The 144179-nt window shown below is 34.8% G+C and overlaps 6 protein-coding genes and 2 long non-coding RNA genes across 11 annotated transcripts; 3 read left to right on the top strand and 5 right to left on the bottom strand.

Annotated features, from left to right (window-relative positions):
* The first annotated feature begins 17210 nt into the window (after nt 1–17210).
* LOC138317038 (uncharacterized) lies at nt 17211–19915 on the top strand. The gene is made up of 3 exons (XR_011207699.1): nt 17211–17316; nt 19010–19073; nt 19838–19915. It is a non-coding gene; the product is annotated as an uncharacterized lncRNA (long non-coding RNA).
* LOC138317039 (uncharacterized) lies at nt 19719–20204 on the bottom strand. Its single transcript, XR_011207700.1, has 2 exons — nt 20061–20204; nt 19719–19925 (listed from the first exon to the last, which is right to left on the bottom strand). It is a non-coding gene; the product is annotated as an uncharacterized lncRNA (long non-coding RNA).
* A 12193-nt stretch (nt 20205–32397) lies between these two features.
* On the bottom strand, nt 32398–39984 carry LOC138316080 (T-box transcription factor TBX20-like). The gene is made up of 7 exons (XM_069257569.1): nt 39614–39984; nt 38307–38496; nt 35001–35274; nt 34666–34827; nt 33692–33768; nt 33427–33521; nt 32398–33150 (listed from the first exon to the last, which is right to left on the bottom strand). Exons 1-7 carry the CDS (start codon nt 39825–39827, stop codon nt 32888–32890), a joined length of 1275 nt encoding a protein of 424 aa, XP_069113670.1. The 5' UTR covers nt 39828–39984; the 3' UTR covers nt 32398–32887.
* Nucleotides 39985–65743: 25759 nt separating this feature from the next.
* On the top strand, nt 65744–77653 carry LOC138316079 (ras-related protein Rab-31-like). The gene is made up of 4 exons (XM_069257568.1): nt 65744–65811; nt 66266–66389; nt 72952–73044; nt 73243–77653. The coding sequence occupies exons 1-4, from the start codon at nt 65758–65760 to the stop codon at nt 73383–73385; spliced, it is 414 nt and encodes a 137-aa protein (XP_069113669.1). The 5' UTR covers nt 65744–65757; the 3' UTR covers nt 73386–77653.
* Nucleotides 77654–78172: 519 nt separating this feature from the next.
* On the bottom strand, nt 78173–86820 carry LOC138316078 (uncharacterized). The gene is made up of 4 exons (XM_069257567.1): nt 86562–86820; nt 81744–82050; nt 80893–81094; nt 78173–80711 (listed from the first exon to the last, which is right to left on the bottom strand). Exons 1-4 carry the CDS (start codon nt 86634–86636, stop codon nt 78512–78514), a joined length of 2784 nt encoding a protein of 927 aa, XP_069113668.1. The 5' UTR covers nt 86637–86820; the 3' UTR covers nt 78173–78511.
* A 3437-nt stretch (nt 86821–90257) lies between these two features.
* LOC138316077 (uncharacterized) lies at nt 90258–96071 on the top strand. Of its 3 annotated transcripts, none has more exons than XM_069257566.1 (6): nt 90258–90385; nt 92018–92191; nt 92559–92756; nt 93082–93180; nt 93633–93817; nt 95875–96071. In XM_069257566.1, exons 2-6 carry the CDS (start codon nt 92042–92044, stop codon nt 95876–95878), a joined length of 636 nt encoding a protein of 211 aa, XP_069113667.1. In that variant the 5' UTR covers nt 90258–90385; nt 92018–92041; the 3' UTR covers nt 95879–96071. The 3 variants fall into 3 exon arrangements, with proteins under 3 accessions (XP_069113667.1, XP_069113664.1, XP_069113666.1); XM_069257563.1 differs by having other exon boundaries at nt 93633–93853; XM_069257565.1 differs by lacking the exon at nt 90258–90385 and adding an exon at nt 90708–90786 and having other exon boundaries at nt 93633–93853.
* A 2585-nt stretch (nt 96072–98656) lies between these two features.
* LOC138316076 (RNA-binding protein 39-like) lies at nt 98657–121258 on the bottom strand. Of its 2 annotated transcripts, XM_069257561.1 has the most exons (12): nt 121114–121258; nt 109530–109598; nt 107079–107119; nt 105421–105540; nt 105112–105297; nt 104763–104880; nt 103755–104045; nt 103329–103394; nt 101996–102200; nt 101618–101822; nt 100290–100474; nt 98657–99541 (listed from the first exon to the last, which is right to left on the bottom strand). In XM_069257561.1, exons 2-12 carry the CDS (start codon nt 109581–109583, stop codon nt 99375–99377), a joined length of 1638 nt encoding a protein of 545 aa, XP_069113662.1. In that variant the 5' UTR covers nt 109584–109598; nt 121114–121258; the 3' UTR covers nt 98657–99374. The 2 variants fall into 2 exon arrangements, with proteins under 2 accessions (XP_069113662.1, XP_069113663.1); XM_069257562.1 differs by lacking the exons at nt 107079–107119; nt 109530–109598; nt 121114–121258 and adding an exon at nt 106220–106238.
* Nucleotides 115317–121102, bottom strand: LOC138316075 (uncharacterized protein C17orf113-like). The gene is made up of 2 exons (XM_069257560.1): nt 117120–121102; nt 115317–116992 (listed from the first exon to the last, which is right to left on the bottom strand). The coding sequence occupies exons 1-2, from the start codon at nt 117438–117440 to the stop codon at nt 115406–115408; spliced, it is 1908 nt and encodes a 635-aa protein (XP_069113661.1). The 5' UTR covers nt 117441–121102; the 3' UTR covers nt 115317–115405.
* Nucleotides 121259–144179: the final 22921 nt, after the last annotated feature.

The following is a 144179-nucleotide window of genomic DNA, read 5'->3' as shown; positions in this document are numbered from 1 at the left end:
AAGCCCTACTTAAACCTTGTCAAAACTCGCGGCGTTATGGAGAGTGTGTTTCCGTCAGATGCCATAACAAGAAGCTGCCAGGTCCTTTATTTATATGGTACTAACTTCTTTTGTGGTTGGCCAAGGCTATGTAACAAGGGTGAATTGACGTCTGCTCCGATAACACCCCTCGCCACGATAAAGGTACTACTACGATTGGTGCCCACCACCCAAAGAGTCTTCCTATAGAGGCAGGTAGAATGTGGGACCGACACTTTAGTGTCCGCAGAATGCGTTATAGTGTAAACAGAAATTGTCCTGTAAATATTTTCTGTATCACGCATCTGCAGCTGATACAAGGCGGAATATCACAAATCACTAGTAATAATACAGGCCTGGTTTGTATCGTCAGGACAAGGTCTCTTTAAACAAGTCTCCTCTGACAGTTGAACAATCATACCATGCATAGTGAACCTCTGTGATTCATACAGCAAATATTAAGCAATCCGTCATAGGAGTAAGTATAGTTGTACATAAATCATTTGTAAAGTACACCCTGTCACAGTGGAATCCTCACCTCTATCACTAATTGATACACACAGCTATATCATACGTAAATATTCATTAGCGTCCTGTTACTGGTTTTATTCATGTAACCAATTCAAAACACGTTATGAATTAATTAAAAACAAATGTTTTTATTCCGCTTACATAGCTGCACATTCGAACAGAATATTTTGTTTAATACGTTTGGTTATTTCATGTATTTTGTTATAAATATCAGGGTGATATTTCATATATATGTTATTGTCTTCTTTACCCTTTCCTTTGCTTGGTTTTCTGCTAAACGTTGATGTCGTTGATGTCAATTTTATTATTGGTACTTATAGAAGTTCATTTGCATTGCTTCTGAAAGACATAGCATTATTGTTTGTTTCACCTCACACAATGGTTACATCTGTCAGAGGATAGCAATTCAAATTATAGTTCCAATCCATTTACCTATTATGGATAATCTACTCTTTTTACAGATAATATTCGCTATTTACACGTGTAACTATCAACATATAATACAGAATATACACGAAAAAGGCATGTTTATGAATTTAGATATCTATTTGCTAGATTAACTTTATTGCTGCTAAGCCAACTTATTCATACACATCATTATACTTATTTTGTTTGTTTTATTTATACATGGATTCGGTGTTGTACTTTTACATTCAGCCCATTCTACATCTTAATATACCGAATAGCAATAAAAGTCTTGAAATCATTGTATAAATTAAAGGACAAATACTTGTCTAACAACTTTAAAATTAGATTTCATTATTTTTGATGACTTCGTGGTGTTTTAAACCGAAGCGTTTGAATGAAAGTCGCCTAAAGCTGACATATATCAATAAACGTAAAAGTCAAGCTAAGAACTGTTAAAAAGTTACGGATGGGATAACGTCAATGGTTTATCCACAGTTTGCTGGTTTTACATAAGCCTATAACCACAGTGTCGTTGACCATATCGTGCGGTCTGGCCCCATTATGAGAAGGGGTAGAAGTCACAGGGATTATATAGTACGTTCGTCACGTGACAGGGGATGGACGAGATCTGTCGCGGTCACGTGAGCAGATGAGCCAGTGATTTTGACAGAGAAGTATCTGTCACCAAGTCGGCTACAAAGTGACTCACCTCCTGAGAGAACATGAGCTGGCCCTGGACAGATAACATACTTAAAGACCTGAAATTAGATCTAGATAAGTTCAAATGTATTCACTGAATAAAGATACTGGTTTGATGGCATACCGTGTGCAATTAATTTAAAAACCATCGGGTGCACACAAGAACAATGGGACAAAGAGAGGTATCGGTGCCGCTACAGTGTGCTGTAATTCCTCATTCCTGACTCATCGTGATCACATAAAACACTATCAATACCTTTACATGGCTCCTGATCAGTTATACATGTTTAGACGTAATAAACATTTCTGATTGGTTGTTCGTTTTTTGTACAGATAGTATTTATTTTAGAAGACATAAATACAAAACTCACTCATTGTCAATAGTCTCAAGAAGTGTGTTCTTGGATCAAGAGTTTAGAAGAAAAAAATGAAACATGAAAAATAAAATTATCAAAAAAAGTTACTCGCTTTGTGATATTCAAAAAACATTTTAGCTTTATAACTTAAATAATATTCTACATAATAGTTAATTAGTTCCTATGCTGTTCTAGAGTTTATTTTTTGTAAGATATTGATTGTCATTTCTCAATATTCCTCATGATAAATTGATATTCATGCACAAATATTATCTGGACAAATATGTCAAATATTAAACTTCCGGTCGAAACCGGAAGATGGACTGGAATTCATCGACGAGATAGAGTATGTCCACTGGTACTGCAGACGAGTTCCATTTTTTATTTGTATGTAACTGTCATAATGTAGCCCAGTTGCGTAGTAAATATATCCCAAATTACTACAACAGAAATCCTAATTTCTTCAAAATGAAAGGAATGTTCGAAGTTTTATAAGAAACTGTATATAATTGTCAGTTTATCCATACAGAAAACTGTCAAGCTATTACAACACAACTTTATCATTCAATTATAATTATGAAATGTTAAAATGTACTTATTTTCCATATTTTTTCTGTAAATGCCTGTCATGCATCCATTCTGTTAAAAATGTCTGACCTCTTGTTATACACTATTATGTGTGTTTGAGTAAAAGAATAAAATTTTTAAAATCTTGAAATCGTGGACAAATGCACTGGGTAAAATAATCCTATTAATAATGTGATTAAACCTTGTCTAAGATAAGATGCTAAAATTTCATAATCGGTATTCATACAATATTTTAAAGGGTAATATTAATATGTACAAGTATGTAACTACATGTAGTGCATTTTTGTACTGAATAACAGATTTATTTTTAATGAACATCATGTCTGGTTTAGCCATCTGTATTGAGAGTAAATGCAAAGGTTCTAGCCCTAAGAGTAATAATTTGTTTGACTTTTTTTATTCTTAAGATGATTTTTTTACTGTTCATTAAATAGATCTTAGCCCGTTTCTAGACATACTGTAACTGATCTTTCAATGATAACTTAAACTAAGCATAATTGATATCGGCAAATTTCAAATGAATATGGATATTAAGTACGATATTTTTTTTTGCCGGGAAGTAATTTTTTTCATACTAAATTTCCCTTGGATATTGTGAATGAACCTACTGTATTGTAAAATGGAGACATGTTATACCATGACCATGAATGTAAAATGTGTAGGATTTTCTTCCATAATAATGGTTGTAAATAGTGCACTAATAATGTTATAAACGGGAAATCGTTAGTGATTAGTAATGGAATGAAATGCTATTACGAAAAACGTATGTATGTTAATAATAGGATAAGTAATTCAGCTAGGATTACCTCACTTTCTGTAGTTTAGATATTGACGATATCATTGCATTATCGAAATCTTATCATGATATCGAAAACACTTTTACGCAAATATGATGAAGTTCAATTAGAGCTGTGAATAAATTATCATTATATTTTTATCTCAAGATCGGAAAATAGCTCTGGTAGCTAATGCTATATGTTAATGTGAAAACCGACTTTTAAATAAATATTCTTGTATCTCAATATTCTGATAATATTTTGACCATAATGATATTTCTGAGATTGCAAATATTTTACAATGGAAAACCTTTTCCACTATTTTGTTAATTATATCAGCAAATATGCAATAAAAATTTAATATTAAGATAGTTTTTCACAAAGTTCAATTAAAATATTAACCCTTTATTGTTTTACTCCTTTAATCATTTTTATCTATCAATATATAATTTATGCACAATTAACTGATAAATAAGACATACAGTAAATATTTCAAAGTTTGTTATAGGTTAGTTGATATGAATGTGTAATGTAAGTATTAAAAGAAGAAATTGGTATACTACTTATTTTTGGTCTTCTCCACATTTCATTTTTCATGCTTTGCACAATGGATTTTTAGATGACTTTAATCCATCTATATACTTAAAAATATTTTATGTTTGTGTCTAGGAAGATTAGGAAGGTATTGAATTAACGAAATTAGTGAAAAAGTTTCTATTCAAGAATATGAAAATAATTTTGTTTCCTGTATACTGTCTTATTAATCATACAACACTATATTTAGTTTCATTTTGTTTTATTTTAATGAATCAAACACCATCTGTGCAGTATAATTCACATATTAGTGGTCTGCATTCCTCGAACATTCATTGTGTTGATTAGAATTTATGAACCAATCTGTAAAACATCACGTACTAAATACAACTTACAATTAATACGATTATGTTTAAAACAATTAAAGCGTAGATAATAACACCTCTCCCGACCATCTCGGAACAGACCACCTGGGTCGTTAGTATTGTTAAATACCCAGAAAGCATTTCACCTGCAAGCTCGTCAAATAAAGACCTCCATTGTCTGACATTGCTTAATTGATAGGCAATCAGGACCTTACTTAGTCACAACCAAACTGCAGGTGCGCGCCTTTCCTTTGGAGTCTGTGTCCACAACGTTTTGGGTTCAGATGAAACTGTAACGCGATCGAGGTGTGAACAACTCTATTCTCTAAACACAATCTTAGTCCTCTGTATCTGACAGTCAATCTTCCGCAGCAATAGTGTCATATAGAGAGGTCACGAGGTCATCTGATCGGGAACCATCGTATCTTTCCGGACGGATGACCACAAGTATTTCCAAAGGGGTCCCTCTGAGCGTTTACATCCCTGATGAAATAATTAACAGTATTCACAATCAGGGGTAGAACAAATGGTCATTGTTTTGTTTGATCACAGGTGAAATTCTTACGAATTGTTTTAGCCACATGTTGTGGGAACATGTTTGTGTCTGATTATTTCGCTTTTATTTGTATGTATTGTTTGAAATGTTGAAAGGCCCTCTGTGGTTAGGTCTGTCAATGGTGGGAGTACCCGACTAGGGGTGTGATGTCATACCACGGAAATGCGATCAAAGTGTGAAGGCCGAACTACCAGTACTTTGTAGTGACATTTCTAAAACTCTTATATCTATCAACAATCTTACACCTGGAGTATCAAGATCAACGGTTAGTTATAAAGAAGTAAATCTTTACTTAGTATATAATTAACGCCTCACACAGCACTTCCTACCGTTATATTAACCTCTTTAGAACGTGTGTTTTAATTATTTTGTCCACTTTGTCATGAATGAGGAAATTTATCACTATTCCAAAACATAGATCAAAAGTATATTATTAAGGATAATTGTTCGATGAATAATAATCTGTTTTTGACCTGAAATCCTGGAATAGGGTTATACAACTAATCTATCTTTAGAATATAGTCATATGAAAATGCGTATAAACATGGAAACCATCTTACTAGGCAAGAGCGACTACATATGCATTTCGTATTTAGTATTCAACACCTAAGAATAAGGCGACGTATTACCATTGTCTCTGCTAATATCAGAATAGAAATTAGTATTTACCTATCAAACAGGTCAACTAAAGTAAGGTTATATTGTTAACATGCACCTTTCATATTTAATTGAACGTGTTTCAAGTTTAAGAGATATTCTGTGGTTGTTTACTTAATGGTTTTGGGTTCCCAAGAGTTTTTGGTTTTGCTTTTTGCTTCTGTCTTCCATCACAGAGGACAATACCTAGCACACACTGGGTTATATTATTTTCATTCTTTTTTATTTCATAGAATTCCTTCGGTTACATATATAATGCTTATTTGTTCAACTTATCGTACTGCAAAATGAACGAAACGAAAAACAAAGTTACTACCAATGAAACCTGTTACAACAGTCATGCTAGTCTATAATCACCCAGAGAAGATCCGAAATCAAACGATTGAAGATACTGTAATGCGATCACGTTATTTAAACAAAGCATTTGTCAAAAAGGTGCAGTATATTGTGTATATCAATCCATTGTTTGTTACGGCGATGGGCGTTTCCGAAGTCTTATCTACTTGTTGGCCATTGATCTTGCCGATGTTTTATGAATCGTTCCCTAACATCATTACCAGACTCATCCGTCTTGTTACCCTACAAAGTATACATATTTGTATATATCAGTATGAATTATCCTCTATTCTAGACTTTGTCATCCACAGAACTGTTTATCGCCATGCCAGATTGTGATTCCTATTATGTATAGCTAGTCATATTTGATAGGAATTATGGTAATGCTTTTGAGGGTTGTCGGTGTGGTTATGGCGATACCACTGTCGTCCCATCTCGGACGGTTTGACATCAGCTTCACCCGGCCTCTGCCCGACAACGATTACACACGGCCAGTTTGTCAATCAATGGATGATCACATATAAACCATAAGAGTGTCGCAGCGTTTAATGTGGGATTAACCTAGGCTACAAGTAAATGCACAAATTCCTTCTTGGGAGAAAAATCCTGTTACTTTCCAGATCTTTCATTATCTCGGAGAATGGCTAAATGTCTGTTTCTTTTCAATTTGCATAGTAAAAAGCTGAGATGGACTCAGGGTGGCACCTCTAAATGCTGAAAACATATTAAGATTGTAACAGATATATAGTGTTCGGTCCATCACTGGCTCTGCTTGTCTTAATGGTCATGTGCCTTAATAGGGAACCACGGCACAACAAACGGCCTGTCGTTATGACCAGATTGAGCCAATACTGCTTTGGCTAAGTTCTAAAGCCCCTGAGTTTTGTGTAATTTACAAGTGTAGATAATATGTTCCTATTCCATCTATATCGGCGCCAGGCTGGTAAAAGAGAAGCTTGCTTCCTATTCATTTGCAATTCAAAGTTTTGGAAATGTTGTAGACTGGAAGTCACTTAGCTTGTCTCTATGTCTCAATATCTCTTAAATTTGAAGCACGTTCAAAAAGTTTGAGCTATGACGAAAAAACGATAGCACTAAATGCACATACGATTGGAAACTGCTGCTTTTGTTCGGTGAAGATGCACAACGATATCTTTAATTAACTGGTTCTCAGACAGTTGGTGAAATCCCGACAATGTCTGCTTATTCTGTCTAACTGACAATTAATAACCGATTTGATTGCTTCTGTAGCAATTCTGACCTTTTTATTCTGGCGATCAAAATAATTTCCTACACAGTATACAGACTTTAAATCAGACTAAAATCCTGTTTGGCAAAATAATAAAAGAAATTGGTGTATATTTACATACAAATTGCTTTAGTGTTATACATACCCTATGTAAAAGTTTGATAAATTTAAAAAACATTTTTCAAAATGTCTTTTATATGTATGAAATTTTCTTTTTCTGGTTTTGCAAACTACTTGCATCGCTAGTTTTCGAATTTAATTCTGAATGCATGAGACTTCGTGACTTTGCACTTACATGTCGTAGCTGATTCTTCGCTCTCAGTGGCAGATATGTCTGTCCATTGCGAATTGCTCTCCGACTTTTAGTTAGTTATGCACAATATAACCCATAACCTAATTTGTCCTCCAAAATCCTTACACGCTCGCCAATAAATCCACCAATATGTTCAGCGATAGCGCTACGCATTTGCAAAGCACTTCATTTCTTAGATAAACACAATTGGTGATAGTATTTCACGATATTTTTGTCTAAAACACCACTTTAGACAAACTAATCGTAACCATTATTGTATCAAAATGTCATTGTTTTCATGGCTTATGTCCAATCGCTTTGTTGGCGCTGTTTAACACACAGAGCTGGCGGACTTTCACAACACCGCTAAATGGACAGAGGCGGTTTTATTTAATATAGAACTACAAGATAAGACATGTGTTTTATATGTTTCAAAAATATGATTATTGCTCGTAGTAGTCAGTCGAATCCCACAACACTTGCCATAAATTAATTGCTCGCAGAGTAACAAAGTGCTGGAATTACTGGAGCGATAGCTGTTTTTCCCTTTTGACCATTTGTTATTAGATGGAAGATTGGGACAGAAGAGGATACAAAGGTGGATCAGCTTAGTTAACTGATGTATTTTATATCCTGCTCTATCGGATCCATGATGTATTTGGAATGTTCATGTTTGTGGTAATTCATTGGCCCTTTACTTTATTTTGAATGGTATGACATCTGACGATTAGTTTACCTCCTTACCATATTACCATATGACTATATTTACCAAGGGTAGCCTCCAATTCCCACCCGGTATCGCCCATTAACTGCACCATTAAAGTTATTCCTTCTTCGAATATCACATATCTATCTGCCAGTGTGTATTGATTGTTACGTCATTTGTTTGTAAGAGGAACGTCATAATATGTCTGTCAAGAAAACGGCGTGAGTATACACACAAATCGATGACGTAACATGTACAAAAACGAAATACTAGTTGGTGACGATTAATTCTATTCCTCCTTCTTATCTGGTTCAAACCGAATTTGGAATGGACCAGGTTTATAATGTCATGTGTACTATAGATTATATAAAATTTTATCCCCTCTTGTATATATAAGAGATAAAAACATTCAGATTTACGCTTACGCATTTAATTACTAAATAGTCGGATTTAATATTAAACCAACCACTACAGGACTACAAATGTAAAACATAAGCGAGAATACATTTTAAAAAAATGAGGATTTTATTTTTTTAGTCAAAATGCGTAAAATGATAAGTGTTCCAAAATCAGTATTGATATATACCTACATAACTGTTAGAGATATTGATACCTCTGTCTGCAAAAGCTAAACTTGTTTTAATAATATTTATGTTTTACATTATCAAGTTTTTAATTAGAGGAGATGTGTTGGGACTAGTCTAGAGGAAAACTGACTTTTTCTAGAAAATATTTATTTTCATTAAAACATTATGTTGCTTTCTCTTATAATCCTTGATATTATTGTCTCGTTATATTTATTCTTTGTTTTTACGATTACGTAATGTATACAAAGTAGCACTGTTGATGCTGTGGGCATTGACGGAAAATCTCTTAATAATTTTAACGGAGAGGAAAATGTTTACTCCAATAGATTCTATTTTTTTTCTGAGCATCTCCCTTTGTGTCCAACTATCACCTTATGAGTATATTTCATTATCTTATCATTACGAATTCATCTCTTCCTACGCTAACAACATCTTAGTAGAACTACTCGTATTTCTGAATGGTTAAATTAAATCCTAGTTAGATTTTTGTCTATTACAGAATAATATCCACGTCTTTCGTCACACACACGTTAGATCCGGGTCCTACCAGCTCCGTCTATGGAGACAAACGCGTGTCTGACACTGTGGCTTGGGCTCCATTCATTACACAACGCTATCTCTTTCACATTCAGTGTTGTAATTTTCCAGGAAATGAAAGTTTGATAATTAAACAAGTTTTTTGGACATCATCACCATGATAAGATCACGCTATCTCGATATGATCAGTGGAGAGGGTTCACAAAGCCTACGGAGCTTGCCTGAAACGTGACTAAACAGTCACATACACCAAGTGTTTAAAATTAGGTTGTTGTTGACGCCATTTAGTTTTATACAATTAACATTACACCTTTACAGTACAGTGCCAATCAAAACAACAACATTTATCTAAATCAATAGTTTTACTGTTTGTTTCCCGAAGTATACATGAAGATGTACAATTATTAAAATATGACTTTAACTATAACAAATAATAACAAACCAAATGAAGAATAAATAATAAGCTGACTTGCTTTAAAGATGCTCCACCGCTGACAAATGGTATTTTTTCACTATCAAAAACAGGAGCAGACGATTTGGTATTTTTCTTCAGTTACAAAAGTTACTTACTTTACACCATTACCAACATTGAAAAGTTTGAGCTTCTAATTTTACTTCAAGTTAAAAATATGAAAAATAATTAATTGCATCCCGAAAAAATTCCACAGCACTATATCCTATATGGAATGATGTACTGATTGCGCATGCACCAACGGCAAAATAAATTATTTTATATTATTTTTTGTGTTAATTAGACATATATAAACACGATAATACACCAATTATTGTTAAAATAATGAATATCATTTATGCTCCGTCGGCGGTGGAGCACTTGCATTAAAATAATATTATATCTTATTTTTTCACGTTTTTGTTCTTGTTAGATATTTTTGTTTTCTTCTAATGATTGATGTGCATGCATCACTGTAAGGTAAAATTGGATTGGGAAGAGTGTAGATAATTGGTTTTATTACAGGTTTATTATGGATAAAGAAAAAAGAAGATATGTATATAGAAGCTAAATAGAACAACGGTAGGGAAATAATGCAATGGTGTAGTTGCAGCATTAATAAGAAATGCGTTGATGACAAAGGAAAAATTAACATTTTTGTTCATAACCTTTTTGAGGTTCCCTAAAACCAAAAAACTAAATTATGACCTGAACGATTTATATTCTTCAATTACGAATAAATGTTTTTTTATGCGAACAAAAGGTCCAAGCTTTATACTGCAGCCAAGCAGACTGGGATAAATAAACCGGAAGTAGCCCGATACATATGCCACGGATATATTCCGTTACTTTTGTTTACACAATGCCGTCAACAAAAAGTTATACACGGCAGATTGAAGTCATGTTTTAACACTTATTTTCACATAACCGAGAAACTTTGTACCGACGTGACTCCATCTGTGATTGACAAGTATTAAGGGTTATATAAAGGTACTGTATCTTTAGGACCGTCAGATGACGGCCCGAGATTACACTGGTGTTACGCATGCTCCCGTACACGGTAAACACTTTCGTCTTGTTACGATTTTCTCAATAGAAATATAAGAGCGTGTATTTTTGTAGCGTGCTGACAGGTCTGTCAGCCTATCTGATCAGACTGGGCTAATTTTGGGATATCCTTGCCATATGGGAGGGGTTTTTGTAGACGAAATCGTCAACAAGTCTACATTCTGTCTATATCAAGGCCTTTATTATTTGTGTTCTGTGGATTATAATTGTAATGAAAAAAAATATGTATGAATATTGTCAGTTGCAATGAAAGAATTTTTGTGTTTCTGGCATCTATCTTAATTCATTAAACACACATATATGTTTGATCTGATGATATTTTGGACATTAAATGGAATTCCGTAAAACCACGACAAAATGAGACAGCATATTATTACTATAGATACAAATTGTTACTATGGTTTTAAATATCAATGTACGTTAAAAATCAGTCTGCATAAATAGTTAGAAATGAGACGATAAACAGATAAAATCGATTTTTCGCCCAAATATTTCAGAATTCGTCACAATTATCACAAATTATGACAAAAATATTAATGCTATACTGCATGACAAGATATCCATTTCACAGTATTTTGTATTGATGATAATCACAATGACTCATTATTAAATCTAAATATCGAATTCACTGGGATGACAATAATTAATTTGATATTCCCCAAAAAACGCACCCACAGCGCCATAATACATGTCGAAAAAGAACACAGCGTTCTATATAGAAGTCTGGTAAAACTGACTTCAGTCACGATCTCAATGGAGGTAACAGGAGGCCGTAAAACATATGGGGTGTGATAAAAAAATATAAGTATCTTTAGTAATCAATTAGGAGTAGAGGTGGTTGTTTTCAATGCAAAATTTAAACACAATGATTTCCCGCATTTATGAATTATCAGTGATCTACGGAAAGATATGCTTGATATTGTACCTAATCCATACTTTTAGGAATATCAAACTAATAAATAGGAAATAAAGTAATTCTATTATAAGTACCTGAATGAATTAGTTAATTAAGTACCTGAATGAATTGGTTAATTCGAAGAGTCTATCGAAGTGAACGTTAATAAGTAATTACACACATCAAGAATAATAACAATTGAAAAAAGAGTCAGCGGGTTTACTTTAACGGCCACTCTCATGAACTACAGATGTATTCATAAAGAGCAAACTAGAGAAGGTAAATTAAAAATAGCGTGTAATCAATTTGTGTTGAGGCCTTTTGGACTCTTTTCTGTATAAACAACTCTCTATTTTAATGAAAAAAAATATTCGTATCGGCCAATTTAACAGGTCAACATCAAAAACAGTGCCAAGTATTCCAGTGGGTTTCCTAAAACATTAGCATGAAATCAAGCGGTACCTATATCGGAGGGTATGATCGTATGTTGATTTACCTGTACGGGTAACACCTGCCTCAGACCTACAGCTTATCAACGCTCTGTGTTAAATGTTTACGGTTGTGAAAAGCCAATTTTGCATGTCTACCAATTTGTGAAACCTCGCACATGGGGAGATCTACCACGCACAGATACTCGATCTGCTTACTCCCTAACTGAACATCTATTGTGCTCATTGTAACCTTAATACGCGATATATACACTTTGATCATCAGCACCATTATGGGCCCTAGTCTAACGTCCCACCACACAGCTCAAACAAGTGGTTCTTGTGAAGGCAGTACATCTAGTGACGTCATCGCCTATGTTTGGTCAGAACATGGTCCACAATCACGGATATCAATTTCATTGATATATATGCAGATAGACTCTAAAACTCAATTAAACTTTCAACGTGTTAACAGCATTTTACATTAAGGCATGAATGAACGAGTTTTAACTGTAACAACTAACTTATCATAAGTAGAATCGAATAATTGTTTTAAACCGCTGACTCTTACACACTGAAAGGAATAGAGTGTAAGGAATACGCTCTCTTTTTATGAATTGATGTCTGTATAACCATTACATACTTATCACACTTTGTAACTATAACAAAATGAAGGTCTTTGACTTTTATGACTCTATTCGATAATCAAACGATGCATTGCTATATTTGCTATCAAATTGTGAACATTACATGTACGAAATGGGTATTTCATATTTATAGGTAATACATTATATATAATCATATGCCACATACAAAATGTATATTAATTGAAGAATAATATCGTTCATTATTGATTTTAAACCGAACGCCACATGGTCCATGTACTTGATTATGAAAAGCCATATGACAATACAGTGTGTGACATGGCATGAGTTTCTTTGGGGTATCTAGTCTTGTTGATCTGAAGAAAATATGATGATATTGTCCAGATTGTTTTCATCATGTTTATTTTCCTAACTTTTGTATATTGCAGTGTAGTTAGAAAAAATGTTATTAAATACTTAAGGGGCCTGTAATGTAGCTCAAATGTTGAAAAACATCAAATACGTTGACATAAATTCATTTAATGTCATCTTATGATAGTAATTTCGCAACAATTACATAATACCGTCTACACTGGATTGACACAATGGCCTAATTCCTTTATGTCACACTTATACAAATCAAAATACAGGTATGTCTACTGAAATTAAATGTCGTTTATAAATTTGAATTGTTTTGTCTTGATGAAAACGCATCTGAATACTACAATGTAGTTATCAGAGGTTTTTACTTTTTATCATTGATATATATTACAGTAAAACTGTAGCTACAATAATGGAATCTGCTGAATCATATCACAGAAACAAGTGAGCCTGCCTTGACAGTTTATCGTTGTCAACAAACATGACATTGTTTATATTTCCATTTTTGAACATGACTAAATATATTTAGTATTAAAACAACTAAAAGTCTAAATTCTAGCATTAAACTTTAAGCAAACGACAAGCGTTTTATCAGAGACCGGAAATAGTTCCTTCAACATACGGTAGATGTTTCGCTTCCAATTACGCGTGTTTGACATGTAAAGTAAGCCGCGGAATTGTTGCGCGTCCTTAGAGACTGCGCATGTCTGTACCTCCACATGAAACACACTGTTCCCCGTATCGTGTCGCTATGACACCTTCCGCTACGAACGGTGTTAGGACCGGAAGTGGTACGACAGCCATGACGTGAGATATCCCCCAAAGGTTTTCATCGACAAGATAGCGCCCTGAGTTACGACCCCTTTCTCTGCCCTTTGAGTCCCTTAATTGTGCATGGCGCCAATTGGCTTTCCCCACAACATACCAGGGGAACTGTAAACGAGGTCGTATGGAAGACGTGAAATGTTTAGAGATACCTTGCCGGCGTTACTATAGTACATCCTTATCCCGTTTTCTGTTTTATTTCAGATATAGAGCCATTCTTAATTGTTTCTTCACAAATTATCGCGTATCTAAACAGCGCCACAAGCGTCTCCTTCAACCGACAGATATATTTTGGCATTTCATGAGGCGAACCGTACTGACTGCCTCCCTATCTAAATACCACCCCTTCTCTACAGATATCACTCGCTGTGTCGATATTTATTCTAAATCCCCGTTCTCGTATTTCATTTTCATTCTTAGTTCATCAATACCCTAATATATACCCTCAGAAATCCATATTGACTTATTTTGGGGAAAAACAAAGAGTTAAAATGTTATTCGTCATACAAAGAAAATGTTTTAAATCACAAAAAAACCTGTTTAAACTATGAATTGTAAGAACCCCCCCCCCCCCCACACACACACACTTTTCATATGGTCTTCTATTACTGTACCGTTCACAATTCAAACAAAAACAACAAAATACCATTGAGATACAAGTTTAAATTGCCGTATTTAACCCTTTTACATATATAAATGCCTTTGAAGTAATGACACGAATTGTGTTTTATGCAACACGATTTATATAAACAAGTCTCTGTCACCTGTCCTCCATATTGTCATTACATGTACTTAACCCTTGTATGGTGTTGACGAAGAGGAAAGCACGTGTTAAACATGTTAATACCATATCAACTGTAGACTCAACATTCAGATACCACAGAGTAATAACATTCTGTCTTCCACAGTCTGGGCTAGTACACATTATAGACACAGGTAACGTTGATGGAGCTGGTCCTTCAGAGGATTGCTTTTGTCAGGGTAAATCGGCTTTATACGATTCTTGTAATATAATTGTTCTATTATTTTTCTCAATTTGTGATAATGCAGGAACGTTATTCTATAAACGTTATAAATAGTCACTTATCACTTGCTGAAATTAACCCAGTCAAGGCAAGAAGATGTTTTGTGTTTTGTTTATTAGAAGGTATGTCAGTAGGTCTATAAGGTCGGGTGTCTTTAATGTTAATGTGAAGGGTGACAACAAACGTCACATCCTCTGTTATTATACCTGTTGAAGTAAATTTTGTTGTTTAGACAAATCTTATAAAACATTTTATTTTCGAATTGTAAAAGAAAAAGAAAACAATAACCCTTTGGTTAGTAATGAAATATCAACCAAACTGCCAATAAAAACATACACATCTGTTTGATTTTTGTGGAATTAAACTCACAGTATGGAAAGACGACATGATGTAGAATCGACAAATAATTATGTAAATTGATGCATTAGAAATCACAAAAATGATAACATAACTTTAATTGTCAAAACAAAGCTAAAAGAATTCGATAAACGGAATGTTTTCCCTATAGGCCTACACCATAAGGTTGTTGTCTTCTGCAACGGAAACGCCGATCTTGATAACACAGCGTTGTGTTTTCCATAGATATAATCATAACTGCAGCGATTAGTGGATTTTCATTTTCCATATTGTTTTCATGTCATCAGATAATATAACAAGAACTAAAAAGGGAAGCTGTTTATTTTGAAAATTGTGTTCGTACTCTAAATGCAGTGTTCGACTATTTGATTGTTTCAGCGAGACGTTTAAATTGATTTGCTTACAAGCTAATGTTGATGATTAATTTAAAATAGGAATACGATACTGCGCAAAATCTGTCCTCCTCATGACTATTTCCGGTCAAATGACGTATTTGCTGCTGTTTGCAATCGTGTGCGGAAAAACACTTCCGGTTCAGTCATCAAAATGCTGATGATGGGTAATTATCTCCAGAAAGAGTTCCATCATAGAGGACGAGTGTATTGAAATGGAAAACAGCTAAAAAAACGAGTGCTACTTTTTTGTTTCTATATAGCGCATGCGTGATTTTGCTATGCGTTTAAACCGCTCTAAAGGCGACAGGGATTAATTCTGTCTCAGATAGTGAAATCACGATAATGGTGATGATTATGTTCACAAATTTTGAAATACTTGTCGTCACCTGTCTTGGCTTTATATCGATATATTCCAGATTTTAACAGAGTTTACAGTTGACAAGTTGGTGTGAGTGCTTACTCTTTACGTGGTACAATATTTGTATAGAAGGAAGTTATTTCCCTATATTGATTTGCAACGTTTTGTTACTATCTCTGTTACTATCTAAGTGAGTTGGATCAATGATGTGGTACACAATTCAGCATGATTTCAGCATTGTTCTCATTTACCTAAAATATACAGCTGCACTTTACCAAACATGGCTCATGATTCTTACATACATGTCAGGCACAAGCACTACAGTGAATGGTGAGAAGATTAACTAATAACTAAAAGTTCATCACCCAATAAAAGTTAAATCCACCTTTCTATAGTAAGGTTGTGATAGTTTACAATGAGCACACGTGCCAATCAATACAAGGGATACTGACTCTTTCTCAAGATGGACCTTTATCAGACCCGATCAGCGCCATGACACGTGTCAGCATTAGTCCAGTGTTTCTGGGTACACAACTATAAGTTGTGGGTTGTCAATATGGCCCCGTGATAAATGTGGCCGTAGGTGAAAGATAGGTCTGCTCCGAAAACACATTACTCACTGACACCTTACCTTCTAATTTCAACATAAATACATCAAAGATCCCAAAACAGTTACAATGAGTTTGGTACAGAGACCGATAGTAGAAATAAAGTATATGGGTAAGCCCGACCCCCCACGTTTTGTTCCCGGGGCGTAAATCATGCCCTTCATTGGGGTTATTGGGGAGGTATATAACGGGGTACCCATAGCCTACGGATAAGTCACGCTACGCCTCACTATTGCGCACGAGCATGCCCATTTACAGACTTGTGTGGTGTGCACAGAAATATCATATTCCTTTGATCACTGTATTATTTGCTTACAACATGCAACACGCTTTCATAAAGTACACAAAGTTCAATTAACAGTTATGACTCGTTAAGAACTAAGTAATTTGAAAGCATTGCGTGGACACTTAGCATAAGAGGCGAACGTTATATAACCAATAATTACATACACACCAAGGAATATTTAACAAAATGACACTAAGCTATACGAAATCAGCAAGCTTGAAGCAGTCCGTAGAGTAATGATCATTAGTCCTGTACCCCATCAGGGCACCCTCACGCGATTTCGTTCGATCGTTTGTAGTGACGTATTCAGATAAATCATGATGCTAAGCGACGATAACACACAGCACCTGTTATATCTGATAGGAAATCTCCACAAACATTTAAACAGGAAAATCACTAAACAATGGCGGACTGTCCGCACCTCTCGTGAGTTCTCGGAGGACGACCCGTCAACATACAGGTTTGTTATTAGCAAGGCTCTCACTTCATAAACCTAACATGATTATATGGTACAAACGTCTTGTTTAGAAGTTTTCAACAAAACATATCCAACGAAATATACACCCTAACGCAAGTGATTTGACAGGTAATGAAAAGACGAGCTAGGCTCGGACGCACTGAGTAACGAGAAGCCGTTTAGATAAAGAGATACGCGTTACCCGTAAGATGTGCCGTTTGTCATTAAGTCTAAGTAACAATACAGGTAACAATACAGGTAACAATTAGAACCAGTAGGAACATCGTTTGTCATAAGAAAGGTAACATTATAATCTGATATAACATTCTTTATCTATTTGTTGAGACTCACTTCAAGGTCCACACTGAGGTCCAGGTTCGTTTTACATCAATGCGAATGATAGCAAAATCTTTTACAACAATATGGTGCTGACCATGTTGTACTGTCGCAATGGCGATACCTGCATGCAAAGAGCAACAGTACGACAACTGAAAAGCGACAATGCGCCATGCGAAGAGCGACAGTGCGGTAATGTGCCAAGCGAAGGGCGACAATACGCCAAGCATGACTCGATCGCTTTTTAATGTAATATGGTCAAAATCAGCCACCATATAAAACAACCCAACATATGTTTTTTCAGACTATAGGTAGAGGTCTAATATACGGTAAGCTTTTAGTCCATGTAAACGTCTTTAATGCCTTGCAATTTTATTCAATAAACACTTATAATTATTAGTGACCAATATGTCAATTCCTTAAAATGTTATCTGTAATGTTCGGGCTGTGCTCATTTCGTCTTGCACTTTGCATTCGGTTTCATAAGAAAGAGAAAAAAATATGGTAAGTAAGCCTGTGATTCTAAGCACTGAAAAGTCTATTGTGATTGCATATATTGTGTGTTCAGAAAGGAACATGATTTTCACCTATAGGAACTAATATAGCAAAACGCAAACGATGGTTCCTCTCCGTATAATTACTATATTTGTCGTCTGAAATGAATTGAAATGAATTTCTAGTTTACCTTATATAGGTAACTCATTCTGTTGATACTAACATTAGTTAACTTGTTGTGGTAGACTGTTTTTGTTCCGTTTGGAATTAATCACATGTGTACCTCAGACATGTGATTGTAGATGTATAATCGATTAGAAAGGGAGTGTTTGTAGGCTGATCAATACTAATTGTGTTAAAAACGCTCGTGTAAACGCCAACACGTGCATATCGTGGACGTTAAATACCTACTTATCAAGTTAGCAGCTCTCTATGACAGTCTCTGTTGATTTGTGAACCATTAAGTTTCCAACAACGCTTTGGTGAAAATTGAATTTAGAAATACGACAATCATAGCTTCGATACAGATATGAGGTACAGCAATAAACAAAGTCTATCATCGTGATCTTAATATACCAGTTATGTTGTCAAACCAGTACAGCTCGTAACCGCTACTCATCGGTCGGACTGTTCTGTCGTAGTGATAAACACCAAATCATAGTTACATTACAGTTTTTATGTTTCTTCTATAGATATTTTAAAGTTCCGAAAATTGTTTTCTCGATAACTTAATTTACCCCAAAAAGGAAAATGATCAATATGTTTCGGATATGCTTTGCTATAAAACTTACGCCACACTAAATACAAGTGATACCAATCTTAATGTGGTGTTTAGTATACAACAATGGTTGTGTTTCTGTTTTAGTGAAATACCACCAAAAATTGGAGAAGGGCCTGTTATGTGTCACCCTGTATGTCCTGGTCTCCAAGTAAGTCACCAACCATTCTCACAAGCTTTATTTCATTTTTATTCCTCTTTTCCTTCCTTTGTTTTAAGTTGATTTAAGTTTACGCAAATATTGATATGATAGCAGTATGGATAGATACGTAATGTAGACCAACTGATTTTAGCGAGCGGTTCAATTTCGCAGATGGTCAGAAAACGGTAAAGTGCTCTGATCACAGATAGAGTAGGAAATATGACTCAATCGTAAAAATAAATAATAGAAAATAATAAGTCACCGCGAAGGTAAGCTGTTTAACAGTACATAAAGGTTGGTAATATCGTTACATACATGTAGCTATATATAGGCAACCGATGAATAGCAACTGCTTAATTATTGAAGCACTATATTTGTAACATAGTTTGAAGAATGAGAATAATAATTTTAGAACCGCCGAACATCTCAAAAGATAATTTCAACGCAGTCTATCATTATAAAAATATAATTATTATCAATTATATGAAGCTGTAGACTGATCAACAAAATCAATTATGTACAATAAGTTTTAAAATGTAAATAAGGAGTCGTTCCAGATACTGCCTCCATTAACGACCGTGGAATCAGTATCAAAATATGACTTGGATGCTTACAAAGTAAGACGAAGTTAAACAAGAGCGATGAAACATTGACATCAATCCATTACGTTTACTTTAGAAAACTGACATTGCTATAAGTAAACAAAGGGTATTTTGTTTTGGACGCTGGTATATGCGATGTTGAATGACATCATATCTCCGTTGTGTTTACAGATGACAAAGGTACAGTGGGCTAACATCACAGTGATCGATCGCATTCTCGTGAAGCACCACACACATCGAACCTTCCGGATGGATCAATCTGTAAAATTGATGATTATATGTAAGAACATTGGTATGTTGTAAAACATTAATTTTATGACTAGTTACAATGCAAAATTCAGTTAAAATTACATATCTGATTACCAGGGTCGACCAAGTAGGAAATATAACTTACTCGTATTATTTCGTCTACTCCTCCAGATGAATTCTGTCAACCAAAAATGATATTGTTTAGTGATAGTAGGTAACTAAATCTTTTACATATATCTCAGAGTGATTATACGTTGTCAGCTAACTCATTGTCGACCTAGTGTTCAAATCACAGTCGTAAAAACTGACAAAATACAGGCCTGTTGAATGGGTGTCGCTGAGGACGGTTCGTGGCCAGCACACCTGTACCTGGCGATGACAGATCTAGATAAGGCCGTTAATGTCCTACTCACTAGATAATACCCATATCAGAACCGCTCTCTGACTTCGCCTGAAAAATTGGAACTTACTTACTGCTCGTCAAGTTGGCGTTAAACACCATGTTTTAGTCGTAAAGTTCCCAGTCCTAACACACGGTCATACGGGCGAGGACACCAGGGTAAACACCCCAGTGGTCCACACTGTTATTTGAGGTAAAACTCAAATTTAAAACGCCATTAACGCTCTCTAGGTACCCACTTAACAACATGTTGGTGGACAGGTCAAAACACAATGGTATTAACTGTCCACTGGCACCCTCCATCATAGACCAGCTAACAAATGAACATTCCTTACCATCCGACAGGAGACACTACGTACATATCATCCTGGAAGGTGGATGGCAGGCCGGGAATTCTCGACATGATTTCTATTCTCTTTCACAGGGAACCGGGAAATTTTGAAAAGAATAAACTAAATATATCTTGCAACATTTATAAATATTAACAGTCTAAATGCCTAGAATCGGAAATGGACATTGTTAAGAAACTTTTATTATCAACTTGAATTTATATTCTGTATTTGCATATTACAGTTGTTATGAGTGTAACGTCATTTTGTTTTCACAGTAATGACACCACAATCGATATCTACTCACAAGGGATATAAGTCTGAAGACATTCATCATCTTGACAATAGAAAAGATGCACAGAAGGAGGCCAATAGCATCAAACTATCACTCTAAAGTCCAGTACCTTCATACTTATTCTTAATGGGTTCTGATATGAGCGATTTTGTTTTTGTTTTTTCTTGTAGGAATATACTGAAATCCACATGGAAAGAGAAGAATAGATAAAGTAAAATCATCATATGAAGCCTGTGGTCCAGAAGACAGACTCCCGCCAATGGCAGTATGAAAATAGATGCGCTTAGCAGGTATAGGTGACTATTACATGTCTACTTTCTGAAGCCAATCACTCCCCTAACATTGTTATTATATCGCAACTTTCTCCCAGACATTCGCCATTTCGGCCTCAGTGAAAGTGACCAAACCCTAGACCTGGGCTAGCCGACACTCTCGAGTGAGCGTTATTTCAGACGATGTGTCTCTTACTTTTCATGACATGTATTCACATCACAGTAGATATCAGTTTGAAATACATCCCTACTCTTCATCTGACATTTTCTCCGCCATATCGACAGGATGATCGCCATGTTTTCACACCGCGTCTTGACGTGCGATAGAGTGAAGTCGCCATTCGACAAGAGAAATTACAATAGGTTTCCACAGATTATCAAGTTCATATGACAGATAAAAAAGCTTGATGGATAGAGCTGTGTTCAGTCGCGTGTCAAACCACTAATACGCCCCGTCTACTTCAGTGGAACATGTTTCGGACGTGCATCGCCATTCGCAATTCTCACTCATTATCCTGTGCCGCCAGAGGGCGCTGACATGTCAAGTGATTATCCTGACATCTAGCGGTTGTGAGGTGAGAACAGTAAACACCAAAACTCCCTTACACAAACATCTAAATAACATAAAAATGTAACAATACATTCATTCCAGTCACGTTATCGCCAAATAAACTTAAAAAGAATGAAGTTTCTTTATTTGTTTTTGGCTTTGATTTTTTTTATCTTTTTTCCCAGCCTTTGTAGTTACATAATGTGAGAAAGCATCGACATCTCGTTACGATTTTGTTTTTCCCAGGAGGGCACTTGGCTGTTTTACAAAAATAGACAATGTCATTTCAAGCCTTGATTTGTGTAATAATAACAATTAAAAACCAAATAAAACGATACGCCAATGAAATCACCAGCACTGACACAGCAAGGGTTAACACTAATACCCGACGGTGAAAACATATCCGCGAGCTTTTTTCCAGATGAATGATTTGCATGAAATAACAAAAGCAGGCAATTCCGTTCTTGATGCTTTGCCTAATGCATCAAATATCAATTATCAAATTAGTCGGTTTGTAACATGTATCTAACTGACAACGTGTAAATCATTGACTTTGATAGTGGCCGTAAATGGCACTGTTGGGGGAAGACATTCTCCTATCGAGTAAAAGCACCAGGCTAACAGACCATCCCGGGGGAGATTCTTACATTACGATAACATGGTCGGTAAAGGCGCAGTTCCGGATTTATTAAATTATCGCGTTCAGTGTTAACTTTGGGGGGCAGGTGTGAAGCAACCGAAAACGTTCTAGAATTTCAAATGCTAAACGATCCTGGTTTAGACAATCGACGATTGATTAAATTATCTAATTTGCTCATTTACATATAAACGGTAACCTGATTTTATCTGCTCATTAGCAAGTCCCAAAGTGGCGCTGTAGCCGTGTATAGAGTTACCATGGTGAAAATTGTATCAATTTATAACACGCATCAACAGTCTACGAGCGATCCTGTCAGAGTATATAAGTTTGAATGTTATCCAGCTACGGCACCGATTATGTCAAAGATAATGTGCAAGTAGTAGTATATATTAAACAAACGCAATTGGCACCTGATTCGATACCTTAAAGTCTGATGTTTGCATTATCAATGACCTAATATAGTTTTATGAGGACATAAAAATGAGAGAAACCATATTAAAATTAAATTCTATACAATGCGTAGGAGAATATCGTGATCAACCATTTGAGTTAATATCTTAGCTCGACCCATAAAAATAGTTAGAGCATCATCTGTTAGATTGGTCAGAATATCTTATTTTTTAACAGCGTTAAATATCTTGATCCATTCCTGAGCAGTAAGCGTCTCCTATCGATAAAACCATAAATTACGTACCACGACTGGAAAGAGTTGCTGTTCTAATAAATAATTTTGATAAACGTCGACATTTGTTCCTTTGCGGTAAAATCCACCACCTAAGCAGGTCATTTAAAAGTTGATAATTACACGAAATATTGGATTGTTGGGCTGTAAATCGGACAGAAGAAGCTGCTGATTTGCGAAATACCGGTATTTTTATTTATAATTTTTTTTTTCATAAATCCAAAACGTTTCCATTTCTCCCAAAAATTAGTTTTGCATTACTTTCTTGGAACTCTGTTATTTTTATTAAGGAAACCAATATATTTTCTTAGGTATTTGCAGAAATGTTGAACAACGCGAAACGTTGCATTAATTAAAATGAGTTGTTAACCAACAACATTTTTCTATCATCTCTCATCATTCTTAATCGAGACGCCTTCCCAAGTGAAGTGATGCCAAATAGCTAGATTGCGACAGAAGGAATTCAAGGAGTGGCCTTAATTATAAAATCTAGATCTTTATTAACAGAATGGTCAATATATGTTAAATTCCTATAGCCATTTGACTCAATATGTAATAAAGCCTGGAGTTGGTAAGCGTGTGTTGCGGCTGTGATGTGGTCCGGGTAAGGGACAGGCGCTGATTGATGGAGTCGTGGAGTGTCCCATCAACGAGATACAATACGGGCACACAAAACAGGAAATGCATTGACAATCCAACACATTAGCGTGGAGAGGCAGTCTTGTACCCCTCCGAAACAACAATGGTGGGACGGGCTTTCTCAATGGCGTGTTAATCAAACAGCAGATCCTACATGAAATGTTCAAGTCCTTAGGATCATGCACTAATCGATTGATTGATTCCCTGTTTACCTTTCCTTCCCAGTGTCGCACTGATTGTGAGACCAGGTACAACTCCATGTAAGATTAAGGTAAGAAGGGTGACAAGGAATCACGAATTTGGCACCTGCAGACCCGGCCTGATTGATGCCTTCTTTCAAAATACCTCAGAGACAAGTGCTTGTGGAAGTTGTAGAGGGAAAAAGAATGGCTGCCACTGCGGTCATGATGAAAGTGAACAATGGTGGTCGAGTGGTGTTGCGTGCGTATTATACGTTGACACCTATTATGTATATGGTTTACATCCAGTTAGTTATTGCACAGATCGGTGACTTGGTGGGGTCATGTCGACACTTTGCACACACATGAAGGACACAGAATCTCGTGCTGTCCTAGAAATGTCTACTGTTCGTACCCTCCAACCTGTGACCTTGTTTCACATATCTAGGTTCTCACTTGCAATACTCCCCATACCCGTTATCTTTATCCTTTTTTTGTAAATTCTGCTATACCAGATACATTACCATTTAACTACGTTCTGACACCACTGGACCACCTGTACAGACTAATTACTCTCACCTGTAGATCGTGTGCCCAGGTGAGTTAATTAGTGTTACACGCCAATAACGAAATCCGTCACTGATAGACGTGTAAAAGGCAATTAAAATTGTGTAAAAATGAATTCACAATACGCGAAGGTGAAACAAGAAATTTAAATGCCAAAAACGACATAATTTGCTTTGACAATAAAAGCCGACCTGCTGTCAACAAGTTCACATCTATATTACGACATTCAATATGTGTATTTACTTGTTAAGTACTAAAATGCATGACAAATATCTGTTTTATAGCATTTAAAACAGAAAGTAAATATTTAGAAAAATGTTTGGTTAAGTGGTTTGATAGATATCTACTAAATTAGATAATTGATCTAACTAATATGGGTTCATTCAAGCTTTGCGGTCTATATATGGATTCTGAATCAAAATAACGGTCTAAACCAAGTAATAGGCGTTGCGTTTGCTAAGCAATGATGGAATACCAATTTATGTAAGTGATAAAACAACAATGAAGTGTTATATTCTTGGTACCAAAGGCTATCAAAAAATAAAAATTCTAAGACTTGTCTCATAAAATTCATAAGAAATTGAGATCAATTTAAGATCCTATGTATATAATACGTTTTTTTTTTAATTTGTCAACAGTCCATTTTAGAACATATTGGAAAAAAGTGAATTGCTGATACAAATCCCCGAAGAAACGTGATCAGTCAGCATGATCCAAGACAAAAGGTAATACGGTGTCGGCGCCAACAATTGGAACAACAATAGCGACCTACCTGACATGTATACAGGATCATTGCAGTGAAGCATTTCCGCAAAGGGACCCTTCATTTCTTGAAGGTCGATTGTCTCTCGGAAGAACCTGCAGAAGGATAGAATTTCATGGCAGCGTTTACACAGAGATAAATAAAATACATCCACGTATGTATACATACATCTGTGCCTATCGTTTGTACATATTACATGTACGTTGATGCACAACAAGTGCACTGTTAGCTGGGGGAGCCTCTGACCCTTGACCATAGATATCGTACAAAGTCATAGACAAATGTTACTTTCTCTCTCCGTCATTCCCCAGTTATCTTATTACCAGCCTAGCTAAGTATTGTTTTCGTTTGCGTGCTACCTGTAAATTCAATAAAATGTTTAACTTTCCTGAGGGGTTAATTTACCCCGTATGGGTGGTCTCTGTACTATCGGCCCACTGTAACGTAATTATGGTAGGGGATAAATTACGCAACTCTGCTACAGCCAATGGCCACACATAAAATTCAAGAATCTATCAAGTAAATTCCTTCAACATGAAAAAAGCCGTCAAAATTATGGGTAATGAAGCGTGTGGATATGTCTAAATGACTTACCACAACGAAACACGCATAGTGGTAACACTAGACTATATCAAACTCCTAACTCACATGTCCACGATAGGGGAAATGTATCAAATTCACTCACATACAGACGGCTCAGAGTTCACAAATAAACCATGTACTCTTGCCGCACATAAATACAGTGTCCGGGTACACAAAGCTAATCAACGAGTCAGGACTTCGTCTTATTTTGTCCGCCGAGAAACTGATGGGAACCACTTAGTAATCAATTAGGAATACCTATGTTGTGAATAATAAGGTATATCAGACTTTCTTTGTGATCTATGATAATAGGTGAGACCCAGGATGTAAAGGCTAACCCTACCTGTAGAGTTATATATATATATATATATATATATATATATATATATATAAGCCTAAAAAGATAAAATAGATAATAAGGTGCACTATTGCTTATTCTAATATTAGCGGAATTAAAAACTTAAAGGATTTGTGCAGTCAAAAATGATAATTTCAGTTTATGCTGGAAATGGCTTTATTAGACCGTGTAGAAACCTCTCCGTGCCGCGCGCGACCGGAATAACCTGTAAACCGCCGATATCGAGGTCAAATTTTCTGACCGCCCGATTATGCATATTTTCTAGCCCTAAACCGTGTGACGTCACAATAGTCCGTGGCTTATAGCTGTACTTTAACTGATGTGCTATCACTTACATCGACGGTCACAGGAAAAGCCGATCAAAGATTTTTTTATGATTACTTTTGAGTGAAGTTAATCGTACAATAACTTTGTCTCGAATATAAATAACTAAAAGAGTGAAATTCGATGTTTCAAATACTCTAATTTGTGCTCTAATAGCAGGTATCTTCGTGTATGCGACTCCAGTGGATACGCCGCAAAAAATACCTTTATTGAATTTATCTGATCTTGAAAGACGACTTTTAACCCACTATCAGCAAATGGTTGGCGAGCAATTGAAATCGCCTTTCGTCCATTGCTCGTCATCCGTCCGTTTTTTGTTTCGACAGGGTGGTTATCGGTTACAATTTATTCACTGAAAATATGTCAAGTGTAAATTTCGTAACTTTATTGATTTACTGATATAAATAACCTTATATTTCAAGTAGTAACTATAGTTCATTTTATCCGCTTCAAAAGTGACGTACCTGTATAATTGACGTTTTGTTGTTTTTGAAAAGAATGTCGTTCACATGGAAACGGTCAAATCCAAAGTTTTTGAAATGGTTTGTCGCTTCGTAAAGATTGCTGAAATATTGCAGTTTTGTTTTCCTTATCTAATCATTCAAGAGGAAATACTACCGAGATACATGAAACATCATTAACTATTATCGTAACTATTTTTTGCTGAATACTTTGGTTATTCGTACACTGTATATTGTTTGTTTCTGTCTATACATGTATTTGTACATACCCATTTGTTCTTGCATTGCCTTTGCGTGGAATGCGTGCTGAAGCAAAGTGGAACTGGGGCAACCCTTACCAAGACAAATTACATCTCCATGTAGTACCATTGTACTATTTTGAAGTACGTTTCTGTGTTAAAGTAATTATAATTTAAAAACTTCGCAGTGACAATATATAAGAAACTACATAAAACTTGAAGATGTAAAGGCATCCGATGTAAACAAAAGGAAAACCACACTGATTTATAAGCTACAGAAATACGTGAATACATGATAGACAGGATCACTGAGGGTTTTTAGCTGTTAGCGTTTGTACAGCTCTACATGACAGTTCACTGATAGTTTCTCCACAGATTTTCAACTCAATAATTTGCTTTATACAAATAAACACACAATAACGATTGAAAAGGTAAATAGAATATATCTTCACAACAATATCACAAATGATCATACGCAAACAAATTATAAAAGCAAATCAGTCGATAACAAGAGGCCCAGGAAATATCGTGACGTCTACCATTGGATTTGCAAATTAGTCAATTTGATATGTGGGTCCAATATCTTTAGCGCTTCATGTTGAATTAGCCGATGTCCAGTTGGCATTCATGCTCCCCTAATTTTCAACTGGACGCATTTTCATTTGATAACAATTGTATGATAACATTTAAAGATATTTGTATATCTAAGGAAAAAAGCAATATCGTCAAGGACGAAACAACTATAGTTTATGTGATCGATGGCACACAAATTATGACGTTACATGAAAATAGGCGGATAGCAGATCATGCACCCCTGAATGTCAAATGCACTTGGTAAGTATAAATAGTGGGGTTGCAGTGAAAAAGTAAATATATCTACATGCATATGAATGCTATTAAGCACTGTGGTAGTCAAAAATTTCCAAGATAGCCAAATATTCATTATTTTGTAATATCATCTGTCCCAAAAATGAGCATTAATAAATACAACCCTATGACATAAATGAATATCAAAATATATATATCAAACAAGATATTTGATAATTGTATGTCTACATGGCAACGAACTTCAAGTTGTCGACTACCGCGCTTTAATTGGTGCATTATGCACAACAATGGTAAAGAGAGAGAGAGAGTACTTATAAAATCCCAGAAAGGTCCATTAAGTACATAAATATGGGTAATAACTCCTATATGAAAACCAAAGATGACTACCAGTTGGCCATTGTGTCAATGGATCGGTCCCAAAATAAAATATGCATAACTATGCTCACATATGGAATTTGAACCATAGCAGCAAGTTCAACTATTAGAATCTAGAAAGATGACTTTCTAAACATGGAATTTAAAATAGATCCTTAATACTCTCTGGCAAATACATGTATTTGTATCGAAACAAATGATGTTTTCTTGTTTCCCATCTCGATTTCTGATTGATCCCGAAATATTTTATACATAACTGGATCTACATATGAAACCCCTCCAGGACTTTCAGAGAAATAACATAAACAAAAGACGGATGGATGACAATGGGGGAAAGGTTTTTTATAGCTCGCCAACCATTTGCTGATAAAAGTCATCTTTCAAGATCAGATAAATTCAATAAAAGTGTATTGGCGCTTTTCCACTGGAGTTGCATGAATGCGTAAATAACGACTACATGTACAATGCTGTAATATTCAGTTTCGTAACTTTGGATGTGACCGTTACCCCTAAAATTCTAAGTGTGACCGATATCACTTTCATAATTTCTAATTAAGCACCGTCTATGTTTCTCCACTAGAAGATATAATGAATGAAATATTTTCTTTCAATAGTCATATATTACATATTAGTAAACGGGACGGTTTTGTGGCAGCAAAATTTATTTTTTTACAACTTGTTACGTTTTATTGAATAAAATGTGACCGATATCCCTGCTGTCGAAAAATATTGTGTCGAGGTGTTTGCATTATCTGAGCTAGTTTGACGATATCTTATAGTTTCACAGAGTCTCTAACAATACACTGTCTTTGACGCGCGATAGGTTTAGAAGATGCATTGCTTTTATGTCATAATTTCAGCCGATTTTCATCTTGAAGCGGGCGTTTTTTCATTGTTTTTGTGTGCCCGATATCACTTCCGATGACGTAGGTTGTCCCCATTGTAGTTTGTTGCTAGTACTGTATGGTTGCAATAAATTCGATTAACAATTTTTATTTAATGTTTTGATCTACATATTATATATTTTGCAGTAATAAATCTAAATGTCAATGTTGCGTTGTTATTGATATGTGTGGATTGACATAGGGTAGTTTGTATTGTAAACAGTGCGTCCACTGGAATACTTCACCACATAGGGTAGTTTGTATTGTAAACAGTGCGTCCACTGGAATACTTCACCAATAACAATGTATTGTGGTTACTTACACATCGCTGTTATGATTTGTATCATCGTATTTTAGAAATCTTTATTTTTAAATCATCATCAATATTTTTTTCAATTGATAAAGTTATTAAAGCATGCATTTGGTGAAGGATTTTTCTAACGTGGTCAATTTTTAAATGATATAAGCACTGCAATTATTAGTGTCATGACATGTTATTGTTTTTGAATAATTACAAGATACAGGTCCTTCCTAAAATGTTTGGTAATATCAAATATCAATATCTTCTTACATTGTAACATAACTTGTTTTAACTACACATTTATAATTCATGTTTTCTGATTTTTTCCTGCTTAGACAAATATATAAAAAAAAATCCATTGCATCTTGTTTTCGTGTGACTTGTTTTCATTTTTTTCATGATTTCAATATCTGTTGAAATGTGAATATCGATAGATAACAATTTATGGAAAATTATCCATTATTTATTGTTTGTGGTATCATTCATGATCACAGTTGTGCTTTGCTCGATGAATTACCATAGTTTATTAAAAGCACGAACCGTAACTTATATATTTATGTGTGACATAATTCATTAAAAATTAAAATAAAAAAGCCTTAACCATACAATATTATAGTTTGTCTTGAAGTTTTAAAACAATGTTAAATTTAGTTGAATTTAGTTATCAATCAGTTATGCATATTGTAAAAACAACGCGAATATGGGAAGACAATGCTTTGAGTTTTAACTGTCACCAAATCTCACTGTCTGCGTTATACAAAAACAAAAATGCATTAGAAATATTTGTGTCATCGCTATATTTATTATCTTTGCACACAATACTCTCATATAATTATCGTTGTCGTATATTTTTATATCAAACAATAAATATTTGTGTATTTTGTATTGTTAAGAATTACCTCGTATCAAATATAAATGTGCTGATAGCAGGAATTATCATGATGTATTCTAAACAAACTTCAAGTGACCTATGTAGTTCACAACAAATATAACGTGTATTTTCGGTGATTTTATGTGTTACCTATATGAGTTTGATTTGTCTAGTTCTATAAAATGTTTTTTCATTAACCTGAGGCATTCTAAAATATGTCATAACGATTTCCTCTAAATCAGGAAATAAAATGAAAAACTATGTATACATATATAACATGAATATGTGCCATAATAGTGTTAATTCAAACTCAAATCGGATAAATGATTCGTAAGAATGAAATAATCAGACCAGACGTGTCTGACATGTAAGCGTCCATACTCCGTTGATTACAAAATTAGGAGATGGTGTATCTTCTGTTATTCTTACCAAAACAAATATACAAAATACTTTATGATATACACAGGATGATGGATCAGTGACAATTATGGATCATTTATATTACATTTGCATTGACAATGATACATTTTACATGTAATTCTTATTTCAGTTATTAAACTATAATAGTATGTAAAGACATTATAATATAACATATGCTTGCATGCAGATTTCCCTAACATATTTAACTTTGTCGAAACTCATTTGTTTAAAGAAAATTCTTGAGTCAGATTGAGATGTTAATTACCCTGATCAGTCTTTAGATTTATTTCCTACCTGTTCTGATTACCTGTGGCACGTGATGCTAGTTAGGACACGACACCTGAGTGCCTCCCTGTCCGTGAGGAGAGACCCTGACCACAGTGTACCCCTTAGTACCTCTTCACATTGTCGACTTGTGACTCACACCTCTGTGTAGCAATCACTTGATTGTTATCTCATCACTAATCACAGGTATGTAACAATGTCAGGTAAAAAACAAAACGTGTCACCCGGGCAGGTGTTTTATCAACCTTCAACAAACCACATAAGGGTCATTAAAGGCGAATATTTGAATTTCAGAAATAACCTTTTCGTTATATATACCATTGCTCCTGGGATTTGCTTTTCATAGTTTCTCACACTGTTCAACTTTCAGATCTTGCGTGAGCGCTTAGGAACACCCCGAAAAACTGTTCACAATCGTACATTGTTCTTTGTCACTTGGCATAAAAATGTTTTTAACATATTTCACTTGTTCTAACAGTTTACCGTTAAATTCAATACTTGTCTGTATAATGTGAATAAGGGGGATATTTTGACGCCCGAGTTGGTCTACAATACAATCTGATCAGAGTGACTTGTATATCTGTTAACACTTATCTGTCTGCTCTCGAACCTAACCAACAAAGTCTCCCTTTACCTCGACAAGGGAGAAACTTCGAACCTTACCAACAAAGTCTTCCTTTACATCGACAAGGCAGAAACTTCGCAGAGGTGATGTTAATACATTTTGTAACGATTCCATTACATCATGGCTGACAGTTACCTCTAGGTCGAGAATTGCACTATCTGTTGACAGTATGGCGGAGCCTCCGATAGATAAGTTCATGAATTTTTGTGATAAAATTGTGTAACTTTGTCGTTCGTTTCTTCGTTGCAAATAATTTCAGTACAGGATATGAATAAACTGGTCAGCTAGTGTATAATATACTTCTTCAAGACTCACACACACGTACACACTTATACAATTCAACATTATATGCTTCTATTTTTACTTTTATTGAATATTCTTTTGTCCTCTCTTTATTGTATGCAGTATTGCTTTTTATTTTCTCGCTTGGTGTTATCATTTTATTCATCTGATGTACAAATACATATCGTAACACATAAATATCTTAATTGACACCATCATATATTTTCATTAATTTTTCAGTCAGGTACATGTACAGATTTTGACCGGGTAACAATTGTAGTCATACATGTCTTCGGTCTATCAAGGTTTATATATAAACACCAACACAATGCTTATTAATAACATTCAATATTTTATTCAGTCGATAATTAATATTTACATCTTAAGATCATTTCCGATTCAAAATATTATATTGAAAACAATCACAACAATAAATGATATATTACAACAATAACAACAAAATCAGGAACTAAAACTAAATGTTTTCAAACGAAATATGAAGTTCCGAGTCCCCTTGTATTAAATAGCACCTGATACATTTTGAATGATCTGCCCTTAGATACAAATAGAGTATCACATATCTTTTATTCGGTATTTTTTTCATTTCTGATTTCTGATCATGCCAAAAACAAAACATTTCTACAAAAGTTATAAATAACGATTCATTTTTATTTTTGTAATTAAAAGACGAATGATGACTTTATGTTTCTCTGACTAAAGAAAACATTTTGCAAATTCCATTCGGTCAAAAAGGCAAAATTCATTACTTCATGATGAAAGACAAATATAAACGATAAACAAAAGAATTAATCACAGTTTGTTCATAAGACTGAGTCACTATGCCTAGATTTTGTGAAGTTCGTGTAGGGGTGATATCTGTAGTAGTGACTAGGGTGAACACTGCTGGCCATGCTGGGCGACGTCTGTAGAGTGGTCTTGTACAGGTGATTACGTAAAAGTAACGCCTGCTCGGCGGAAGGACTTTGCGGAAGTGACATCATTCCTCCAAAGGGAGAAAATCCGGCGGGAAAAACTGACTGAATAGCACCAGCACTTTGTAACAACCCCATTGGATAGGCTGATTCTGAAAACATGAAAAGTTAAGAAATATTGTAAATGTTATAATATGTAAAATACCATAGAAGGAAAAGCATAAATTTATCAGAAATTTACTCCTGAATATTATTTATTATATTAAATCGATATTTATCTCTTATTCAATCAATAGTAACTTAAATGAAATATCAAAATTTATATTTTCAACAGTAATTATAGGGATCCATTATCATCTAAAATATCATATTATCTTTTTTAAATCGTGGCGAGTTTATGCTGAACAAAAGCTGAGACATCCGCTTACCTCGTGCTAACATAGCCTCTCTGTATTTATAGCTGTCTTCGGGTAACGGTGACCGGACGTAATTATGACCTTGCATTAAGCTCTCCATTGTTTCTCTGTTAAAATAAAATATTACATTGTTACTTTGACTTCTTAAAAAGACAAATTATAATTCATTTGAATTTTAAATAATTAATTTGAGACTTAAAAAAAATATATGATACGATACCTTATCGCAGTGTTAGTTATAACAATAAAATATTTACAATGTAAATGATATGCTTACCTTTCAACATCTGTGAGACGACTAGAATCTCTGAATCCTTTAGCGAATGGGTTGCTGTCAATTTTCAGTTTAGTAATCTGTGAAAATAAAAGTTTTGAATTAAGTTAAATAATACCACTAGAAAGAGTTTTCCGTGACAAAGGTGTATTGTCCATGAGCATAGTTCTTTTTTTGATAAGTGATTACTAGTAACACATTAATTTTATGTAATAACGTACATTTTTTTACCATATAAGTATTTGGTAAAGTAATGTCAGTTTATGTATGTTTTGGTATAATTTTATATATTGGATGAAACAGAAACTAGCATCGTGCAATCACTGCCTAAATCATTCACTGTACTCACGAACACGTATAAATCTTGCCCATTTTATACGTTTGCACTTATATAATGTTTATCAAAGTTTACTTAAATGTATTGTATATATATCAGTATAAACGTAATGTTTTATCTGAGCCCTATGGGGACCACACAGAGAAAGAAACCGAATCCGCCGACATGGGTAGGATTCAGTAACTATGCGACCCCGGTAGTGTTGCCACGAGACACCGAGTCGTACACCCACCAGTGACCCCGGTACGGGTTGTGAGGCAGCCCCAACTTGGGGGAATAATGATAATGGTATAATAGGATACTTATTAAGATATCAAAAGACTACTTGAACGACTATGTAAGCAGCGTGAAATTGCTTATATTGTAGTAGTCGAGATAGCAGGGCTACAACTGTTCTAATCGGGCAGATATTTATGTGTTGCCAAAATTTAGGAGAAAACGTCATTAAAAGTTGTTCTTTTATCGCTATTTAATGTTGCGTGCGTTTGTTGTCTTACTAAATCATCCTTTGTTGATTTTTGTAAGAGAGTAAACTCTATCCGGATATAGCTTGTATGTATGACTGTGGTTAGATAATAATGTGACCCTTGGCCTTCTGGCTTCAGCACCCTCCCCACCAATATGGCCTATAACTACTTACCAACTGATTTTGATAGGCAGTCACTGCAATGAACACGGTTTCCGGGTAGGTGAACGTTCGGTACTCTTCTCCCTCTAGGCTTGTGATAATGTTAGGTGTTGTTGATTTTTTCTTCACGATGTGGATACGAGGCTGATACTTGTGCATGGAATTTAGGATCATCTGTGAAAACAAGAAAAGATAAAATAATTCATAAACCATTAATTTACAATAAACCATGCTTAGAAAAAATAACTGATTGGTTTTAATGTATGTTTATGGTGATCAAATCATCATTTTAAAACAGTAATTCGAAGATTTGCAAAACAAATAACGCTAAATAAATATATTTTTACCTGTCCATTTTTGTCGAGCATGTTGTTTGTCAGTTTTATTTTTTCAAAAGACAATGTCTGTTTCATAAGCTGTTGACCAGTGAAAGGCCCATCGGGATGGACAGAGAAGCGTGTCGGGAGAGGCGGGTCAGCTTTTCCGGCCACTAACCAGGATGACCGGTGGTAGGCGTATCTGTAACGTTTGTTGTCCACCGGAACTATATCCATCAGCACCACATATTGTGCCTCTGCCTCTAGTCCTGTCACGGATACTCTCAAGGTAGGAAACATACGCCTGCAATATACAAATCATTCATCATATTAAATTCTACATTCTATAAAGGTTATAATCTTCAAGAAATATAAGCCAGATAAGAAGAAATAAAATTTCATATCAGACATGTTTTGTCAGCTTTAATGCAAGGGTTTTTCCCATTGAACTTCAATTACATGTATTATCAGATATTTGTCGAAAGGACCATACAAAACTAATAAACTCTCTGCATCTTTTAATAGGACATTTTCACTTTTATTTGTGCTGTTATGCACGTGCGGTTGGTAGTTTATCGTGGTGATAGCCGGCCAACTGTTACGGTATTGCGAGAAGTGCACGTGTGTCGGGAACATCCCACACTTATAGTGGTGTGATGTAATTCCGCCCAACGTGTCGGTAATGGCCTTGATGAAGTATGATACAGCCAGCATCATTACACACTTTTTTCTCTCCCATCACATGCTCATTATCTGCGTCTTTATAAAGCTTTGACACATACGAGCTTTACGCGTGACGAAAACAGCAACATATACAAACAATATATCAGTAACTCATTATATTGTTTTGTGAAAATATTAAATCTCATTTGCAATAGCTATGTTTTCTACTTATGAAGTCTGTAGACTAAACATCACGCCTCTACGCTCCGAAAGTTGAAATACGACCTAAAAAGGCGAATTATATTCTAACCTTGTAGAGGGTTTGTAGCTGGCGGATGTGAGGACATATCATGTCTCGCGCTCGCGTGATCAAACTCCTTTCAATTCGAAATAATTTGTAAATTATGGGCTATCTAACCAGTAGTCATCATATCCAGCAGCAGGGATAGAAAATTAACCTCGTTTAAAGTTGCAATGTGTAGATATAAGACCGAATTACACGCCACCCTAACACAGTAAATAGGGAGCTAGCAGCAGAAATATTGGCCTTTGTTTAGTTTCCGGTATCTTATTCGCCCTGTTGGCTATGTCTATGTCATTAAGGTCTCGGCGCTGACATATCGTACCCGTATATCGAGGGTGAAAAAAGCAACATTTAACAAAGTCAATCTGTAACAGGTGTGTCCTATCTCTCAATCGCACTAACAAAACTACACGCTATCTAAAGGAACATGTTCGCCTGTTAGAAAGTGTGAATTCATTATTTACTGTAGTTCTATCTCTATTTGTCTAATACTAACATGTAATCAATATATTATTTATCTGGATTCTCTGTGTCTGTCATGCTTACATTAAGTAATAAACTGTTTATCTGTATTTGTTTTATCTTTTATTACTATGTTACTTATATTTATGTAATCTATTTCATTTTTACCCTGTATAGTTATATATTTTTAAAGGAATTCAATTATTTATCTGAATCTCTTCAAACTTATTCTAATGTAATACATTATCTATTTATTTATCTTTAATATGCGCAACTGCTTTGTAATTCAATATGCAACATTTCTCCCTCGTTTGATGAAAAATCAATTTGTAAAACCCGATTTAGAAAAAAGTTTTCAAACACTCACAGTTTGCTATAAAAAATTCACTGTTATATCTTAATTCCTTTTTCACTTCCTTTGTCTAAAGCCTTAATTTATGAATTAGTGTCCTATAATTGGTATTATTATTTCACATAAACCAATACGATATAAAGAAAAAGTACACACATTTCCCCTCTAATCTTACGACCCAACATATATTTTTTCAACAGAAAGTACTGCAACACTCCTGCAATGTACTTCATAATCAAGTTCCTTACCGTAAGCATTTATTCAAGCGTTTTCCAGAAATCAATAGCATTAATTTAACCTTCCTGTTTCATGTTAAATAACGATTATTATCCATAAAGACATTTATTAGTTTAAACTTGTTTCAAAAACACCATCGTGTTATATTACATTTCATCACAGATTATTTGTTTGTATTTCTCGCGTTGCTGTAATTAATTTCCGGATATGAGTTTTTTTAACACAACAATAAATCTAGCTAGTATTCGATATAGAACAGTGATGGCCGATAGATACCATTGTAGACTGACCAGTTTCCTGAGAGTTAACTAATGTACCTGAGGCTATTACAAACACCATTCTATTTAACACAAGCAAATAACTATTTAACTCAAATAAAATCAAAATGTTTCATTTCGAATTACGGTTTGACAAATCTTGTTTTTAAAGTTCACACCTATAAAACCATTTCCACTTGACTTGAGCCAGGTAATGATAGGTCTGGGATTAGGCATCGCCATAGTTTGCCTTGAGGGAAAATGCTGCCTTTTATACCACACCATCTTAATAGACTTTACCTACTAAAGGAAGACACTTTCTATAGTCCATTGTAACAGGAAGGCGCGGGGGAGAGAGACTGCTTTTGGCGCTATTAATTGATTTACAGCTTCTATTTACAGGTAATTTACTTTTGGGATGAAGATCTACGGGTTAGTGATGAAGTTTGTAAAATCAAAGACTAAGTTTGGCGTCTAGATGACGAGCGTAAAATTGTGTACTAACGACAGTGTTCAGACCCAGGTAGACTCCCTAAATCACCTTTTAAGGATTCTCACGGTGGCCTGGTCAGGAAACCAGAGTTACAACTAGCGTTAATTTGATCAATTTCCATCCTCAAAGAAAGTAACGCGATTTTAGATAAATGTAAATTAACCTCTTAACACTGATACTTTGTTTAAATTAGATCAAAGACGGTGTTAAATACAAGTGATACACATGAAACCGTTACAACATGAGATAGTCTCCATTCTCTGTATCCCTCAAAACCTGTATCAACTACATATATAAATAAGATTTAAGAATAATAAACAAAATGTGATTTATTGATATCTACGACCAAATGAATAGTTAATTTGGCAAAATTATATATAGAAAATTATTATTTGTTACGTTTCAAGAATTTGTTAAATAATAATTTAATAATTTATTTATAACAAGCAATTGTGTGAAAGTTGATTATTACTACTAACATCTTCCCTGAAAAAAACCCATCTGGCCTTAATTTATATAAAAAAAACATGAGTTGATTGAACTGTACATTAAGGATGCAAATAATTACCTTCCAGTTTTTGTGATGATCATTTCTGTGCCAAGTTCATGAAACTTCTCCCATAATTCTTTCGTTTCCAGTTTACATTTAATATTCGGTAGATCCCCGGTATACGGGACATCTTCTGGTGCTTTAGGGGATACCCCACAGGCACCACACGACCGGCTCCCTTCGTCCTCCCCAGGGGAACACACTTCACCTACACGAACATTACAACATTCGTAGTAAGTCAATAGCAAAAATTGTATTAAGTTTAATGTAAAATTGAAATAAAAATAGCGAAATACTGCTTATATCAAAATGATAGATAATTAAAAATTAAGAAGCTTAAAATACATAATAATATTTTCCTAATACAAAATAAATTTGAAATAAACAAATGCTCAGGCGTATGTGGAACAAAGAAAAATTAAGATTTGATAATTTTGATTTATTTTTCCCAAATAACAAAAATTTACGTGGGACAATTTCTGTCAATGAATAAAAAAGTTACATATTTTTTCGAAAGAGTTTTCTTTCTTCTTTTTAAGGAAATAGAAAACAATCGGCAGTCTTTTATTTACACATTTATTGATTTTTATGATAAAATATTTGAATTGTTGCCGAAATAAGCTACGAAGTTTTATAAAATAGTTCCTCTGAACTTATTTATCTATATAACACATAGGTTTGATTACAAGTGAGCCGTCGGAGATTCTACGACAGGCTGTTCTATTATTCATACTAGATTTTACTAGTCGTTGTTGCTTATTTTTTTAAAATATAAAATCATTACATATAAACAGAAAGGAAATTTCGATGGATATATATTATTAGTTATTATAAGAGAAATCGTGAATATTTTGTAGTATGTTAATAATATAACATGTTGTGAAAATGATTACAGTACAATATAATAACATTTAAACTTGCCAGTTTTAGAATCGTTGAGCACAATATGAAAAACTGCGTATTGAATTTTAAATTTAAGGTTGTACACAAACGGAATAGTAATTAGTAGATGTATTTATATTTGAGTTCATATTCTGGCAAAGTAATATTAGATCTTACTATAATACAGAATTATCCAGTTGAAACCATAACTACAACATATGTATCCTACTTATGTCTATAAAAACAAACAATTTACCAACTACTAGATTATAAAACACAATTATGTTGAAATTATGTTAATTTTCCAATTAGTCAGAAATGTTTCATTGCATCGAAATCGTTAAAATAGCCCAATTACTTTCAAGACAGTTTACAATAATTAAGATGTACTGTTTATAATAAGTATAGTTGTTGGCATCAAACTCAATGAGAAAATATCTTACCTGGAGGTGTGTCGGCTTGGGGAGGAGTAGCTAGAGCCCTCGGGGGAGAAGGAGATTCAGAAGGTCTTTTGGTGTCCTCTCCTAATAGAGCAGCGATAGAAAAGGCATTAGCTTTCGGGGACAAGTGCTGCTTAGTCTGTAGTAGAAGTTTCACGGCCTCTGGAGATTCTGATCGCGATTCCATAATATCTGGTGTATGAGAATCCATTTCCATCACAAAATATAAAAGAGAATACTTATAGTTCCTTAGTTAGGCGTTATTACATCAACGAAGAAGATTTCAATAAAACAAACATGGAACTGTTTCCGATGTATATACACTGTTATTCCGTATGTTACAGCAGAGTCAATGTCAACAATTTGTGTCAAAATACCGCTATCATCGCCCATTTATCTTCAGTACACGCTACCCAAACCCGAGCGATGTAAAACGCGCTGTCATTGGTTTAAATTCGGCTTCACATGGTGCTCGCGGCGTTAACACCGCCCAAGTAGGCGGGACTTAATTTTAGTAGACACGTGTGTGTCGGGGTCTAATTTAATTGGACGCAAGGATCCGAATACCCTAACTGAATACAAAATAGCAGGTTTCTAATCATACAAGGAAGACCCTGTCAAAATATTCATCTTAGGTGGTCAAAACACATGCGGATAGGTTTCAAATATAGCTCTTTTAGCTGGTTATCCAGGCACTCAGTACAGTGGGCTTGTTTCTAATTTTAGCAAATCCGATAGGCACAATAAACGGAATCGGTCTCAATAAAATTTATGGATTAATATTATTATAATTACATATTTAACACATTTCATGAATTATTTAATCATATAGTTGTACAATTTTTTATTGCTTTTCCATTTGCAATTATCTTAGGTATTTTGATTATTGTGAAAGGTACTTTTCTTTTTCCATTTCTGTTGAATTTAGTTTCATTCGATATTTAAGAAACAAAATGGTGCACAGGAGCAGTGATTTCCTCATAAAGGGAAAATTCGCATTTCTATTCCTCATTATTTGATTACTGTCTTTTATAATATTCAACATCTACGTATAGACTACTCATCAAAATGTGTTTATAAGCCCGACTTCTTTTAAATGCATCCCACAAATAAAACATAAAAAATACACTATAGGCCTACATGATTATTTTCTACTAAAAGAAAAGAAAAACTCTTATTTTTTGTCTAAATGTTTACTTTAATCTTTTTTACTAAACATATATAAAATAAACATTTACAGAGTTAAATACATATGACACGTATAAGTGAATAAAACCCTGATCGGTAACTAGATACTGTCTGACAAGCAGGACTGACTATGACAATAACCTGAATAAGTTCTTGTTTCGCCCCAGGTAAACATGATTATGATATGTCAATTATAATATCAACTCTCATAATGATCCAAATACGAAAAGTGAAAGTAGCAATAAAAAAGGTGATGAACCAAATCGCCTTACTTATATATTACTTATATTATATATGTTATATATATTGTAGTATTTTTCATTTTCCTGTCTCATGTTGACTTTATTATTTACGCTGTAAAATAAAACTTTTAAGCATACGGATAAGACAAGATGATTTGTTACATATGATATAAGGTGCATCAAATCAAATTATTTACATACACTGTATATTACATCCTATTCAAGCTGCATTTTTGGCGGATTTCATCATCACTAGATACCTAGTCAACAAAATTTGAATCAACATGAATAACTAAGCAAATTAGTATTACTTTTTTCTTCGGGAAGAGGACCATAATCGTTTTTGACGAGATGCTAAAGAAACTGGTTAATGTCTGTAGTCAGCGTCAACTGGAAAGATTTCTAGTATGATATAATTTCCTCTTAAACTACTGTAAATGATGCATTATATATTGTGAGAAAGTTTATGTCCTAGAAAGTATATGTATCTACACTATAACTCTTCAAATACCATTAGGTCATCATTGCTGTTTTATATTTGTTTGGCGAGTTCTCCATTTTAACTTGCAGTAATATTTCCTGGAAAAGCGTTGTTATTAAACTAACATAAACCTTTTTCATATGTTTCCCTAAATCTATAAAATATAATGTCAGATGGATAAAAAGATACAATAAATAAATAAATAAATAAGACACTGTACGAGTCTAGTTCTTTTCTCAACACATACAATATGTATATATGCTGAGGATTGCACTAAACATGCTGTTATTACAAGTTTCAGTATGTTACATTGTATATTATTTCTTAAAATTATTTTTAATATTAAAAATAGTTAAAATACATTCACCGATATAAAGTGTATCTACAAGTTGACAAATAACATTTTACAAGCAAACTATCTAATATGGATATGTTTATATAACTTTTAGTATAGCGTAACAGTACGAATAACATTACTACCAAGACGTTTAGTTATACAGAACAAATCATGTCACATCACTATCACACTATGTACAAGTTACACTGTAGAAACAATGTAGGTCAACACCACACTATATCCTCTGTACCTATAACATATGACAATTAAGTGCAAATCACTATCTTACTATACTACACATTCCTACAATAATCACTCTCTTAACTTAAAAACGTAATTCTATATCATTATTGGATAATTACGTAGATAACTATGAATAAAATCATTGGGTTACAAGTATTCTAAATTATATTCCTTCAATAGATGCACGCATGAACAAAAGTAGGCCTAGTGTAAAGAACTTTATTCTTCATTTTGATACAACATTTCGCGTCAGCTTTATTCTCAACAATACAAACATTTGCGATCAAAGGTTCTTACTGGCAATCGTACATTTATATAATGTATACATTTTTACAATAGAACGCGAAAAGTAAGGACCCGATTAGCATTCCATATTAGGTCTTAGCCTGCGACCTTGACCTCTCTTTGTGGAACGGGTGAACAGACATATCCATCAGGTGATGCAAGTGGATCTTCACCAAATTCAATTACTTAATGAAATTTGAAATTTTTATTGTCATTTTTTTCTAAAAAGTTTTCTTGGTATATATTTCCAAATCTAAGAATGAATTATTTGATACTTTGACACGAAAAGCTACATATTGCTGAAACTGTGGGAAACCCTGTCCATCAAGTTGTTTCCTCTTTAGAAGTATTGTGTTAGTCAATGATTTCCTTCAGGGAAGTCCACATTAGCTGAGTCCATGTACACTATTTGATGAAAAGAGTCCTTGAGATGGGTCAGAATGTTGGTGCCGATGCAATTTCTCAGTCTGTCTGGATGGGAGACCGATATCTAAGTACCACTCGTAATATTGATGACCATCAAGAACACCTGAATATTCGTCGGGACTTGTTCGAAAGTTCTCATAAGAATTTCACGATTCTATCGCGTAAAGGTGTAGATGCGATGTTCTTTGTTACGACTGTGTGCCACCTGTATTCATTGCTTCTATTTCCTTTTAATTCCAGAAGTTTTATTCTTCTGTAATGATGTTTCATATGTTTGCTCTGCCATGCTGTTGATGTTTTTTTTAAATAGTCCGAAAAAAGACATCGACGACCAATCAATGTCGCATCTTTCTTGTTTTAATGCGTTGTGTGTTTTTAACCTTGAGTGCTAATTCTTTATTCGACATTAGATATGTTTTTTTAACACTTTTTTGTTATATATTTTAAAAGAAATATTTTGATAAATACATGTGCTATCAGGGAGTAAGGATCAACCTATTTAAGGATTTACTAAGCGTACGCATCACACTAAAGTAATAATATTTTTATGATGCCATGTGGCTATTTCAACCATTTATGACACATTCATTGTAACCGAAGATCAAAAGAATAAAAAGATATGTCCTAACTGTACCAAAACATAAGCAGAGAGACATAAAAAGGCAAACATGTCTATAAAACCGTTTTAACGTTATATTTTACAGCTTTTGGCCACAGCAGACAATTTTAATGAGCATTACATGTAAAGTAAAGGTTGCCAACATAAATCCCATCCGTAAGCTTCATAGACTGGCCAGTCTAGCTTTAACTGATGTATATTCATATTGTTTCATTACTAATTTTGCTTGCAAATGTTAGAAGTACATTTTCTTTAATTCATTGCACAATATTTGCTATATATTCATTTATTTTTAAAGAACATTTTTTATAGTTTCATAACTATATTTTTGTTTCGCTTGATTTTTATTGCCAAGTGCGGAAAGTAATTATACATGTATTTATGTTTTTAAAAACATTGATACAGAAACCAATTTAAGAGAAAAATATGTTTACTTTTACAGAATGAAGATAAAATTGAGGAACCTTATTGACATGTATATAAAAAACTAATTCCATATAAATTTCGTAGTTCAGAAAAACTACAAAATATTAAGAAAATATAATTACATGAATTCATAAATATGCATAAAATCAGTTCAAATGTCTTATTATGTAGAGTTAGACAATAACAGTAACAAAAATAATAAACGATATTTATACTCTGTTACATAACACATAGATAAAATACATATCTTCATTTACACAAATAACACGATCGCGATGATAGCAATTTACTATGTTTATTTTCACTTTTTCTTATGAGTTTGACCAACATACCATATTATAATACACTTTTAACCAAAAAATGAACAACAAAAAATATAAGCGTAATTATAAAACGCTACAATATTACAAAGAAAATATGCAACAAAGAAATGTCATAAATTATAAATTAATAATAAACCAAAATACAACACGGCACAACTTTGAGAATTACATATTACATGTATATGCTAAATAAACAAAACACTATACCAACACTGTTCTATTCGGTACTATCAAAATAAACAAAACACTATACCAACACTGTTCTATTCGGTACTATCAAACTGTACGGGATGGGTATATGGTTTTGACACGCTTCAGTGTGAGGTAGTTGTTTTTCCAGCTCGATCAGTATTAGATAAAGACTGACAAGTGGGACTGACAACGACGTTATCAGGCAACAGCTCTTGTTTCGCCGGAGGTGAACATGATCATGATATGTCAATTATCGTTGTAGCCAGCACAATGCTTTCTATATAGAAAGTGAAAATAGTCATCGGGAAGGCGACGAAGCATTCAGCGCACGTTGCTCCTGTCTATGTTGGACTAAAGGAAAAGTGAAGATTTATTGGACCATAAGAAAGGTGTTATCTTCGAAATGAAACACGAGTAATATTGTTTTGATATCGACAAGCGGTCTATAAAAATGTTCCGACATTTATATTAAATTAAAAAAGTTAATCGAACATAATAAGAAATCTGCATATGGTTGGCTTATATATATTTAATCATATTTATGAACTCGTATTTTGTTATACAAATGAAATGCGTTCAATTTCACAAATTATATACTGTAATTAAAACCATTCCTACTCAAATTCACATTGAACCAACACACTATGGGCAAAATAGGATAAAGTGTTATTGTCTGGTAACTATATCCTAACTAATGAACATGTTAGGATAAAGTGTTATTGTCTGGTAAGTATATCCTAACTAATGAACACGTGTTATTGTCTGGTAACTATATCCTAACTAATGAACATGTTAGGATAAAGTGTTATTGTCTGGTAACTATATCCTAACTAATGAACATGTTAGGATAAAGTGTTATTGTCTGGTAACTATATCCTAACTAATGAACATGTTAGGATAAAGTGTTATTGTCTGGTAACTATATCCTAACTAATGAACATGTTAGGATAAAGTGTTATTGTCTGGTAACTATATCCTAACTAATGAACACGTGTTATTGTCTGGTAACTATATCCTAACTAATGAACATGTTAGGATAAAGTGTTATTGTCTGGTAACTATATCCTAACTAATGAACATGTTAGGATAAAGTGTTATTGTCTGGTAACTATATCCTAACTAATGAACATGTTAGGATAAAGTGTTATTGTGTCTGGTAACTATATCCTAACTAATGAACATGTTAGGATAAAGTGTTATTGTCTGGTAACTATATTCCTAACTAATGAACATGTTAGGATAAAGTGTTATTGTCTGGTAACTATATCCTAACTAATGAACAGTGTATAAGTGTGTGCTGGTAACTATATCCTAACTAATGAACATGTTAGGATAAAGTGTTATTGTCTGGTAACTATATCCTAACTAATGAACATGTTAGGAAAGTGTTATGCTGTGTAATATATCCTAACTAATGAACATGTTAGGATAAAGTGTTATTGTCTGGTAACTATATCCTAACTAATGAACATGTTAGGATAAAGTGTTATTGTCTGGTAACTATATCCTAACTAATATGAACATGTTAGGAATAAAGTGTTATTGTCTGGTAACTATATCCTAACTAATGAACATGTTAGGATAAAGTGTTATTGTCTGGTAACTATATCCTAACTAATGAACATGTTAGGATAAAGTGTTATTGTCTGGTAACTATATCCTAACTAATGAACATGTTAGGATAAAGTGTTATTGTCTGGTAAGTATATCCTAACTAATGAACACGTGTTATTGTCTGGTAACTATATCCTAACTAATGAACATGTTAGGATAAAGTGTTATTGTGGTAATATATCCTAACAAATGAACATGTTAGGATAAAGTGTTATTGTCTGGTAACTATATCCTAACAAATGAACATGTTAGGATAAAGTGTTATTGTCTGGTAACTATATCCTAACTAATGAACATGTTAGGATAAAGTGTTATTGTCTGGTAACTATATCCTAACTAATGAACATGTTAGGATAAAGTGTTATTGTCTGGTAACTATATCCTAACTAAAAACATGTTAGGATAAAGTGTTATTGTCTGGTAACTATATCCTAACTAATGAACATGTTAGGATAAAGTGTTATTGTTTGGTAACTACTATATCCTAACTAATGAACATGTTAGGATAAAGTGTTATTGTCTGGTAACTATATATCCTAACTAATATGAACATGTTAGGATAAAGTGTTATTGTCTGGTAACTATATCCTAACTAATGAACATGTTAGGATAAAGTGTTATTGCCTGGTAACTATATCCTAACTAATGAACATGTTAGGATAAAGTGTTATTGTCTGGTAACTATATCCTAACTAATGAACATGTTAGGATAAAGTGTTATTGTCTGGTAACTATATCCTAACTAATGAACATGTTAGGATAAAGTGTTATTGTCTGGTAACTATATCCTAACTAATGAACATGTTAGGATAAAGTGTTATTGCCTGGTAAGTATATCCTAACTAATGAACATGTTAGGATAAAGTGTTATTGTCTGGTAACTATATCCTAACTAATGAACATGTTAGGATAAAGTGTTATTGTCTAGTAACTATATCCTAACTAATGAACATGTGATATGAATGGTAAGCTAAAGACACCAAATTAATGGAGCAGAACACATTATAATGTTGATTTGATCAGTAAATGTGATAAACTATCTCCTGGTGCTAGAACTTTACCTATGTGTGACTGTTAACATATTAGTGTTAGCTTGTTCAATTGAGAGTTGTTTAATTTAATTTCTTTACCCCAAGGTACACTTCATAATGCTAACACAATGCTTTATACACAGTAAATGAAAATAGGCTTGAATAAAGCACGGACATCATTTTGTTAGTCCCGGAGTAACCGCTGGTGTTACTTTTTGTACTGATAGAAATGCGTTAGATTTACGACCCTTGTGATAAAAAGGTTGCAGGCTTTTAAGAGCCGCTATATACTTACAAATTGTATCTAACTGTTTTACACAATGCGGGGAACATCAAACGATTAACACATACAAATAGTATGAGTCAGGTTTACTGGAACACAGGTGTCAACGATAGATACTAAACTATCCTATCTAGAAATAGAGAACAATGATTATGTCTATCATTGTTATTGTTTAAAAATACTATACAATGTAAGCGTTGTACAGACGGCTTTTAGCCAGTTTGTCTGAGTTGTCAGTTTAATTTTGAATATAACAGAAGAAGTTATGTGAATGCAACAGAAATGTCAAATGTTTAATGTTGAAATTTTGTCATTTTATTTTTGGATTAATTTCAGTTTCTTCATAGCATAAGCGTCCAACGAAATTCAATGAAGGAAAATCGTTGGAACAACAAAGTTTAAATCGTCTTCAATAAAGCAGTTCCATTATTTATTATATTTATGTAGATGATCAGAGCATTGTAATATAAGAGAAATTTACTATCTTTGGTATTATTATTGTTTCTTATATTATAAAGATCAACACATTAATTATAATTGTATTAATAATCCAAAGTAGTCTGCATGAAAATATAAAAAAGATAAATAAAATAGGACTGTAGTGTATAATACTGTATACTCTTTTATAGTGTAAATAATTAATCATAATAATGTTATGTTGTGTTGCTACAAATATTGTCTCTATGTTTATAGAATATGTTTTGATATCAGATAATGTCTTATCATTATTTAATATACTGTAATTTTACATACAACACTTTTCCCACGTTTCATTTTGTTTCACACCAACACGAATATCACCCGTACATGTTTTCTAATAATGTGACTTATTGTATATTCATTTGAAAGATATCACACCTTGATTGTGTAATAAGAAAATAAACAGTGATATTATTGACACGCAATACACCCACTATGTCTACAAACAACCCCATAACAACTTAACCCTTAACAAACGGACCTGTTTTTTATTCAATTCAACACCAATCTTGATGAGCAGCGACACCTGTCCGGTGTGGTTGACACCTGGCATGGCGAACAAGCCCTGAATTCTCCACACAATGGCACTGCATAGCTGGTCTCTGACATTTCCAAAGACTTTACCTGAAGTCCAGGACAGTGCTCTACGTACAGGTGTAGAATTGTACCCGCTAGTCACGGCACATTCTAGCCTAGACCGATCGCCGTGCCACGAGTCCGTTGTCACCCTAAGGGTTACCTGTAGATTTTTTGCACCTGTACAAGATAACAATCAAAGAGATGTTCATGATAGAAAAAAATGACCCAATCTTACAGGTATGTGGTCAAAAGACAGACATGCTCCTGTTCTAGGTAGAGCAGTAATAATTCAGGTACTTGTTACCCGTTATCAGTTAGACATTGGGCTGGCTGATTTAGATGAACAGTACCTAATTAATTAATTATTTCATTACAGAATCATCAAATATGTTAAATATTCATTGATCCCGGAACTTGAGCGATAGTAGATAGATAACATTTCGTAATGGTGACTAATAGTTAAATCTACAATGCAATTAGCTTTGAGCAAACAATTTCATAACACAGTGAATGCAGTTATCGTGGTCTCCAAAATACATTTTATAGTTCATCAGAAAATACAATTGTCTCTTCTTTTTTTTAATTTTTAAAATTCAAATTATCAACGTTTTAGGAATTTGAACCGAGATAATTCAAATGATTTATCATCATTGAAACTACTTGTTGACCGAACTTCAATGTTGTTCTTTTTTACGATTCAGTAAAGCGGGAAAGTATATAAATATCGTGGTGGCCGACATGTCAAAAAATGGATACCATTATATAACTTGAACCAAGATAAAAAGAATAATTACTTTTTAATCTGAACGTTTTTACGGCATCAAACATTGTCTATCCTTAGAGAGAGTAGTTCTGCTGTACAGATGGTAAGCGGTAAGCACTTATGAATCGTATTTGTGAGGTGATAACATTCCGTAATATATGATTTAGGAATTAATCATTTTTGTAATGATAAAAATGCAACACATTGGAATTTTCTGGAATGAACAAAAACAAAATCAAAAACAAAACACACTTGTTTATATACAGTGCGTGGAATCTTTTCTATAAGTGCACAACGCAATTCAATGAATGGACGATTCAAATAAGTCGAGAAGCGCGTATACTGATTGAACTGTTTATGTAGATAGGGTGATCGTATATCTACTGATCGCGAGAGATACCAGAAGCTTGTTTACAGCAGCTGAAGAATTGTCTGCTGGAGGAGCCATTGTTGTCTACAGCAGCTTCACCCCTGTGTCGACAGGGATGGCTATCGGGTGAGCTGGGAAACATTAACACACAGCGACAATAACACAGGCATACTCACAACTTATAATGATCTAATACAACCGTCCACAGCATTTTTAACCCATGTCTTATCCAGAATGTATTTTTTTTTTGTTCTTTTTTGTTCCTCTAACTTAACCTGATTGATTTTCTGAAAATAATGATTTAAAAGTTTGCTGTTTTATTGTTTTCTGTCCAATGTATGATATGTATTCCACAACTCAGATTAATTTTGAATAATTCGGAGATAGGAAGTGCCGTACGTGTTGATGACGTTTACCAGTCCTATTTTTCAGTCGTCGCTGGAATCTGAGGTTTATCAAAAAGCCGTCAACATCCCTGGATTGGAAGTAAGCCTTGTGTTAAAGATAGGAAGCGAATTCTCTCTCAATACACTGTCTTATCTGCTGCTCTGTAAATAGTTTGTCAAGGCGCTGGAGTCAACAAGGCGGTGGTAGTCGAGACAATGGAGCAGATATACTAAAGTATGAAAAGGGTTCCGGATAACATTCCGGATTTATCAGTTTAATGAGCAGTGTGCAGCCGCATAAACGTGTGGACAAGTTGATGGAAATGACCTCTCGCACTTCTGTTGATTCACCAGTTCCCACAGTTATCACTTCTTGGTGATATACCATTTGATGTTTTTCTAAGGAGAAACATAGGAAAACGGCACAAAATCACAACCTCTTGGCTCTCGAACTGTGTGACCAATATTATGTCAAACCCTGTTGTACCTAACATTAGACTCTCCGTCCGTGACAATTACTACTATATGTACTGAAAAAAGGCCATTGTATGGCACCAAGCTCTCTTTATCAACGTCTGTCGCAGCATTACAGCGAACCCCCGAACACCATGTAACATTGTTAAATCCCTTTTGAACCTTGGTCTTGTCTGAATATTATAGATTTTGCTTTGGTGAGAAAAGAATAGAAGTTGTTATTTGGTAAGATAAAACAGAAATGTCATCCATTCACACAAAATGTGTGCGACACATTTTGGTTATTACGAAGTTTGATAAAAATGAATAAATGTGTCATATAAAAATATTATGCTTTGTGAGCTCTGCCTCAGTTTTGTAAGATGTGACACAAGATGTGCTTTGTTAACATATGAAATGTCAGAGACTTGCTGCAAAAGGATGGTAGAAGAAGACTGTTAACATATGAAATGTCAGAGACCTGCTGCAAAAGGATGGTAGAAGAAGATTGTTAACATATGAAATGTCAGAGACCTGCTGCAAAAGGATGGTAGAAGAAGATTGTTAACATATGAAATGCCAGAGACCTGCTGCAAAAGGATGGTAGAAGAAGCGAAATACGCAAATATTTACTAACAACCTGTGAGAAAGTTGTGTGGGGTCGACTTGCTAATGGTAATTTAATAACTAAGAAAGGAAACATGCCAACTAACACTTTCTGACACATCAGCTGTATCTAAGTAAAGCAGACCTCGACCAACGTCTCCTCCCCTAAAACGCATGCTTCCTCAAGTCTTGTGCAATTTCGGACACTTTTTAGTCTACCAATTATTGCAAAGACACAAGCAATAAAAATTCCCTCTAAGGTTTTTTTTAATAAAATTATCGTGTTTAGCAATTTTTCATCGTCTGTTTCGCGAGGTCAACCGAGTCCATTGCTACATGTAATGTTATCTTAATCTAACTGACCCATACACCTAGGAACAACACGTGTAATTACCCGTGCACATCAGCTATCAGAGTCGGTCTGACACTGGTGGGGAATAGACAGAGCTGCCACTCCGCGAGGGTCAGCAAGGCAAAGTTTACACAACACCAAGAGCGTTAGGTTTTATACGACGTTTACGATGTGTTAGATGTACCTAACATGTTCTTTGTTATCATGTCAGGATGCGGACTTATACCTTCGTTAGAGTGTCATGGAGGAAAGGGGCCATACCTCGTTCTGCATAGGGAGCAATACCCCCCCCCCCCCCCCTTCAGAATACTATGGATGGAATGATGGAGCGAAGTACCCATTCTATTGAGAGAAAGAAAAAAACCACTATTAGTGATGTGAAAAATGGATCACTACCACAATAAAACGTGATATCGGGAGAGACTGTTTACTACAATGGCGATAGGAAAAGTTTAAGATAAACACCCGTCCATCTCTGAGATAGGCCCACTTCACTCACGTGTGAGACATGTCACATCCCGCCCCGCCCTCTGAGTCATGAGTCTATTCGATAAGTAATAGTTACAACTCATTGGTAATTGTTTTGATTATTGGAATTGCTATATTGTCAAAATATAAAATATTACCATTGTCAGCTTAAAACTTATCTGCGCAAAAGCAGCAATTTTCCTAATTTTCGGCTTATGTTCGAAATGTGTCTAGTCCATTTTGTTCGGCTTTAATCAATTGGCTTATTGAAAACCCTTCATGTGGACGGCAGAATATGTCTGTCTTCAAATTAGAAATATTTTTGACATCAATGGTATGACTAAATAAGATATGTTTAAATGCCGAATATAATATTGGATTGGCTTGTATCAGTAATTTATATAGCACATCAGAGGAATGTACCTAGGTTTTGTTATAGTGACAAGTATACTACGTTTTCTTTTCTTTTTATCTTATGTAGAAAGACAGGAATGAATTAGAAATATCCAAAACAGAAAATGTTTGACGGACTATAAACTAATAGGAGTGCTGGTTTTGATGCTACACTGTTGTTTTACCGTTAGAACCAGGATTTCCTATCAGGTTCGTTTGAATATTGGTCTCGCGACCTTTGCTATTGCAAATCCTTGTTCACGGGGTTCATTACAAGAACCTACGCCGTTTTTTGATGGCTATGATATTGAATTATACAGAGATGAACATGTAAATGTTATAATACTGACATATTATACAATGTATATATATATATGATATATTTAAAGAAAAATCCTTATGGACGAAATCTATAAGAAATAAAAACAATAATGATTGACTAGTGAGCGCTTTCGCCCCATTCAAGGGAGCTAGACTGAAGAGCTCCCTTGAATGGAGCGAAAGCGCTCACTAGTCAGTCGTTATTGTTTTTATTTCTTATATATATATATATATATATATATATATATTGCTTATATTGTATATATGAGTGCTTTGGTGAACTTGTTCAAACACTATGAAACATTATCTACACTTATTATTCACCAGCTCCAAGACTACAATTATAAATCCAGATTTAAAGTGATATTTTTATACAATGAATCGTCAGAGACTGGGAATGTTTCAACAATTCTCATGTCAACAATTTAGAGGTGTCATGGTTAAAATCAACAATGTGGTCATATATTAAGTCGTTTGGCAATTTCTTATCGATTCCAAATACAGCTTTTTCCTATCAACTGACGAAAGACACACATTTAGGAGCATTGTCAACTGTGTAAGGTATTTTCTGTATAAATACATGAATGGTGTATTGGTGATCTGTACAGTGTCTCTCGTGGTGTCATTTCGGTGTGACATCCTGCTACAGTCACAATTAAAACATCAGTACCTAAAACACCTCCCTATCGCCACACGTGGTTCCCACGGCAAAACGTCTTCATGTAAACTTATCAACTGGTGAAAGGGAGCAGTTCGTATCCCGTGAACCCCTCGCCCTCTACGTCATAAATATATGAGCACATTAGCGCCATGAAGCCATTATCGATGTGAGAACGGCGAGATACCTCGATCTCATACAGCATTGTCTCCCCTTCCTGAAACAATTGAGTCAATCCGTAACTAAGTATTGTCGGCTTAAACTCCCAAATAGCATGTTAAGTAACTGATGAAACCAAAATGTCCAAAGTTTGGAAAGAAAAACAAATAATTTCTTAAAAAACACAGTAAAGGGGGATGTTGTTTTGAGAATAAATAACATGAGAAAATATGCAATATGATATAGCTTTTAGCAGAGATGAAGTTGATAAATCGTACTTGAGGGAGTCAGGGCCACGCATCACTTGTGGACTGACACATAGCGTATGTTGGTAGCGGTCTGGGGAACTGGACGGTTCTGCCGCCATGCTTGATTTTTACACGGTTCAATTAACAACACCATGCCTCTCTGTTTCCAGTAACCGTGCCGTAAATAAGTACACTGTAAACCACAATACCCATGTAATAAAGTGTTAATTTACATACACTATAACCTCATTATCACTTCTCTCTGTATTTGTTATTGCTTCTAGCATTAACCTTTGAATGGCAAAATTGCTAACTATTGAATATCACCCATTTGAATACTTAATATTCTAGCAATGACATTAGGGTCAAATATTTTCTATAAAACGTATAACCAAAGTCAAACAAATTTTGACGTCGGTGGAATTTTGTGACACACTATTATGACATCAATAGCATTGTTTGTCAACCTAAACAATTATTTAATAGGATGCGTTTTCACTGGCCAACGAATGAACATTTTAATGTTGTGTAGCTCAACATACGACATTCAACATTCAGAAATCTGATGTTATGCAGCTCAAAATAAACGATATTCAGAATTTGAACTTCACATGAATCAGTTGTCTTGTCAGGTATAGATAGAGACATTTTATCTCCGCCATAGGCTGCTGCCACCATTGCATGATCGTAAAAGGCGACTAAATTCTATTCATTAGCTTTTTCTCTCTTCTTTACCGACTTTATTCTTCCTAATGTCTGCTCTGACATCACCTCACTTTTAGTAAAGAGTGTTCATTTATGTAACGAAGGCTTTGGGTTTTGCTCCTTCCAAGACATACCAAAGTATATCAAAGTTATAGTTTTTGCTCCTGCTTAGCGCTCAGCATAAAGGAAGTGTGACGACTGGTTTGCCTGCTGTGATTATGTTATCGTCGGGTGAAATGTGTTATTCGGTGTCTTTGGTAGTATAGTTCGGAGAGATAGCGCTTTAAAATAGGCAAGAGTTTCCACCATTACATTGATTTGATTTGGTTTATTGGACTTATCGGCCTTTCAACGGCCAGGGTCATTTGATGTGTCACGTGTGCAATGTGTTGTGTGTGGTGATATATGTAGGGTTTGGGTGGTTGTGGTATATTCGTGTTTTATCTCTTTAGACTTTTCCTCCTTTCTATAGTGCTATTTCACTGAAGTTTGTCGTAAAACATACCGAACAAGCACATCCCATTCGGTCACGGTACAGTGTGTTGGCCAATCTAGAAACTATCATAGACTATGGTGCATATCTCAGTCAGAGGACATAACCAAGAGCCTCACAGGTGCTAGCGCTCAACTCATGACCAAAGTGAGGCAGTGTCAAGGAAGACGTTAGGAAGAAGAAAATCAGTTAGGCAGAAGGGAAAAAATAATATCCCAAATTTAGTTGTCTTATACAATATGAAATGGGGGCAGCTTTCAATACTACACATTGCAATGTAGCCATTATTGAAAAAAAGACACGATAAGAGCTACCGATATACCTCAAACACCGAAGGCATGTACCACATGTAAATTATTGAATACTGGGGTGGCCATCCTTTGACAAAGCTGTGATAGGATGTCAATCAACTAATTTAAAACTTCTCCGTGGAGTAATCTCAATGTTATGTAAACAAGACAACCTACGGGTATAGAGCAATGGCGTGATGTCTCAACAAAACTACCACACTGTAACGCCAATGCAACAATACTAATCATACATAGCACCTTGTCTTCAATGTTGAATATTAAACATTCAAATCTTGCTTCGAAGTTAGGAAAATCTCTATTCTTGAAGAAAATTCTTAATTTGACAGCATTTGGAAAACTTTGCATTAGTCAAAACATTTTTTTCAAAATTGCGTAAATTTAATAGAGAATATGATTTTATTAATTTTAGACAGTTATCTTTCTATTGAAAAAAAATCTTTTGACAAATTACTTACACGCAACACATTGTATTCTAAGCCGATGACTAAGTCAACGGGCATGACCGTAACAGTTGTAGCGCCCCCTATAGTCACCTATGATGGATTAACTAAAGATCATTAGATGATATTAACTATATTTAGTTACCACTACATAGTTCCTCATCAACAGGTGTCGTCGGTACCTTCCTGTACGTCATCAGACCCCGATCGCGCGCAATAGACGGAGCATGTGCTACTTTGTCAAAACTTCATTGTCACTAAAGTGTTCTTCTCAGTGCACGTGAAAAAAATGGTGGACAAACAATGTTCTCATTAATATAAAACCAGTAAACGTAAATGTAGATGCGTTCACTTATAATGTATATCTTTGCTTCGAATTGGAAACACAATTGAGGTCAAAGGTCAAACATTAGTTTTACGATAGGTACCTAAAGATTACTATTATTAAACATATTTTGTATGTTTAATAATAGTAATATAAATAAATAGCAAATAGCGTCATATATAGGTCTGCAATGAATGTATACCACAACTTTGTGATATGGACTACGCAATATCGATAGAAATTTGTCAAACGATAGGTAACATTGACATTACATGTCGCAGTCCCTAGAACGAGTGCAAGAAATGCATTGCTTCCATCGTCGTTCTAATATCAGTTCTGGAGACGGTCGTCCGGAACGTCGGCTCCAGTGTAAGAAAAAACATCAATATTAGTGAAACCTACCAATCAAAAATACATTAAAACGTGTACCTATTCTATTTCGTTGGCAAATGATTAAAAAAGAATCTGTTTATGTGATAAGACTCTGCCAAAACGAGAACTACAAATAAGTCTATAAACGAAAATAGTTTGTGTGTTCTCTTTACTTCCTGGCGGCGTGGATTCCATAAATCGTTTTATAGTTATCTCATTTATTAACTCCAAGTGCCGTCAACTTCAAAATGCGACAGCAACTCATTCCAAGTCACACTCGCGGTTACCATAGTTACCATAGAAAATAATCAAGCTATTGCAGAAATAACTATTTCACTAATTTGTAAAACAAGTTCCTATTATTGTGTATCAAGCACCAATCCAGTGAACTGATGGTTGTCGTTAAATGTTTGATTTAATAAGCATGCGCAAACACAACTCTTAATATTTATTTTTTATATTCGTATCGTCAACATTTTGTGCCCATAGTGGAAGGTTTATAAATCCGTCTATTTTCGGGGAAAATGTTATTAAGTTTTTGGTTATATCTAGGAAAGACCATGAAATAGGCTATCGCGATACAAACAAAAGGAATTCAACGCAAAAATATTGTTTTGGTGGAGTGCAGGGAGGTGGGCATAGTTTCTAGAAATGTAGTTTGTTCCCGAAACTCTAGACGTCGTATTAATCTTTGAATGTTACTTTTTCACATTGAACAAACATTGATAAGACCTATATATGAATTGTTGAAAACTTACATAGTCTCGTGGAATATCAAATAAATTCCCTTCTGTGAAATACTCGTATATTAGTTCACTAAACCTTACTCAAATTTTTCAATTTCATGGAAAAGAAATTAACAGCGTTGTCAAAATTCTTGTGAATAAATGGACGTATAGGGACGTACGAGAACTTTTGATTGAATAACATTTGTTTTTCAATGTTATCACTGCTTTCAAACAGAAACCAACTGGCTATATTATTTAGGTCCATCTGAGATTTGACACAAAAACGATCGAGATATTTACCAAAAATTAAAAGATACTTGATATCGGAGTCGCCAAGACTTAAATTATAAAAGAACATTAGCAGAGAAATATAATCAAACATGAGAATATTCTAAATATGATATATATCATACATATGTTTCATGCACCAATTGGACACAAAATCCAATGAAATACTATAGCAATCGCTAGTGTTAAATGGGAAAGTTTCCGAAAAAAAAATCTAATACGGAGATATCTTTTTTTTTTTGACATCGACATATCTTAATTAGGATAAAAAACGTCGAATGCAATCATCAACAAACTCTGGCGAAAGTGACATTTATACAAACTGAAAACATAGTATGAACCATTTATTCTTCAGAATATTGCATTTTTGTTTGTTTGATTGATTAATTAACATCCTATTAACAGCCAAGGTCATGTAAGGAAGGCCTCCCATGTATGCAGTATGTAGCGTGTGTGAAGTGCGAGGTGTGTGTTATGAGAGACTGTGGTATGTTCGTGTTGTCTTTTTGCATAGTGGAACTGCACATAGTCCTTTTATAGTGCTATATCACTGAAGCATGCCACCGAAGACAACAAGCAACACACCCCACCCTGTCACATTATACTGACAACGGACGAACCAATCGTTTTTTTGTTTTGTTTTTTATTTTATTTTAGAATTTTGACCCAAATGTATGAACATACGGTACCACGTAAATATTTAGTGTCAATTACATGTATTTTGCTTGAAACTATATGCAATATACTTTTGTATAGCAGGCATGCATCGGACAACATATTTAAAAACAACAATATCAAACAACATTATCATTGACGCAATACAACAATAAAACTATTGGTAGAGCAGCTGGCTAGTGGTCAGAAGTCCCAGGTTCGAACCCCGATATGGACTACATTTCCTCTACTCCAGTTATACGTGTAGAGTTACTAGCGTGTACAAAGGGGAACAACCTGTAGCTATTGTATGTAGGTATGGGAAAGAACCTTCGACGTATATGGCCCCTTATGATTCAGTTGTACTTATTTTACTCGGAAATTAGTCAAATTACATGCAATTAGCAAATCAACAGTGACATTTCATTTTTGTGTGCACTTTTTTATAGTACCATTTTCACCCAAAACACCATTCCTCATTCTATTATTAAGTTATTGAAGGACGTGTGAGGTGTACCTTTGTGATACTGTGGTGCTCAGCCTTTCTAATACCATCAAGAGCAATAATACAATCATCTCCGCTTATCCACTCCTCAAGTAAATTTCCGATATCTAAAAGTGTGTTGCTTAAGACAAAGTGAAACGATACGCATCCGCGTAAGTGTTTTACTTGTTTATACATGTAATTACATTGTACACGTTTAGACCTTCCTAAGTTTCTTGTCAAGCTAGAAGTATCAATCTGTGCTTAAAAGATTATTTCCGTTTGATTGCAACTGCTTATTAAAAGCATATATCTTGTGATGACACCAGTAAAGAAAAGGACAGTAAACGAAAATTACAACTGGAGGAGAAATATTTATCTATTTTGCCAATTTAACGGGCTTATGTTTCGGTTATCGAGAGACGGAGAATGGAATCTGATACCAGGATGATTTCTTGTCAGACAGGACTCCGCATTGTTAACTAAAAACTTTGTTTTCTTATCTCGACACATCACAATTCTGCGGTTTTTATTTAATGCAATGCTGTCATATTCAACCGCAAAGTGTAATCAAATCCATATATGACGGCAGGGGGGATCTGGTCCGGCTGTGACGAGCTGACAAAAGACCGATTAGTTCTATCAAGGACCCCTCCATAACTACTCGCTGCTCAGTTTGGAACATCCTAATTAAATTCCAAAACCACAGAAGCAGCAATCATATTAAACAGTTTTGCTAATTTATGTAAATAATCTTCATCATAATATCATAACAATTTTCCTGTGTGTTTCACACAAAGACCTGGCCCATTAGATGCGTTTGATATTTCGTAATAAAAAACACAGAACACACGAAGTGTACTAGTTACTACGTAATGTGATTGCAACGAGAATTCTGTGGCGGACGTCCATCTGTCCGCGCCAATTTAGTCGGCCTAATTCATAGTTATTGATATTAAGTCTGGGATGTCACGTGACACTACCCCAATTACCAGCCAGAGTTAATTGAGTCCGGTTATCAGCTATATGTAAGAGAGCAGCAATGTCGTTTATATTGTAACTGATATTAAGACAGATATCATTTGTATCTGTCTAGGCCGTCAATATCTCTACTCCTGCTTTCTAGATTTGGCTAGTCAATAACATCTGTTTGATCATATTTCATATCTGAAGAAATAAGAATAAAACACCTTATTCAAAATCAATCTGTGTTGGTTTTCATTAGAGTTAAAAAATAAAAAGATCTACTGAAGGTTCTCTCATGAAATCGGATGCATATGTGCTGATTAATGTCACATGTATTGAACCCATATGGAAAACCAGGAAAAGATATTCTTACGTGTATATGCACGACGATTATGACCAAAATGAAGAATGAAAAAACCCCACTGAATTTAGAGTGGAGTTCAGATTGAATACAATTCTTAGGTGATGTTTCCTCTACGGTTTTAACATTTTAGCAACATCTTGCATGGCTTTGAAACGTCTTCCAGGAAGGTTTAATCGTTCAGATACATGTATGTTATAAGAAAGACATTTACCCCTAGAAGATAAATATTACATAAGGTAATTTTCCGGAAAACAAGTTATATATTTATATTCACCTCGTTTGTGTCCGATATAGTTTACAAAGTTTCAGATACAGACGATAGAAAATAGAAAGCCACAGTGTACTGTGAAACTATCTGTCTCTAGAAAACAAGAAAATTATTTTAGGGAATGATAATGGTTTTAGTATTTATTCCTGGCAGTCTCACTGTTTATGATTGATATCCCAGTAACATCCTGTAAACAGAAACAATGTACATCTTATAATTGATTTAATGGTAAAAAAAAGGAAGCGAAAGCTCAACAAAGCTTTGTCATAAATATGATACAAAAGGTATGCTCTTTCTAATACGGAAGCCCATTTGTGCCAAATTAGATATGAAAAATTAAAAAAAAAAGTAATGAGAATAAACGGAATACTTATTGCGAATAAACGTAAAACTAAGTATTGCGTTTATTCCTAAAAGTATTGCGTTTATTCGCAATACTTTTTATTTTTCTCATCTAATTTGGCACCAATGGGCTTCTGTAAAGAGAAGCTTTGTCTATGTTGACAAAGTTTCTCTTCATGCTCGCTCTTCTCGTAAATGACTATTGCCCAGTAAAATTTCTCTATGTTGATTTCTGTGAAAACTATACCAATTTGATGAGCGTTGACTGAAATATTACAGAATATTTGAACAATGAATGATAAACAATAGTTTGTAAATTGTTTTTAAAATTAAAAAGTAGCGTTGAATTATAATGGGAATATGTAAAGACACATCACACCCAGTTTTGTGTAAAAAAAAATCAATATTTGGATGTGCCCTATCTGCTATCAATGACTTTTCATTTTTGATATTATGTTTCTGTTACCATTGAAACATTGTCGAAAAACACCAATCTCCAAGCAAAACTGTTTGGCGTATACATACTCGGGATGTTAACCGATAAGGACGTATATAATTGTAGATGACGCTTATAAATCCTTGCCGATAAATAACCAATCTCTCTTGAGTTCAGAGGCTATTTGTAGGGTAATATTATTTAATAACCCCCACCATTAAATACTGAGTCCCGCGCAAAATTTACGATAGATCGCATTAGAATGCTTGTAATCAGTGTTAAAATCAGGAATGTACCAAAACGACATTCCCATTGGCTCTAGTATTCTAATACAAATCTTTAATTAGACTATCAAGGGAATGGTAAATCAAAATATGGACATGAATCTTGTACGGCCTATAATATGAAGACCTCTACGACAGGTAACAGGTAACAGGTAAGTGTTTGTAAAGATTGGGATTATCGGTTGATTAAATGTTCTTCATTTATTTTGATAGAAAAAGACAACAACAGAAAACAATGTGAAAATAAAACAAGGTAACTATATTTCGAATTTTCGCGCGCTTTAAAGAAATCACGTGATGATCATGTGACTTGTCTAAAGTGTAAAATTCCCAAAATCAATATGGCGGACTTAGTAAGGTTGTTCGTGTAACACGGGATACAAATTTAAATGAAAGTTGTAAGAATTCTATGCAATCGTCGACTTGCATTTATTATATTGAATCTCCGGGTTATTATGAATGAATTTCTTTCTCCAGTGACGTGAGCCATGGCAGTGAGGGAAGTGAAACTATGCCTCTTGGGCGTAAGTGATCGACTAGTGTGTCGATGTTTACATTGTAAAAATGATTTCCTGATTCTTAAGAAGCTCTGCGATTTTGTTTGTTCCCAACACTTGATGTCTCTATACTGTGTATTTTCCTTTGAAACGTTATATGTGTGTATATGAGTTCTTGATCATTATGATCTTTCTGTAACTTTCGATTTGACGGAAGAGAGTCATGTGATCACAGATAAATATATATATACATTATACACACAAATAATGTCATTCCGTCACACTTTATTCAAGGATAACATGTGTGACATAGTTTTGATAAGGTTAACAATATACATGATTAGGTAAAACAGGAATGAAATTATATCCACAGTATCTACAATCAAGGATTCAAGTGAGAAGGATTTGTCACTCTGGGTTTTGGACAAATCTGTTGCGAGAGCATTTGTGTTTGTGCACCGACCGTGACGTTTGACAACGACTGATTTTCCATTGATATCTGCCGCCGCAGCCTTTGATGTACATGTAGCTTGCGGGTGCGAGGGTTACTGTCTTAATTTCAAAAGCGGGCTGTCATTTCATGAGCTGTCATATTTTTTAAACAAAAATTTAAGACATTTCTTCTAAATCTTCTCAGTCCTTAAATATAATGATGTAAATATCATTTACAAAAAAAAAAAAAAAATAAAAATAAAAAGATAAAAAAAAAAATGAAAATTATATATTTAATTAACCTTTTAATTCATCTGCAAAAAAAACCCAGAAAGATGAACCAACAGTATTAATTAAAGCAGTTTTTTTTCTTTGCTTCACATTTGAATTATAGAGAAATGTTGTTTTGTACATGTATATTACATAAGAAAGGTTCAGAAAAGTATGAAATAAACACAAATTATCTCCCATTTAATTAATTGATTATTACCTTTCATCATCGATAGTCTTTAGGAAAATTATTATCGATCGATCATCGATTAAAATTGAGAATGAGTCCAACACTATATATAATCTCAGAGATTTAGATAAATATCTCTGATAATCTGTAGATACAAATTGTATAGTCTACATTTTCTCTCATACCTATGGATGTGCATACTTGCTGGTTTCAGACAATACACTCAAGTAGCCTGAGGCTGTATTACATATGGCTACCTATGCAATACAGCCTCACGACATCACAGGATCGAACCCCGGCCGGCTAGGTGAAAGGCGAGTGGCTTAACCACTATACCACCCGATCATGCCATATGTATGTGGATATGAAGGATAAGGAGATGGTTTACCCTCAGAGTAGAACTGAACATACCTAGTATTTATCTAATCATTTACCCTCAGAGTAGAACTGAACATACCTATAGTATTTACCTAATCATTTACCCTCGGGGTAGACTGAACATACTTAGTATTTACCTCATCATTTACCCTCAGAGTAGAACTGAACATACCTAGTATTTACCTAATCATTTACCCTCAGGGTAGAACTGAACATACCTAAAGTATTTACCTAATCATTTACCCTCAGAGTAGAACTGAACATACCTATAGTTTTTACCTAATCATTTACCCTCAGTGTAAAACTGAACATACCTAGTATTTACCTAATCATTTACCCTCAGGGTAGAACTGAACATACCTAGTATTTACCTAATCATTTACCCTCAGGGTAGAACTGAACATACCTAGTATTTACCTGATCATTTACCCTCAGGGTAGAACTGAGCATACCTAGTATTTACCTAATCATTTACCCTCAGGGTAGAACTGAACATACCTAGTATTAACCTAATAATTTACCCTCAGGGTAGAACTGAACATACCTAGTATTTACCTAATCATTTACCTTCAGGGTAGAACTGAGCATACCTAGTATTTACCTAATCATTTACCCTCAGTGTAGAACTGAACATACCTAGTATTTACCTAATCATTTACCCTCAGGGTAGAACTGAACATACCTAGTATTTACCTAATCATTTACCCTCAGGGTAGAACTGAGCATACCTAGTATTTACCTAATCATTTACCCTCAGTGTAGAACTGAACATACCTAGTATTTACCTAATCATTTACCCTCAGGTAGAACTGAACATACCTAGTATTTACCTAATCATTTACCCTCAGGGTAGAACTGAACATACCTAGGATTTACCTAATCATTTACCCTCAGTGTAGAACTGAACATACCTAGTATTTACCTAATAATTTACCCTCAGGGTAGAACTGAGCATACCTAGGATTTAGCTAATCATTTACCTCAGTGTAGAACTGAACATACCTAGTATTTACCTAATAATTTACCCTCAGGGTAGAACTGAACATACCTAGTATTTACCTAATCATTTACCCTCAGGGTAGAACTGAACATACCTAGTATTTACCTAATCATTTACCCTCAGGGTAGAACTGAACATACCTAGTATTTACCTAATCATTTACCCTCAGGTAGAACTGAGCATACCTAGTATTTACCTAATAATTTACCCTCAGGTAGACTGAACATACCTAGTATTTACCTAATCATTTACCCTCAGGTAGAACTGAACATACCTAGTATTAACCTAATAATTTACCCTCAGTGTAAAACTGAACATACCTAGTATTTACCTAATCATTTACCCTCAGGGTAGAACTGAACATACCTAGTATTTACCTTAATAATTTACCCTCAGGTTAGAACTGAACATACCTAGTATTTACCTTATAATTTACCCTCAAGTTAGACTGAACATACCTAGTATTTACCTAATCATTTACCCTCAAGTTAGACTGAACATTCCTAGTATTAACCTTATAATTTACCCTCAGAGTAGAACTGAACATACCTAGTATTAACCTAATAATTTACCCTCAGTGTAAAACTGAACATACCTATAGTATTTACCTCATCATTTACCCTCAGAGTAGAACTGAACATACCTAGTATTTACCTAATAATTTACCCTCAGGGTAGAACTGAACATACCTATAGTATTTACCTAATCATTTACCCTCAGAGTAGAACTGAACATACCTAGTATTTACCTAATCATTTACCCTCAGGGTAGACTGAACATACCTAGTATTTACCTAATCATTTACCCTCAGGGTAGACTGAACATACCTAGTATTTACCTAATCATTTACCCTCAGGGTAGAACTGAACATACCTAGTATTTACCTAATCATTTACCCTCAGTGTAGAACTGAACATACCTAGTATTTACCTAATCATTTACCCTCAGGGTAGAACTGAACATACCTAGTATTTACCTAATCATTTACCCTCAGTGTAGAACTGAACATACCTAGTATTACCTAATCATTTACCCTCAGGGTAGAACTGAACATACCTAGTATTTACCTAATCATTTACCCTCAGTAGACTGAGACTGAACATACCTAGTATTAACCTTATAATTTACCCTCAGAGTAGAACTGAACATACCTAGTATTTACCTAATCATTTACCCTCAGAGTAGAACTGAACATACCTAGTATTTACCTAATCATTTACCCTCAAGGTAGAACTGAACATACCTAGTATTTACCTAATCATTTACCCTCAAGTTAGACTGAACATACCTAGTATTTACCTTATCATTTACCCTCAGAGTAGAACTGAACATACCTAGTATTTACCTAATCATTTAACCCTCAGGTAGAACTGAACATACCTAGTATTTACCTAATCATTTACCCTCAGGGTAGAACTGAACATACCTAGTATTTACCTAATCATTTACCCTCAGGGTAGAACTGAACATACCTAGTATTTACCTAATCATTTACCCTCAGGGTAGAACTGAGTCCAAAACAAACCTAACTACCATTCTTAATATCTACCGTACCGCTCACAAGACGTGAAATTCACAATATGAGGACTTGCCGTATAAATTCCCTTCAGAATGACCTTCATATGTATTATGTAAAAAAATAATGCCTCAATGAGAATTTGGTATTTTATGTGGTTCAGTTTTATTGCCTAATAGGTAAGCGATATCAAACACGTACATAAAAATGCAAACAAGCGTTTTATAATGGTTTGCATAATCAATACTTTGCTCCATTAGCAGTAATAGGCACCAATTGTAGCTATACAGATGACATCATTGTCTGTCAAAAAGTCTTTTGAGCTACAATATTGCAGCTAATATGCATGTTATATTGAGATATAATGTTGTTCTTAAATTCAAATATTTAATGAATTGCCCGCCTTATAAATTTTCTGACAATTATTTTTACACAACTATTTATGGCCTTTTGTTTACAGTACAGAGCTCTGGCTCCTATGTATTATAGAGGATCAGCTGCAGCCATTGTAGTATATGACATCACAAGGGAGGTAAGCCATTCAGCTTTTGGCAACAATTTATATGATGTATGCCTCTTGAAATTGAGAGGGTGGGGGCATGATATATAATGTTAATCATACCAGTCCAGTCTCATCTGCTGTTACAACTTTTTTTTAAATTTTTTTATCATTTAATATCACCTTTCGTTCTTTATGAAAAAAAATAAGCTTGGGCAATACCAATTTTATGGTTACATCATACACAAATTGTATTAAGATGAGATTTTAGAAGTGACTGAAATTCTACCCTGAAAAAATTTGATTCCTTACTTGTGACAGGCTAAGTAGAATACCATTAATTTAACTAGAGACTGTTACATTTAAACCATAGGTTGTTTCCTTTAAATCCTTTTCTTAACACTACCTTTCCATTATTCATAGATTGACAGAGCTGGAATATTTTTAATGAAATCTACACCTTATGATATTATTCTCTGATGTTTAGCAAACATTCCGGGCTGTGAAGGAATGGATCACTGAGTTAAGAAAGAATGCCTCACCAAATATAGTGTTAGCCATGGCTGGTAATAAATGTGACCTTGAAGATCTCAGGGAGGTTCCTTACAAAGGTACGTAGATCTTGGAATGTTCCTTTTAAAGGTACGTAGATCTTGGGAGGCTCCTTACAAAGGTACTTAGATCTTGGGAGGTTCCTTACAAAGGTACTTAGATCTTTGGAGGTTCCTTACAAAGGTACTTAGATCTTGGGAGGTTCCTTACAAAGGTATGTAGATATTAGGAGGTTCCTTACTCAGGAACGTAGATCTTGGAATGTTCCTTTCAAAGGTACGTAGATCTTGTGAGGTTCCTTACAACGGTACGTAGATCTTGGGAGGTTCCTTACAAAGGTGGGTAGGTCTTAGGTGGTTACTTACAAAGGTACATAGATCTTGGAATTTTCCTTTCAAAGGTACCTAGATCTTGGGAGGTTCCTTACAGAGGTACGTAGATCTTGGGAGCTTCCTTACAGAGGTATGTAGATCTTGGGAGCTTCCTTACAATGGTACTTAGATCTTGGGAGGTTTCTTACAAAGGTACTTAGATCTTGGGAGGTTCCTTACAACGGTATGTAGATCTTGGGAGGTTCCTTACAAAGGTACTTAGATCTTTGGAGGTTCCTTACAAAGGTACGTAGATCTTGGGAGGTTCCTTACAAAGGTACGTAGATATTAGGAGGTTCCTTACTCAGGAACGTAGATCTTGGAATGTTCCTTTCAAAGGTACGTAGATCTTGGGAGCTTCCTTACAGAGGTATGTAGATCATGGGAGCTTCCTTACAATGGTACGTAGATCTTGGGATGTTCCTTACAAAGGTACTTAGATCTTAGGAGGTTCCTTACTAAGGTAAGTAGATCTTGGGAGCTTCCTTACAACAGTATGTAGATCTTGGGAGGTTTCTTACAAAGGTACGTAGATCTTGGGAGGTTCCTTACAAAGGTACTTAGATCTTGGGAGGTTCCTTACAACGGTACTTAGATCTTGGGAGGTTCCTTACAACGGTATGTAGATCTTGGGAGGTTCCTTACAAAGGTAGGTAGGTCTTGGGTGGTTACTTACAAAGGTACATAGATCTTGGAATGTTCCTTACAAAGGTACTTAGATCTTGGGAGGTTCCTTACAGAGGTACGTAGATCTTGGGAGCTTCCTTACAGAGGTATGTAGATCTTGGGAGCTTCCTTACAATGGTACTTAGATCTTGGGAGGTTCCTTACAAAGGTACTTAGATCTTGGGAGGTTCCTTACAACGGTATGTAGATCTTGGGAGGTTCCTTATAAAGGTACTTAGATCTTTGGAGGTTTCTTACAAAGGTACGTAGATCTTGGGAGGTTCCTTACAAAGGTACGTAGATATTAGGAGGTTCCTTACTCAGGAACGTAGATCTTGGAATGTTCCTTTCAAAGGTACTTAGATCTTGTGAGGTTCCTTACAACGGTACGTAGATCTAGGGAGGTTCCTTACAAAGGTACATAGATCTAGGGATGTTCCTTACAGAGGTACGTAGATCTTGGGAGGTTCCTTACAAAGGTACTTAGATCTTGGGAGGTTCCTTACAACGGTATGTAGATCTTGGGAGGTTCCTTACAAAGGTAGGTAGGTCTTGGGTGGTTACTTAAAAAGGTACATAGATCTTGGAATGTTCCTTACAAAGGTACATAGATCTTGGGAGGTTCCTTACAGAGGTACGTAGATCTTGGGAGCTTTCTTATAGAGGTACATAGATCTTTGGAGGTTCCTTACAACGGTATGTAGATCTCGGGAGGTTCCTTACAAAGGTACATAGATCTTGGGAGGTTCCTTACTAAGGTAAGTAGATCTTGGGAGGTTCCTTACAACGGTATGTAGATCTTGGTAGGTTACTTACAGAGGTACATAGATCTTAGGAGGTTCCTTACAGAGGTACGTAGATCTTGGGAGCTTCCTTACAGAGGTACATAGATCTTGGGAGCTTCCTTACAGAGGTACGTAGATCTTGGGAGGTTCCTTACAGAGGTACGTAGATCTTGGGAGCTTCCTTACAGAGGTACATAGATCTTGGGAGCTTCCTTACAGAGGTACATAGATCTTGGTAGGTTCCTTACAAAGGTACGTAGATCTTGGAGGTTCCTTACAAGGTACTTAGATCTTGGAGGTTCCTTACAAGGTACGTAGATCTTGGGAGCTTCCTTACAACAGTAGGTACGTAGATCTTGGGAGGTTTCTTACAAAGGTACGTAGATCTTGGGAGGTTTCTTACAAGGTACGTAGATCTTGGGAGTTCCTTACAAAGGTACGTAGATCTTGGGAGGTTCCTTACAGAGGTACTTAGATCTTAGGAGGTTCCTTACTAAGGTACGTAGATCTTGGGAGCTTCCTTACAACAGTATGTAGATCTTGGGAGGTTTTCTTACAAAGGTATGTAGATCTTGGGAGGTTCCTTACTAAGGTAAGTAGATCTTGGGAGCTTCCTTATAGAGGTACGTAGATCTTTGGAGGTTCCTTACAGAGGTACATAGATCTTTGGAGGTTCCTTACAACGGTATGTAGATCTCGGGAGGTTCCTTACAAAGGTACATAGATCTTTGGGAGTTTCCTTACAATGGTATGTAGATCTTGGTAGGTTCCTTACAGAGGTACATAGATCTTGGGAGGTTCCTTACAGAGGTACGTAGATCTTGGGAGCTTCCTTACAGAGGTATGTATATCATGGGAGCTTCCTTACAATGGTATGTAGATCTTGGGAGGTTCCTTACAAAGGTACTTAGATCTTAGGAGGTTCCTTACTAAGGTAAGTAGATCTTGGGAGCTTCCTTACAACAGTATGTAGATCTTGGGAGGTTTCTTACAAAGGTACGTAGATCTTGGGAGGTTCCTTACAAAGGTACATAGATCTTGGGAGGTTCCTTACAACGGTATGTAGATCTTGGGAGGTTCCTCACAAAGGTAGGCAGGTCTTGGGTGGTTACTTACAAAGGTACATAGATCTTGGAATGTTCCTTTCAAAGGTACTTAGATCTTTGGAGGTTCCTTACAACGGTATGTAGATCTTGGGAGGTTCCTTACAAAGGTACATAGATCTTGGGAGGTTCCTTACAGAGGTATGTAGATCTTGGGAGCTTCCTTACAGAGGTACGTAGATCTATGGAGGTTCCTTATAGAGGTACGTAGATCTTTGGAGCTTCCTTAAAGAGGTAGCTTGGGAAGGTTCCTTACAACAGTATGTAGATTTGGGAGGTTCCTTACAAAGGTATGTAGATCTTGGGAGGTTCCTTACAAGGTACGTAGATCTTGGGAGGTTCCTTACAGAGGTACAAGACTTGGAGTCCTTACAAGTAGTAGATCTTGGGAGGTTCCTTACAAAGGTACGTAGATCTTGGGAGGTTCCTTACAAAGGTACGTAGATCTTGGGAGGTTCCTTACAAGGTACGTAGATCTTGGGAGGTTCCTTACAAAGGTACATAGATCTTGGGAGGTTTCCTTACAAGGTACGTATAGATCTTGGGAGGTTCCTTACAGAGGTACGTAGATCTTGGGAGGTTCCTTACAAAGGTACTGTAGATCTTGGGAGCTTCCTTACAAGGTACTTAGATCTTGGGAGGTTCCTTACAAAGGTACTTAGATCTTGGGAGGTTCCTTACAAAGGTATGTAGATCTTGGGAGGTTCCTTACAAAGGTACTTAGATCTTGGGAGGTTTCTTACAAAGGTACGTAGATCTTGGGAGGTTCCTTACAGAGGTACTTAGATCTTGGGAGCTTCCTTACAATGGTACTTAGATCTTGGGAGGTTCCTTACAAAGGTACTTAGATCTTGGGAGGTTCCTTACAACGGTATGTAGATCTTGGGAGGTTCCTTACAAAGGTACTTAGATCTTGGGAGGTTCCTTACAACGGTATGTAGATCTTGGGAGGTTCCTTACAAAGGTAGGTAGATCTTGGGTGGTTACTTACAAAGGTACATAGATCTTGGGAGGTTCCTTACAAAGGTACTTAGATCTTGGGAGGTTCCTTACAAAGGTACGTAGATCTTGGGAGGTTCCTTACAAGAGGTACATAGATCTTGGGAGGTTCCTTACAGAGGTACGTAGATCTTGGGAGCTTTCTTATAGAGGTACATAGATCTTGGGAGGTTCCTTACAACGGTATGTAGATCTCGGGAGGTTCCTTACAAAGGTACATAGATCTTGGGAGGTTCCTTACTAAGGTAAGTAGATCTTGGGAGGTTCCTTACAACGGTATGTAGATCTTGGTAGGTTCCTTACAGAGGTACATAGATCTTGGGAGGTTCCTTACAGAGGTACGTAGATCTTGGGAGCTTCCTTACAGAGGTACATAGATCTTGGGAGCTTCCTTACAGAGGTACGTATATCTTGGGAGGTTCCTTACAGAGGTACATAGATCTTGGGAGCTTCCTTACAGAGGTACATAGATCTTGGGAGCTTCCTTACAGAGGTACATAGATCTTGGTAGGTTCCTTACAAAGATACGTAGATCTTGGGAGGTTCCTTACAGAGGTACTTAGATCTTAGGAGGTTCCTTACTAAGGTACGTAGATCTTGGGAGCTTCCTTACAACAGTATGTAGATCTTTGGAGGTTTCTTACAAAGGTATGTAGATCTTGGGAGGTTTCTTACAAAGGTATGTAGATCTTGGGAGGTTCCTTACAGAGGTACATAGATCTTGGGAGGTTCCTTACAGAGGTACTTAGATCTTAGGAGGTTCCTTACTAAGGTAAGTAGATCTTGGGAGCTTCCTTATAGAGGTACGTAGATCTTTGGAGGTTCCTTACAGAGGAACATAGATCTTTGGAGGTTCCTTACAACGGCATGTAGATCTCGGGAGGTTCCTTACAAAGGTACATAGATCTTGGGAGTTTCCTTACAACGGTATGTAGATCTTGGTAGGTTCCTTACAGAGGTACATAGATCTTGGGAGGTTCCTTACAGAGGTACGTAGATCTTGGGAGCTTCCTTACAGAGGTATGTATATCATGGGAGCTTCCTTACAATGGTATGTAGATCTTGGGAGGTTCCTTACAAAGGTACTTAGATCTTAGGAGGTTCCTTACTAAGGTAAGTAGATCTTGGGAGCTTCCTTACAACAGTATGTAGATCTTGGGAGGTTTCTTACAAAGGTACGTAGATCTTGGGAGGTTCCTTACAAAGGTACATAGATCTTGGGAGTTCTGGGTCCTTACAACGGTATGTAGATCTTGGGAGGTTCCTCACAAAGGTAGGCAGGTCTTGGGTGGTTACTTACAAAGGTACATAGATCTTGGAATGTTCCTTTCAAAGGTACTTAGATCTCTTGGAGGTTCCTTACAACGGTATGTAGATCTTGGGAGGTTCCTTACAAAGGTACATAGATCTTGGGAGGTTCCTTACAGAGGTATGTAGATCTTGGGAGCTTCCTTACAGAGGTATAGATCTTGGAGGTTCTTAAAGTGTAGATCTTGGAGGTTCCATATACGAGGTTCTCAAGTAGATCTTGGAGGTTCCTTACAGTTATAGGTCTTATGAGGGACTTGTTCTAAGGTACGTAGATCTTGGGAGGTTCCTTAAAGGTACGTAGATCTTGGAGGTTCCTTACAACGGTAGTAGATCTTGGGAGGTTCTTACAAGTATAGATCTTGGGAGCTTCCTTACAGAGGTACGTAGATCTTGGGAGGTTCCTTACAGAGGTACGTAGATCTTGGGAGGTTCCTTACAGAGGTACGTAGATCTTGGGAGGTTCCTTACAGAGGTACGTAGATCTTGGGAGGTTCCTTACAGAGGTACATAGATCTTGGGAGGTTCCTTACAGAGGTACGTAGATCTTGGGAGGTTCCTTACAGAGGTACATAGATCTTGGGAGGTTCCTTACAGAGGTACATAGATCTTGGGAGCTTCCTTACAGAGGTACGTAGATCTTGGGAGGTTCCTTACAGAGGTACTTAGATCTTAGGAGGTTCCTTACTAAGGTACGTAGATCTTGGGAGCTTCCTTACAACAGTATGTAGATCTTGGGAGGTTTCTTACAAAGGTACGTAGATCTTGGGAGGTTTCTTACAAAGGTATGTAGATCTTGGGAGGTTCCTTACAGAGGTACATAGATCTTGGGAGGTTCCTTACAGAGGTACTTAGATCTTAGGAGGTTCCTTACTAAGGTAAGTAGATCTTGGGAGCTTCCTTACAACAGTATGTAGATCTTGGGAGGTTTCTTACAAAGGTACGTAGATCTTGGGAGGTTTCTTACAAAGGTACGTAGATCTTGGGAGGTTCCTTACAGAGGTACTTAGATCTTGGGAGCTTCCTTACAACGGTATGTAGATCTTGGGAGCTTCCTTACAGAGGTATGTAGATCTTGAGAGGTTCCTTACAACATTACGTAGATCTTGGGAGGTTCCTTACAAAGGTACGTATACGTAGATCTTGGTAGGTTCCTTACAAAGGTATGTAGATCTTGGGAGGTTCCTTACAGAGGTAAGTAGATCTTTGAAGGTTCCTAACAGAGGAATGTAGATCTTGGGAGGTTCCTAACAAAGGTATGTAGATCTTGGGAGGTTCCTTACAGAGGTACGTATATATTCTTACTGAAACTGGATGTCTATGACTTTCTTATATCTGTGACCTTGTATGATACCAGTACACAAATTATTGTGTGTAAACTTGTTTCAGATGTTGAGGAATATGCCCGACAGAGGAATGCAATTTTTATAGAAACGAGTGCCTTGACAGCTGTAAATGTACCAGAACTTTTTACAGAAATAGGTAAGGGTTTGTTTACATTTTTGTGTTGGCTTAGAATGGATGACATTTTACAAAAATCTCAGATAATAGATTTAACCATCAAATTTTAAACAGGTATTATTGGAACATAAACAGCTATAAATCACTAGATCATTATTACCTATTGAAAAGGTAGTGAGGACTTGTTCTCTTTTAACTTTGACTCAACAACTTTTTCAGCGAGACAGTTACCTCCAGATGATATGGGGCCATCAAGAATAAACAATAGTACAATTAATTTGAACAATGACTCTGACCAGAGACGTAGATGTTGTGGTGGATCACGAAGGAATGATATGGGTAGTCGGTCTAGTATAATGTAGGCTATTCTAGCTAATCCAGATGTCTCCTGGAACTTGCTGCATCAACATTCCATGATTTTGTCATGTTCACTTTAGCTTCAACATACCTTCAAATATGTGCTATGAATTATGTTCTAAATTATTTAACTAAGCATATATTGCTCCCTTCTATTTTAACATGTTCATAAGAATGAAAGATTACAGTGAACAAAGCATCAACAATACCAGTAAAATGTTATCACTGAGCCTTTTTTATGAAATAATAATATTCAATACAACTACTGAGAGAATTTGGCAATGATATCCAAAAGTTTTTTAAATATTATTTTATTTTGTTCTTAAAACAAAACTGTTGTCCTCAAATTAATTGTATGCAGTCTGTCCATGTAATGTATGTGTTATCTCCCCTGATGTTGATATTTTTCATCTTTTCACATCCTGCAAACTTCTTTAAATTCGATACTGTCATAAGTAGTGATAATCTAGGATAATTTTCTTTGTTGGATTATATTTAGATCTTGGTCAGCTTTTACATACTTATTTAGGTATATAGAGACTTGGTATTTATGTCATTAGCTGAAGAAATACATGTACATGTTGATCATTGTCTGGATAGTACCAGTATATCCCATAGACAAGTACAATTATTATATATAAATTGTTAGCAGTGTTTATTGCAAGGTGAATTGGTCTTCCATTAGGTGATATTTTCTGGGAGTTGTAATGATTAGGATTAGACAAATTTGAAAGGCATGAAACATGAAATTTAAGTCACCAAACAAAGTTATTTTAATAGTAGCAGGAATGGAATAATTAAAATGTATATTGATTAATAGAACTGGAAGTATATATCTCAGAATCAGAAAAAAGGAATGCTAAATTTCAGTGATACACTAGAGTACTATACCTATGACCCCTCAATAACTCGTGTGTTATGTGATCACCAGATCACTGGTAGAAGAACATTTTCCATTAGCCAAATGGTAAATGTTATTTAAGGAATAGATTTTTTCATTTTGTTGAGATTATGAGGATATAATGATAATGGAGCACATGTAAATTATGTAACCCCGGCTCCATTATCATTATACCCTCATAACCTCAACAAAATAAAAATCTATTCCTTACATTTACAGTTTTTCACGTAAATGAATATTATTTATTCTCGTGACAGTTTTATATTTTTAATTAAAATACCTATATTTGAACATCTGATGGCAATCGAGTCATTCTTATGTTCCCACTAAAAGTGGGATCATGATCCCACGTTGCTATGCTGGCGACTATTCCAGTAACAATGGAATCGCCGCACGTGTTGTGCTATCATTATACTCTGATAATGATAATACTAGAAAGCATGGTTACTGAGTCCATGTCAGTGCAAACTGTAAATATATACATATAGGATCATACAGACTTTTTAGTTCATTACCATATACAAATGCAGTTGAGAATAGATATTGTATGATAGAATATCTATTCTGATCTATCAGATTTATTTCCCTTCATTTTGTGCCTTCAGAATGAAAGAAATCAAATCTAGACCAAAATTACAATGTATTTCCTATTTCACTCGAGACTAGAATTTAATAAATTATAATAAAAAGAAGAACAAGTATATTCCTGAGTAAATAGGGCAAAATTCACAAGTAAGGGATACAGGGGCAAAACTCAACTCATTGCATTATAAAATCGAGGGAATAAGGGGAAAACAAAATCATTATATCGTTAAATAAGAGGGGCAAACTCACTCGGTATATCGGTGAGTAGAGGAGCAAATTTCATTCAGTGTACCTAAGCAGACAGGCAAGCATCGTTTAGTGTATCATTGAATAGAGGAGCAATGATCATTCAATTTATCTTTGAGCAGAGACAAACCTCATTCAGTGTATCTTTGAGTAAAAGGCAAACCTCATTCAGTGTATCTTTGAGTAAAGTGCAAACATCATTCGATGTATCTTTGAGTAAAGGGCAAACCTCATTCACTATATCTTTGATGAGAGGGGCAAACCTCATTCAGTGTATCTTTGAGTGGAGGGCAAACTTCATTCAGTGTATCTTTGAGTAAAGGGAAAACCTCATTCAGTGTATCTTTGAGTAAAGGGACAAACCTCATTCAGTGTATCTTTGAGTAAAGGGCAAACCTCATTCAGTGTATCTTTGAGTAAAGGGCAAACCTCATTCAGTGTATCTTTGAGTGGAGGGCAAAACTCTTTCAGGGCATCGTTCAGTAGAGGGGCAAACCTCATTCAGAGTATCTTTGAGTAGAGGGGCAAACCTCATTCAATGTTTCTTTGAGTAGAGGGCAATTCTCATTCAGTGTATCTTAGAGTAAAGGTACAAGCATCATTCTTTGTCATTGAGAGCAGAAGTGAATTGTTAAGTTATTCAATGTTATGTAGAATTTTAGAGGGATCTATTATACTCGGACTTTTACCAGTAGAAGGACAGATTACAGTGTGTTGAATAGGAATCCAAGCAAAAAAATCATTCCGTATATTGTTGAGTAGTGTAGATGTATTACAACTCTATTTAAACATATTTAAGCTGTAATTTGTAAAAGTAAATTGTGGAGTGATATTAAAATGCCAAAATATACATATAAAAGTTTGATTTAATGATTATGTAATTGTGTTTACCTAGCATAATATACGTACTAAGATACCAGTATTTTTAAGTTACCCATGGAAACTACGTGTATACATATATGTATGTAGTTATTGTTCACATGTCTTTATTGGTTGAAAATGTTTTTATGTGTGTGGACACCTTTGTTTATCTATGTTATATGCTTTTCTATTGGTTGATATAAAAGTAATTGTATTTATGCTTTCAAACTACTTAAATGTCATTCAATATTTTGTGTTGTAAAATAAACTTCAGTTAGCAAAATAAGTTATGTTATGAAAGACAACAATATGGAAACTGTGTTCAATATTTATAAACGGCGCTTCATAGTAATGTGCACGTGTAAACGCACGTGTTAATGCTTGGTATGGTAAAATAATAATGATGTTATGTAGACGACCTTAAATAAATACGGATTAGGGTGTCTCATACTTTTAACAACTCTTTTACAAATTGAAGATAAATGTTAATCAGTTTTGGCCTGTAGGTCATTGGATATCTCTTAAAGTATTGTTTTAAGTACCGATAAATTAATTTACTTAAACGCTTCTGAAATTTATTTTATACCGAAAAATGTTAAATGTATATGATGACGAAAAGAGAATAGCAAGTATAAGTAGATAGAATTGCATTATAATGTCCAAAGTTTAAAACTGAATAAATTTCTTAATTTCATTTGATGAGGTATTGTTTTATAATCGTGTCTACCCGTTGGATAACGAACTTTTATGTAGTGTTCACATGCATTGTTACTGTGGTTTTTTTTACTGTATAATGGATTATAACTATCCCAGAGTGTGCTTTGTTATGTATCTTATAATTAAATATTAATGATAAGCAAAAGTGACTTATTTTTATGGTTTAATTATCATTATACGTTTAGCAGAGCTAGGCTTTGTGTTGTTTATCGCATATGACTATAATTATCCCAATGATGTATCGATATGCTTGATTGTTCTGTATAAGTATTACTTTTGGGATGAAGTACAATATCCATAGATACACTGTACAATAACTGATAAACAGGGTAGCCTTGTGCTGTTGTCTAGTGCTGATGAATGTTACTGGTTATAACATCAAAACTAATTCCATTATTTCCACCTGGACATTATCATAATACTTGTAGAAATCATATAAATATAATTTATTCTTACAAATTGCATTTAGGTATATTGAAATGCTAATATATCAATGTATGGTTGTAACAAGTTATTGTAGATATTGTATGGCGACATCTGTTTTCAAAATGAACAGTTGTTCAAAAGGTGATTAGGCTAATCATAGTTTAACGACAATCTTTAAATTGAGATAAAATAATTTCTGGTAATACAAATATAACAATTTTACAAGATTCTTAAGAACCCAATTCTTTACTTACTTGCTGATTTTAGTGTATATATAATTTTAAAAAATGCAGCAAATTAGAAATGGAAATTTCACTAATCAAGTGATTTAGTTAATCATCCTTTGAACAACCGGCTGGTGTCTAGCAAAAGCCAATATAAATATCCATTTTAGGTTAGGTAGGAATTATACTATTAGACGTAAGATGTTCTCGAGATGAATTATTGTAAACGGAAATGTGATATCGAACTAAACGAATAACCGATGTATCTGTTTCTGATTCCAACAATAAAAGATAACCACCACAAACACCACCATTTCCTTTTCGTGTGTCTTGTGTACGTTGCTGAAGCCACTACTTGATAACTAAGTACAGCTAGTATGGAGGTGGAGGAAAATACCGGTATATGAATTTCAAGGAAGTTATGATTAACCAGACAAAGGAAGTGATGGTTTGCCAGGCTGATATTCTTAGCGATAAACACAAAGATTTTTTTAGTATCGTTTTAGAAGGAGAAAGTAGTAAGGCTTATTATTTCCAAGTGATATTAAAATATTGGGAACATGCCATTAGAAGCAATATCATTTATTTTGTAACGGACCAGAAATTTGGAGTTATCACTATATGATTGTGGCGATGGCATCTCGTGTTTTTAACAACAATTTCTTATGCTTTATGAATGGTGATTTATGCAAGGTGAATTCGAATTAAACTTAAAATCCGTGACGAAATATAGGACCGTTATTATTTTGTTTACCAAAACAAAAGTTTAGTTTAATATGGAAGTGTGGCTGATACAAATAAGGGTTACTATAGAATGACCAGTACAATTACATAACGAATCGACAAATCAGCTGTTTTATCTTTTTTTATATAATTTTAAAGGTAAATCATTACGTTATCAACATGGGATGTTCTAAAATGATACTTTCAATGGACGACAATGTATTCTATATTGTAACATAGCAACAGTATAACATTTGAGATACATATAATTTACATTGAAAACGTTCTTACGTTTCTTTGTATTTAGTTCAAATGTGGGCACCACATATTTTCGGCAGAAGCGTCCCAACAGATTGCCGTTTCCAATATGGAAAGTATGTTTACATAACTAAGAAGAATAAACATCAGTTGTCGAATGCAATAATATGGTTAACGTCAGTCTGATAGGTCAAACCATAGAGGGTGCGACATACTCGTCCTCAACCGGGGGCTTTGCCCTAGACATGTCCATGTATGTTTGATCTTCAACGTTGTCATTCGACAGACATGTAACACCTGTAATATCACTCACCACAGCGTCGAACGACTGTGACCTGATGTGCACCGAATTCGTCGCCGAATTATCCTGAGTAAAAATGCTGAATGGGTCCATGTTGTCAACGAACTTTGAGTTTGGCGTTGATGTAGTGATCGGACTGTTAACCGATTTGATATTTGATAAGTCCAATGAATTGATAGTGTGAGAACCTTCAGTAGGAGACATCATAATTTCATAACATGTCGTGTCTAGTGTTACTGGTGACAAATGGGATTTAACGTCCGTAGTCTGAGTTAAGTCTTGATTACTATCGAACTCTATCAACGGACGATCGTGTTTTGTCATGTTTGGAAAAGGATCCCAAACGAAATTACCGTCAGGTTTTGCACGAAACACCAGCGGATCTTGTGTTCCTTTCGCACTGTCAATTATGATTTCATTGGATTTGTTTTCTGGCAGGTCAACCGCTACTAACATTTCAACAGCTGGAGGAAAACTGGGTGTTTCTGAAGTGTAAGGAGACAGTATGTCGGTATCATTGTGACCACTGGTAGTAACTACAGAATCATCCAGCAGTTCTCCCGTTAGTAAGTCAAATGACACTGTCTTCTTAGGCTCACTTTTCACTTCGGCGTAATCTGAATTACGTGACAAAGCCGTCCCACGTCTTGATGATCCAAGAAGTACAGAATCTGATGAATGTCTGCGGTAGGTTTTGTCCTGACTGTCTGAAGCAGAATCGGTGAACTTATTCACCTGTTCGTTATTAACGCTAGTTTGTTCATACAGAGTGTTCTTCTGCATGTTCTTTAACATTTGGAATGTCGGAATCTTTGGGATGGACGACTCCTCTTCGCCATCAGACACTGACGACGATGACGACGTTGATGTTACAGAAGCAGTTCTGCTATGTGCAGAGTTCCTTTCCTTTAAAAATCTAGAAAATGTTACTTTTCTGCTGCCAGATTTCGGCTTTTTCTTCTTTTTCTTGAACTCTTTCCGTCGAATGGGTAACGATGTAGGTCTGTCAGGTAAAGAAGGCGGCACATCTTTAGGGTTAACTCGCGGGTCCATACCTAGATATTTATTCAGATCTTTTCTGTACTTTTCAAGATCCTCGTACTGTGTCTCGGTTTCCTCGTGACTTTCATGGCTGGCATGAGAATTTATATCACTATAAATATCACCATGGTCAAGAGAGACGTTTGAGTCAATGTTGTCGTACGTCTTGTTGCCCGTTGATAACTCAGTGACGATGAGGACGTCGTTGACTGCGGCACTGATCGACTCCACGCAAGATGACGTCGATATAGCACTATCGAAGGAACTGTTATTCCTATGACCGGCTTTCAGGCCACTTACAGCCGGTCGGATCACAGAGTCTGATGTATCAGCATTCAACGATGCCACAAAACCGGAGTCATTGGATTTCACAGAACCAGATCTTAGATCGGAATGATGATCTAAAAGATTCGTAATAATCCTGTTTTTCTCAGAAGTTGGACTTAAATCAACATCATCATACCCTGACACTGAACGCACGATATTAGCCCTAAAATCTGGCGAGACCTGGCACTGAACGTGACTGTAACCATGACTGTCATGGGTCACTTCCACAAACCGCTGATTTTCCTTATCGTGAATAACCTCTGTTGAGACGATCTGGTGCGATTCTTTGTCATCGTCAACTTTAGTAACAGAAGGAAGTGAGAGTTCGTCATAACAATTCGACATAGAATCGTTATCACTTTGTTCTGACTTCTGTGGCAAGCGTGGAGGTTTAGGTGGAGGGGATATTTCACGCGAGGACATGTCTTGAAGACTATCTTGACTTTTAGTCCTCAACCTTGTACTATCTGATGTCCCACTGAAGCTATCGATAGAATCACTGGATACATTCAGTTCCTCTCTGCTTCTTTCTAACAACATTCTATATCCTTTCTCACTGTTAGAAGCCGATGCAGTCCTTCCACGCCCTTCAAACGACCCCGTGGATAGCTTCCTATGTCGTTCTTCCACAGCACGTGCTATGTTCTTTCTGATGCATTGGAATATCTCAAGGACATTGCTCGACCGAAACATAAATTTGGCCTCGCCGAAGTCTGATTTCCTGCAAATAGTAAAATTTGGCGTTACTTTTCAGTTGTATTGATGTTTAAAGTACAACTTTTTTATTTAACTTTCATTCCTGTTTTTCACTCGTGCTACATAAATAAATTACTTAAAATGTTGGGTTTATTTTATTAATGCATAGACAAGAACAATTGTTTGTTTCAATGCGCCATACTTACGCTCCAGATTCGATCACCAGTACTTTGGAGTCCCTTTGATCTAGGTTGAACCTTTTAAGATTACATAGTTTCCATGACAACATTTGGGCCTTTGACATTGCCTTGATTTTTAGTTCTTGTGGTGACAGGATCATCCAATACTCTCCGCTTAGTGAGTACTTCCTAGAGTCCTCGTTCTCTTCAACGATAACTTGGAACAAATCTAAAATAAAAATTAGTTGAGAGAGTCACTCCTAAATATAAATCAACATCAGTATAGTTCGTGATGTTTAAAGTAACGAATGCACAAAAGAACATTGATGATTACTGAATAGAATTAATAAATAAGCAATTAGCCCTAATATAGATCGTCATTCTACATAACGAAATATAACGTAGTTAGAGTTGGAAACATATACACGTATTATTAGCGCTAATTGTTTCGTCATTAACGTGATCATAATGACAACTTATAGTTGTTTTAATTAAACAAACACGTATCCAGGTGGCTTTTAAATTCCGACCATGAAAATCTCAAAACAAAATTTTATCATGTTTAATTCCAAAATTATCCGATAAAACTCAAAACTAGTTTAATGTAAATCAACTTTCTTTCGTGTTGGATTTACTTTCGCATCATTTTAACATCATCATTTATATTGAAATTCAACTTTTAAATCAACGATCTTTAATCATCACGAACTTGTTCTTGAAATGGAGATCACGGAAGCCGCGCAAGAAAATTGGTTTACGGTATATAGATATCAAAATCCATCTTTGAGCTAAACTTTCAACCAAAGCTTAAAATATTCGAAAAAATCTTTTTTCAAGATATTTCAAGATATGAAATTCTAAGACCTAGACAGTGTTACCTTTTCCATCTGGACCAGGCGGAGGCCAGAATATATACTGGAAAGCCTTAGCCCATTCCACTGTATCCTCGTCAATGAGCGATGCTAGACATATCACGGGGTATTTCTCTACAATCTCAAATGCACATTTGTGGGTCTTGGAATTCGCTGATTGGATACAGGACACATTCTCAAATATATAGGTGAGTTTGTCTGGAGATGATCTGTTCGCGGACATCTCATCAGGATACAAGTCTAATTTGGCAGCAAATGTCCCTTCAGATATGTTGCTCATTTTGTGTAAAATCGCCCATTTTGTTTTCCATGACTGAAACATTCAATAATGTCAAACTTAATTTATTTCCCTTTTTAATCATGGAATAAACTCACTTGAAGTCAATGCTTCTTCAAATGAAAATTTAGAAACTTAAGGATTCTTGTGTTGGTATGTATTACTGTATGCATGTAATTGTATTTCTGTCTACATTGGCTTGTTTAGGTTCATAATATCATCTTTGCATTTTGCGTAGCGGATTCTCATAAAAGTTTGCAAACACAATTTATTTCATAACCCGATGAAGTTAAAAAGTAGTTGCATCAATGCTTATAATTAATTTTTCAGACTTCTTGATAACATAAGATTAAGCGTACTATTCCATTGATTTTCCAATGGATTATTTTTTCTGAATCAATACGCAACGTCGACGTCGCTATTGTGACGTTATGATAACTTCGAGTTTTCGCACCATTCTCGGATTTTTTCATCATAGTAGTATGAAGAAAAAGTATCTGCCAATCAGAAAGTCGGATTTAGTATGAAAACAAATAAAAATTAATTATTTTGTCATAATTGGAACTTGTGCATGCAACAGGTGACTTATTTAGAATATTTATCTGATGTCAATAATGTTTAACTAACAACATCAATTTAGTTATAAACTCAATTGTGTTATCCCTGCTTTAATCTACCTTTATTATTGTTTATGTATCATCGCCTTTATCAGGTATCCATTGATACTGTACAATATCGCGCTATCTGTGTACTTTTGACCTATATCATGCATGTTGCGTGATTTAATCATGGTAAAATATTCCTTAGTCAAAACGTACATTGAATTGTTTTTAATGAGATATAAGGTACCCTGCAGCACGAGGTAGAAGGGTAGAAAAGAGAAAAAGAATTAAGACAACACATCATGTTATGAAGGTTAATGTATTGTATAACGCAAAAAGTTTCCATAAAAACCATCGTCTCACAAAACATCAGATTTGATATTTGGAACTCAAAATTCGGTGACATATTAGTACGTGACCGTTTGGGTAACCAGACAATTAATTACAAGTCTTGTTGTTTAGACGATATATCGAATTAAGATATGGCCTGGGTAGAAGGTCAAATAGCCTTGACCTTATCCATGTCTTACATATCCTGTTACACGGACATGTATTTGTTATCAGTACCAAATAGCAACGCATGCTTACAAATTAGTGTATCAGATGGGCGTAATTAATAACACGTGCTCTTTATATTAACATATTATATCAACTATATATTTTGAGCTGTGATATACTGTGACGTCATTGACACAATTATATCACCGATATGGTGCCCTTTTAGAGCATGTATTAAGATTAACATAAATGATAACCAACTGAATTATGTGCATATTAAATAGAACCAGACCATTTGTCACTGATCTTATCATGTTTTGTTAACATCTATAGAGTTATATTTACATTTTCGTGTTTTGTTGGGGTTTTTGTGATTTTTAGGCTTTATACATTTTTTTTTTATATTATTATCATTATTTTATCTTATTAAAGTTTTTCTGTTAACTATTCAGGAGGTGCTCGACAAGAATTGTACGTTTTATTTACAGCTTTTTCTGCAAAATCTTACCACATGAAGAGGTAAGAAATTGACCTGTTGTAACAATGAGTCATGTTCATATGAATATTTGCACCATTGATTATATTTGTCTATTGACAAACATAGACCCGATTTATAGTCAATGACCGTACTTATCTGCTGAGTATATACCCCCGGTCGGCTGTGTGGACATCTAGCTATGTCATCAACGATACTATCTTCTTTATACATATGCATGTATTTGGATAGCAAAAACCTTGAAACTCAAGTACTACTTTAAACTTTGGAGCAGATACGTTTATCTTCATATAAGGCATTGTTTACGAAGTGCTTATACAGATTTTGAGTACGTTCATTAATTCAATGTTTTTATCATTACGTAAAATGTCAATGTACTTTAATAATCGTATGTTATTGGTTTAAACATATTTTATTGCCAAACGTGCAATGGGATTGGGCACAAGTTGTACAACTTCCGTTCCCCCAAAAATTAAAACATTCAAAAATATATAGACAAGATGGCATTTACAATATAAAATATACATAATATATAAAGTTGTATTTGAGATACAGAGAGAGGGAGAGAGTTAGGAGAGAGAGAGAGAGAGAGAGAGAGAGAGAGAGAGAGAGAGAGAGAGAGAGAGAGAGAGAGAGAGAGAGAGAGAGAGAGTTAGGGAAGAAAGAGAGAGATGGGGGAGTGAGAGGGAGAGAGTTAAGGAAGAAAGAGAGAGATGGGGGAGTGAGAGGGAGAGAGTTAGAGAAGAAAGAGAGAGATGGGGGAGTGAGAGGGAGAGAGTTAGGGAAGAAAGAGAAAGAGAGAGATGGGGGAGTGAGAGGGAGAGAGTTAGGGAAGAAAGAGAGAGATGGGGGAGTGAGAGGGAGAGAGTCAGGGAAGAAAGAGAGATGGGGGAGTGAGAGGGAGAGAGTTAGGGAAGAAAGAGAAAGAGAGAGATGGGGGAGTGAGAGGGAGAGAGCTATTTTATAACCAGTATGCTGCTCGAGGTGATAATTTCACCTCCTAATATACTTTCATTTTAAAATATATCCGTCCGATAAAGACGACAGAAGTTCTAAACGAATAATCGTATGTGTTGTGTTTTAGACTATAACTCAAACTACATTGCATGGAATCTGCTAGTTTGACGTCATGATAACATTAGCATTAATTATGACGTCTTGACGGTGACATATTGTCCACTGTTACGGTTTTGTTTTTGTAATAGTGCCTATACAGCTACACCATTACTTGTCATATTTACATATTATGTTCTTAATGATGATGAATGTTGCATCTGATATAAAATATATTGAAAACAAAACTTGTTTTATTTAGGAGAGTTACTGATGCAGTTGATTCCATCTCTTATTGTAAATTGATGTTTGTTAAGTTTGACTCTTAAGCAATACAATTATGTACATTAGCACACAAATAGAATTGAAAAATCAGTTACGATACGTAACTTTCTGTGTTTTTCATTTTCATGTAATCCAGAGTCATATGCGATATTTAACAATCAAAGTACACATGTATCACTTTATTACAAATGATGCATTGAAAGATGATATTTAAGCTCTGAAAGTATTCGTGATACAAAAACTTTTATTAATAAGGTTTATATAAATATTGTAGCAATATCTAAGCAAAAAGAACAAAATAATGAAAAATAATTCATATCAAAAGAATATCGTTGAAATATAAATGGTAGTACACATATTTGAAATAATTTTGTGAAAAAAACCCAACATTTTAGACCAAAAAAATACCCCTCTAAATACGAAACATGATCCGTTCGTTATTTATAGTGTAACTTGTCTAAACCAGATGCCGCCGAGACCAGCATGTTCAGCCGGTATAGCCAAGTTTCTGGATTATACAGGTTTACATGTTTAATTACATCATATTCAGCCGGTATAGCCTAGTTTCTAAATTACATATGTTTACATGTTTAATTACAGCATGTTCAGCCAGTATAGCCAAGTTTCTGGATTATACATGTTTACATGTTTAATTACAGCATGTTCAGCCGGTAAAGCCAAGTTTCTAATTGATACATGTTTACATGTTTAATTACAACATGTTCAGCCGGTATAGCCAAGTTTCTAATTAATACATGTTTACATGTTTAATTACAGCATGTTCAGCCGGTATAGCCAAGTTTCTAAATTATACAGGTTTACATGTTTGATTACAGCATGTTCAGCCGGTATAGCCAAGTTTCTAAATTATACATGTTTACATGTTGAATTACAGCATGTTCAGCCGGTATAGTCAAGTTTCTAATTGATACATGTTTACATGTTTAATTACAGCATGTTCAGCCGGTATAGCCAAGTTTCTGGATTATACAGGTTTACGTGTTTAATTACAGCATGTTCAGCCGGTATAGCCAAGTTTCTGGATTATACAGGTTTACATGTTTGATTACCGCATATTCAGCTGGTATAGCCAAGTTTCTGGATTATACAGGTTTACATGTAAATTACAGCATGTTCAGTCGGTATAGCCAAGTTTCTGGATTATACAGGTTTACGTGTTTAATTACAGCATGTTCAGTCGGTATAGCCAAGTTTCTGGATTATACATGTTTACATGTTTAATTACAGCATATTCAGCCGGTATAGTCAAGTTTCTGGATTATACAGGTTTACATGTTTAATTACAGCATATTCAGCTGGTATAGCCAAGTTTCTAATTGATACATGTTTACATGTTTGATTACAGCATATTCAGCCGGTATAGCCAAGTTTCTGGATTATACAGGTTTACATGTTTAATTACTGTATCATACATTAAGAAGTAAAATGGCATGCAATGTACATCGGCATTAACAAGGATCATTGACAAGGACTGGTTATACTGTACTTGTAATAACATTATGAAAACTTTTCTAGAAATAAAATGCGAAACAGAAAAATAATATTGTTCTTTGACACCAAAATACGTGATTGATATAGAATAGTGTGCTTACCTTTAGCTTTCGTCCTTTAATGCTTGACGGTTGCTTCACTTGTAGATAGCCCGACTTCTGAAGTCCGGACATCATACACACCGAATCGTTTTAACTTTGTTATTCTTTATCATGTAATAGTGGTTCCAATATTCTAAAAATGGTCTCCGCTGAAAATGGTTATATAATAGCGATGTTCATGTCTCCTTGGCCAGTGTTACAATAGATGAGGCGCTTGTTGCCGTCCAGCTATATCATCGCACGGTCAAAATCTGCCCGGTGTTAGGCACTAGTACAGCGCCTGTGATAACCGGCGATAGCGCGGACAAGAACGGGCTCAAAGTGTCACTATATAGGTGACCCATTATACGGGGTAGGTACAGATGCATAATTGTATGTACAATGTATAGTGTAAGGTTGTTGTTATCAAGGAAGGAGCGCTCGCTCCATTAAATGTTTACTAAGAAAATTTATCTACTGAAATATGTATACAATTCAATTATTATAAACATTTGTGGATACTTTAAATTTTCTACATTATTGTCCTAAGGAATTACTTTGAACACGATTTTATTTACACCTGATCTTTGTCAATAACAGCTTGGTAGATTTATTTTGTTTGCTATTTGTTAGTACATGTGCTTAATTTCCATAGTTACATTATTTCAAAATACCCAAACTATTCCTTGCATAATAATAAAAAGCGTTTGTCATTAAAACTACATTTTTCCTTGTTGTTTGTCGGTGTTTGTTAGTTTGTTTTTCACCTCTTCCTGAATAAGACGAGACACATTTGATTTACATGAAAAAAATATTTCTTTACCAACAACCCAGTGTTTCACTTTCTTAATGCTAAAACGTCTAACCTCACTAATCTACAATTTGTTCAGAATCATAAAATATAATATATATATATTGTCGTATAAAACAAATGATTATTTTGTCGTCTATCAAACATAGTGCGGTCGTTACGTCATTTACAATCTGCGATATCTGTACTCGTATTACAAGAAATACTATATCACGAATTATTATAGGAATGGTCTGACTACAATATTGCTCAGCAAGCATTAACTACAAATCAAAACAAATTAAAGGAAATATTGAATTATTTTTGTAGAAATGGTAATTTGGTCTCCATTGGTACATAAAGATATTCTAGTGTTTTTTTCATTCATTCATGTAGCTATAGACGTTTGTTTAGGTTTTTGACTGGATGACATTCAATATAAAGCTTACTGTACCTGGATCGAGGAAAGTTTGCAGTCTGCCCAACGTCAGGACAGTGGACAGCTCAGAACAAAGTCATCATGATCACGATTTGTTAACATTTTCATGGAAACTCGTCCAATGCCTAAATAGAAATACAGGTTGTAATGTAAATAAAAGAAACGCAAATGCAAATACGGGATGTAAATACTTTCTGAAGTAAAACTTTGTCAGTGATGGTAATAGTGTAAAGAAAGTAACTTTAATTACTGACTAAATATACTACATATGTAATTTGTCCTGTTTTACTAGATGAATATTACCATTCATAGCACCATTAGAATAGATACTGTATACCGAAATACCGCCGATGAATACAATAAAAGCTCTCATGTGTAAGTAATGGAATGGTTTGCACCTTGTAACTAAGAATCTAAAAAATAGTAGAGAAAAAAAGTAGGTATTATCTATGTCCGAAATAACCAAGACATACAAGAAGTGACTGTATTCTACAGAAATGTACAAAATTGATAAATCAATTTAAAAATGTTGTGACAAAAATAACGATTGAAAGGACTGCATCTATAGGATATTCACTTTTTAGAAATTCAGTTATCATATTTCGTTTTAAATCATTATGTTACCTTAAAAGCAATTTTTACTGATTTTTTTACAGCATTATAGTTCCTTTGGAGCAATACTTCAGTTGTCAGCAATTGATTAAATAGAAATCTTTTTTACTTTCTGGCATTCCAAATGCTTCCATGGAATACTTGTGTAACTATTGAGATATTCATAGTAATGTGTCTGCTGATGTGAAATCTGAAATGATTGGATGAACGTGACAATTTTAAATTTGATATTATTACGATCACTTTAATTTAATATCACATATCTATTTTTAGCTTTTATAGGTAATGACAATGAAGCCTTATGACGTGTTATGTAAAAGGTAAATGACTTATTTGGAAGACTTGACGGATAATTTGATATTCTGTAGGGTGCAGAGTATAACTACAAAGAGGAATGTAACATCGTACATAAATATCACTTATTTCCTTTCATACAGTGAATTGACATTGACCTGTATGTCTGACATCCCGATAAGATACAAAACTAACAATATAAAGCTGGTCAGTGGGTCATTACTTTCAAAGATGCTTCATTAATGCCATTATAACTGTTTAACATGTTTTATTTTGAAGTGAAGTAACAAAACAAAACAAACAACGAATAACGAATACATTTAACGAACAATGATTTTTCTCGGCGCTATTTAACATGCACATCATCATTATCATTTTATAAAGCATGTCACACTTTCGAATAGATAATACACCATCATATCACCCCACCACCAGGCACATAAATGCATATAATTGTATATGATATCATTCCATAGCATTCTGATATACATTGTTCCACTGTACACACGGTTAATAGTGTTATACTATTCAGAAATCCATTAACACAGAGAAAAGAAGCACTATAGAAATCAAAAACAAATGGATATAATTAATGACACTTTAGAAACTAGACTGTCGTAGATAGCACTGGTATATTTAATAACCAGCCAAGAACACTAAACACATTCCCGTGTCAGTAACTATCGAAAGTAATACGTCTAATGCATACACTTAACATTTATAGACAATGCTTCAAAGGAAGTCTAGTTAGCAGATAAAATGCTCTTGTTAAAACAAATATGTCTGTGTGAGGAAATACTCATTAAATAGTTTTAAATGATGTTGGGTTTTCTGGAATTTGCTTTGTGATATGGTCAGCGTGTAATGTGTCTATTTTTCTGACAATTGGTAATTGCCAAATGTAGGCCTTCCCTGGTTTTAGCATGCTATACAGATATTATGTCTCTCTTTAAATCGCCCTATATAAGGTTATAAAGCCCAGCTGTATTGATGGTAGAATGTGACCAAATAAAACGCCAAAACATTTCAATTCTAAATAAAGTTTTACATTACCAATTACAAATTCACATATCTATTTTGTTCTGATACTGATGCAGATTCGTGATGGATGTTATTTTTCTTTTCCCATTTTGCAAAAATGACAACATTTTATGGGGTACATATCATATCTTACTCGTTGTTTCGATTAACCATATCCTCTTGTGATACAGATTGACTAAGAATTACAGATACCTAAGATACTATATGGTGGTCAACTGGTTGAGGTATTTTAGCACCAACGTTCATCCTCTGGTCGCGTCCTCGAGATAAAGTTGTAAGATACTATTATTAGAACCACTACTTTTTTCTATTGATCTTTCCGCTCGCCCACTAAAATCCATCACACACTTTAGTAAGAATAGTTGTTGAACGTAAGAGTTATTTCTTCCCATGTTGATCCATCTAGTGACGTTTTATACTAAGGTTTTTACTTGGAAACGGTGAAAGGGGTGATTTTTAAAATAAAAGATTCCATCTATTGTTTGTTACTGCTTGACAGTAACGTTTATATTGTTTATGATTGGTACACCAGACATGTCCGGATACGGTACCCACTACTGGCTGCCGTTTATCTGACTGGGGAATGTTATCTTTCGTGTTATCGACAGATTCATACGTGTTACTTTACAACGACATAAATCAGGGGAGGCTATGATGATCGTCTGAATGGTAAGTCATATTACGATAAATTAACTAATATGATTATTTGTGATACATTTCCCTAATTTCAATATAAACAAAGATTTTTTGAATTATTCAGGATAAGAAAACAGATTGCAATTTTCTATAATATAAAAGCTGAGAGCAGGTGTGCTGGAGCTTATTAGGAAGAAATCGCGAAATAACACAACACAGTATAATATGTAAAGTTATCGTATAGATGACATGTATCAATTCCGGTGACAAGATGAGTCAATATGTAATAATATAACACCAGTCATGAGGTAATTAGTAATCCACATGGATGGGGGCGGGTATATCCATGTGATGCATAAGAGTTATCTTTCTTGATATATATGGGATGCATGCAAGCTTTGATTGTTTTGTCTAAATGGTTTGGCAAGGCACATGTAAGTAAGGTATATGTAAGCAAAGCGATTACTAGATTAGTGATTTTCATTGATTGGCGTACATGTCGAAATAAGGAACCGTACAGAATGTAATTATTGGAAACAGTACTTGTCCACAAACGTATTTTATATTCTTTCTATACTCATGATTTGTTTTCTGTCTTGATTAATACTTTACACATAAATATGAAATATCAAGCTTCAATTTCCTGCCACTTGCATCTACCATAGCATACGATAAAGGCTATGTATACTATTTCTAGCGCCAATCTGAATTTAAATCGTTGTTCAACCGAGACCTTCTGTCTTTTTACCATAATTATAAGTACAACCATGTCCTGTCATAATTCTAGTGTGGTACTCCAGGAGTTAATGGATTCTGAAAATTAATATTTTGAAAATTAATCTTTATTTTCTTAATACTATACTTACATCACATATAAATCTACATTTGTAATCATCATTATAAAGCTTGGAGGGTTAACACCATGGCCTTAGAGAATACTCTGATTCTTCATTGCTTTCAATTTGCCCTTACATAGTAAGTCTTTTGTTTCCACGCTATCCTCTTTGGTGATTTTACATAACACAACGTTATTCTAACATTGTGTGGCTGGAGTCGAAGCAATTCACTATGCCGGCACATCTGAATCTTAAAGTGAACAGTCGGGCAAGGATGGCTAAAGTCGGTAAAATGGTGTTAATGTATTCAGTATAATTTCTTATGAAATGGAAAAATAAAATCTCTCGTCAAAATCTGTCTGCGTACGAAGAAATTAATTCAAAGTGTGGAAATTCTCAAACGTCCTCCTGGCTCACTATGTCCGTGGTTACATTTCCACGCAGCCTCGCTTTCAATGCTTTCAACTTTTCTTTACTTTAATGGTCAGAACTGGGAAACTAAGCAAAACTTGACCGTCGTATTAATATGTGAGAACTTTTGGAAGGCCAATGAACGCATTTAGACTGGTTTTCTTTGCCCGACTATTCACTTTAACTGGAGTTATATTATATACCTTATTTCTGCCCATTCCGGATGTAAATGTTCTTTTATTAGTGCTATTTCACACTAATGCTTGCCGTTGAAGACACCGAACAAATATAATGTTTCTTTTCATGTTTCATTTAATACACGTGTCATAACGACATGCGTATTGTTGTTTCACATGCTTTGACAAATAATATACAAAAGGTTTTCTCCAAAGCATTCCGCACATTTTGTTTGTTCTAGATTTCATTTAAGTAAGCATTGATAATGGATGAAGAAAACCCTCCCCAGACCCAACAGACCACCACTGAGTCCGAGGATGCAGACATCAAAAGGGTCCAGGTAGCCGGTATCACCATACCACTCAATTTAGGCTATGTGAAAAGTCCTCTGGGAATCGTAACGGCAGTATCAGGCGTACGTAGTTTATCAACACTATCTTGTTAACGTTTAAAAATCAGGCAATGATAGGTACAGATGTCATTATTTTAATGTTTTCATATGTCTCACCAATAATGTGGTAATGCTTTTAGTCTGTTTCTGAAGTTCTGTATTCACTGTCATATGATGGTTAACTTCTGGTTAGTATTTGAACAAATTCAGTTTTTTATGTGGTTCATTAGAACATCTAATGCAATTGCTACAATTTTTTTTTATAAAATATTTTGCTGATTAAAAGGTTTGATATACAGATATCTTCTAATTTTGTGTATATGAGTTTAATGAAGTGTGAATGTCTTCTGTTGACACCCATTCTAAGCATTACAATTAATCATTCCCACAGCTCTTAGCTCTGTTGGGCACCATTCTGGTCTCCGCTAGTTATAACATCAACTGCTATGCCGGCTACGGAACCACATACGACTTCTTTGAGTTTGTTTCTACATCTTGGTTTATACTCTCCGTCTTTCGCTACATCATATTCCTCCTCACAAACAAAAAGGGAATTCTGTGTGGGTCGTTCGTTCCATGGACCTTGCTGGTATGTGTAATTTCCAAACGTTCATATCTAGGCGAGTATTGAAAGACCAATCATGTATTATTATAATAAATTAATGTATAATAGAAAAGCGGATCTTGCCAAGCTAATTAATCTTGATTGTCAGTTCGAAGAACGTTAGGAGACACCAGACCTTTCTATAATCTACTTTTTGTGTTATTGACTGAGGGATGCATCCTATTTCACGATAAATTTTGGACACAAAGCAATCGTCCACATTCAGTATCGCAATAAGACAAACGGTATAAAGAAGATAAGGTTAACCGGTCCAATATATATATGTATAATATTCTATTTATTATTTCAGATGATGGCAAACACTGCGGTGTACATAATATTTTTCTTTTTTGGATCTATCGCAATGGCTGCCAACGCATGTTGGAGGGGTGGATATAAAGCTACAGCGGTATGATAATTTATTTTGCCAAAATATCTCTTTTTCTAAGAGGTACAGAAATCAAGAAAAGCTCAAAAAAATGATAAAACAATCTTAACATTTTTTCGCCAAAAAAAATTCAAAAACTTAGAAATTACTTAACCTATATAATAAGAGCAAATGTAAATACAAACGTATGGAGAAGTACAATAGGAATGTCAGATTATCAGAGTAAGCGCTTTCTGCTCCATATACGAGAGAGTAACAATATCAAAAGATTATCGAATTATTCATATGGAATCTAATAAATGTCTGGAACAATATGATAAATTCAATTAAATTCCATTAAAGTATGGAGTTGAATACATCCTCTTCTAGAATAAGAAATTAGTTATAAATATAGCTTTAGCAGTTTCGAATTTCGTTTTCTTGGTAAGCATGTTGTATATACTACTAGTACTGAACTTGTTTTTTTCATACAGGCATTCGGATTTTTCACAACGGGTACCTGTGTCGCCGAGATTATCCTGCTATTATTTAAACTGAGAAAGGAACATGAACCAACTCAGAACCGAGTTCTCATCTTCATGGGAGTTCAATCACAGTCACAACAGAATGCTCCTCCGCCTTATGACCCGGACAGCAATATGACCACTGATCCACCAAAGTACTGAGTCTCCATCATAAATATAGATCCACCAAAGTACTGAGTCTTCATCATAAATATAGATCCACCAAAGCACTGAGTCTTCATCATAAATATAGATTCACAAAAACGTACTGAGTCTTCATCATAAATATAGATCCACCAAAGTACTGAGTCTTCATCATAAATATAGATCCACCAAAGCACTGAGTCTTCATCATAAATATAGATTCACAAAAACGTACTGAGTCTTCATCATAAATATAGATTCACCAAAGTACTGAGTCTTCATCAAAAATATAGATTCACAAAAGTACTGAGTCTCCATCATAAGTCACATGTTCATCAAAAATATAGATCCACCAAATACTGAGTCTCCATCATAAATATAAATCCACCAAAGTACTGAGTCTCCATCATCAACATAGATCCACCAAAGTACTGAGTCTTCATCATAAATATAGATCCGCCAAAGTACTGAGTCTTCATCATAAATATAGATCCACTAATGTACTGAGTCTCCATCATAAATATAGATCCACCAAAGTACTGAGTCTTCATCATAAATATAGATCCACCAAAGTACTGAGTCTTCATCATAAATATAGATCCACCAAAGCACTGAGTCTCCATCAAAAATATAGATCCACCAAAGTAATGAGTCTTCATCATAAATATAGATCCACCAAAGTACTGAGTCTTCATCATAAATATAGGTCCACCAAAGTACTGAGTCTTCATCATAAATATAGATCCACCAAAGTTCTGAGTCTTCATCATAAATATAGATCCACCAAAGTACTGAGTCTTCATCATAAATATAGATTCACAAAAAAGTACTGAGCCTCCATCATAAATATAGATCCATCAAAGTACTGAGTCTTCATCATTAATATAGATCCACCAAAGTACTGAGTCTCCATCATAAATATAGATCCACTTAAGTACTGAGTCTCCATCATAAATATAGATCCACCAAAGTACTGAGTCTCCATCATAAATATAGATCCACCAAAGTACTGAGTCTCCATCATAAATATAGATCCACCAAAGTACTGAGTCTCCATCATAAATATAGATCCACCAAAGTACTGAGTCTCCATCATAAATATAGATCCACCAAAGTTGAGTCTCATCATAATATAGATCCACCAAGTACTGAGTCTCATCATAAATTAGATCAAAGTACTGAGTTATATAATCCACCAAATACTGATCTTCATCATAAATTTAGATTCACAAAAAAGTACTGAGTCTTCATCATAAATATAGATCCACCAAAGTACTGAGTCTTCATCATAAATATAGATTCACAAAAAAAGTACTGAGTCTCCATCATAAATATAGATCCACCAAAGTATGAGTCTCATCATAAATAAGATCCACCAAAGTACTGAGTCTCCATCATAAATATAGATCCACCAAAGTTCTGAGTCTTCATCATAAATATAGATCCACCAAAGTACTGAGTCTTCATCATAAATATAGATCCACCAAAGTACTGAGTCTTCATCATAAATATAGATCCACCAAAGTACTGAGTCTTCATCATAAATATAGATCCACCAAAGTACTGAGTCTCCATCATAAATATAGATCCACCAAAGTACTGAGTCTCCATCATAAATATAGATCCACCAAAGTACTGAGTCTTCATTATCAATATAGATCCACCAAAGTACTGAGTCTCCATCATAAATAAAATTCGTACTGAGGTCCCGAGCAAATGAAAACATAGATATATAAAAGTACTGTATCTAACTGACAAAGTACTTAAATAAAGACCATTGATAGTCACCATTGTTAATGTACTAAATGTAAATACACTAAGTTACTACGTTGTCACTGCTATAACTGAAACTTCTCCGTTTTCAAAATATCAAATATGTATATATATATACACCACAATTTTCCATGCCTCGTCCTTGGCAGCACATCACCATTTACAAGTCTTTGTAGTACTTGTATTTGAAACTACCTTTTTCACGTAAAAATTTGTCTTTGTCATTCATTTAAAATAATTTACAAATGATAATGTAGAACTGTTATTGCTGAAATTGCATTTTATAATTCAACAGATGATGGCAGGTACATCGAAATAAACACAAGAAATGACCTAACTTTCTATGTCTAAGAGTATCTGTCCAACTACACTGGATTTTACTGGGAGTCAGTGCATTGTCTCTGATGCAAGTGTTTATAAGTAATTAAACAGTAATCCGCTGATGTACATACATACATTTTGTTTGTAACAATAAATAACAATACCTTTGTCTACTCGGTGTTTATTTGTTTATTAAAATCAAACTCAATTTTTAATGTCTTTTTGAACGGATACTAATCAGGACCTCACGATTGTACTTCTTTGGATAGGGTCATAATCGGGGATACGACACATCACATTTTCTTTACAGCATGTGTACTGGTGGTGGCAATGGCAGATCCAGGTTCGTTTTATGAGTTTCAAAATATAGTATAAACGGTGAAATACCTGGGCCCAGTTATTCAAGAGGTGATTAGGCTAATAACTATTCAACAATTTTCAAATAAAGATAAAATAATTTCTGGCAATACGAATTTTACAAAACTTTATAAGAATCTTATTAAGTGAAGATATAACCACAAGTTTTGTAGTAATTTCACTAATCATGTAATTAAGCTTATCGTGCTTTGAACAACTGAGCCTGGTTTTTTTAATACAATTCTCCGATTGAGGGGTTGAGGTTGCCATGAAGCCCTAAACCCCTTTTGGATAAACCACTGAAAGACACCATAAATTACCCTGTATCTATTCAGAACAAGTCAATAGAGGCATATACTGGAAAGACACTCAGTAATGATGCTCTCAATGAATTTGTCCAGATGATTTCGACGATCTTGTTAGAAAAATTGCTTCCTTCCGCATCACCTTGTAAATTGGACCTTCTTTGATGATCTCAGCGTCAGTCTAACGTTTATGTGGCAGTACCATCTCATTCCCAATGTTCTTTGGTAAGAGACTGCACACGTGCTGTATGTTCTTTGACCGCTTTCGAATATCAACAACGAATAATTTTCAAAGTTTTGACACAAAGGACTGTCAACCTTCAAATTCGATAAATAAATGTTACCCTTTACACTACTGCAGAGAACTATATGGGTTAATTCACATTTCAAAGTCAAAACATTGCGCGCCGATGTGAAACAACATCTTATTTAACACCACTGTAACCATTAAAACTAGATTCATGAACAGAGAGTGGTCTTCCAAATATTTTCCCCTGGAAAAACATGCCATATTAAACGCCTCCATTTGGCGGATTAAATAGCGCCATTTCAATGTGGTTTAGTGTCTTTTGTATTGTATGACTTTACATAAGTTACTAAGCAGAAGTTACGGATGACCGTCGGCTGACAAATTCACTCCATCGATTATACATTATAAAGGGAGAATCCCTACATTCACACGGAAACTTTACAATACGGTATTCTGATCAAAGTAATTCGTAAAATCTGCCAAAAGATGCAATCAAGCTTAGTCGAGCCTTATTTTAGTAAGTCATTAAATCTCGTTTTCAGTCTTGAACAAATCTGGTTAAGGTATTCTTAAACGAGTGATATTTTGCATGCCTATACATATGTAACTTCTGTGGTGTATTTGAACATAACCAAGTTGATAAAAAAAGTGTATGCATTGCTAAAAACCTAAGGTATTACTGACGATTCAGTAGCTTGTCAATTTTAACAAAATAGTAATATTATGTACGTTCCAAGAAAAATAATCCACCAGGTTCCAAAAATGTAGCGTTGGGCATCACTACATAAATTCACAATAGATCATCATTCTTTAAAACTATCAATCATCGACTAATGATTGAATATTTCATGCATTCCGTCGGCTTCCATGTTACAAAAATCATATTTCTTGTTTGCTTTTCTTTCCTTAAATAATTGTGCGTTACTGTTTACATGTATTCTATTATGCCATTTTGTATCCAATACTTTTCTTGTTCTTTGTTTGTTTTGTTTTCTGTCGATGTCGCTATGTTAGCAATTGTTCATCATCTATGTGCTACTGGAAGCTGAAGCGCTTGCAGCGACACCGGAACTACATATCCAATAGCCAATCAGAAACCGTGTTACATCATGTTACAGATAAACACTATTACAGCACACTAGAAAGCATGTGCCTCGAAGCATTACTAGATCTTATAACTGTACATCATATTTTTTTCATTTTTGTTATTTTGAAATCGACTACAGAAATCACTGATCGGTTTTCTATAGCAAACGAGGCGACATCGATTAAATTGACTAATCGGAACGATACTAACTTAATGGCATCTGAGCATAGCAAGAAGATTGTTTTCAGTATGTTTATGCATGTTATGCTCCAAAGTACAATGGTTCAGATGTTTTTCTCAAAATCAGCTTTTTTCTGATTGGAATGCCTTCCTACGTCATTTTGTGTCATATAATTTACAAACGCCATATGATTATCAAATTTAGTACTATTTTAAGCTATGTGAAAAAAGACAAATAAAATTTGATTTTCTTTCAGATATTTAATGAAATGATAATTAACTAACATGATGGACAGTAGATGTCAATATGATGATCCCAATACATTTTACAACATACTCCATTTACTGAAAACACACCAATTAGCCCCCAAAATATCACTGTGATAACATATTCTGTCTGTTGAAAACTAAAGAACACATCTTAAAACCAAACATGGCCAAAGAAGCATTTCCCAGCATTTAGAATTGGCATTTTGAATTTCTATATCATAAAAACATCAAATTAACAATGCCAAATAAATTGGTACATGGACACAATGTAAATGAATCTATCAAGCAGAAACACAACAATGTAAGGATTTACGTGATTATTTACACCACTAGAAACATAAAAATTCTGTTTTAAAATTACACGACTCCATTAAGGCGATATAATTTTAAGCTAGAACAAAACAGAACAATCCACCTCTAATGTCTGCATTAACCCCCTTTTGTCAATAATTCAAGATGCAACTGATTACTTTTACATACAGTTATAATTTATAAGATACAACTAATTAATTTTCCAAAATCATGAACCATGAATTTCAAGGAAATAAGAATTTGGGTGTTGTATGAAGAATTACAGTCGCTTCTCTGGGTCCTAATTAATTTTCCAAAATCATGAACCATGAATTTCAAAGAAATAAGAATTTGGGTGTTGTATGAAGAATTACAGTCGCTTCTCTGGGTGGAATAAAAGCTTTATAGGCTGATGCAAACTATCCTTATTGTTGAAAAGTCACTCAAAGTATACATCTGAAATTAATGACAGGCATTTTGGAAGTTTAAAACAAATGTGAACAACAAAATATTTTGTATACAATGTATGATGTAAAAAAATTAAGAGCATACATGATGCTTCATATAAATAAATTTAGATATTGTAATTTAAGACACATTTCAACATCACATATAAAACAAAATCACCATGAAAATAGAGGATGTTTGACAAGGAAACATAAGTCTTCTGATTATGATCAAATGTTAAAATCTGTGTAGAAGATGGATAAAATAAATGTGAGCAGTCTATCCCCTCATCGCATCACTGGAGCTGTTGTGGGCATGTTTGGAAACATTCCTGATGGAAATCCTGCCTGTAGGGCTTGTGATGAGGGTAACAATAGCTGGTTAGCTCGTGTAGCTTCGGGGAACAATGAGTGGTAGTTAGGCAAGGGAACATAAGCTGCCGTTATCATTTTTCCTGCAAAATATCAACACAATAACATTTAGATTTCATCAATAATGCGTTCAATATATTTTCATTATATATTTTCATTAGATTAATTTCAAAATCATAACAAAAGTGTAAGAATTCCACTTCATAACCAGAGCATTAATGTTATAAGGTTACCTTGTTAGCCAATTTTATATTAGGCCAAACAAAATTAATTGTTAGTTTCTCAGGCCACTTTTTTAAAAAGTCAGTGCGGGCGGCGGGAATATTTATGAAAATCAATGAAAACACGTGTAGAAAATGTAAATTCTTACTCAGTCTTTAAGAACAGCTTTTAAATATCTCAATCGTCACTATATCCAAAGAAAACCAGTTGAAAATACATAATCCTGGGAGGAAACATTCCGTTTTGAGCAAATGCTGACATCGGCAGCCATTTTTTACCGGAAATGAAAGGTGCATACTAAAATTGGAGCCAATTTCCGGGTGCGTTTTCGAATGGAAATTGCGGGCGAGTTCGAATGGAAATTTGGGGTGCGTTCGATGCGGCGGTCTCGATTTTCATTTTTAAGTTATGGCGCATAAAAAAGTTGGTGCGGGGGGTAAATGTCGATGCGGCGGGGCCTGAGAAACTAAGAATTAATTTTTTTTGGCCTTACACTTTTTTTGTCCTTTTTCAAGGATACAAAGTTCCATTAATTTATGTATTTAAAGACTTTTTTGTTCCTTTTCAAAGATACAAAGTTATATTTATATATTTTAAGTAAATGCTTACCTCCAAAGTAGCGACCATGGAGTGCATTAACAGATGCTACAGCTGCTGCAATTGTTGGACATTTGACATAAACGTTTCCTTGTGGTGAAGCCTTGTCAACAAATATGTGGAGGACTCCTCCATGCTTGTTGCACTCATCAATAACATCATCACGAATCTCTTGATCCCAGTTTGACCTTGATTCTCTGTTGAGGAAAAGCATTCATTGTCAATATCAAGTGAGCATGCAAAGTTTTAGGTTAACATGAAATGGTATATCCATAGAAGTTGTTTCAATTATTCAAAATATAAAACAAAAGCCAAGAACAAAAAGTCCACGGAAGTGGAAGTGTCGCCTGCACAGCATCACAAAAAATAGTTATTTATAGTTGAAAATATTGTTAATATTATAAATTAGAATATGTTATTAATTCCCGTAACTCTTGCAAACACCACACAGAGATCTCATTAATATAAAGCATTGTTATATGACTGAGTTTTGCCATTTTCTGATTTTTCTAGACCGCTCGGACAGGTCTTTACATATACTGTGAAGAAGCCTATCCAAAGTGCTAAAAGTACCTGGGATACCTGAGGATACATTGATTAAGATTTTCTTGAATATTTGTTTAAATTATGGTCATTACATTTCCTTCAAACTTGGTTTTTAAAGAGGCATCATTTCATATAACAAAACAATGACTGACTTTCTGTAAGTTAATACTAGGAATTTTTACACCTTTGAAAGGTGATATTTCCCCGTATTAACCTATAAAAAGTCAATATTTACATAATATACCAAATTTGGTTGAAATTGGACAATAAATACTAAAGTTATCGCGAGGAAACCATAGATTTATCTGTTTTGACGATTTAAAGTCCCATAACTCTTGCAAATATATTGACGGATTTTGACCATTATCGAACTCATTCGAGATTACATTGATATAGAGCAATAGACCAAATTTGGTTGAAATAGAAAAATAAATCCTAGTTATCACATGGAAACCTTTTCCCGGATGCCTACGACAAAGTTATACCTAAGTCTTGTGATGCAGGAAAAATCTCTCTAGGAAAGTGAGGTCCAAGTAATCGATTTTCATCATAAACTGCTATAAATACTCATGATTACACTAAATATTTACCTTTATGTCACATTATAATTACAGTTATAACTGGTGAAGATACAAACGGTTACTAAGTTTATGATTCAGAAGAGCCTGCCCTAATGATTGAATAGTTAGACAATGTAGAGAGCATGGTGGTGGCTCTTTGACAAGCACGTGCCTTTAAATATAATCCCCATTCAATAGGAATAATTGTATAAATCAAGCTGAAAAAAAACTTACGAGTTCGGATCGAACATGTTTGACAACATGAAGCATTGAGTGGCTATAGGTGGAGCGGTGGACACCGTGGTGGCTGCTGTAGTGGGTGGAGCAGGCTGGCCTGCAGCAGCTGTCATAGCCGTTGACACACTCGTAGAGGCATTGGCTGTACCACTACCAGCATTCAATGCACTGGCAGCATAATCTGGAATTTGGAATCCGGTTCCTGAAAACAAATAAACTCTCATTAATTCTCAATTCAAATATGAAGGGAATACAGTGATTTCTTTGAATGAATACAACACAAAAATTAGTAGATCTAAGAAGCTAGTGGGTTATTTTAAGTGTCTTTACAAACTGACATCAGTTACATTTGTACTCCTACTTGTCCTAACCTACCTTCTGCTAACTTGGCCATCAGTTGTAGTCGTCCTGTTGCTCCCAAGTCAATACCAGCTCTGTCCATCTCATCACTATCTAACATGGAAGCTCCCTGGGCCTCTCCTGTTCGTTCTGTCACATGCCCAACTTTCATTGGACGGCCAGCAAGCTCGAAACCATTCAACTGTTCTAATGCTTTCTTAGCGTCTTCTGCATCTTTGAACTGAAAAGATATTAAATACATCAATTTAAAACTATATATTCAAATTTACAAGTGAAAGAGAACAAATACCTTTATTCATTTTTATTCACAGGTCCTAAGTCACTAACTACCATTATTGTAAATCAAAATAGATATTTCAATATATTGACATGATCTTTATTCAATGAATATTTAAAGGTAGGTTTCGCCAAACCAAATAAATATTTTTTTGTGAAATTTGATAAGCGGAAGAAAAGATGAAAAAACATATTAAAATATCTCAATTTAATTTCTTTATGTGTTTGAGATTGAACAAATGTGTCTTGAATCCAAAATTGAAGGAAATCCTTGATTTATTACGGTGTCCGTCAGACAAAATAATATGCAAATGAAGCTGCGATGGATTGTGTTGTCGAAGTTTGGCGCATGCGCATTGTCACGCACTAAAAGTAAACAAAATGGCTGAACGAATGTGTGTGAGATTAAAAAAAATATATCTGAATCGGCAACAAAGTGGAGGAAATTATAATGGATTCGGTAGCACCCTAGGATATCTATAGGGAATTGAATTCAGAGATCAGAAGCCACATCTCAAGCGGAACTTGCCGGGATCTGTTGGGACTCGTGTAACGGCATTGCACGTGGTGAGTTAAATTTCAACACATAACGTTATGCCAGCGCACAAACAACCGCAGACTAACTACATGTATATTTGGTGTACAAAGTTAGCGAGCGTATGTAAGTAACATGAAGTGTTTTAGATTATATGATATGTATAAACAGTCCCTCGCACTTCGATTTGTTGTTGTTGTTTTTTATCTAAACATGCCGTGGCAAGACTGTCACTTCTATTTGACATTTTGTTGCACGCTTCCGTTTGTTGCTGCGGCCTCGTTTTGGAAAAAATACGTCATGTTCTATGTAAAGCTTGACTTCGCTCTATTTTTAGAGGAGTATTTTCCTGGTCAAGCTAGGCAACTGACCACCCATATCGTTCGCTGTATGCATTGAAAATGATCTGAAGATTATATCTATGTATAGGATAAATTTCAATTTCGTAGTCTTTATATTTCATTGGGCGAAACCTACCTTTAAGATTGATTATGTATAGCTCATTTAAATGACACTATTCCTCAGAAAGATACTTACCGAGATGAATCCGTAACCCTGAGATCTTGATGTTTCATGATCACGTATTAATTTTATATCTTCGATCTGTAAAAGAAAAGTGAAATTAAGTATGGAATAAAGCTGTATAGATATCTCATGGAGATCAATTTGTGTCAACACAGATACTAAGTAATACCCAGTCTCAAAACTATGCTTATATGAAATCTTGAGAAATGCAGGCTAAGCAATGTCTATTTGTAATTAAGATGACCTTTAGTTTTTAAATCAAATGTTGAAAGGTGTAAAACATTAAGGACAAGGCAAATATATTCCTATAGCTACTGTTTATAATTGATCAGGGTACTAAAATTGCTGAAAATATTTTTTCTTCCTTTCTAATTTCCTAAATACAATGACAATGACAAGATTTTCTCTCCAACTAGTATCTAAGACATAAATACTTACTGCACCAAACGGTTCGAATATTCCCCGTAACATATCTTCTGTTATGTTGAAATGTAAAGATCCCACATATAATCTCATTGGACCAGAGTTGCCTTTCTGTAGAATGTTTGCAGCATTAGCAAGTCTATTTTTCTCTGCTTGAGAGGGCTGAACTATAATTGGCACACCTAAGAGTTTTTGGTTTGTTAATCCAATGGCTAATGGCACAGATTCTGTATCCTGAAACTCTACATAAGAAATTCCTTTGGATCTCCTGGTTTTATTATCCATAATCAGACGAACATCTCGCACCTGAAACCATAACAAGGCAAATATTTCATAAAAGATAATACCTTTGATGAAGTCTGATTACCTGATAGCAGACAAGTATTACGATTTAGCGTCATAAAATTTCATAAGTATATAACATAATTTAAATATATTAAGTGTTAAATATGAAGCGTGATTGTATGAATATTTTTGCATTATTTACTTTAAATAAAGTTTATACACAGGAAAACATTTATAATTTAAGGCTTATTATTATTATTAAACAAGAGGCCCAGAGGGCCTGTATTGCTCACCTGGATTTTTTTTAATAATTATCACAAAAACTCTTACAATCAGAAATAGCTAAACTGACCAGACCATTAGTTTAATTTTGAATCCAAACCATAAAATGGTGCCATCAATATTATATGACTATAAGTGTACGTTAGTCAATGCTTAGATTCAAAGAAGGATGTTACCATTGCATTATGAGTGCTATCACATGCCAAGTTTCTGGGTCAAGTTTTCAAGGGTCAGCCCAAACAATTGTACAATTTTTAGTGAGTAGCCCATAAGGATGCTACCAGTCAAATTTTGTTAAATTCCTGCCAGCGGTTGTGGAGAAGGAAGTAGATTGTTGATGGACAGACGGCAGACGCCGCAGTATTGCATAAGCTCACCTTTACAGGTTAGCTAATAATCTGGCACCTTACTAAAATGGTTTTAACTTGCAATTCAGTATGAATAAGAATATCTAACCTTGCCAACAGAAGAAAAGAATTCTTCAAGGTCCCTTGGACGAATTCTGGCTGACAGTTGCATGCAGAACACTGTTCTAGCATCTCTTTCCTCTGGGGTAAGCTCTGGACCTGGCTGCCTGTAATGCATGATAAAATCACATTAATTCATCTGCACTTATATGAGAATAGATGAAATATTAATGACACTGTACAGGTACGCAACAAACAAAGTTCTGAAGTAAGACAGATTTCTCTACATATATCACTTGTATTATGCAGTAACACTGTAGATTTTGAAATGAAACTTTAAAATATCCAATGGTATTTAATATGAATCTGGTAGACACTACATGAAACGTTTGTATTACCTTGTGTATCTGTAAGGACTTCTGCTGTTACTACGCCCTCGTCGGTCACGGAACCGGATTGGTGATGGACTTCTGCTTTTCCTCTTCCTTTCTCGGCTGCGACTTCGCCTCTTTTCCTTTCTCCTATCTCGATCTCTGCTCCTACTCCTTTTGCGTTCCTTTCTTTCACGGTCTCTACTCCTGCTCCTACAAAAAGACCAATGTAACATATATAAATAAAACTGTCAGGCTGTCACATTAATTATATATATATGTATAACTATGTATAATGCATTATACAGTTAAACAATTAACGTCTTGCAATATTACCTCTTTCTATCCCTGTCTTTTCTATCTCGGTCTCTGTCTCGATCTCGATCTTTCCTGTCTTTGTCACGGTGGCCATGCCTTTTTTCCCTGTCTCTATCCCTGCTACGATCTCTATGTTTTCTGAAAGTTTGAAACAAAACGTTTATCAATTTTCAGGTTATAGAACAATAAAATTGTTAATCATGCATTACCGGTAACCACATCCGACAGCACAAAGAAATAAACAAACAAACAAACAAACAAACAAATTATAATATAAAATATATATGGGGTATACTGATTAAATAGCACTCTATTACCTTTATGAGCATGCATAAAAAAGATTGTAAAACTAAATTTTCTTCCGACAATGCAACAAATGCAAGATCTCTATAGGACTAGAGATGTGGGAGTTCAGACTGTTCCTTGCGTGAAAACACTAACTACACAACTAGGAATATTTAAGTTTTTAGCAGTAAGAATAGATTATTTAACTTACTGTTCAAATGGGTTTTTTTTTATATGTAACTTCTATGTAAACTTTGATAATGGATTATGAGAATACCTGTGTGTTTACCCTGAAATTTAGACAACTCTATCCTTTTTTCATTGGTGTTAGGGCGAGCTGTAAGGAGTAATGAACGAAACAAAATACTTTGTCTAGGTTTCACTTCAATACCTTTCTTGGTTTATCAACTTAACTATCATCTGTCAACACATGCTGCAACCATGTCCAAAGTTCTCTTGGATCTGGGAAGAGCTTTACAGAGCCATGAAGAGTAGTAATTTGTTTTGGACCCTAACACTTCATCCAACGTACCTGATCCCTGGAATTGCCTTACAGCAAGCTTTAATGTCATGAAAACGTTCTGATCATTGTCTCTCCTTTATCAGAGGACCGAAAGTGATAGCACCTAGTAATACATACAGACAGAATCAAACATTAGACTCCTTTACAAGTTTGATTTAGGAATACAAGAAATGAAACCACTCCTTCTCCACTCGCCCGAGAGGGGTAAACCTAGAATACAATAGTTGAAAAAGAGGTTTGCTTCTTCTGTTGCCAGGGTATAAACTTTTCCTACATTCCCTTGTTTAAGTGTTACTCCTGTGAAAGAATGGAAATGCAGTTCCCATTAAAGCTGTCCTCTCTATGGAGAGGTCAGTGCATACTGTTTATGCGGTTTTATTTAATTCTACTGTTCCCTTCTCTTCAGTACCTATATCTGAAGGAAACACCAGAATAAAGTATATAAAGTTCCTTTATAACTTAAATGGACATTTTCTCAAGTCTTGATTCACACAAGGAAACATATGATGACCATCATGTATTATATAGGTCAAGGGATCCTGTAATAAAAATAAAAAGGTTCAGGGCCCTCATTGGATTTTTCTGTTTAATTCTTGACAATGTACCATGAATGTTACCTGCAATAGCAATAAAAACTACAGTGAATCTAATGCATAAATGCTGTTGGTTGGAATGGTTAAAAACCAAATAAAGGACTTGGGTTTCAAACTATAAAACTATATTCTCAAATTTATTGGTTAATTTAATGCAAGCTTAAGGCTTTTGGGAAATATACGATAGTTATGATTCAGTTACAAAAGGGATTAAGAAGGGAAAAGCTTGGTCAAGAATGCAAATAACTTTTATATGAAAACTAAAAAGTGCTTACCTTTTCTCTCTCTCAGATGAAGCATCGCCTCTTCCATCATCCTAGGATGTCCAAACAAACAGCAAATCAGAAATGGCACAGACAGCAGATGGAAATTAAAAGTTGGGAAAGAAAGAGAAAATAAATACTCTCATTAGTTGTTTAGCCTTTAAAAGATCCAGAACGATTTGTCTGGTGATGTCTTTTTACAATCAAAATATTTCATGTATACCTGTTCTCAAGACATTTTACCTTTCTTGATTAATATAGCATTAGTTGATATGGCAGCTGAAAAATAAAAAGCGCAAATATTCCAAATTTCAGATCTCTCATTCATTCATATGAAGTCTCTGCATTGAATTTTTCAAAGAAATATCCAAGTACAATCAACAATCAGTTTCTCAAATTAAAAGTGCAGTGATTTTCTAGGGGTTTAATGTTAAAAAAGAAAAAAATGCATCTACCTACCGGGGTAGATCGAATATTTTGTTTTAAATTGAAATCTATATTTTATATTACAAAAAGTGTTGTTTTGTGGAAAATTTTTTTGTTGCAAAGTATAGTTTATTGGTGGATTTCTCTGATCTTATGTTACTCAGTACAGGATTGCCTATTACCCGGTAAATCATATCTGGTGACAATGTTTGCCTAATCCAAAACTATAGTTGTAGATGGTTTTGGAATTCTGCCATTTTCTATTTTAACTAAATCCTGTTTACAACTGTCTCAATTTATCGCTTTTAAAATCAAAACCATTCCAAACAAAAACTTCACAATCTTTCATCTCTACTCTCCTACATTCAGTATTCTTGAGTTTGTATTAACTATTGGATACATCTACCTAATATTTGACTTACTAAAGGAGTCATTGATGCCAATCTTCTCTTTGTATTAAAAAAAAAAATTGAATTCTAAAAATTTCTGTTGAAATTTTCAGACAAACTGTAGTATCGTTTTTTTCCTCTCTCTCACTAAACTGGGAACAAATTTAAATATGAATATTGTCAATTTAAAACCATCCAAGTCAATCAATACAAACATCAGGAACACAACTTCATACACAACAATTTCACACAAATCTGGGACATAAATTTGCAATATGTGGCAAAGATCTTCGTATTGTTAATTACAAGGGCGACTTGGAGTTTCCTTCTGCAGCAATCTGGTCAGCTTCTTTCCAAAAGCCATCAGGTATCCAACCCTAAGACGAGAGGGATGGACAGAATTCAGTTTGCTGTTCATATGTGGTCGTGCATACATAAAATTAAAAAAATTACTTATCCCTAGCTTCAAATGAACTGTCATTTTTTTTAAAGAAAAAGAGTGGAAAGATTTCTTTAATCCTGCTTCATCCATCTTATCAGCCACCATTGGTGTTAACTTCAATATCAAAATTCCAGGTCACATTTTTACATTACTTTCTTATTTGGATCAAATTAAGTAAATAATATGCTGACTACACAATTTCTAAGTTAACTTTGGAAAAAAAAAGTACAGCTTCTTCACAATCAGATGGTATAGTACCTGAACTTGCAAGCGTGTCGCTTTGGTGTACAAGCCGAACAAGGGATATCTACAGACAGAACCAAACAAATTTCCTCATTATAATTAGTATTTATCACAATATTCCTAAGGGAGATCTTTATAGAATTATGCTAATATCAATATGATAAGTATTATCGTTTGCTACAGAAAAAGAACTTATTTTACCATAATGCATTAATATTACGTACTTTACACCGTCAGCTATATTTTATCCATAATTTGTAATTGTCAAAAATGTTCCATAGGAAACAAGATTGATCTAATATCTATAGACTAATCATATATAACAGAAAAAGTCTTTTATTCCAACTATGCAAGATCTATCAAGTGAGAAAATAGACTAATTTCAGAACTTTCCTGTCTTCCCTACCATTTAAAATACCAGCGCTGTACTCTTAATTTATACTTCCACTTCTGGTTGAGTCTGCTGTCTTTGGAATTTTTTTATTTTCATATTCATTCATAAACTGCTTTGCAATTGTACAATTTAGAACAACATATTGCAAGTCTTACCAGACACCGCTCACCAAACAATTTGATACTGAATCTACGTTTCCCTGAACATCTTTACATGGTAAGATAAACAACATGTTCTCACATATTTTTTCCATAGATAAATCAACCTCAGAAAAACTTAATATCAAAGCAATCAACACATGTTATTATATGTTTGAATGAATTGTAGAATTTAATGAATGCAGTTCTATCAGTTTTCTTGACATTACATTCAGGCTCAGCTTTGTTTCAATAAAAACCAAATCAATTATTCAAAACAAAACTGATCAAGAACAAAATAATTGGTCAGTATGATGAAAATAACTTATTAGGGCAAAAACTAAAAAAAAAAAAAAAAAAAATCTTTGGATATATATAAACTTTTTAGTTATATTAAAAATTACAACAAAAAATAATTAATTCAATACAAACCTCCTTCTTGTATGGAGCTTCCAACATTGCCTCTACATCAAAATCATCAGCCATCTTTAGCAAAATATCCTACAAAAGAAGTTAGTCTTTATTTCTTCAATAAATGCATTTATAAACAACATTTCATTTAACACTAGGCCTATAGCAATTAGAGGTGAAACGAATATTCGAAAATGAATATTTATTAACAAATATTCGAATAGTATCCGAATATTTGATAAATTATTTACCTCCTTTCCGGTATCTTTTATGACTCGTTATTAAATCGTTATTCACATGTGAAAATGTAGATGTTTTACTTTCGTTTTACTTGTCAGTTTAGCAAAGTTATATATCAGATAAATATCGGTAAAAGCGTTTAAAAGAAATTATTTATATTGGAAATATGATAAAGATGAAAATAATGACATACCAGAGGCATGTTCAATCATAAAATGATTTAATTCACGGAAAAATCGGCTGACTAAGCGTGGTTGTTTACGATCGCAACGCAATGGCGCACTCATTTTTGCTACAATTTTCTGCCAGACGGTTATCGAGAAAATAATAGTTAAATCATCAAAAATAATGAAATATCAAACAATAAGTTAATTATATTATTTAAATATTATTCATGTGCAAAAATGTTTCGTAGACAGTGTAAAAACGATCTTCTGACTGACTGCTAACTTGCACACGTGTTACACATATGTCTGTCTTTCCTAGCATTCTGTGTTTTAACTAAATAATCAGCAATCCATTTCATGCACCTAAAATAAAGGTAATTTAGGTCATTATACCGATGTTAAAAACATCACACTGACATAAAATATTGTTTAATTAATCTATGCAACAACATGCAATTGCTCCATATACAAAGGACGATGCCCATATTTACCTCCGGTACAGTAGCGAGCGGGAAATTTGAATGAGTAAGGAGAGTTTGGGAGTTTCAAAGATCTTTGACATTAAGGTCCGAATATTCGAATACATCAAACGAATATTCAAATACCAAAATCTGCTATTCGTTTCAGCTCTAATAGCTATATATATATTTATTACATACTTTGTTTACACCAATCTATATATGAAGTAATATAATATTTTCAACTATTACACCGACCGTTCAATAAAACCTTGTTATATTGCACGGTTCGAAGTTATATTGCACGCTCCCATGGAAACGTTATATTGCACGGTTCGAGATGTTATATTGCACGGCTAAAGGAACACCTCGCTGTTATTGTCTAGTTTTGTAGAAAACCTCCGAGGAATCGCGCGTAACAGTGAGTTACTTTTTTATGACGTCACAAAGGTTCACGTTCAATTTCGCGCTAGCTTTATAGATCTCGAAACAAGCACGTCATGTAGACGTTTATCGAGTAGAGGACGGACACGGCGAATGTATTAGATCAAAAGGCTGCATGCAGGTCTAATATTGTTAAAAAAGACAATAAGACATCCAAACCGGAGTTACAACGTGACGTACGTGGTTTATATGTCAATCTTCAATAGGATTTGAAGCTTTTCCGTACGGTACGGTGCTGATGATTTTGTTAAGTGATTGTCGTATTCATTTTATAATAATATTCAACTGAAAAACTGGTGATTATGTAATAAAACAAATATTTCATGGGTTACTGTGCTCTAGTTCATAATATTTACCCTTCGGTGATGGTAATCAACAAATATTATATTGCACTTGGCCTTCGGCCTCGTGCAATATAACATTTGTTGATTACCACCACCTCGGGATAAATATTATGAACTAGAGCACAGTAGGCCATGAAATATTTGTATAATATGAGCAGGGCCATGGAGTCATGCAATATCTGTTACGTCACGGTAATCGATGAAATATCTCAACATTTTGCATATATACACAATGGTGGTTTGGATTATTCATCAAACAAAAAACAAGGTTAACAAAAGATAGTCCTGGTGTGAAACTGAATTATTCCTACTAAACTTTTGATTGAAATATTTTTTGTGTGTTGCGTCCATTCCATTCTCTATCGTTTTTTTCGGTGTCTTCCTTTTAGTGACAATTTTCATTATTGTTTCTATCATTGTAACTGTTAAATATAACGGTATACACTTTTAATTCATTCAAATGTTCCTGGAGAACATTTACAATGAGTAAAATATTGTGTTCATTAATGTTTTTTCTGGAAAAAGAGGTGAAAAATTATTTCGGCTCGTGAGATGTAACTTTCGTTTCCCAATGTTACGTCACGGTAAATATGAATGTCCGTGGCAAACGACCAATCATATGCCTCCTTTGTAGATTTGACTCGAAACATTCTCCTCAAAGGATTTCCTATTCAATAGGTGTCGTAAACGAATTCCCGGTGGAAAGTTGAAAAAACAACATTCATAACCTAAGATATCATTTGGTGTCCAGTTGTTACGTCTTAGCAACGCTCTTTTTAAACAACGATTAAAAGTTCTCATCGAATAGCAGTCGTGGATAATTTACGACATATAGATCTATTTGGCAATTTTCTGGCAGGGTGTACACCACGTGGGTTTCAAGTTTGCGGCGTGTGAGAGGAAGGACGACCCGGAGGCTGGTGGGGTCGTGTAATAAAGCTATTTTTGTCGGTGTTACGTCACGGTTATAAAATGATGGACACTATTTAAGATAAATTTAACACACGGCACTAATTTTCATCATTTATATAGAATGTGTATTGAGGACACTATAAGATTGCATAAAAATATCACGTTTTCTAGCAATATTCACAAATCAATGAAAACACATTAATCCATCATGGGTTCCATGTTACGTCTTTGTGTCAGAAAATGCGACTGCATCACGACTGAATATAAATCCATGTGATGTAGGCTCAATATAATCCTTAATTACACAAGAAATGCTTGAATATTAAGCTTAACTGTCTAGAATTATCAAGGTCTTTACTATTAAAGAAAACTGAACAAAGACGTAACCAGTAATCAATTATTTCGCTTCTTGTTGCATCTTTACTGAGACTCTCAAATTAGTCATTTTTTTCATGTTTTTCTACGTTGAACCGTCAGAGAATATTAATAAATTATGCAAACTATTATTAGTTTATACAATAAAATAGCAGACTTTCAAATACCGGTATATATTGATAAGCAATATCAGATGTAAGCAGGAATCAAAATAATCAAATATGTGATGTAAAAAGATACAACAGCTGTTGTATTCCTGTTACATCACTTCTTACATCTGATCATAAACAGCACATCTGATGGGTAGCAGAATTTACAAAATGAATTTATGTTATGTTCTGCATTGATAATTGAAAACATTTGATTGATAATATTATTCCAATATACGAAGTAAATCTATGGGCATTTACATGACGTGATGTAACCAGAAACAACAGCATGATAACTTGTACACAAAATATGCAGATTCCTGCAACAGGCACAGATTCGCACAATAACTATTTTTTACATTAATACTTCATATTTAATGGTATGTAAAATAGTCTATATGATAATGAAAACGTGTCCCTATTTAAATGTCCAATGACGGAATGCAGTTTCAGTTTCAGAGGTTCTCCATTGGAAAGCTGTTTCCAGATGTAACATGGAACACTAATCCACAAAAACAGTTAAATGCAAATATAAATTTTAAAACTTGGTTACTGACATTTTATACATTTATTCGCATAGCTGTTAGTCAAAACATAATTACTTTACTTGCAGTTGAATAAGATTTACACAAATAATTGAAGCGTCATTTGTGTCCGGTTACATCTTTGATCTTTTCAATGTAATATTTCATAAATTGTCAGTCTTGATTTTATTGAATTTTTTGAACATTTTTATTATATTAACTTGTGTGATTTACAAAGAAAAGGGAGTTATTTCAAACAGAACTTAATTATCCAGACCTATAAGAATCATTGTATAGTCTAGATAGTGTCCTGTTACATCTGTAGTGAAGGACAATCACATTCAATATTTTGCAGATTTGAGATGTGGAACTATCTCCAATTCAACAATATCCAAATCTGTGTACTATCACTGTGGGTACCCGTACACCGGATATTGGTATCGACGAGGCGAGGCCTGTCGCAACAAGGATACGTTTTACAATATTTGCACAATTCTAATGTAATTAATGTATCTGTAACTATTGTCCAGTTCAAGCTTATTATATATCGCGTCCGTATGCGATCTGTCTACCCGCAGCGTCATATATTTATTGAGGAATAGACAGGAATCCAGGGTCACCTGTAGGGGGGTACCGCATTGAAATCGACTGTGAACTATTGTTCGTGATATTGAATAACTAGCTTGTTCCAGGTTACAATTTTTGGGTTGTATAGACGGGTTATGATGGGAAGTTCATGTTGAGGCCAATTTCGTACTGTCGTGGCCACGTAAGTTTCAACAAGATGACTCAAAATTTAGCTTGTGTACGAGGGCTTGTTAAACTAGTGTACGGGGGCTTGGTTTATGTGATAAAACTGGTGTACGGGGGCTTGGCATAACTAAAATGACAAACTTAACAATATGTTTAAAACAGATAGCGTCTAGTCGTCCAAAAAAGACAGATGTAAAGTTTTCCTTTGACGTCTATGTGTTCGTAGATCTCGTGTAAAGATGCCAATGGAATAGTAGGCCTACCAGACGAAGATGATGAATGTTGGTTAGTCTTTAGATTTTGTATACATACAATATCAGTTTGTTTGTTTGCTGGCAATTTTGTTAAATTCTTTAACGAAGGGGATCTTTTTGAGGGAGGAATGTACTCGTATTAACCATGTAGTGCAATAAGAAATACAACTTCACCTGGTGGAAATGTCATAATGTAATAGTAATAGTAAATTTTACTATTAAATTGTAAACCATGGCTAAGAATACGTATTTCCATTTTTTTTTTTTCTTTTCGTTTACAGGTGCTGGCCGTTTACATTTGTTTTTACTGTCCGGAAAATTTCGATACGTTCCGTATGGCTACCTGCCACCTGATTGAATGTCATAGTGACTTGACATTAGAGCTACGTCGACGGGAAAATAATAAGAAGCGTGTGCATACTCATCACACCCGAGCTCTGTAGAGAGGAGGACAAAGCAATACCTGTTATTGACATGGTCGGAAAAATCCACATTTCTAGGAGAGATGTTGTACCGAAAGATAGCCCATTCAAGAAAGATATCTAAAGATAATGTTTAAAGATGCTCCACCGCTGACAAGTGGTATATTTTCACTATGAAAATCAGGAGCAGACGATTTAGTATTTTTTCTTCAGTTATAAAAGTTACTTACTTTACACCATTACCACCATTGAAAAGTTTGAGCTTTTAATTTTACTTCAAGTTAAAAATATGAAAAATAATTAATTGTTTCCCGAAAAAAATCTGTGACACTATATTCTATATGGAATGAAGTACTGATTGCGTATGCACCAAAGGCGAAATAAATTATTTTATATTATTTTTTGTGTTAATTAGGCATATATAAACATGATTAAATACCAGTTATTGTTCAAATGATGAATGTCATTTATGCTCTGTCGGCGGTGGAGCATATAAATACTTTAATTCTTTTTGTTGCCCAGGCTTAAAGTGAATAGTCGGGCAAAGAAAACCAGTCTAAATGCGTTCATTGGCCTTCCAAAAGTTCTCACATATTAATATGACGGCCAAGTTCTGCTTAGTTTCCCAGTTCTGACCATTAAAGCAGCATTCCCACCACTTTTAGCTATTGGGGGTTTTCATAACCCCCAGCTTTTCAAAGAGGGGGTTTTGTTAAATAACTGGGGGTTTGTTTCACAAAATGAAAAAGATAATAAAACAAACTCGTAAAAATAACTTGTTTTCGTTTTATTTTTTCATTTCTATCAACAGATTGTACAAACAATCATGAAATTGTACAGAGTATAGAGCTGAACTTAACGGTTCTGTGCATAGTATTTCTCTGCTGCTTTCTGTACAACCTCATTCTGATTATAACCCTTTTGCTTGGAACAATATTCAATTACCATTCTATCCTCAACTGAGGACACAGACCTCCTGCTTGTAACAGCATTTACATGTCTGTTTTGTAATGAAAACCCACGTTCACATGGAACACTGGTCAGTGGGCATGTTAACAAAATAGATGCAATTGTTGCAAAGTCAGGGAACAATTCATTGTAATCTTTGATTACCAAAAGACAGAACTCTGTAACATCCATTTCTCTGTTCATATTTACCACATGTTTGAATTGTAAAAAAGTCTTTTTCATTCTGCCAGAGTCGACTAGTGGCTGGGTTTCATTTTCATCACTACATGTATTGTAAAAGTCAATGATATTTTCTAAACTACCCAGCCCGTGTTCCTTAATACCACTGACAGACTCTGGAAGTTTAGAAGGATTTAAGACTATGTTTAAGTCATGAAGGACCCCCAAGGAACTATCAGGAAACCTTTTTGAAAACTCTCCGAGTAAGTTGTTTACATACTTTTTTCTAAAATTCCTGTGAGCAATTCTGTCTCTTAGAGAACAACATATGGGAATACCTTGCCACTCTGAATGTTCATCTGTCTGATCTACTACTTCCTGTACCGTTGGAGTATTTTCATTCAAATAACTAGAAATAACTAGTGATGTAGATGCTACTATTGTTTTCAACTGATTAATATCTAAATTATCTTTCTGGAAAACTTTGCTTACAAGGTCCAAATGTCCTAAAATATCCTTTAATAATGCTAATGTCATCAGAAACTTAATGTTTTTAATTTTCTTCAGGATCCCCCTTGCCTTATTCCCACCTTCTGAATGCGGGCTACTAGCCACTTCATGCTCAAGACCAAGAATGAGGACAGAGTAGCAATCAAAACATGTACTTACAGCATCAGACATAGATAGCCAGCGTACTTGTGTGGGCTTTTTAAACCTTTTTACCTTTTTGCCCATCAAAGAAGTCAGTTCTTTGAGTTTATTATATCTAGGAGCTGAAAAATGATAAAAATTCAAGATAGCTATCAACATTTCATTCACAGATTTAAGAAAAGGGATGTCTTTCGCTGCCCAATAAGACACTAGAGATAGTCTATGTGCAGAACACCAAATATGAACTATTCGCGGATTTTTTCTCTGAAGTCTCACACCAACACCGCTGATCTTTCCAAACATCACTGAAACGCTGCCAAAACCACTTACTTTGGAAATATCATAACCTATTTCTTGCAACCAGTTAACAATACAGTTATATACAGTTTCTGCTTTCCCATCTTGAATAGGTATGTTGGCTACAAACTCTATTTTGACTTTTCCTCCATGAACAATTTTGCAGAACATCACTAACTTTTTGTTAGTTGCTATGTCCAAGCTTTCATCAACCATTATGGCAATAAAGGGACTTTGAATGATTCGTGTTATTGTCAATTCTCTTAAAACATTTGCACTATACTCTTGCATTTTTTGAGCTGCTTGATGGTTAGACAAAATACACGACCTATTGGCCTCAGTCAGGACAGATGATTGATTTGATATCTGAAAAAAAACATGGAAACGTTATAATAACTACATTTACAAGGAAAATCTGCACATAAATATTATACAAACAAAATTTATGAAAACAACATCCGACAAATATTGATTTTCTTACTTCTTTACATACCTGTAAATCAATTAAACCAAGATATTGTCGGTTTGGTATATTTCGTTCAGCCATATGTGTTGCCGTTCGAATCTGGGCTTCTAAGACTGGCATGAATTTTCCTTTAACGCAACTTGTTGCCGCTTCAAAATAACGTTGTTGTGTAACAATTTTCTTTGCAAGTGTATGATCGTCCGATTTCATATGCCTGACAAGAGCAGAACGCTGATAATTCTTGGAGCCTGTTACAGACCTGTTTACCCGAAAAATTGTCCATGTGTAATAGCCACGATTGAAATGTGTAATTTTAACCTCCAATGTGTAATTTTCAGATTTGTTCATTAGCTAATTGATGTCCTTCTGTTCAATCTGAATATATCATAAAACTTGCATATTTCAGGCATTTACTGCTAATCATTTTAATAAGCATGTTCTTCTCCCATTAATTGTGGAAATAAACGTTTTACTAAGTTATGTATGAAAAATATCTCCTTCAGTCAGGTACATACAGATATACTCTATAATAAATCATAATCATTATAGAGTTTTTAGTGCTTCAAAGAGCCCCAACTTATCAATAGCATTTGACAATATGCACTGAATCAGATTTAAAGAATTTACATGACTATCAAAACAGAATCAAGCTTTTGAAAAGCAAGTTTCATTTTCTTATGTTCAACAAAAAATAACGGTTGAGTCACTGTCAGTTTAAGACCCTTAGATATTGATCAAACATTACCTCACTAAAATAATCAAAATTACTTAATTAATGAATTTCATTTATAACTAAACAAATAAATAATTCTGTCCCATATCATAATTACATCAACAACAATTTGCTAATTACATTTATCACAGTACTTTGAATCTAAAGTCCGACTTGCAGACGATGTAATGAACAAAATGATTTCCTTTTAGTGAGGCAACAATACAGTTCCATTCAACTGGATGGTGTAACTGGATTGTGGCGTTGACAGTTCGAGTTTCATTTTTCCGTTTAGGCATGCCATAAACCGCTTCAGCTTAGCCTCCCTCGTGTTTACTGTCGTTTTTGTTATGAAATCGTGATGCTACAAACGTTTGATTGCCATGTGCTCATACACGATGTGAAGTGTTCCAATGATGTGAATTAGGCGGGGTGCATTCGATTGCGCCCCATTAACAGTATAAGATGCGTTTGACTAAGAATATCGGGTGCGTTCGATATACAATATTACCTTTTACCGGCAGATGAGCTAAATGCGTAATTTTTCACGTTTGCGCGTAATGGCGTAAAATAGGTGTCAAATGCGTAACAATTACGCAAAAAGCGTAAGGGTAAACAGGTCTGCTGTTACAAACGCATTGTTTTTTAAAGTTTTTCGAGTGCTTGAGGCACGTTCACATGTAATACAGTGCATGCGATCATTCTCGTTTCGCAGCCAGTCAAAATCTTGCAACCATTTTTCTTTGAAGTTTTTCTGTAGTTTACTGTTACTTTCAGTATCCTTTTTGGGCTTTTTTGTTGTTGTTGAACAATTTTCTGTGTCACCAGATCGTTTTTGCTGTGACGGTCCAGCGACGAAAAAATCGGCAATACTTTTCTGTGCCATGCTGATACAGTGATGAAAGAAGAACGCTGATTGGTCAGCCAATCAGAAGCATCAAACCATTTTCTACTTTCACTTTTGATATCTAATTCGACCTTTGTATTGACCGTTCCCGTTTGCGTATCGACGATCGGATAAAAGCAAAGGCTATTGCCAGTACGTTTTTTAAACGCATGAATTTTTAAATTCTACGTTTTTATTTCAAACTGTACTTAAAAAACGCACTGTAGTACGTGAATGGGAATGCTGATTAAAGTAAAGAAAATTTGAAAGCATTGAAAGCGAGGCTGCGTGGAAATGTAACCACGGACATAGTGAGCCGGGAGGACGTTTTAGAATTTCCATACTTTAAATTAATTTCTTCGTATGCAGACAGATTTTGACGAGAGATCTTATTTTTCCATTTCTTAAGAAATTATACTGGATACATTCACACCATTTTTACCGACTTTAGCCATCCTTGCCCGACTGTTCACTTTAAGATTCAGATGTGCCGGCATAGTGAATTGCTTCGACTCCAGCCACACAATGTTAGAATAACGTTGTGTTATGTAAAATCACCAAAGAGGATAGCGTGGAAACAAAAGACTTACTATGTAAGGGCAAACTGAAAGCAATTTTAAATTGATTGAAAAGAACAGGTTTTTGCCTGAATTGATCAAAATCAAAATGAATAATCATTCTACATTGCGTATCGTTTCAATCAGTAATTTGATTAATCATATAGAACGTTATATATTGCTATTTAGAAAGAAATATTTGACTTAAAAAGCTGCGTTTCTCAACTCATCAATCAATTTTCCGTACAATCGTCAACCAAGCTGCCGTACAATCAATATCCAAGCCCCCGTACACAACGTGATTTTCACTTATTTATTTCGTAATCTTCATGACCTTAAATTTGTCATCGGGGCGTGAGATGCATATGACGTGAATTAGCCATAGAAAATGAATCCCGTTATCAGGAAAGCATTAAATATCTATATCAGTGATTTATTTCAAACCGTCTTTTTCACTGCGGTACCCCCTACATGTGACCCTGGATTCCTGTCTATTCCTCAATAAATATATGACGCTGGGGGTTGACAGATCGTATACGGACGCGATATGTCATAAGCTTGAACTGGGCAATAGTTGCAGATACATTAATTACATTAGAATTGTGCAAATATTGTAAAACTTATCCTTGTTGCGACAGGCCTCGCCTCGTCGATACCAATATCCGGTGTACGGATACCCACAGTGACTATAATCTTAATATTTACACCACTTTGAAGGGAAAAGATTAATTTCTAAAAATGGAATTTTGACCAAACTGTGATGTAACAGATTTTCATGACACCGTGGCCCTACTCATATATACATCTTAACCCTGCAACTACTGCACATACTTGTTTTCTAAATTGACCTCAAATTTTATCCTTAGTGATTTTAATAATGTCATTCATTCCTGCCCAAAGATCACATTCATCAAAATTATTTTTTTCTTTTTTTTTCGATATCAAAACTCTTTATCAATTTTTTTTTTTGCTGTGGATATGTATTTTGAATAAATCTTTGTTGAGGAATTCGAATGATTGTTTTCTGAATTGGAAAATCTTCACATCTGTTCCAGTGATATCAAACTCGGGAATTTTAAAAACAAAATTACTGGAACAGTTTAAATTCACAAAGGTAGGCCTACTTCACGACAGTAAAAAGAAGTGTTAACTCATTGTAGTTTTAGTAAGAATGTATTATTCCTCTGCAACAAAGTAGTGTTTAGCTTCAAGACAAATCAAGTAAATAACAGTAGCTAGTAAATAACCAGCTTTTTGCTTTCTTTTTTAATGTTTATAAATATAAGCACAGGCGTCTGCATTTGGTTTTGGAAAAATACAATGTCCTTACCCTACTATAGTAGGGGTAGGTTATTATATTTTTTATCAAACCAGATGCAGACGCCTGTGATATAAGCCAGTGGTTACAGGATAAACAGACTAGGCATCTCGACTTTTCAAAGTCTCACACCAAAACATATTTTTAGTATTCATTTTAGTACGGGACTTGTTTAGGATAGCATGACCCTTCCATTGGTTATTTGTTTACACGTGTGTGTGGTGGGGAGAGGAGGGTGCTGTAATATCAAAACTACTCAGTGTCATAAACTTTTATACATACTTTCTCAAGCAACAGTATATATATTTTTAAATACTAGCTCCAATACACATTTAAAAACAACTATACAAAACCTATTCCAGAAGGCGAATAATTGTGGTAACATGACAATATGCACAGCACTTGTTTTTGTCCTTGGATTTTTTTCTCAAACGAAAGCTTCGATATTTTACTACACATTTAGCCTACATTACAATTATTTAACATCTGTACGTATTCAATGAATGACATCAAATATGAACAAATGACATTTTTCGTCGATTATGTACCTTGTTTATCAAAATGAAAGTTCTAAATAACTGGAAAGTCTTGTTATTCCTTCGCTTCTTCGCTGGCGTCGTTCGGCATACGACGATTTGGGGATTCGCTTGCGAAATCACGGGCAAGGGGGACAACTCTATCCATATACACGTCAGATCGTCATGGTTGCACTACACAAAATCTCAACTTCAAAAAATCAATGTCGCATTAAAACTGTAGGAATTAAAAAAAGATACATGTGTATTTTCTTCTTGTATGAAAACAAAGAAAAGTTAGTTATTTAAGCATTGATGTCACTATTTTTCAATTTCATTGTGGTTTGGTTTATTGTAAATTTACGTCAGGGTAATGTTACAAGGACGGCCTCCCATGTATGCGGTGTATTGCATGTATGAAGAGCGTGGTGCGTGCTACAGAATTATAATTTATAATATAACAAAGAACACAAAATGGCATAAATACACATATTTACATTATTTAAGAGAGAGAGAGAGAGAGAGAGTATCTATTTATTGATATATAATCCCGATGCTGATGACTGAAGTTGCACTAGTCGCTGTTCTTGTCTCTCTGCTTTACTTAATCACAGCCAGTGCCTTGGTATATTTCTCCTGCAATCTGGTGTTTTCTTAAATAACGTTCTCTTTTGTCGTCAGCATCGTAAGGATATAAAGAAAAAAAAATTCTAATAGTTCATATTATAAATAGGAAACGTAAGAGGAGGAGGGGGTTAAAGTCATTTATATACCGTTGAGTGCTCTGACATTTTGTAATGTTATCTGCAAGAGATAAGGCTGGAGTTCCATGTAGTAGTAGTTACAGGTCTAAAGGAATGAAGTTTTTTAGCGGACGAAATAATTGTATTCTCTAGTCAGCGTAATTATTACAATTAATACATGTAAAACAGAAGTGATGGATATACTCAATGGGATGCCCACATTGGCTTTGTCAGTAATCTATTTTTGAGCGGAATAAATAATTATTCAACCTGGCATGCAATATATCTTATTTTCTATTTCCAATATAATAATAAATAGGCACTTTCGTGAGATTAGTAAGAGATTTTTTTTTTTAAATCGTTTTATGAAACACTATTCCTAATTAGCTGGTTCCAAAATCGGATTGTGGATGGAAAATAAGATACGTTTGAGAGCTGGAGCCGCAAATTAGGTAGAGTAAAGTTGTTAGCATTACGAAGATTATAAGAAGAATTTTCTGAGACTAGTGGGGATAACAATGAATAGAGGTAGTTGGATGTAATGTTGTTATTTATTTTATAAAATAGTTGTAGTTTTCTAAGGGAACGACGGGAGGTAAGTGGCTCTAGACCGCTTTCCAAATTTAGTGAATTTCTGCTAGCATAAGACGGTAGACCAGTAATTTTCTAATTTCTCTGCGTCACTAAGAGAGTACTCATCACAAACCCCACAACAATATTCAAACAATGGCCGAATAAATGAGTTGTACATTCAGTGGCGTAGGAAGATGAAACGATTTAGAATGGCTTAGATGAGTTTTACGATGCATTTTGATGAATTTGCGAGCGCCCAAAGGCGCCAGAATTTGGTGTTGGGGGTCTCCCCCGGGGAAAAAAATACGATTTAAAATGGCTGAGATGAGTTTTACGATAAATTTTAATGATTATAAAGCGTGCTTAACATGGTAATTTTTCGATTTAAAGCTACCTGCATTTAGAAATGATAATTACGTCGTCATAACATTATGCGATCCTACTCGATCCGAATATACCGGATTCATCCCATCGGCATATTGTTGTGTAACATAAAAAAATGAATTAATTGTCTCGCTAAGACATATAAATAAATTGATCTTTTAAGAGACATTTTTAAATAGTACATAGAATCCATTGATGGACATTTTTAGTCTAGTTTGTGTGTATTGAATTTTTACTATTTAAGGTTTGACATTATGTGCTTGAACGTTTTAGGAAATGCGCCGCGCAGCAGAAAATTTTCTAGAATGAAATACGAAAAATGTGCAGGAGGACCCTTTTTTCTTTCAAATAAGCATTTTTAGATTTTTGCAGTTGCCCCCCCCCCCTGCCCCCCGCTTCCTACACCCCTGACATTTTTATTAAAGTTTGTTTATTAAGGGTATTTTTAAGTTTTCAAGAACACTTACCTGTTTTCATTTGTCGAAGATAAGCCCAATAAAAGCATAACTAATAAAACATATTAATTACTTTTATTATTATTGTGGCGTAAATGGTCACGGCTCCATTTTATGAAGATTAAAATCGGGCTGCCGACAAATAATATGGCAAGCCCTAAAGGGAAGCACACAGGTTCAAAGACACAAAGTCAAAAGGGGTCAAAGTTCATAGGTTTCAAGTTCACAAGTTCAAAAGTTCAAAGTTCACAACTTCACAAGTTCAAAGTTTACAGGTTCAAGGACACAAACTCAAGGTCTCAAGTTCAAGAGGGCACAAGATGATCTGACCCTGGATACTCAAGAGAGTGTCAGCGGTCAAAGTTCAGTAGTTGATATCCTAAAATATTTGTCCCTGGGAACAGCGGACAAATAATCTAGACAAGTTGTAGTTGTGCGATGTGCTAACGCAAAAGTCTCTCCCGGGAACTAGTCAGAAGTCCAAGGTATGTAGACTTTGCCAATGTTGACTATTGTCTGTGCGAAACTGGAGCCGTGCCGAAAGTTGTCTGTAAGCCTTCTCGCATCAGGGTTGTGTAACCAAATCTGAAACTTGAATAAAACACTGCGCAGTATTTTTGTAAAACATAACAAAAATGTATAGGGAGAGGTGGGAGTGTAATCAATATTTTTTGTACCAACACCTTTTTCTGCCAAATATTAAACAAACCGATTTCGTATGATTTCAATTGATTCCTTCAGCCGCGCTGTTTTTCGAAAAGGAAGTTCAAGGAAGAACATGCGCTGTGCTTACTTCCTGTACTCTAATGTCCCTTTTCCACTAATAGCATTAATCAAATATATTTAAGGTGAAAGGGGAACTACTCTAGCTGCCTTCCTTCTATAACGGCATCTATTTGCTATTCGAAAATAGATAGTAATATTATCAATGTGGATATTCCATTTACTATAGTCTCCAAAGTTTTTCCTAAGTGCTTAAAATGGTTATCTACAAAATCTACACAAACATTATTGAATTTAATATCGATTAAGTGATTATGTTCCGTATTTGAAATAAGTACTAACCGAACGCTTAAGTGGCGTGAAAGGAAGCGTTAGGAAGAAGAAAATTAGTAAGGAAGAAGAAAAAATATAATATCTTAAAATTAGTCGCCTTTTACGACCATGCAATAGGGACAGCAGATACAACTCTAACACCCTAACGTGACGCTACCCAAAATGGCACACTTTTGATATACATATACACGAAACAGAATTTTCAGTTTACAATTTAAACCAATAATAACTTTCCTGAACAAAAAGTGTTGAATAATGAAATTGTGAAAAAAATTCCGGGAAACGACGTCGTGTGACAACCCTAAAAACACAATATATTTTAAAATAAGGAAAACAATTGTTGAATAGGATATTTTTAACAGACATGACAATGTAACTTAAGTAACTAAAAACTGTTTGAACTTTCCTTAAATTAATTAATTTTTTATCATGTCTAGGCATTTATTAATCAAATCAAATTTAGGAGGTGTACCATTTTGGATACTCGAACCTGCTGAAACATGTGACTGAACAGGGTTTGTTTCAAAGCTCACAGCTGTTATGTATTTGTAGTATATGTATAGATATTTATAAATAGCAATGTGTATAATAGGATTATTTTGTACATATGTACCATATAAATTATAACAATTATGGTCCATTACAGTGTTAACCTCCCCTACCCCACAGGCTGGTTTCCTATTGGAAGCATTGCTCCTGTTTACCATCGTGTTGTTTTTGTTTGCTTGGTTTTTTATCAGCCCCCCTCCAACCGATTATTCTTGTTTGTTTGCATATTTACGGCCGAGTGTGTACGAATATTATCGTATAACATGCATGTATACGCTTATTTTAGTAAACCATGATCATTATTTTACAATTTTATTGATATTAATTCTAAGCAATGACATTGAAACCAATGCCGTACCCGAGTATGATCGAAATGAATTATCATTTTTTTTCACCTCAATGCAAGGAGTATACGCAATAAAATCAGAGATATTGAACTGTTGGCTAATGAATACACGTGTATACTTTTAACCGAAACTCACTTAAATGAAAACGTTCTAAATTCGTACATATGATTTGGAATTTGATGGGGGAGAGATAATCTGGGTTGAGTTAAATTTCACTAATTGTTCTTTTCTTATTTGCACTGTCCATCGTCCTGTAGGATCAAATATACCTTTTTGGGACAACTGTCAATCATTCATTGAGAAGGCTCTTGGTATCAGTTCTAACGTTCTCATGTTTGGCGACATCGACAATGGTACGTAAGTGTACGATAACAAGAAAAAAATGATTTACTGAATTCATTTTATTGTTCCATATATGAAATTATTGATGAACCATGTAACACTCCACCGAGATGTCAAAACACCATTGAAACTATTTTTTTTCTGTTCAAGAAATGAAAGATATTCTTTCAACCCTACTGGTAAAGATACTATTAGTCACAAAATGTTAAAAAAAAACAAACACACACACAGCTGAAACTGTGTGTATTCCTTTGCAATTACTTTTTTAATCTATCCATTAGACTGTGTAAATTTCCAGGGCAATGGAAGACTGCTGTGGTAATGCCTTTATTAAAAAAAGGTGAACGTTGCCTAACCGCTAATTACAGGCCGATTTCACTTCTAAGTACTGTAAGAAAAGTTTTTGAGAGGGCTATTTATAAACATCTGCAACATTTTGTCATCGATAACAATCTTCTATATAAATATCAGTCAGGTTTTCTTCCGGGACACCCTACTGTGTCCCAACATTTAGAGATTTATCATAATATATGTGTATCATTAGAAAATAAGCAACAAACATATATGGTATTTTTCGATATTTCAAAAACATTTGATAGTGTATCGCATCGTGGATTTATGGGCGAAATGGCAGAAATTAACCAACATATGGATTACTTAAAACACTCCTTTCATATGGTTTCCGGGGAAATATTTATAATTGGATGAATGATTATATTGATAGAAAATAGTGATAGAAATCAAATTGTCGTTATTGGTGACTGTTACTCAAATCCTAGTTATTTAAAAGCTGGCGTTCCTCGAGGATCGGTTCTTGGGCCATTGATATTCTTGATATTCATAAACGGTATTGTTATATATATATACCTTAGGATACCTTAGGATTATTTCTGGACACAGGCTATAGCCTCTATATTCAGCTCCTTCTTTAGCATCTTTTCCGGTTGGGGGGGATCGATAGTCATACAGTATATTTTCATTTTTCCAGTAACTGTCGAGACGTGCCTCAAAAGTTTTGATATTTGGTAAGTTAACGACTTCGGGAGGTAGATTATTCCATGGAGATACAATGCGGGAGCTAAAACAGTGTTTTCCAATGTCTCTTTGAGATCTACTTAGAGATAATTTGTAGTTATGACCCCTGGTAGAACTGTGATTACGTTGCAGGTTGAGGGTGACTGATTGATCATATTTGTTGAAAATTTTGTAAGTCTCTATCATGTCATCCCTGGTTCTTCTATAGGTTAGGGTTGGAAGGCGTAATTTTTTCAGTCTATCTGAATACGGAAGATCCTTAATAGTTGGGATTAATTTTGTAGCTCTTCGTTGGACGTTCTCTATTACTGTTATGTGTCCCACTTTATGAGGTTGCCAGATGGTGTTTCCGTATTCTAGATGGGGTCAAACTAAGGCCTTACATAACATTGAAAAGTTCTCCTCATCCAAATAAGTGAAAGTTCTTCTGATAAAGCCAGTAATGCTATTTGCCTTGTTGACCTTGGCCTGAATGTGTTGATCAAAAGTTAGTTTGGAGTCTACCGTGATGCCGAGGTCGGTCTCACTTTCCACTGTCTTGAGCTGGTAATTGTTGTTATCTTTCGTGAGATGGTAATGGTGAAGATCATCTGGTGGTTTACCCAATGTTAGTACAACACATTTATCTGGATGGAACCTTAAGAGCCATTTGTCCGACCTTTCTTGGAGTGCAGTCAGGTCATTTTGCAAATTCGTTATGTCAGCTGCGCATGTGATCTCTTTGAAAATCTTAGTATCATCTGCGAACAGGTAGGTTATTGAGTTAGTCACAACATCCGGAAGGTCGTTAATGTATATGACGAACAAGATGGGACCCAGGACATTACCTTGAGGGATGCCGCTACTGACTGTTCCCCAGTTCGAACGGTGGCCATTTATACATACCCACTGTTTTCTGTCTGATAGGAATGAATATATCCAGTCTAGGAGTTGGCCGTGTATCCAAACTACTAATCTTTTGTGTGGCACTGTGTCGAATGCTTTCATGAAATCCATGGATGTAAATGCAATCGATAATTCCACCCCAATCAAGGATTTGGGACCATGACTTCATAACATGTAGTAGTTGAAGAGTAGTAGATCTCTCAGAAATGAAACCAAACTGGTTGTTTCTAAACAAATTGTTTTCTTTAAAATGTTTGACGACTGCTTCTCGGACTAGTGTCTCCAGTACCTTGCATATTATGTTAGTAAGACTTATTGGTCTATAGTTGCTTGGCAATTTACGCTTTACACTTTTCTTGAAAATTGCAGTGATGTTTCCCACTTTCCAGTCCCTAGGTAAGGATGATGAGGTTAATGACACATTAAAGATTTTTGCGAGTGGAACTGCTAGAGAGTTGGCAAGTTCTTTAAGAATTCTTGGGTGAATATCATCCGGCCCCACAGATTTACCAACATCCAGTTTTATTAGTATTTCGTGAACTTGTTTCACGCTTACTGTAACTCGATGTTACGTTGTGATTTTCCAGGTTGGGTATTTCTGCGGGGGGTTCCTGAGTAAAAACACTACAGAAATAATTTTGCAATAGTTCCGCTTTTTCTGAATTATTTGTGGTTAGTCACTATCCGGTGATGTCTGCAATTGGGATATAGAACTGCTGGTTTTAGTCTTGGATTTTGCATACTGTCAGAAGCGTTTTGGATTTGTTTTGATTTCCTTTGCTATAGATTTTTCATAGTCTTTATAGAGTTTGCGTGTTAACTTTCTTACTTTGTTTCTCTGTTTGTTGTACTCTTTCTTTGCAGATTTTGTCTTACTGGTGTACGCTTTTTCCCAACATCTATGTTTTTTACGGATTTCTTTTCTGATTTTATTGTCCACTGGGAATTTTCCCTTATCGCCCCACGATGGCTTACCACCTACCAGTTTATGTGGAGTATACTTATCTTTGGCATCATTTAGTTTGTTTTTGAATACATCCCACATTAGATCAACATCGTTGGCACAACCGTTAAAGGCACTATCCCTATCAATAGTCATGTCTTTCTCCATCTCAATGTAGTCTGCTTTTTCAAAATAGTACTTCATACGGTATACGTTTTCGGGTTTCAGGTAGCAGTGGTAGTCGAATACGAGAAATGAGTGATCACTACGTCCCAATGGACTAAGGTAGATGACTTCGTTTATCATGTTCTCTTCATTACTCATAATTAAGTCAATGGTGCTGGGTTGATGGTCTGATCTGAATCTGGTTGGTCTAGTCACATGCTGGTATAGGAAAAGATCCCTCACACAACCTAGGAATTGGTATTCATTGCTTGATGAAGATTTAGATGTAGTCTAAGAATCCCGTGAAATGTGATTAAAATTGAAGTCTCCAACAAGTAAATAATGACTATACTTTAAGGAGGTTGCACACCGTAGTAGTTGTAGGAGGTTAAGATTGTTCTCATGAGTACCACTATCACTTCTATAGATACATCCTATCAATATTTTGTCTGACTGGTTTAGGCACAGTTCTATCCAACACTATTCTTCGTACTGTACATTAAGTTCTATATCGTTGATTTTAAGTGATTCAAGTGTATAGATAATTACACCTCGTCCCTGGCGGGTTGTCACATTTGTAGAATGTATCTCGTATCGATCTAAGTTGAAATCTGTCAGGGTGATATCTCTAAAGTTTTTAGGTTTAACGTCTGTAATAGCTATAAGATGTAGTTTCTCCAGATATGCTAATGTCCGAAGTTCACCCATCTTATTTGATAGCGAGTCTGCATTGGTGTATATACATTTTAACTTGTCAAACGTGAACTTATTTACAGGAGTTGAACTATGTACATTGATATTATCATCTTGTGAATTCGCTAGTCCAACTTATTCTTTATTTGTTTTATTTCCCGTTTCCAAGGAGGTCCCCTCACTCTGTAGATAAAAGGGGATGTTGGATTGGCGTTTTCTCACTCCTTAGCCTCAGCTGCTAGTAGTCTGAACTCTTCTCGTAGGGTCTTTGTTTGGTCATGGTCAATACTGACGTTCTTGTATTCCTCTAGATCTGTCGCACGTAGTTTAGAGAGGTTTTTGAAGAGTCTTTTTTAGGTTCTGGTGATGTCAGCACAATTCTGAGAGGTCTTGGCCTTTCTGCAGTGGTTGATTTTTCACCAAGCCTGCTAACACTGTCAATGTCTTTTTCCACAATTGTTGTTCCACATATTTTATTTGCAATATCTAAGAAGGATTCCATATCAAGTCTGTTTCTGTCACTTAGTAAGTTAATTTTTTGTTCTTTCATGTGAAAAACGATAATGTTGTTTTTATGACGTTGTTGCTCTCTTAGTTCATCATTCTGTTGACGAACTACCTTTATCACCTCATCTGACAGTACCGGGCTTGTTTGCGCTAAAACTTGTTTGGCATTTATCTCCACGATTTTATTTCCAATCATATTGTCAACTTCATCAAAACTAGGTTTGTTCTGTAATGCAGTTTGTGTTTCTCTCGCATTTTCCTCAACCTTATTGGAAATGTCATTAATGTCTCTCTTGATTTGCTGTGGTTCAGCTCTGAATTGTTCATTTTCTTGTTTGAAATTCTGTATAAAACGGATTGTGTCTAATGCTTTATCGTTACAATCGTGAAAAAATCAGTGAGTTTGTTCCCCAGAGGCTGCTATTGCTTTGTATTTATCCTCGCTCATGCCGTCACACGAGATATGAAACCAGTGGACACGATATTCACATAGAAGAGCGGTATCATCCCTTTTTACTAACGCTTTACATTTGCCACACTTTTTACTCCTTGGGGCAACTTCTGATTTAGGTGTTGAAGATGAACTGCACGACATCACGTATGTGTTGACAGGTTTACACAGTTTATAATTCGCGGGACGAAGAAAAACAAAGATGGCGGCTACACTAACATAGCGATGAAGAAGTCAAAAGTTTGGAATAAAAAGATTGCTCACTGATAGTTCGTGCTTAGTTATAGTTCACAAAGTAATCACATACTCGTTGTGCTGTAACATTGTTGTTATATCGATGAAATACTTCTCCATTCATTAGAAAAAGTTAGAGTTTCTCCGCTGATTTTTTAGACATGTCTTCCCCCACCGGAAGTTACGTTTCTCAAATATATATTTTATTGACCATCAAGTTTGTATCCGGAATTTTAAAGTATTTGAATGTTATTTTGTGCTATTCCGGAATATGTGTCCGGCCATCACCGTAACTTGTACTGTACCTGTAGGAGTTGAAAATAAATGTTGGAAGAAGACAGACATCTTTTTGTCTCACTCAGTCACTGCAAACGAGTCCCTATTTTAAACACGACATGGTGGAGAATCTAAACTCGTGATGATGTGAGTGACGATTTAAACAGTATGGACGTCAGCTGTGCTGGCGGAGGCTAGATAAGCCTCATGATGTGACTGTAACTGTATCGTACTGTGTCGGTGATGGACCACGTGTTGTCACTTTGTGTCGCCATGTTGAAATTTCGGCGGTGTCAACATTTTGTCAGAAATTTACTATATATGTTCACATGCATTTAAGAAGGAACTGATTGAAATCTTTATGTTTGTATGATTCCATGACCCAGGAAGTCGCAATATTATCATTTGACTATTATTAGATCAGAACTGATTGAGAAATATGAACTTCAGCTTCACGCACGACAGAGTTTAGTCAGCTTAATATACTGTATAATATAGGACAGTTTGTAAAGTCAAGATACCAACATGATGTCCAATGACGATTTGAAGATTATGTTAATTTCAATATATGTTCAGTATCGATATCAGTAACGAATAATGTCAATTACCTTTGAGAAGAGAGATTTCCCGAGATTATCCTGAACGGAAAGAAGCACGCACTTGTCAGCTTTCTCGTACCTGCACCCTCTGTTAATATCCAACAGCTGCCGCTTTCCGGATAAATTCAAGAGATTCCCTAAAACTGTTCTGTGTGATGTGATATGAAGACAGAAGAAGCTGTCCTAATTGTTCCATTAAAACTGTTTATGATTTGAAAGTTTTCGTGTACACTACAGAAAAGATTAGACTTTTGGATGCATTGCCTAATGAACATTAAGTCATACATTGACTTCACTGCATTTAACATTTGTTTGAAATATTTTTTTTTTATTTTGAAAAAAAAAATAATAATGATTTATTTGTGGTTCTTGAATTTTATATTTACATTTTTTAAATGATTCAACATACATTTAGATTTACTCTGTTTAAATATGCCTTTTGTCAAGCCCATGATTTTTTTGGTCAACATTGGTATTTGAATATGCCAGTGAATCATTTTGCACAGCATCATTGTTTTCCAAACATTAACTGTTTTTCTCCGATAAATTGTGTCAGAAAAATACTATTACATAATAAAGAGCGAAATCTCTGCTGACGTTACTGTAGAAACAATTCTATTTGGATTACATTTAAAGGATGAGCATGTACATGTATATTGTTCAATTGATTTAGGGATGTTTTATTTAATGTGTGAATTATATACAACTATGCCTTTATGTTACATGTAGTAATAGTTCTTAATACTTTGATATTGGTGTATTTTAATTGTATGATTTTTGGGGAACTGTAATGCCACGCTGAGATATTTGTCAGCGCGTATATAAAGCTACGATAAGGCTGACGGGGATCAATATAAAGCTGGTATGTTCATATTGTAAACTTTGTAAGTTTTACTACGGTCAATTACTCTATTACTTTAAATCACATGGTCTTAGGACGCAACATGATGATGCTGCAATTATATAGCAGTTAGTTGAGTTTTGCCAGAACAAACATTTTTAACATGATTGTCATTTAAATGTGTTGTTAAGAGTTTCTTTTGATCTTGAGCTTGACAAAATGTACCAAACTTTATAACCATTTTGAAATTTTCTAGTACTCCTAGTTAATCTGACTGTTGCAGATTATTGTATGGAAATGTTGGGTTTTCTGGTATAATAGTGATAAATTTGACAAATTGCACAGAAAATGTATCAGAGTGTGAAAGTATACTTGTAGCTTGGCCAGCTCAGGTAATTATTAGAGATTTGTGTGTAACTGTAGTCTGTAGTAATTTCTCATTTTACCAATATATATCTTGATTGCCTACCTTTATCCTACATTATGTAACGTTGAATTTAAAATAGTGAAGCAATTGCCAGACTAAAATTATATGGATTTTTTCTAGGCATGTCATTTATAATAGTCTACTTTTTATTTTGATGTACACAAATGTAAAGAAAAATGTATTTTTTTATGTAATATTGGTTTTTTGTATCGTACTCACTTGATGGTTTATTTAAAAATTTGGGACCAATTTTTTGTTTGGCGGGGGGATGTTATATATATGTGTTTCTCAAATATATATTTTATTGACCATCAAGTGTGTATCCGGAATTTTTATGTCTTTGAATGTTACTTTGTACTTTTCCGGAATATGTGTTCGGCCATCACCGTAACTTGTAATGCACCTGTAGGTGTTGAAAATAAATGTTGGAAGAAGTCAGACGTCTTTTTGTCTCACTCAGTCACTGCAAGCGAGTCCCTTTTTTAAACACGACAGTTTATCCGAACATTTGTTTTCCTTATCAAGAATGTTTACTGGCGACAACTCTCTCGCGTATTCTGCAAATATTATCCAAGATACTGAACAACACATAAATCACGATTTATCAAATATTGAGCGTTGGTCAGGGAATGGAAGGTAAAATGATTTGACGGTTTTTAATAGTATAACTGTTAGATGACATTGTTAGTGACGATCTTAACCTTCATCCCACCAACAGTTGAGCTGGTGATGAACCTGAATCTCCAGGAGTATTCCTGAATTCCAGTAATGTTAAATAAGGATCTTTCTCGTCTTTCACCGCTTTCTGGAGCACTTTCCGCCATGCCATTACCTTGAACGTGGTGAGGACTACCCGTTATGTGCTTAAACTTCCAGTTCTGGCCGAATTCCTCGAACAGTCATTCCAGATAAATGGTCCCACTTTTTTTTCAAAATTTTTAGCAGCTGTTGCTTGCGGATTTCACAATTATGTTGTCAATTGTATGTAATTTGTTGTTCCAAATGTAAGACGACGGTCTTAGGCTACATGAAAAAATAGGAGTGGGGTTATTTCCGCCACCCATCTCTTGTCTCTGTTGCTTAGAATAAGCTTGAAAATCGTCTTTTTCGATGTCGCTTTGCTTATAGGACAGTTAAGAGCTAGTATATTTCAATATTCTCTTTGGTAAAAAATTGATTTTCGGTAGTGGCAAGACTTTGATGTATGTATAAAATCTGATACGTTTTGTTTAAAAAGGATCGTCAGATACACGTTTTTTGTATTGCATATTTCAAAAGTTCGCCGAATTCCACATAACATCCGTAACTAAAATTAAGGATAACAAAATACAAAATATAACCGCAAAAATATTATGGTTATATGTACTTTTCTCTTTAACTAGTAGTTAAATAATATGACCCAATTCCAAATTTAGAGTCAGAATGACTATTTCAAAAATATTTGTCCAAATCGTCTCCAAGGTTGAGTGTCGTATTTAAGACGCTAACCTTCGTAACATGTTTTTTGATAAAATTAAAACGGGTATGGATCAGTTGCTCACATTTTCGAATCATGATATGGTAAAGGAACAAAATCATAACAAAAACATGACTCTTGATCAGAATTATCTCGAATGATTCTCAAAGGCGCATGTGTTTTCTAACCTCCATAACGTCTTACGTCCGTAACGAAGTTTTATTGGCAAAGATGTACAATCTAAAGAAGCGTTTTTCCTGTCCAATCATTGGTTTTGAACATCACCAATAGATTTAGCAGACGATTTTTGTTAGAATGAAGTAGCGATTTAGTAAAATATGATGGATGGAAAGGAAAACTATGTGTTTTAGGTATTGACATATAATTCTAGATTTGACTATTTGAATTTACACAAATGCTTTGCTGCATATCAATATTTGTGAACAAATATACATATACAGTCCATAAAAACGAATTGAAACATCATTGACTTCAAAATTACAGAGCTCAGAGGAATTATACATGGTAGAAATAGTCGGACCAAATGTTACGGATGTTAGTATATTCTATAACGATTTATATTTGCTCCAATGTGATTGCAAACACTTTTTGTACGCATAATGTCTCTTCAAAATTAAAAAGTACCTGTAATTATAGCATCCATAATAAAAATAATTTTACTGTGATTTATGTTACCTCTTACTATCAGCTTGTTAGAAACATTGAAATTGCGGAAGAAATAGCTTGAATGAGTTTTCATCAGCAATTCTTTCTATAAACATTTTCTGGCAAGGGTTAGGAGTGTATATGTTCGTCAATTGACCATTGATTTCACATTTCCAACGTTTTAAACACAGACTCTTACTGTTCTTTGTAAATAGGATCACACGTCGTTCATTTCATTGTTCCCATCAATCTTTCTATAACTAGAATAAAATGCCAGGCCATCTCTTCGTTTGTCCAAATACCCTAATTGCAAAATATGAATAAATCCCGCGACAATGATGTTATTTTCTCTAACTTTTGAATGTGGAATTAATGATTTATGAAAAATAATGACTTCCGTAACAAAGCATAAGCTGGTTTGAATGATGCATCAAATCCAAACTTACTCATCAAATCGTTTGAAATTTTGAATATACTTTCTAGATGTAGTCGAGGCTAATTTCCAATTCAAATTATTATGCTGAATAGGGTTATGTTGCCGTTGTTTTGCTTGATACTTATAAAATATGACAAATTTGTAATATCACATAATATATATAACACTTGTAGCTGCTACAGAAGTGAAATTCCAGTTGCTATCAAATATCCCAATGCATCATCATATGATTAGACCTCCATAACATGTATAAATATAGCTGATATGGAATTTTATGTAAAGGGATTTTTTATGCTTATTGAATATATTTCCTAACATCCGTAACGGAAATAAGAGATACCAAAGTTTCACATGTCATTATTCAATTTCTGATAAAGATGTGTGTGAAAATTTCAGAGATTTTTCTTTACATGTTTTTCTTCGAAAAAAGCTATACAATTGATATTTTGAACGACTATTTTTCATCGTTTTTATATTAAAGTGGGACCATTTTTTTGGAATGGCTGTAAAATCCCTTGAACTATATCGAGGACCATTATCGGATACTACTTCTTGGAATTCCGTATCTTGCTATGCGACTGGTTACTGTAGTCGAGCGTGTATCACTCAATATTAACATTTTTTTAAACTTGAGTGGTAGTCAACAACTAACAAGTATGAATGTCCATCAAATTGAAACAAGTCTGTCCCTATCTTCTCCCACAGTCCAGCAGATATCTCGTGAGGTTTTAAAGGTTCCCGCGTATTGGCGTTTCTATAGGAACAGCACACATCACACTTAGACATAAAGTCCTCTATTTGACTATTCATACCAGGGCAATATACTGCTTCACGTGCTCGAGCCTTACATGGCTTCATTCCAAAATGGCATTCATGGATTATTTCGAGTATGTGTTTTCTCATACTCGCTGGCACTGCAATACGGTCATGTTTGAACACAATGCCTTCATTTCCGGTAAATTCAGCTTTCTCATTAAAGTATGGTTGAACACACTGCGGAACTTTACGTTTGTCGTCCGGCCAACCATCCTGAATTACTTTGGTGCGTTCTTGCAAAGTGGTGTCCTAGAACGTTTCTCTCTGAAATTCCTCAAACTTTGTAGTAGTTACAGGTAAACTATTCATTACGAGATGAATTTATGCCTCAACGTCCTCTGTAAGGTCATCCTCATTTTCACAATAAAATAATGGTGGTCTTGACAACTGATCTGCGATACGCATTTCTTTGCCTGGCTTGTAAACAACTTGAAGCTGATATCTCTGCAGTGTCATTAGTAGCCGTTGTAGTCCTGGAGTTGTCTCCCCTATGACCTTAATACTATACATTATAGTCACCAGAGGTTGATGATCGGTTTCCACCAAAACATATCTGCCATACACATACTGATGAAAACGTTCACAGCCATATACAATCGCTAATAATTCTCTTTCGATCTGTGCGTACCCTCTCTGTGTATCATTTAGAGTGTTTGATGTATATTCCACCGGTCTGTCCTGTTGTAGAAGTACAGCTCCTACCCCGTACATAGATGCATCTACAGACAACTTCACTGGTTTTGATACATCATAAAACTATAAAAGTGGTGCGTTAGTAGCTAATTGAAGGATTATTCCTGCCTTGACTCCCATTCCCATAGCGCATCATTTTTCAACTGTTCACAGTGTGATGTAGCGATTATTGACAGATCCTATACAAATTTTGCCAGGTAGTTTATCATACCTAATAATCGCTGTAATTCTTTCTTGTTGTTGGATGTAGACATTTCCAGTATAGCATTGACCTTTGTATCATCTGGCTGTATTCCTTCCCCCAAATTTTTATGTCAAAAGTAAACTACCACTGTAAGCCCTATTTGGCACTTATCCTTGTTGAGACTCATTCCTTTGTTTTGTAACCGACTAAGGACTTGTTCCAGTCTACTGTCGTGTCCTTCATGTGTTGTACTTCATATGAGATTGTCCTCAATTATCGATTTGGCACGATCAATGCCATGCAGAATATTACACCTTCTGGTGCAGTTTTAATTACATATGGCAACCGTTTGAAACAATAATTAGGTTTTTCGACGACACCCATTGAGCTTACCTATTCGATGGGCTGATCTACTTCCACTATCACATCGAGTTCCTCCCTTCTTGAAAGTTCATCAAGTACACGATCCCTTAATGCTACAGGTAGACGACTCGGTGCATGAACAACAGGACACACTGATGGATCTACTCCAATATGATGCTCGCCAGGTAAACAACTTTACTTGTCGCTGAACAAATAACTGAACTTGTCTAGTAATTTCTAATGTTTATCCGAGTTGACTGCGTTGACTGTATCTTGTACTTCCTCACAGGTTTTTTGTCCTGTGACAGGCATAGAGTCAAGTTTCACCACAAAGAATTCCTCATTAGCTGTTTTGTGTTTGTTTTTACACAGCAGAGTACATTTACTTAACACAGAAATACCTTGGCCAATGGAGGTTGAGAGCTTGGGGTTGGATATTTGTAGTTTTGTCTTGCCTTTAACTTGTCGGAACACTTTCTCAGGTATCACGTTTGCTTCAGCAGCGGTGTTCAACTTCAAATCAATCATATGATTGTTTACATTAAATGTAGTTTCCTACTTCCGGTGATTGACAGTCTGACTTGTAGTTGTTGTTGTAGCAGTAGACGTACACATGGACTTGTACTGATTTTAAACACCACATTTGTAATATGTCCTACCAAAAGCTGGGCATTGTCTGGGTGGATGGTACCACATTTACCACATGATTTCCTTCTGTGTGAATTGTTAGAACTAGGTTTTTGACCTCTTTTCCTCGTACTAGAACCATTTTTAGATTTGGGATACCCTGTAGACTGACTTGACTTTTTCTGTTTGACTACGTGAACTTTGTGATCATCATGACTAGTCGTTTCATTAAAGTCTTTTAACAGTGCACTTTTTGTCTCCGCAACGCGACAGATATCGACTGCTTTTCTTAATGATAGTTCAGGTTCCCTTAACAACCTGGCCCTAACCGTGTCTGACGTAATTACCCCGACAATTCTGTCCTTAATAAGACTCTCATAGAAGTCTGCGAATTCGCACTTTTTGGCCTGATTTTTTTTAAATTCTGTGACAAATTGGTCGATTGTCTTTGACCGTCCCTGGGATCGAGAAAAAAATATATCTCTCATATACGATGGCCCATATACGCCTTGTCAAAATACACTAAAGCAGTTTACTTTTGACAGTAGTTTCACAAACAAACGTCGTCAGCAAACCATAAAAGCAGTCGTTTTTTGTCAAGTGTTGTACAATTCTTTTTTGTCAAATTTGCTTTGTTTTTAGTTTATTTTGTCAACACTGTGTTGGCCCGTATACGCCTGTCACTTTTCTAACCTTTCTTTGGGATAATTAACATTCCTTTTTTGAGCTTCATACTTTTGTAGCAGGGGCACGATTTTACCAACGTCATTCGGGAATTGGAAGATATTGAAGACATTTATCCCTTCATCTCCAACCACGTGTAGTAGCAGCGCGCCCTGGAGTTTTGCGCGCCCTGGAGTTTTTTTTCGATTTCTTGTGAGACTCCGTGGCTTCTAAATAAAACTGGAACCCTTGTTTCCATTTTCTCCAGTTCTCTGCCACATTCCCCTCGAAACTCAAAAGCGGCGATGGTTTTAACGTCTCCATTATTCTGACACCATGGTGTGTTGTCTAAAATTAACAAATAAGACCCGATTGGGATAATACATATTGTTACATGAACGAATAACAGAAATGAGAAACCTGCAGCTAAATTCAAAACACAATTTAATTATATATACAATATTATACAGAGATGGTTTACAATGTCTAAAGTAATTGGTGGTGGTACAAGAGTAGTACGATGATTTAAAGTGTTACTTATCTGTATGCGAATGTCCTGGTATAATCCTTGATCCTTCCAGGTTTCAAATTAACAATAATCACAAATCCACAAGGAAATTGAATGTCCACCGATGATTTGTAAAGTTCCAGGCAATATGAATAAATCCACACAAAGTGTTGTAATAATCCACAGATAAAGTCACAATAGCTCTCCCAATAGAATCTTATATGGCGCTGTACAATTCTTGATATGTCTTATTACAGGTCTCATTACAGTTCTGATTAGCCTTGGACAGCTGGAGTATATATAGCTAAACCCTAATTCAAGACTATTGGAGAATCTTCTACTTCTAGAAATATCTAACTAAAAGCAGTAAACAAATAAACACACATAACTTTCTGGAAATAGATCATTCTAGATCTCTACTTAAAATCAACATGTTTACAAACATATTTGTTTATACATGATTATATTCTAGAAAGTTCTATAACCTAGATTAATGATATGACCTTTATAGGATGTATTGATAAAAAAAGCTATAGGAGTTATCTCCCTTATCTCATAACTACATGTATTTAGTGTCATACATAACAATATAACAGATTATAGACAATACATACGAAACGCACTATCGTGACGCACGGAATGCACTACTATAACATATTCAACAATCCGTATGCCATTTCCGGAATTTCGGTCCGCTCTTATCCTTTATTACGACGAACGTTACCTCCGGTGTTTGAATAGCGAACCAAACAATAATGGATTATTTTGCTGATACACTAGATTTACTTGTAAGTAAATAGTTACGATTTGCATACGACGTCCGCCGTTTTAAAAAAAATCACTTTGTCGCCATATATAATTGGGGCGCTATGTATTTAACAATCGTCATGACGTCATATTCTGTGACCCGAGGTCAACAGACGGCCTCCGCAGTATCCGGTTTAATTTAGCGTCATATGAATTGGCGCGGTTTTCAAAAGTATGCAACTACCTTAAGCATTGATGTCACTATATTTTAATTTCATCAGGGTATGAAAGAAATTTTGTTTTGCAAACTCTGTGAATTCGCGTATTCACACACTTTGCAAAAAAATTTCTTTAAATAAAAAACATTGAAATAAATGCTTAAATAATTAACAAAATTGATGATCAACTTTTAAGACTACTTCATAAAAATAAAATAAACGTACGATTACCTAATATTTTCCCAAATATTCCAAATACATTGTAAATACGAAAAATCGATGTCTCTATTGTGACGTCACGATTACACAGGGTTTTCGCGCTATTCTCTCGACGTTATCGGGAAGTCACAATAGAGACATCGATTTTCGTATTTATTTAGAAAACTAACACATTGAAAAATCAATGGAATCACACAACGTATTTTGTTTTACCAAATAGTCTAAAATATTATAAGCGTTGATATAACTTACTTTTATTTCAGATTTTAGTATATTTGATATTTTAATGGTTGTTCACCATTGACCACAGCTGTTATGGAAGCATCCTTTTAGATAATATCATATGATATAAATATATAGTATAAATATATCGAAAAAGTGTAAATAGTTTATGTCATATGTAGAAATAACAGCATATTTGATGTTTAAATTAGCTTTGGTTATTCCGATATCGATTGGAGACGACTGTCTTTGGGTCTGACACCTCGTTTTTCACTTGCTGCTAGTACTTTGACGGTAAATGCCCATTAGGATCACCATGTAGATCCTAGCGTCCTTACGGGAACATTACACCTTCTCCTGTGTATCCGATGTTTAATTAGACATATTTATCATGTGTTTAGCTTGGGCGGGAAAACTTACCTTCTGCTTCGCCGTTTTACTCCCTATAACATCAGCAGGTAAGTACAAATATAATATTTAATATAATAATATTTAGGTTTGAAGTTTGAAAAAAAAATCCTCATGTCAAAATGTGTCACTTTACTTTTCATTTTTCAGATTGACACAAAAATAAACTTAAACCCTATACTTGTTAGCGTGAATTTATCACTTTGGTTATTTCTAATCAAACACAAAGTGTTTATACATAGATATGTATAAGGTATCACTTTTAACTTAAAGATGCTCCACCGTCGACAGAGCATAAATGATATTCATCATTTGAACAATAATTGGTGTTTAATCGTGTATATATATGTCTTATTATCACAAAAAAATAATACAAAAAAATTATTTTGCCTTTGGTGCATGAGCAATCAAACTTAATTCCATACAGGATATAGTGCCACGGATTTTTTTCGGGATGCAATTTATTATTTTTTATATTTTCAATTTGAAGTAAAATTAGAAGCTCAAACTTTTCAATGGCGGTAATGGTGTAAATTAAGTAACTTTTGTAACCGAAGAAAAATACTAAATTGTCTGCTCCTGTTTTTAATAGTGAAAAAAATACCATTTGTCAGCGGTGGAGCATCTTTAACGATTTGTTCTAGCGTTTATATCGCCATCAGTTGACTGTAAAACCTTACAAACGAATGAGTACACTCTGCAATGTTATATTCATATTGTGTTCTTTGATAATATCCTTCAACAACAACCTTGAGTAACGAAAACATTTATTTTGGCATATTTTGAATGAAACGATTGGTTTTTTTATGTTTTTTTTTTCATTTATAAAATGTCACTTGAAATATAACAAAACAATCTGTCACAAACAGAGAAATACATTTCAATACAAAATGTAAACGTCTGATGATAATATAAGGAAGGGCGGTATGGCAGCGACTTTTCATTTATTTACAACTTACTATAAGTAAAAGAACCTTTTCAGACATTTTGACAGTATGTATAATACTATATAAGAGAGAGTCTACCTGAGGATCACAAACTGTAGTAAAACCCCAGGCTTGCCGAGGTGTTTAAACTATTTTGCGATCCTGAAGATGGAATATCCATATCCTTTATATCCACATATTAAAGAACGTTTTCCTCTGATATTTGGACGTTTTATCACAATTTTACAATGAAGATATCTAACCATTTTGAGCAGTCTACAGTGATAAGTTCTAAGGAAAACCGCGACTGCAAGACAATTCTCCATTCTACACAAAAATGGGTGCTATTATTATCACGAACCCCACATACTTTACTGTAAATTAGTTAAAATAACATGCTTTTTCAAAATCACGTTCAGTTGTGAAACATAATTTGGAGAGGAACAGTCGTGTTTTATACATCTTATACCCCATGGGACTGGGATTGTCAGTGAGAAATATAAACGACAACACCATGAAAGACACGCCAGCACAGAAAAAAGGTTTTCTTCTTTCTGTGGAGTTAGCAGTGAAACACTAGAGCAATGTTAACAATGGAAGAATCCATTTGAAATTCATGTATTAATTTAAAACAGCTATGACTTATTTATTCCTGTTGATGGAAGCGAACTGACAATGATGAAATGTTTATCACTCTATCACTGACGAACCAACTAAAGATAAATATGGGTAGGATAATAACGCATTATGCATGAGGTTTCCGTGTAAATCTGTATTGACTTACCAGAGCAATGAAAATTCTTTCCAATATCACCATCTTAAAATTGTATATAATCCAAATCGATACGGTATCTAAAAAAAAATACGAAAACTGTACCGAGTGAAATGCACCACATAAATGTAATGTTATGTTGTCCTATGCATACTCGTATATGTAATAGTCATCAATCGTTATTTGAACAAGGAAACGAGTTTGTAGGGTTTTCAGTCATTGAGCTGCCCTTAGACAACATATTTTCCCAGGTTTAAATAAAACACACCAAGGTCATAGAAAAGTTCGATACAAATTGCTCAGATGAGAAAAAAGCTATAAAGTTATAAAATATTCCGTGACAACGATGATCCTTTGTTCAATTTGCCCATGAAGACCTTAATAAACCTACTGAAATTGTTTATTTCTGAATCCCATACAAATCACTCCGTTTATTTTAGATATGTATTTGTCATGACATATTACTATTGAATGCGTTAATAAATAATATTGTAAGCAATGACTCGAGATGGAATATTATAAAACTCTTTGATATGTGGATATGAAGGATAGGGATATTCTAACCTCGGGTCACAAATATTATAAAAAAACAACCTCGGCTCCCTATAAAAGTGTATTTTGTCACACACATCGACGTTTTTATTACAATTTTACAATTATGATACCCGACATTTTGAAATAAATTCGAAGAATACCGCGACTGCAAGTCAATTCTTCATGTACATGGAAATTGCGTGATAATTTTAGCGCAAATTTCATTGTTTGTGCCCTATAACGTAAAACGAACATTGTTTCAGAAAAAAAGATATTAAATAGTAATTTTGTTAACGCAGTGATGACGTCACGAGGTTTATGGCCTGTGTATGTGCGTAATACAATATTATTTTCAGGTGATACGAGTGTAAATGTATTGCATGAAATAAACCAGTACTACACTCGTAGGAATGGGGAAATAAACCAATACTACACTCGTAGGAATGGGGAAATAAACCAATACCACACTCTTAGGAATGGGGAAATTAACCAGTACTATACTCGTAGGAATGGGGAAATAAACCAATACCACACTCTTAGGAATGGGGAAATAAACCAATACTACACTCGTAGGAATGGGGAAATAAACCAATACTACACTCGTAGGAATGGGGAAATTAACCAGTACTACACTCGTAGGAATGGGGAAATAAACCAATACTACACTCGTAGGAATGGGGAAATAAACCAATACTACACTCGTAGGAATGGGGAAATAAACCAGTACTACACTCGTAGGGATGGGGAAATAAACCAGTACTACACTCGTAAGGAATGGGAAAATAAACCAGTACTACACTCGTAGGAATGGGGAAAAAAACCAGTCCTACACTCGTAGGAATGGGGAAATAAACCAGTACTTCACTCGTAGGAATGGGGAAATAAACCAATACTACACTCGTAGGAATGGGGAAATAAACCAGTACTACACTCGTAGGAATGGGGAAAAATAAACCAATACTACACTCGTTAGGAATGGGGAAATAAACCAATACTACACTCGTAGGAATGGGGAAATAAACCAGTACTACACTCGTAGGAATGGGGAAATAAACCAGTACTACTCGTAGGAATGGGGAAATAAACCAGTACTACACTCGTAGGAATGGGGAAATAAACCAATACTACACTCGTAG

Source organism: Argopecten irradians, chromosome 2 (assembly GCF_041381155.1).
Source record: "Argopecten irradians isolate NY chromosome 2, Ai_NY, whole genome shotgun sequence".
Classification (NCBI taxonomy): Eukaryota; Metazoa; Mollusca; class Bivalvia; order Pectinida; family Pectinidae; genus Argopecten; species Argopecten irradians.
The sequence above is the reverse complement of the archived record's forward strand: the minus strand, read 5'-3'. Positions and strand labels throughout refer to the sequence as shown.

Bases quoted from the DNA above. Each gene is read 5' to 3' on its own strand.
- LOC138316076 (XM_069257561.1), bottom strand. From the start codon at position 109,583: ATGGCTGATGATTTTGATGTAGAGGCAATGTTGGAAGCTCCATACAAG. The intron at 104,881-105,111 runs GTAATACAAACG...CATGCATTACAG, and splicing joins AGTCCTTACAGATACACAAG to GCAGCCAGGTCCAGAGCTTA. The intron at 104,046-104,762 runs GTTAGATATTCT...TTATGGTTTCAG, and splicing joins TCTTTTCTTCTGTTGGCAAG to GTGCGAGATGTTCGTCTGAT.
- LOC138316079 (XM_069257568.1), top strand. From the start codon at position 65,758: ATGTATTATAGAGGATCAGCTGCAGCCATTGTAGTATATGACATCACA. The intron at 65,812-66,265 runs GTAAGCCATTCA...TCTGATGTTTAG, and splicing joins TATATGACATCACAAGGGAG to CAAACATTCCGGGCTGTGAA. The intron at 66,390-72,951 runs GTACGTAGATCT...AACTTGTTTCAG, and splicing joins CAGGGAGGTTCCTTACAAAG to ATGTTGAGGAATATGCCCGA.
- LOC138316080 (XM_069257569.1), bottom strand. From the start codon at position 39,827: ATGGAAATGGATTCTCATACACCAGATATTATGGAATCGCGATCAGAA. The intron at 35,275-38,306 runs GTAATTATTTGC...TGTATATTGCAG, and splicing joins ATCATCACAAAAACTGGAAG to GCGTATGTTTCCTACCTTGA. The intron at 33,522-33,691 runs GTAAGCATATCA...TTATTTTAACAG, and splicing joins CGTCTCACAGATGTTGAAAG to AGAAACAATGGAGAGCTTAA.
- LOC138316078 (XM_069257567.1), bottom strand. From the start codon at position 86,636: ATGATGTCCGGACTTCAGAAGTCGGGCTATCTACAAGTGAAGCAACCG. The intron at 82,051-86,561 runs GTAAGCACACTA...TGAATGTTTCAG, and splicing joins TTAAAGGACGAAAGCTAAAG to TCATGGAAAACAAAATGGGC. The intron at 81,095-81,743 runs GTAACACTGTCT...TTTTTATTTTAG, and splicing joins GCCTGGTCCAGATGGAAAAG to ATTTGTTCCAAGTTATCGTT.
- LOC138316077 (XM_069257563.1), top strand. From the start codon at position 92,042: ATGGATGAAGAAAACCCTCCCCAGACCCAACAGACCACCACTGAGTCC. The intron at 92,192-92,558 runs GTACGTAGTTTA...TCATTCCCACAG, and splicing joins TCGTAACGGCAGTATCAGGC to CTCTTAGCTCTGTTGGGCAC. The intron at 92,757-93,081 runs GTATGTGTAATT...TTATTATTTCAG, and splicing joins TCGTTCCATGGACCTTGCTG to ATGATGGCAAACACTGCGGT.
- LOC138316075 (XM_069257560.1), bottom strand. From the start codon at position 117,440: ATGAACAAATCTGAAAATTACACATTGGAGGTTAAAATTACACATTTC. The intron at 116,993-117,119 runs GTATGTAAAGAA...GTTTTTTTTCAG, and splicing joins TTGGTTTAATTGATTTACAG to ATATCAAATCAATCATCTGT.